We start from the raw sequence: 143,681 nt of genomic DNA, 5'->3' as shown, positions 1-143,681 counted from the left end.
AAATATTTTTCATCATTACACGGAGTTTACAACAGTTAGTCTGTAAATTTTCGTAACACATTTTCTCAACTTTGAATTTTTCACAGATTTTTTAAATTTTACCGAAGAGTTCCGCAATTCAAAAAGTCGGTAAAAATTACTGACTCGATAAGTGTGTACTGATGTATGGTTGGTGAAGAGGCTAGCATCTGGAGGGTATTCTCATGCCAATGAATGCCACCCATCCCTACTTATAATTCAGTAATACACTATTTATTCATTTCTGTTTGATATGTTTACAAAGTTTGCAAACAACTTCGAGTTTTCTAGGGAGTTAATCTCGGGCACTATTGTGATTTGAGGCACTAAATTGTCATCACAGTTTTGTTATTCTATGTTTTCCGGTAGCAGATAATGGACTCCTGGAAAAAGCGAAGTGGAACCAGAGCCCAAGCATCTGGATCGTATCACCTTAAAACAATTTCTATGTAAAGATCCTTTCAGACCGATCGCGTTTGTCATAGTGGTCTTTGGTTTTTTGTTCATGATTCCGTTATAAACAATCTGGGACTTTGAACAGTTATCTGAAGTCAATGAATTGGAAAATTGGTAACTACACTGCAATGCTCATTTCTGTTTGCAAACTTTGTAAACATATCAAACAGAAATGAATAAATAGTGTATTACTGAATTATAAGTGGGGATGGGTGGCATTCATTAGCATGAGAATACCCTCCAGATGCTAGCCTCTTCACCAACCATACATCAGTACACACTTATCGAGTCAGTAATTTTTACCGAGTTTTTGAATTGCGGAACTCTTCGGTAAAATTTAAAAAATCTGTGAAAAATTCAAAGTTGAGAAAATGTGTTACGAAAATTTACAGACTAACTGTTGTAAACTCCGTGTAATGATGAAAAATAATTTTTTTCGATTTTATCCAATCTTTACGAATAACAGTCATTTGAATTTTAACCGAGTCAGTTATTCAAAAATCCAGTAAAAATACTAACTCCTGTAAAAAATCTAAGTGTGTATACAGATGCAGCGGAGTTGCATACCCCTCCTTCGAATCAGCACCGCAGCTGAGCTGCGACTGCGAGTGCTATGAAATAAAAAGGACATCGACTTATTACCACTACCTACTTCTCTCCCTTCCGCTCTCAGAATTCGCCGATTTGGTGTCTCTCGTTGTGTTTTCTGCTGAGACTGAGCAATATTCGATACCGCGAAACATCTCCGCAGTTATCTTTTCTTTCGGCGCAGGAGATGTGCGATAATCAAAAGTTAAGAATGTAGCTAAACATTTACAATAACATTCTACCAAATTTTCATGTGCGTAGTCCACTGCAACAGCCGAACGTACGAACGAATAGGGTGACTATAGCGCATTTTATGAAAACGTCACAAGTTTTTATGGCTGTTTTAAATCAATAATTACGAAGAAACCATAAAACCTACAAGGTTACTACCAAAGGCACAAATCTAGGGAACTGTATGGAAAATGTTTTGTAGAACAACTTATTAAACAGAAATGAAAATTTTCAACTTAAAAACACTAAAATGTATGAAATTTCACCAGTTTTTTTGGTACTTTCAACATACTTTTCAATTTTAATGTATGATAATTAACTTAAATCGAGTTCTTTTTCAAAGAGCATTGATAGCTAAGACTTTAATCTTTCATTTGGTATGTTGAAATCAGAAAACCACACTAAGATTAAAAAAATATAGCTAACCAAAGTTGGCAATACAAAAAAACATAAAATGTTGAATAACTCACTTAGCAGTCATTTCCGACCCTATGTTTCATGGAGATTTTTTCATAACTTTAGGAGTCCTGTCTACCCTAAAAATATGTAAAACCCGGAACCAAACACCCTGTATATGTATCTTCGGAAAAAAAAATCTACAGCAGAACGATTATTTGGCGTATTATAAAGAATGAAGAGGCATAAATCGAAACTGATGCAATCAACGGAAGCCAATCTGGAAAGTGTCACATAAGTGGAGATTTGGACATTAAGATATAATCATCAGTATAATATCGTAATCTCTATTTATAATAAAGTAATTAAAGAGCAAATGAAGTGTCAAAGGTGCATAATCCACTCAGACCGAAAATGTATACTTTTTGAACCCCGCCCTCCGTCGCCTTCGTTACTAAAATATACATTTTCTAGAACCCGAATGCCGTTCCACGATATGCGGATTTTTGAGTCCAACTTTTTGCCATGATGACTTAGAAAAAGTGTATTTACACGACATTTTTCTTAAAAGAAATGAGGAAAACGGTTTTTTTTTATTGTTCGGATTTTTTATATTTTTTTAGATTTTTAAAGTTTTTTGTTTTTAGATTTTAACATTTAAAAAAAAAATAGAACGATTTTTTTTTTCATTTTTGGGGTAGTAAGCTTCCCCCTTTATATTCTAATATCATTTTTGCATGCAAAGTGCCACCCAAAAATGTAGATATAAAATATATCTACAAAATAGAACATATATTCTGGCAACCATGGTTCATTTCTGTTCGAAAATTGTTTGGTCGATAATACCTACTAGTATAACATCGCACTACCAATTGGATGATATCTACTCCAAGGCTTCCGGAAATCTCACGCGTACACAAATGCGACAGTGAGCTGTGAAACGGAGCGTCGCATGACTCTCAAATCCATGGTGTGCTACATTATTGTACAAAAGAGAGACCAGAACGATGCGCGCGACAAGCAACACGCTCTCAACAAATTCGAGCGTTTCAATTTTTGTTTGTCTCATCGCATTGCTCTCTCAATGCGACGTATGTATTCAATCACATGCGACTGTTTCATTGAAACATCTCAATGCGCTCTCTCAGGGCGCCATCGCCGTGCTCTGTTTCGCATGCTTTGACTCTCGCGGTCCCATCATAAGTGATGTTATCGGGTGACGAGATAAGGGACTGCAAGGGTTTGTTCACAGAAGACTTGTGGCCCTTTGCACATGTGGATTTTGAAATGGGGTGAAGTTTTTAGATGGTTCCAGAAATATCTTCTAGTATAGATTCAAGCAGACTCAACTCATGGTTCCAGAGATATACTGGAATCACCGTAAGATCACCACTAATGATCCTAGGCAATTGCTTGTCGAAAGGATGCTAAAGGAAGGTAAAGGAAGGCTACGTGAGCGGTGGATGGCAACCTTACGGTAGTTGGGATACCGTTAGCATGTTAGCACCCAAATAATACCGGAATATCTGTGGAATTATGTGTCCTTCAACAAGTCCTTATGCGGAAATCTTCTAAAACACATTTTTTGGAAGCCTCTGAAGCTTTCAGCCCATTTGGTGGAAAAATAAACAAGTTATTGCGCATTTGCATCAAATTAAACTCAGAATCCCTCAGAATACTTTTACTCAGACCAGTAAAAATATAAATGGACGATTTTGAACGTAAAACAGCACTATACTATACAAGATTATATGGTCGGCCTTAAGTCAGAAGGGACTAAGTAGCAAAATAAAAACAAAAAATGAGTTAATGATATCATAAGATCAAGAATTCCCTCAGCTACATTTCAATTTTTCAGCCAGATTTGAAAAATTAGAGTAGCACGAGAAAACGGTCAAATGATTTTTCGCATAACATAAGACACAAACAGCCAACTTTAAATTCGTTTTTCTCAAAATCAAATAAAAAAATTCACATTTCGGTCTGACTTGACCGATCATATCAACACGCTAGTAATGATAGAACTCTGAAGATTAATATTTTTATTTGTCTGGCTTGAGTGAACACTATTTTAAGGGATTATTTTCAACGCAGAAGTGTACTTTGCTGCAAAAACGTTGGTGGTGACTTCTCATTGCATACACACAAGTCTGCACTTAAAAATTAACCAAGTTTAACATGTTGTAAATGTGTTCTGTCAGATCAATTGAGTTGAAATTTTTGACACAAAACTTGCTTTTCCATTGACCTTTGTCCGATCAGCTATGCACAAATTTTATTTTTATTGTCACCTTCCAGCAGGTGCTTCAAAAAATTTGGTATTTCTTACACGTGAAGTTCAACATATTTGTAGTTTTGCGTCAAAATTTCAGCCCAATTGATTATAACAGAACCCATTTATAACATGTTAAACTTGGCTAGTTTGTATGAAAGCGACCTTTGTCCGATCAACTTTGCACCACAGTGTACGTAGGTATGAAATGCTGGATTAAGGCTAAAGTAATAAATTTAGGAACAATTTGTGTCGTATCTGTATTACGGATTGTTGCTAAGCTTCTTGCTTCAGGAATTGTATTGAATACCTGTCAATCAACAAAACATACTACGGCAGCAAATGAATTCTTCAGATGTGTTAGCGCTCACAGGATAGTTCATATCAGCCACCATGATGCTGAATTGAAACAATCAATTTGCGACGACAGATTTCTAAATAGTCTTAGTGTTAAAGGGTGATACGGTCAAAATTTGGTCAAGGGAAAACGCGTGTAAATCGGTGAAATCGTTTATTTAAAAAATCAAATTAAATTTCTTTTTCAAGTTCAATTAGTTAAAAATTCAGGAAAAATATTCAGTTAGGCTTCCGCTTTTCCAAATCCGAATTGCTGGGCCTTACGCTTGACCCCTGCCATCATATTTTGTACAGCCACCTTGTCCACCTTCTTTGCCGCAGAAAGCCAGTTTGCCTTGAACTGCTGCTCGCCCTTAGCAGTTTTTTTGGTCTTCTTTAGGTTCCGCTTGACAATAGCCCAGTATTTCTCAATTGGGCGGAGCTCTGGCGTGTTGGGAGGGTTCTTGTCCTTGGGAACCACCTGCACGTTGTTGGCGGCGTACCACTCCATGGCCTTTTTACAGTAATGGCAAGATGCCAAATCCGGCCAAAACAGTACGGAACAACCGTGTTTCTTCAGGAAAGGCAGCAGACGTTTATTCAAACACTCTTTCACGTAAATTTCTTGGTTGACAGTCCCGGAAGCTATGAAAATGCTGCTTTTCAAGCCACAGGTACAGATGGCTTGCCAAACCAGATATTTCTTTGCGAACTTTGACAGTTTCATGTGCTTGAAAACATCTGCTACCTTTCCCCTTCCTTTTGCTGTATAAAACTCCTGTCCCGGAAGCTGCTTGTAGTCGGCTTTGACGTAGGTTTCGTCGTCCATTACCACGCAGTCAAACTTCGTCAGCATCGTCGTGTACAGCTTCCGGGATCGCGCTTTGGCCGTCGTATTTTGTTTATCATCGCGATTTGGAGTCACTACCTTCTTGTAAGTCGATAGTCCGGCTCGTTTTTTGGCTCGATGCACGGTTGTAGACGATACACCCAGCTTATTTGCGGCATCTCGGAGAGAGAGGTTAGGGTTTCGCTTGAAACTACCGGCAACTCTCTTTGTCGTCTCAGCGGCTTCCGGTTTTCGATTTCCCCCCGATCCAGACTTCCTGGCTGTCGACAAACGTTCCCCAAACACTTTAATTACATTTGTAACGGTTGATTTGGCAACTTTTAGCGATTTTGCCAACTTTGCGTGCTAGTAGCTCGGATTTTCGCGATGCGCAAGCAAAATTTTGATACGCTGCTCTTCTTGCTTGGACGGCATTTTGCCAACTGAAGAGTGAATTCCAAAATCAAAATAGGAGCAACATTCTACACACACACACCTTAAAAATGAGGGGTGTTCAGGTTTTTTAAATGCAAAATTGAAAGAAATACGTCAAGTTGATATTGACCAAATTTTGACCGTATCACCCTTTAGTACCGTGGACCCTCGGTGAAATAAAAAAAAAAACATATTAACGAGCAAATAAACCACAACTTGATTGTACATTTCGCTTTCCAAAGCCACATCTCTTACTTCGTTCGTTATGAATGGGCTATTTTTCAAGTTAATCCTTTAATCAACGAAAATTTCCGCTAGGAAAACTTTGTTGGTTATAACCATCCGACACCTCTTCTCCATGTTCGATAAGAGTGTAGTAGCTAGGTCGCTTTCCATCGTTTCCAAAACAAAACAACACTTTCCCCACATCAAGAACACGAGTTGGTCTTCCAGTTGAGTTTGTTATTTCGATGTCGCATTGAAACGCTTGACGCTTAGCGACGTCTCATTGCGAAAAGCGCATGAGCTTCGGTTCACGCGACGTCGCATGATACTCGTTCTCATGAAACGCATACATCCGGAAATGTGCTGTGCTTACAAAACAGTGCGACACACAGACATTATGAGAATGTGAGATGCGACAAAACTGAAGAGAGAGAAACAGAGTGCTACAAATCTCTTGCGCATGAGACTGCTATGATTATGAGACTATTCGTATTGCGTCTCGCATACGGTAGCGCGCGCACTGGAAGCCTGTCTCCAACATCAAAATAACTTTGTGGATTTTCGTCACAGGAATGCAATCTAGCGGAGCAAAATTAATCACTCCGAAACGAAGCATTTTCGTGACTTTGTGTCTTGGGCAAAGTTTCTCATCATAATAAGGACCATCTATTGATATAAACAAATAGTTCAAAACTCTTCTGCAAAGGTAGCGTCACAATCTAACTTTTTTCTCTGACGTTTTGGAGACTTGATGTCTTCGGCAAAGCTGTTTATCTTGACAAAATAAACAGTTCTTTCAAAGACGTAACATTTCCACAGCCTACTGGTTCCGAGTTATATGAAGTTAAAGAAAAAAATTCGCTTACGACCATATAATGTTTATTTTTTCTCTTATGCAAATGCATTAAATAAATAACATTTGTGAAGAAATATACTGGTTTAAGCTTAAAATTTTAAAGATATTGTTGAAAAAACGAAAATAAAACCATTTTTTTTTTATTTGATATCTTCCAAAGCGCAAAAACTTGCAACCTGACATGTTCAGCAAAAATTAAGCAATGCTCGACAAACAAAATATCAAAATTTGAGAGAGGTATATTTTGGATTTTTTTAGATTTCTTCATTTTAGTGGAACATGTTTTTTTTTCAATAACTTTTTTAATAGGGGAAATGGATGTAATTTCGGCCTACAGCCCTACAGGCCCCTAATTTGGGCCCATACATAAGTTCAGCAATCGACTAAATTTTCAATAGCGACCAAAAATATCCATAAGTACCGTCCCAATGACGCGTTCATCTAGATAAAATTGGGAAACAGCAGATTTTTAGCGATGGGCCCAATGTTTGATCCATAGGCCAACATTAGAGCCATTTCCCCTATATTGAAATTGCGTTTTGAAGACTTAACGACTTAGGCAGTTGTTTATCTTGATAAAATAAACAACTCTTCTGCAGAAGTCAAAACTCCACAGCCTACTGTTTTTGAGTTATATGCATTTAAACAATATATTTAAAATTAAAACACTTATTTTCACTTCTTTTTCTGCAATTCCATATAATTCGAAAACAGCAGCCTGTGTGTTTTATCAGTATAAACAACTTTGCCAAAGTCGTCAAGTCTTCAAAACGCAATTTGAATTCATTAAAAAAAAAAGTTATTGATAAAAACACGTTCCACTAAAATGAAGAAATCTAAAAACACCAAAATAAACCTCCCTCAAATTTTAATATTTTATTATTGAGTGTTGCTTAATTTTTATTGACAATGTCAGGTTGCAATTTATTGCGTTTTGGGAGATATTTAAGTTAAAATATTGTTGTTTTCTGGTTTTCTCAACAATATCTTTAAAATTTGAAGCTTTTTTCTTTTTTTTTTTTCCTCTGTTCGGGACCTAACACCACTGCGACCAGTAAATTGATCTATTGTAGTATATCCCGTGTCCTTAGTTTAGTGCATGTCGTATTACTCCATCACTATTAAGAAATGATGAAGTATTCGATTTTTTTACAGTTGCCACTCTTGCATTTATCGCAAGGATCCGACTCTAGTTGAAAGATCCCGCTATTTATACCCATCGGAGTGTTGAAACACCCTCCAAAAGCGCGCCCCTTTGTCAGTCAAAATTGGATTCCTTAGCAACAAAATTAAGGTATGACACCGATAATGACCATGCATCAGAACCCTAGTTTTAACCACTTCAAACTAGGGAACAACGAATAGAAGATTAGGAATCACATAGATGAAGACAACTAACTTATTGTTTTTTTCTTGTATCAATATCATCCTCGGTAGACAAAGCCGAGTCTTGTCACTATCAAAAAGGCGTAAAAAGTAACAAGGACTAAGATGTGTTCCTTGGATTACTGAAAAATCCTGTACCCCTAGTTTGAAGTAGTCAGGACTAGGCATCGGTGGTAGATCTTACATCCCGTAACGTACAACGAAAATGTGATCTACCCACGTTACGAGGCACGTGATGATTATTCTCTCAGTCATTGAGTTATCCTTCGGTGTATTCATTGATGCAAAAACCTTAATTTGAAGCTTAAACGAGTATGTTTTTTTTTCACAAAAGTTATTTGTTTATTTCATTTGCATAAGAGAAAAATATAACATTATATGGCTGTAAGCAAAAAAAAACAAAACAGAAAGAAAAAAACCATATTTTTCGAATTTTTTTCTTTAACTCCATATAAATAACTCAGAACCAGTAGGCTGTGGAAATTTAATGTCCTTAAAAGAACTGTTTATTTTTTTTTTGAGTAACAATTTGAAGGATGAATATATGTTTAATAATGTATTTGATAACGCTCAAATGAATTAACTTTCCAGAGCCCAGGATTCTTGTTCACTATACAAAACATCTTAAAACTATTATAGTCAAAAGGTACACAATAAACACTTTATCTTCCTCCATTTAATTCCACTTGATTAATGTTGGTATCCATGACTGATACGTATTTTGACTACAATGTGCAGTCATCATCAGTGTCATTCTCACTAAAGAACTTATCAAAATCTAACCCCCTTAAGTACTCATCCCTAGGTAAAAAAGTAAAGATCACAGGTATAAAAATGAAACTACAATGTGTTGAATCGGAACCTACCTAACTAATAAAAACCAAAGATTTAAGTAAACTAAAGGAGAAAAATCTATACAACTCTCTAATAAGTAAAATCCTACAGGTTTGGTAGCCATTAGACTGATGCAAAATTTAAAATTTTCGCTCCACAGTGCTAAAAAGCGCCAACAAAGAACTAATCAAAATCTAACCCCCTTAATACTCATCCCTATGTAAAAAAAAGTCAAAATACGTACTGAGACTGACATCTACTCACTTGCAATAAAAAAATGTTGTTCGGAATTCTGAAAGGCTTAGATGTTATAATGTAGTCTTCGATAACTGTTCTGCATAGTATTCCCAATATAAATCCGAGATTTAGTTTCCCATACACAATTTAAATTTTTTCCCCAAATCAAGACCATATTTGTTCAAATTTTGCACAATTTTTTTTTTTGACCTCAATACGCATTGAAAGAGCAGTAGAGAACAGGGGTTATGATCCACCATACAAACTTGACCCACCTAGTGTACCTTATGTTTCAGAGCATCGCTTAGCCAAAATTGAACGCTCATGCACTTTGTTTACCCCCTGACGGTGGTTTAAGTTATGGTATTACCGATGGCGTGAATTACCCTATGCAAGAAATGTGTTTCGCCAATACGTATGTTTTATTTAGATTAAAATTTACCTGTGCACATAATGAGAGTACACACTAAACACAAAATTCTGACCCATATTTTCATTATACATTAGCCTAATGGTCCGTCACAATAAGAAGTTTGCAAAGATTTCGATTTCTTAAAGTGTTTTTTTTTTCTTCTATTGCATGCATGTATGTCACTGTAAAGAAGTTATGAGAATGGCATTAAAATAAGTAAATAAATATTTATATGTGCGCTGAAGGGTTATTTGCAGTACAATGGAACGTGTGCCGGTTGGGAATCATTATTATATCCTTCCAAGGAGGTCATTCATTCCGAATGGCTTCTCTGCTGTCGTTTTTCAATGGAAGCTTAATTTCGCGCGACAGTCATTGCCGTCGCTGTTGAAACCATATGTATAAATAATAAGGGGCTCAGTGGTACGGTGGCAACAGATTCCCGCAAACGGTCGGTTTTAATTTCGCTGCCACAAATTCCGTGTTTTTCGCGTGCTGTTTGGCTTGTACCAAGGAAAAAAGTAATTCGTTTTCATTATTATAATGTGAATATAGATTCATCATGATTAATTTATCGGTGTTTTAATATTGTAAATTATTGTGAAAATTCCCGGGTTAGATTTTTTTTTTGAATAGTTGTGTTGCTGTAGCGTCGTGCTAGTGTGTTTCGGTGCTACGCCTCCACTCCCGGAAGCAACGTTTGCCGTGTCTTTTTACGTATTTGGTATTGGCGTTCTGCCCCCTGGACAATAACCCGGAAAGATGATTTTGCAGATTAGACTACGATCCTTCCACGTCGAGGACACAATACATAAGCGGTGAGATCTAACTGTCTACAACTAGATATAAAAATATGAAATGCATCCTACTAAATACGTGCCATCTACAAAGCAGGAATTGCTTTGATGATGGAAGTGTACACGCAGTACCAATATACATTTTATATCGGTACTACGTGTATGCGGGGCTTGTTGTAAGTGAAAGTAACCTCGGAATGGACGTGAGTGACCAGGCATTCTGAAATGGGTTACTGAATCTCAACAGAGCTATCGCCTTTCAACTTCCGGGCTAAAATTGTTTGCAATGAGGTCAGTATAATAATAATAGATTATATTGCAAACATTTTTCTTCCATAAAAACACTGCCGGACAGTGGAAGTTGGATTGTATATACATACATACATACAGTGGTACGGTGGCAACAGATTTTGTTTACTGAGCAGAAGATCATGGGTTCAACCCCCGGCTTCTTCATTGCATAGAGTTTTTAATATCAAAATGCAAACAAACGATCACATCACAAACCACGAGGAATCCTGAATTGCTAAATTTCCATTAAAAAAAATCTTGAACTCTTTTTTCTCTTGAAGCTTATAATATACATCCACAATTATTGCTCAATCTGGAAGGTCGTCTGCTTGCTTGTAGTAAAAGCACATATCACCAACCCTATAACCACGGATGCGAGGGGCTGTTCACATTCCACGTTCTCTTCTCCTGCCTGAACAATCGCTACTGCCGTTCACTGCCTCGGCGGATGTATCGCTGCTGTGATTGTGTTTCGTGTACGCTCTGCAGTTTATCACTGGTGACTGCGACGGGCTGATTCTTAAGCTGGTTCCCGAAATTAAAGTTTCCCAACTAACAATTTCCACAACGTAAACGCTTTACTCATTTCTTTTAAACAGCCTCAAGCGTTCAAACATCAAAAGTGCTCACTTCATTTATACAGCCTCAAGCGTTCAAACATCAAAGGTGCTTTTTCAACATCTAAACAACCTGTACTCAACTAATAAACTGTGTTCGCGCTACTTTGGAACCTATTTTACAGTCAACTAGGTTCATTTTTAGACATGTGCAGTTTTACAGCTTTTACTCTGCTTCTTTACAAAGCTGAATTAACTAGTCGAGAAAAGTGATTCATGTGCACTATTATAAAGCCGCGACTCAGCGATCTTGTTTTAGAAGGGCATGTAAATTTGTTAACGTCCGTTCAAAGTGTTGACGCAGCAAAGTTGGTAGTATCAAGGTTCGCCACTATGGTCGTCTCGAGTTCAATTTCCAGGTTCCGGTACATTGTAAATAACTTGGTAGTGTTGCTTATAACTAATTTCGATTAACTTGTATCGCAGTAAAATAAACATGATAAATTCCTCCAACAAAAAAGCATAAACAATATTTAACCTGGCGTCAAGAGAGAGCTGTGTAGAGATTATTGGATAATCTGGTAAAGGTTGAGTAAGCGCCTTTCAAGTTCACACACAACTAAACAGCAGGATAACAGCTGTATAGAAACGTTAATGAATATGCAATAAGAGCTTGTACCAACCGTCACAACAGCCATCAGTAGCTGACTAAGTTCGCCAGATTTGCTTGTATAGAGGTTGAGTAAAGGTTTCCTCATATCGTATAACATTTCAATACAGCTTGAAGCTGTATAAATGAAATGCGTAAAGCGTTTACGTTGTGGAAATTGTTAGTTAGGAAACTGTAGTTTCGGGAACCAGCTTTAAGAACCAGCCCGTCGCAGTCACCAGTGATAAACTGCAGACCGTACACGAAACACAATCACAGCAGCGATACATCCGCCAAGGCAGGGAACGGCAGTAGCGATTGTTCAGGCAGGAGAAGGGAACGTGGAATGTGAATTGCGAAAAATGATAGTTGGGCATACAATGAATTCCGTGTGTGCTATCTGCTTCTCCCTTCCAGGATAGAATGTTGATGCACTGCATAAATATAAGAATTATGATTTATTCGGGCCACTGATCATTTCATATTTACGTACATTCAATTTATTTAACATGTGCGGATTGCTTCATGTGGCTTGAAAGTTCTGTCGGAACTTTATTTGAACTTTATGGAACTTGAAAATTCTGTTCTGACTTTATTAGAACGGCAGTAGCGTTTGTTCAAGCAGGAGAAGGGAACGTGGAATGTGAATTGCGAAAAATGATAGTTGGGTATACAATGAATTCCGTGTGTGCTATCTGCTTCTCCCTTATAGGATAGAATGTTGATGCCCTGCATAAATATAAGAATTATGATTTATTCGGGCCACTGATCATTTCATATTTACGTACATTCAATTTATTTTACATGTGCGGATTGCTTCATGTGGCTTGAAAGTTCTGTCGGAACTTTATTTGAACTTTATGGAACTTGAAAATTCTGTTGGGACTTTATTAGAACTTTATGGAACTTGAAAGTTCTGTCGGAACTTTATTTGAACTTTATGGAACTTGAAGGTTCGGTCGGAACTTTATTTGAACTTTACGGAACTTGGAAGTGATTTTAATTGTTGAATGCGGAACTTTTGATTACTTGGGTAATTTGCGCAGTCATATTTATTCTGTACAAATCCAAATGAATTCAAAGGTTGATGCAGTTGGTTCCAAACAATAAAAAATAGCGAAAAAAATGGTACTTACATTTTTCTTCTAGGTTTACAGAAATTAAATAGAAAAATATATCCGCGTAAATTTAGAATGAGAAGAACTAAACAAGTATTCGCGATGAGTTTCTCCACATTTTTGCCATAACTGCAGAAAAATAATATCAGGTTATTATTATTTTAATAGAATTGACTACCCCCTCGATTACTTTTTTCATTTTACAGCTGGTATAATCATTTTGACAGATCGATGCCTTTCTATACCACTTGAAATCACTGAAATGGGGTCGATTTTTGATGATCGAGTTCCACATATGTTATGTGATTATACCATAAAATAAGTGTCCGTTTTCTGCAACACATGCCTTGAACCTTATATCGCAATAAAGTTTATAAAGAATGTATAATTGTGAAGTTTATGATAGGGTCAATCAAAGGACCACTGAGTCAATAAACTGGCACACTTACCCTATATAATTCATGCATGTTGGCCTTACAACTGGATCCTTGAAGCCTTGGACGCCCTAAGCAGGTGCTGTTTTTTTAATTATGACGGATAGTCAGTTAAACCTCTTCTCAGTGAGCTGTCACTTAAGAGAAATCACTAATAGCGAATTCGTTTATTATTCAGTTCCTACCTGGATCGGGTATCAAGATTGGGTCTGGTTGTTTTCTGACAAACGTCAGTTTGCTCGTTTGTTTTTAAAACCTAGCTCAGGTTGAGGTTCACACTGACGACAAAAAGTTCGGTTAACCCCGATAATAAACGAATTCGCTTTAAAAATAATACGTCCCCATCAAAACACTAGCCCACAGCACTAAATTCATAATCGCAAAGTTGTAGTTCTGAACTTCATAGGAAACAATAAAAGCTTAAATCCTCTTACAACTATAATCTGTACAGTATAAGGACAAGTGTTATAAACACCTCCAGCTCCATATGCTGATTCGGATTAAATATCCTGAAAAAAAACCATTTTCCTTACAACGAACAGATTGCACCTAGTAGCAGTTTACCTGTACTGAATCTGTAATTCCCCAAAGAAAACAACTCTCAGCTCAGCACATTTTAATGTGAATAATACAGTAGGTAGGTACCCATAAGAAGAGGAGAACAGAAACTAGAAAAAACCAACCACATTTTTCCATTATTATTCATCTCCTCCCGTTTGGTTGCACATCCTTGATGGCTGTTTTCGGCGGTTAATCCCAGCAGCTCCAGCAGCGCCTAATTTTTTTTTTTTTTTTTTTTACTAGTTCGTTTATTTACTAGGCTCAGTCGTGTGTGACACTTTGCGGAGCCAAAATCAGTAATGTTTGATTTACATTTTAAATAGCAGTTTTTCTAGGTTAGTATTGGGTACCAATTACTCGTGGCGGGCTCGAGGTTAATGGGTAACAATTTCAATTGGAAGGATCTAGGTAGGAAACTGGTTTCTGAAGCCTCCTTCAGATACTACTCTCGGACGGTTGACCAAATCCTGACTGGGCAGGGGCAAGTAGCACAGGAACAGGAGGATAATAAGACTGGGACACAATGGCGGGAAATTGTTTGGAAAGGAGGGGATAGTCACATCAAACTCTAACATCAGACAAACAAAGGAATTCGTAGATCGCTTGCATGTAGGGAAGATCACGTGTTCCCATTACATCTCTTACTTCACGGAAGGGTTGTCTACCTCGGGCCACTAGGGTATCCAATAGTCGTGCTCTGGAGGCGTCATTACCCGGGCAATACCAAACTGCGTGATCGATGTCATCATAACCGGTTCTGCACCTACATATATTGCTGTCAACGAGGTTTATTCTATAGAGATGTGCGTCTAGCGAGTAGTGGTTGGACATAAGTCTTGACATCACTCGAATGAATCCCCGACTTACATCCAGACCTTTGAACCACGCTCTCGAAGAAACATTTGGAATAATGGAATGTAACCACCGCCCAAGAGAATTATTTGTCCAATCGTTTTGCCAACTTAAAAGAGAACTCTGACGTACTAATGGGAAAAATTCATCATGTGAAATTCTTCTATCATAAATCTCGCCTTGTTGTGCGCCCACCTTTGCGAGAGAGTCTGCCTTCTCATTGCCTGGGATTGAGCAATGTGAGGGGACCCATACAAAGGTAATCATATATGATCTTTCGACCAGCAAACTCATCTGCTCCCTTACCTTTGAAAGGAAATAAGATGAGTGCCTACCTTGTTTCATCGACCGAATAGCCTCAATCGAACTGAGACTATCCGAGAAGATGAAGTAATGGTCTATGGGCATATCGGAAATCATCCCCAATGCGAAGTTAATTGCTGCTAGCTCAGCAACATAAACGGAACAAGGTTCCTGAAGTTTCCGAAAGGCGGTTGAGTATTCATTGAAGACGCCGAAGCCAGTGGATCCATCAATGCGTGATCCATCAGTGAAAAATCTTCTATTGCAATTGACTTGTTGGTACTTTTCAGCAAAAATGTGGGGAATTGAGATAGGTCGAAGTTGATCTGGAACTCCTTGAATAGCCTGTTTCATGGAGAGATCGTAGTCAATGGGGGAACTGTAGTTAGTAAAGCATACACGAGAGGGGGTATAGCAAGGAAGGCTAATATCCGATGACATATAATTAAGATAGATTCGCACGAATCTAGACTGGATGCTCAATTCGAGCATTTCTTCGAAGTTTTCAATCACAAGGGTGTTACTGACACTACATTTAATCAATATTTTTAATGAGAGCTCCCAGAATCGGTTCTGCAGGGGTTTTACGCCCGCTAGGACCTCTAGGCTCATATTGTGTGTTGAATGCATACAGCCAAGGGCAATACGTAAACAACGATATTGAATACGTTCCAATTTGATTAGGTGGCTTTTTCTTGCCGAGTGGAAGCAAAAAGAGCCATACTCAAGAACTGAAAGAATAGTCGTTTTATATAGTTTAATGAGGTCTTCCGGGTGAGCACCCCACCATGTCCCGGAAATTGATCGTAGAAAGTTGATCCTTTGTTGACAAGCAGCGCCTGATGGAAGTGAAAAGAATTCTACTGCTGCACTATTCCACCTGTTTTCTTCCCGAAACGTACGTCTAGCAATAATCTGATGATAATGTTATGATAATGTTTTCCTGAGCCAAAACAAGTAAAAAATAGGATACCTGGTAAAAACGAGCGAACGAAATTTCCTGCATTTGCTGGTTGCACCGTCTTGCACTCGGAGCTCCCGTATCCTGCCGTTGTCGCTGGAAGGATATGGTAGCTGCTGCCTTCTTAGCAGCAGGATAAAATGGAATGAAACCGAATATGGATGCAACTCACTGTATGCTTCTTACCTCAAAAGAGGTGGTATCCTAGGGAACATCCATAAATTACGTAGTTTCTTTTGATTTTTTTACTATACATATTGCCGGTCACAGCTTCTGCAACACCGTTCTCCTCCTTAAATGCTACGTCATTTATGCATGTTCCCTCACACGTCATGCTGAGCAGCACATACGAAAGGATACTAATAAAATATGAAGCGTAAAAAATAGATGTGAAATCTTTTCAAACTGTTGAACAACAGTGATGATACAAACTTGAATTTATCCATCTCTACGGTAAGATCTGACCCTGGTTACTAATGTAACTATTGACAAAAAGGCTTAAGTCCGTGATCAGAGAAAAGAGATTTTGATTCTCATTCGTATATTTGTACAGGCACAAATGTTAATAAAACTCTGCGGAGCCGAATAACATAATTCTTTTTTTTTTTTAATCTATGAATAAAACCTGTGGTGATTTCAGATCCTTTTTACGTATTTTATTTCAGGAAAAAATTACTCAAGACTGCATTCAGGGAAGAAATAGAAAATAATGTCTGATATGTGGGTCTGCTTCTAGGTTTTATTTAGGGTGCGTCACCATACACACGGTGGATCACAACCCACTGTTCCCCACTGCTCTTGCGATATGTATTGAGGTCCCCAACAACGGTGTCAAATTTGAACTAGGGGAATTTACGTATTCTCGGCAACCTAAGCACGACCTTCTTTCTATAGCCTTTTTCTCTCCCAAGCAACACGGCTTGTAATAAAGAAGTTGAAAATACTTTGTAATGACTAACGCAAAGAATCACTAATACTTTAAAATACATCATTTAATACATTTATATAACCTAAAAAGCGCAAGACGCGGAGCTTATACAACTAAATACTGGTCTTATAACATGTTTTGAAAACATCATAAAAACCAGCGACAAAAAAAAAACAATAAAAAAAAACTTGAGCATGGGACTCGATCACTGGTCCTTGGCGAGGTAGACTTGTTACTACCTAACTAGACCAACACCGCTTGATGAAAGGTTTGTTATAAGTATCTATCATGTTCTTGCCAATGGCATGAAAATTGTTTTCTCGTTCAACACGCCTTCGATCCATCATGAAGACGTTTTGGTAATAGCAAAGCGTACATCTAATTGCCAGAATGTTATTTAAACGTATTTTCAACTCCTTTTAAGACAACCTGCACATTTTCAGTTGTATTAATTTATGAGATGTCATAAAAAAGTATTTTCAACTTTCTTTATAACAAACTTCCGAATACCTCATAAGAAACTGTCAATCAATGCATGTGCATGACAGTCCGGTTCAATGGCACCGTCAATGTTTACGTCAATCTGGATTGATTTTGCATACGGCAAGTTTTATAGTGGTATTAAAACAGTAAGATGCACGTTCAAATAACATTTAAAGATAAAAGCAAAAGAAAACTATTTTGGAAAATGTTGAATCAAAGAAATATGAAGAAAACATCTTTAAACCTCATGTATAACGTGGGATGTTTTCTGCATCTCTTATAATACATTTATACAACAAGCAGTTCTAATTCTTATTCAAAAAGATGTTTTATGTGTTACTTGGGCTAAGGAACGCACACATATGCAGTATTGGTTTGTTTACAATCTTTTGCTGCCAGCTGCTCTAACAATTTCAGTCGAAAGAATTGTCAAAAACTGTTTTGAAACGCTTTTACAAAGCTCCAATCTTCTCTAGTGAGAGCGAGTATTGTCGGCAACCAGTTTTTCTTCGGCAACCGTTCCATTTGATCTGCATGTAAATCTGCTGTTCTATTATCGGCAACTCGAAATCAGCTACAATTTGTAGTGCGTGTGTTTCATTTCAAGAAAACCTTGCTATATTGCTTTTTCTCAGTGGTAAAATTATAATCAAATTGAAGCTGAAAGCATAAAGAATCGTTTGCATGCATTCAGCGAAGTGTTTTCGTAAGAAAATCTAGTGAAAATAGTGTTTCAATTTGGGTTGCCGAAAATAGTCCGAAGCCGTCACATGTTATATAACAGTTTATATAACCTTTATATAACTGAATTTGGTTGTAAAGAAGTTTACTCAACATAATTGCATGAAAATGTGTTACTTGGGTAGGGACATATCACTCTAAACTGTATATTTTTCACGTTATACTTAGAAGCATCTTACTTTTTTTGAATAATACTTTAAAATATTTAAGATCTATCAAGCGTTAGTTAGTTACTATCGTTGCTAAACAAATTTTATTTTTTTTATTTACCAGATATCGTTTGGATTTTTTTGTGTGAATAGTTGAAAACTTCAATTATTATATTTTTAGTTTTACCAGATTTTTTAATTGATTTTTCTTGTTTTGTAAACATCATGATTTGGTTTTTAAATGCCAAGTGATTCAATTAAAGGGAAGAATATACCTTAAGTTGGAAAATAAATCCGCTGATAATGGCTTCCATTTTTAGAACGAATCACACTTCCACTCGTTCGTTATAATTATCAATAGATTGTTGCGTTAAGTGTAGATTTTGTTCATACGTTATAATCTTGGCAATGTAACGTTAACTAAAGACGCTTACATCGATCGAAACATTATCAGAAGCTATGAAGGCTTTCCGTACATTCGATTTGTACTTGTGGCCGAGCTTGTAGCATCCATGAGTCGCAACAACGTAGTTTCCCATCGACATTCTAGAGGTTTCGGATTTGGAAACATCAACTCTTACGAGTGTCACTTCCCGGTGAACACGAAGTTTTTTTTTTTTTTTTTTAGTCTTTATTATAGAGATTTTTAGCCTGAGGCTAGTTCATCTCTTGAACACGAAGTGAAGTGACCACTTGTCACTTACGATGAGGTGATTGACGTGTAAATCAAATAGCAACCACTTCATCGTGAGTGATAAGTTGTCACTTCACCGTGAAGTGACATCGGTAATTTTAACAAATTATTAGGGACTGGACATGATTTATAGGGCATATTTGTTCATTTCAAAACCGTTTTCGCATTGATTCAATCAGTTATCAGCAACGGTTGCGAAACATCTTAAAATTTAATATGTATATATTCACACTTTGATTTTTCTTCACGACAACTAAGTCCATGCGATTATTTAAAAAGGTTCTATCAGCTTTGATAGATTCTCTCTTTTGATAATCACGGCTAAACAAACATGTTTCTTGCTATTGTTGGGAATAGAAAATCTTTGACGGTGGTTTGTTTACACTTCTATAGAGAACAACTGGTGCAAGCTTGATCAAAGTAGTCGATCGCGTTCAGAAATAACGTCAAATGGGACTCGAAAGAAGAAAAATATTGTGCACAAACCAGGGTTCTGCATTTTCGAAACAAAGAAAAGAAAATGAACTCTCCGCAGAATCGCTTCATTTCGAGTAATATCATTTTTCGTGTAAGTCATCGTGTTTCTTGTTATCGAGTCACGATGTACATTCCTCTTTTCAAACATGACTGGACTATCACTTGTTTCGTTCGTCAATTGCATCAGTTCATTTCATTTGAAGCAAAGACTTATTTCAATTGACGCAATGAATGACTCGAAAACTGCTTCCTTCGTTTTTTTCCACTTTCACTTCAATTCGGGGCTCATTCGACTTGTCACGACCTTACGACGCAGGCATCAAAATATAGTATCCAGATAGTATCCACACAATATGCGGTTGCCGATAGAGATAGCATCCGGATTATATGTAGTAATAATGTATTATTTTATATTAAACGAAAATTGAACTAACGAGGCCATTCTGGAGTCCAAGACTTCAATCAGTTTCCTGGTCTTGAGTTGTATACCGCATTGAAGAGTGTCTACAGAAACGGCTACTGCCGTTCATTCAAAAACACACATGTGCTTTGTTGTTCTGCCTGATTTAGCGTCTTGCCATTACGGTAAAGCAGCTCAGAAGTGGTGTGAAAAAAAATATCAACATTGTCACGAAGGACTGCAATCCTCCCAGAACTTCGTCCGATTGAGAGATATTAAGCAATCGTGAAGCAAAACCTGAGAAAATCGAAAGAAAAGGCACATGATGAGAAGTATTTTGTAAGAATGTTGGAAAAGGCATCCAAACAGGTATCCGAGAGCACTGTGCAAAACCTTATGGATAGAATCAAAGGTAAAGTACGAGCATTTGGATATAAGAAGTCAAATTAATAGTTCTATGATATTGATTTGATGTCAGCTTACCATTTGTTTTGATGAATTATCGCAGGTTTGAAAATAAATTGAATTGATTTAACATTGTGGGTTTTAATTTGACTAGATTTTGCTGTGCGCATACCTTAATCACAATTATTTTTTATCCAGCCTTGCTAGGTAAACTTCTTGTTGATGATTCACGCAAAACTGTTTATGCATAATTTCCTATAGGTGTTGCCACAAACAGCTGTATAGCAAAAGTTTGACTAAGTGATTAATTGTGAACCCACCGCCACCAATAATGGCATAATGTGCCTTTATTGACAAGGATCTCATTCCGTCAAGCTGACTTTATTCTTCAAATTGTCGAATGGCCCATCTTATGATACAAGATGTTTCAAAAGAAAATCCAAAAACGCTCCTCTTCACAAGTAAAATAAGTGCATTTGTCTAACGATGTCTCATTCTTACTCCCATTCCTGATTTCAGGAACCAATCTATCTCCAGTTCAACTAAAAAGGAAAATCCAACCCACATGCACGAAAAATCGTTCCAATTCTAAAGACCATGCATGTAAGCACATGTGAACATTTATGCTCTACATACAGATTATCCTGCAACCATATCGGACGATCACGAATTCGACGGTTGCAGTTTGTATTTTCTACCTACTTACATACTTATACCTATTCGGAAAAGTTGAAGCCACGAAGAAGATGATTATGTTTATCTTTGCATAAAAGAACAACCATTGAAAATAAAAGGCTAATAGAGTGGATTTCAATGGAACCCACATTGCCCAGGGTATGGCGAATCACAAGGGAGGATATTCTGAAACGATTACACGAGCTCAATGTGAGCAGTGGAAAATGCACTTTCCGGGATACTGACAAAGCTGTTTGGTGAGCTCTAGAGGGTTAGTTTTCCTCAACTATGCAACCAACTTTTAGCAGTTTTGTTTTTTAACTATAACTATATACACATGTGTGCGAGAAGGTACGATCGTAATTCTAACAGTCATTTTTTACCGATTCAGAAACGGAATTGCATAATAATAAACTGAGAGAGCCAAAACAACAGAGTTACCATGCGAATATTTTTCAAACATTTTGCAACCCACTGGAACTGCCCGATGAACGGGATCAAACCCACAATGGATGGTTTTCCTCCTGTTTTATTTTTAGTGTTCCACACCTACACCTTCTATAATGTAGAGTATCCGAAATTAATGGCTTTTTTCGGCATTGTTTCCGTTAGTGGAGCTGAATTTTGAACGGATTTAGCGAATTTTCCCAGTTTTGTTCATTCAACAGTTCTATTCAAGTGAAATACATAGAATCATGCAAGTAAATCTCTGCTACTTAGCACTATCAAATTGATTGCCGATGGCTCGAATTTATTAGCTGTCCTGGTAAGTTAATCATTATACTGATATGGTGGAATTAAAAATATTCGCAAATGTAGATTCTCTCTTGTTGTGGCGGACTTAGTTTATTATTATCTTCTTATTCTTCGCATTTCAAGCTTATAAATGAATCTGATTGTGTAAAAAAAAAATACGAAAGCATCCGATTGTGTAGCAATGTGGGCAACCACGTGAGAACCGATTAACCGAGATCGATGAATTCACATTCTTAAACATTTCCAAATGCTGGGAATCTGATTGCTCATATAATTAACAAATTTTTTATGTTTCTTGATTTACACCGAAAATTGTTATTATTTTTTAGTATGCAATGTTGTTACTTTTGGACCATATCAGCTAATGTGAATGAAAAAATGTTAAAAACGTACCGCGTATAAACCGGCTCCAATGACAATTTAATTTTTTGTTGACCTGGATTCTAGCATTTTGCCCGTGGTTCAAAAGATTCATAGAGTTTATGCACATCATTTGTTCACGTTAACAATAATTCAAAAACTTAAACCTACTCACATAAAACTAACATATACCTCCACTGCCGTTCTACGCATATCAGTCCCATGTTTCAAAAGTTGGTTATGAGAAAATCGGGAATTATGTTTCGAATCCTTTCTGCTCATTGGAAAAATTAAAATAAGTTAGCGCATTGTTCACATTTCAACAGAATCAATATGTTTTAGTGAAAACTACAGAAATTACCTTCAATGAAATCAGTGAAGCCTTTTTTTATACGAATGGGACTGTTATGCCTAGAAATTTGCACTGAAGTAGGAAATTCTACGCATGTTAGGCCACGATGCGTTTGACGTCTATACTCTTGTGATTACCAGTGGTGCCAGATATACAGATATGTCTGTATTATATAGATTTTTGAAGTCGCGTACAGACCCAATGCAGACTACAGACATTATACAGATATATGAAACTTAATACAGATTTTTACTATTTGGTTCCTGAATTTTAAAATAAAACAAACAGAATTATTTTCGAGTGTGTGCATCTTGTTATGACTACACTGAAACAAAATCGATTGGCAAAAATACTATATTGCTGGTTTAAATTAAATACCCTCTCCAATAGATTTTGCAGAAAAGAATTTCATTTAATTTTACTATTATTTCTGTTAAATTACTATGCATTTTGAGCAAGCATAGTAGTTTTGTCAGAATCATAGTAAATTTGTTAACATTCATGGTAAACTGAACTGAATTCATAGTAGTTTTAACAGTAATAAGCGTGGTTATATTGATAATAAGTGTTTTCTGTAATATAGTATTCCTAACTATGGTCCTTGTTTCAGTGTGTATGGTACGTATTATGATTATGAACAGTTTTTTGACTATTTTAAAGCAACATATATAATAAGACTAAATAATAACAACTGTTCGGTAAGTTCTGATCGTTCCTCATTTATTTTTATTTGTAATAATAGATTTTCTCTTTTTCTAGCCTTAAACATATGCTTATGTTCGACATTTTTTCATTTGTTACTTTTTTACGTTTTCACTTTATTCTAATGGTTCGGTACATGGACCTTGAATGGGATATTTATCTTTTCAAATCTCGTGATTTTAAACAGCAAAATGCTTTTTAAGTTTTGCCTTCGTAATTTTTGAAATAGGAATAATTTTTTTTTAATGACATAAACGGACTGATCGCGCACGGGCGGGATCAGGGGTTGAAACAGTTGACGTTTTTTACTACACTCGCTTCGTTGTCGTGCGCGACAGTCTGTTTGTATTCGAACACTCATGCTCTACCGTCGTCTTTCTTACGCAACACGACCGGTAGAATAACATTCGAGCTAAAAGAAAATTATCAAAATAGCTATCATATGACATGTGTGATTTCGTTGTAATTCCTCAATTTGGTGTAAATCACACCATTTCTGATCAGAAATATTATTACTACGACATCATTGCTTTCTATTTTCAGAATTCACACAAGTAAAACATCAGCAGCTCTTAATATGAGAAAAACCAAAATACATACATACGTGACGGTCTTCGGCGACAGTGTCGTATGACAGAGCCTGTCATATGACATTTTAGTTTGGTACTGTACTATGATAGCTTATTTTGCAAGTTTCGGAAGCAAAGGCAGTCAATTATCACAGAAAATGTGTCGACTACCTTACACAAGACTGGGCGGGATCCCTACACACTAAGATTTATTTACAGTATACTGTATTTTTTACCGAATATGGAACAGCTGGTAATCTATTCGGTAATTTTATAATTTACAATCCGTTCAGTAAATTTTCTTTAACCTCGAGCTGTCAAAATTTACTAAACTGAATTGTAAATTTTACAGAATGATGCAAAACCGTTTTGTACATGGTTCAGCTATAATTTTTACCGAAATAACTGTAAATTGTTTCCCTGTATGAATAAAAAGTAATGATTTTTCTTTCGTGTGTTTTATTCAAATAATGATGACAAACAAAACGAATCGAATGACTCATAAAACGTTTATTCGCGTTCGTACAAACATAATAGTCCCATGTTATAGAGAACAAGTAAACCACACAAGTGCATTTGATTTGATGAGGGCATTAGACCCAGCTTACGTCCATGGTGGCTGAAAACAATTGGTCCAGAACCTAGTTTAGAATCAAGGATTATAGTACAACATTAAAGTACTTACTTTTAACACCAGAGAACCGAAGTAAAATCAATTACGAAATGGCGGCAAATGCTGAGTTAGACAGAATGAAATTCACAAATCTGTTCCGTAATGTTTACAATAATCTGGTACTGTACTGTGGTTTCTTTTTGTAAAAGATTATTTTTACAGTACATTCGCCACACTTTTTACAGTATCACTGAATTACAGACCGATACAGTTTTGATCAGTAATTTTTACTTGCAGTTTTCGGTAAATTTATGTAATTTACGGAAATTCAGCAGATTTGATTGCGGAAAATTAGTAAAATTATATTTTTTACAAAAATTTCGGTAAAAATTATATTTTACAGAACGAATCCAGCAAAAAAAGTACCAAACAATTTGGTGTGTACGTTGTGTTGATTTTTGTGATAATTACGAAGACGGATAGAATTAAAACGCACCAAATGCTTCGCCGTCCTGCCAAGATCAAATTTATGCAATTTAGTGTATGGCGAGCATTTGTATAGCCAAAATACACGTGGGAAATACGTAATCAGCAATGCGGCGATATTTTTTTTCTAGTATACAGATAAATACAGACATATTTTTGACACTCATACAAACAAACAAAAATCATCTGGCATCCCTGCGTGTGCTTGAGCCCATGAGCGTGCTTGCGTTCTCCGCAGTTTTGGAAGATTCTGGATAGTTTGTATAGCTTTCCATCATTAAACTATACCAACAATAAATTTGTTGACACTTCTATAAAACCATTAAAAGTATGGGCATCTCAAGAAACTAATGATGAATGCACTATTTAGAACATAAACTTCTTAGCATCTTGTTCTACTCCTTAGCTAGATAAACGTATTCCTAAAGGAGATTGTGCTTAATCATTTTGAGTCCGACCATAGATTTATGGCTGACATGCTGCGGACAAAATATCAATACGTCACACGATCGTTGAACGTGGGTTTTGATGATTTCAAGAAATATTTTGGAAGAGTTGACATGCACATGCAAATTTCTTCCGTACGGAGTTGACCTTTATAGTATGTATTATTATATTATATAAGGGGCTTTTCATGAAACACGTAGACACTAGAGAGGGTCTAGTATAAGAGAGGAGCGTACTAGCTGGTTTTGAGCCAAACGAACTGTCAAAGCCAGAGTCAATCGAGCAGCGCCTATCTGGATTGCATTGGCAGTTTGCTAGAAACTACCCAGGCATAGGTTGCCAAGGCAGTTTGTTTTGAATCCGCTCCTCTTTTATACTAGACTCTCTCTAGTAGACACTATAGGAGGAGTGTGGGGGGTGGCGAGTGTCTACGTTTGTGTCTACTATTGCATTGTTTGAAATTAGAAACTGGCGTTTTAATATGAAATCCCGTTTTTCTTAATATTTATCAACATTAAATAAAACTGCCAGTTCCTAAAATGGTTCATACTGTTTCTTTTGATTGTATAAATCCTGTTTCCATAATTTGTGTACACAAATCGATTCGTTAATGATAAATTCAGTCGAAAAAATCGTTGTGGGACAGTTATGCGTAGACAATTAGGGTTGATGTTGTTTTTTAACAAACCCAGAAAAAAACAATATGTTTTTCTATTTTCAATCCAAAGTCTACCTAAAAAAGTACTGTTTTATGAACAAAAGTGAAAAACGCCCAAAAGTAACATGGGACAGATATGCGTAGAACAGCAGTACACGTTAAGAAAAAAGTACCCAAAAGTAAGTTCTCGTTACTCATATCGGCACTATTGTAGAGGAACCCAAAAGTAGGTAAAGCGGGTCAAAGTAATTTTCATTTACTTCTGTGCAATTCGTATGGAATTTTCCACTAGCTGCCCAAAAGTAAGTTAGTTGTACCCAAAAATAGGTAAAAAAGATTATACTCAACGTTGGGTTCCCACACTTTACTACCCATGATGGGTGGTTTTGCTCCTCCGTTTTTGACAACATTAAAAGGAGAAAAGCAGAGACGATGTTAAGAGACACACGGAGAAGATAAAAGTAAATCTGGTTGCACGGCCATCTAAGTTGTTTTGTTTGCCAGGTTTGGCAGCGCACAATTTTGTGTCTACTTTGAGTGACTTTTAATTTGAGCGAATAGTTTTTTAATCGTTTCGGTAGTCTCGGTATTCAAACGAAGTATTTGAATAATTAATTTTTGACAACACAGAGTGAAACCAAATATACCACATTGGAGCGTATATTTTACAGAGCGTTGCGCAAAATTATGCAATCTGCGATTCATGCTTCCTACCATGTATGAATTAAATCTTGACTATTTTTTCGAAGGGACGTATCTGCTTTTGTAAACAATGCATTTGCTCGTCAATTTGGCTTAACTGGCAGCTCACCCACGCATGCTAACACTACTATCACTACCTGATAGTGGTATTAGTATGTGTCGGTGAGTTACCAGTTACGCCAAAACGACGATCAAATACATTGTTTACAAAAGCAGATACGTCCATTTAAAAAAGTAATCGAGAAATCCTTTTTTTGAAGTCTGTCACCAACTTCACTTGTGATTAAAAACTTGGCAGCCGATCAGCGGCTTTGTATTTTTTTTTTAATTTGCTTTTTGGCATTGATGTAAATATAAACAATTAGGGTTAACTACCCCATTTTCGGCCTATTAAGCACAACCCGCACTTAGTCTTTCTTAATCTAGCGCAGTTTACCACCAAACGGAATGTTATTATTACTGATGGCTTCCAAATTTATTTACCTTTCTGTACGTACCGTAAGATTTGATAAAGAGGAACCAATCGTTGAGATATTGTCAAAAGTCTAACACTGCTTCTTGACGCCAAACTCGGCCTACGGATTCTAAACTCGGCCTAACGCATTGAAACGCCATTGAAACGCAAATGAATTCACTTCAGCCTATGGGATGAAGATAAAAATTAATTCGGTCGGAGCGCTTCTTTTGTTTTTGTGAATTATGGGTGCAAACCTTCATATCACGCGTTCTCATTGACTTCGTTCGGTAGCTTGTTAACTAAAGTATCGTACCAAGCTCATAATTGACCTGTTAACTCAGAAATCATGCACAGCAAAAAAAAAATTTTGATATCACGTCAAAGTGGATGCACTACAATCATGTCGAAAATATGGTGTAATATTACTTGCTAAAAAGGACAAAATTATCATTAATACAATGCATGAACTGACATTACGCTGCTTTTACTGCATTTATTTATTTATGTGGTCATAAAAATTACATGAAATTTTCGACATGATTGTAGTGCATCCACTTTGACGTGATATCAAAATTATTTTTTTGCTGTGTGGAATTATTTTATGTTTTCTGCACGATAGGCCCAAAATGGGCGATTAGGCCGAAGTAGTTCTCTACCCTTATCTCAAAAGGGTTTACTTGTGTTTTATTTGTATTCCAAAATTCAAATAGTGTCCAATTGCACTTTTCATACGGAAACATTATGAAATTGTTATGGTTATGTTGCCTAACGACGTGTTTCGGGTATCATTCAAATCATTTTTAGAATAGTTCAATAATTTGGGTTATCATTCGTTTATGGTATTTTTCATTAGGGAAACTTAATTATAATTATTTAATAAAAAATTAAATTTCAACCGCCATCTCAATACTCGCTTTTCCTCGTGAAGCGCTCGTGTTTATTTATATTGCTCGATTGGAACCGCGTTTGACGGTTCGATTGGAACTTTTGGCTTCAGTCTTCGCGCATCTCTTATTAAACATCGTCTCTGGAGAAAAGGAGACAAACTAGCAAAAGTAGGTAAAAGTTAACTAGCCGTTGGGTACTTTTTTCTAACCGTGTAGACCTTCTTCTAGGAGGCTGTTTGATTAGGTCGTATGTAACAAACGTAAACAAATTGAAATTTTAATGCTACCAGACCCTACACCAAACAGCCTAACGAGACCTAACTCCTATGGGGGTGTCAATCGCCGTATGTAACTAATGTGATAAATCTTAAATGTAAAACGGTTGTGAATGGTCTATAAACTGATAACCGGGTTTGCCTAAACTCCTCGAACTCAGATTATTCGATATAGATGCTCATTCATCGTGAGCTAGTTCATCCCTCATATCAAGAGCAAATTTTCATTACGTCGAATGTAACAAAGGTAAACAAAGTCGAGCTATCAGTGTCAATCGATTCTCCTGCTATTACACTATATACTGTCCGAATATAGGAACAAATCCCACTTTAAATTTAATTTACCAGTCAAATTGCTTTTTGGCGTAATCACCTTCCGATCGAAATAGTTTTCAATGTTATTTAAGTCACCCAATTTCTATGGAGATGCCGTTTGACTTAAGTAACAGCGCTGAAAAACCCGTGAAAAGTGTACGTTCGTCGTTTCGCTTTCTCATTATTAAAGTGAATAAATCGAACTGTTTGTTGCTAAGATGATTTCGGTGGTCCTAAAATGATGAATGGGCTGCACGTAAGAAGACGTAATTGATAATTCTCCCGAATATCCTGGTAAATACACTTTGACTTAAGTAACAAAAGGGGCCACCAAACGACGTATAATAACTTTTGACTCAAAAACCAGTATTTTTAAGCATGAAAGCTAGCGATTTGCATTTGTATGATTAAAACCCTGCTAAATATGTTAAACATTGCTATCACTATGAGATTATATGTGTTTAATTGGAAATAGGAATAACTTTTCGGTCATCAAAACAAAACTTTATTTTTCTCGGATTGGTGCGAATGTTACTTACGACATAATGAAAATTTGCTCTTGATATATAAAGAGCAATGATGTCAAATCCAAAGAGCGCAAAAGAGCTCGAGCTCAAATTGATGCTCAAGCTGGACTTCCACAAACACGCATCACGATTAGATTAGAATAAATGTGCATCTATAGATCTTAATGAGCCTTTTCAGCACAAAATTCGACAACTCGTTTTATTCACCATTGCACACAGTTATACAGCATTTATTCAATATAGGTATATGCTTATTTGTGACTCTAAATAGTTTGTTGGGTCGTTCTTGGGTGAGGCGTGATTTACATCGGCTCTGCTCACCAAACAACATTTTGAACTTCGGGATGGACTCGGTAAAACGGTGAGCTCCGTTATGCATTCGGAGAGAGCACGCACGGCCTTTGATTGATGCACGGTTCTTCCATTCAATATATAGCAATGATACCCAACAATACATTCAATGGACTATAGGACCATTCCCAGAGAACGTAACATTTTGAGAGACTAAGGTTTTTTTTTAACTTGGGGACCACTTTTTGGGTGACTCGAACTCAGTCACAAAACCTTTGATCGTTTTTTACGCTTAGTTCTTTATGAAAGAATAAACGAAATTATATTTCTGACTTACAATGTATGAGGGAAAAACAAGTAAAATCACTAATTACTTCGTTTATGGATTATCCCTTGGTGATATTTTCTCCTGTTGCCTTTTAACATGTTCATTCATTCAATTTTCTACCCTCGCTGAACACACGGTAGCTCGGAAATCTTTCTGGACCAACAATTGAAATAGACGGAACAACCCAACGTAAGCAATCCCGACTAGAAGGAAGTATCAGAAATAATACACACTATGTTATTGAGATATAAAATTATTCGTAACATGGTCTGTTATAAAACATGTGTCGTTAGTAGTTAAAATAACAAAAATAATAATAAAAAATCTTCTACATACTCGAAATATAACAACCATTGTTAGGGTTATATCATATTTTTAACACACCTTGGTACAAAATAACCCATTAGGGTAAAAATTAAAAAGGGTATGAACTGGATTTTTAACACGGTTTTTGGGTAACATATTTTTTGAGTGTTTTCTATTTTTAGATTATTGTTAAAATATTTTAAAAATCATCTACTCTGCTATATGAAAGAGTATGTTAAGTATATGTAACAAAACAAAAATAAGATGAAAGCGATTAATTGATTGCATATGCACTATTTGAATTAGAATTCAAATAGTGCATATGCAATCAATTAATCGCTTTCATCTTATTTTTGTTTTGTTACATATACTTAACATACTCTTTCATATACAGTGTTAGTTGCACATTTTGTTTGGTTATGCGTTGAGATCTGTCTCCCACACCATTGCAAATTAAAGATATGTTCGAGGTTAGTTTTGATTGCTAATGTTCGACGGTTAGTGTTGCAATTTTCCATTGATCATTTTAATTTGTATATCATCAAACACATTTCACAAATTGCAAAATATTTATTTGAAAAGGTGCACGCCGAAATTCAAATAACGCAACTGAACTGATAATTTATGTTTTTGGATTCCATTCATGAGCGAATATATCATTGGTTCACACTAGTATTGTGCAATCGTTCCTAGATATAGTTAAAGTCTAGGTAAGCCTTTTGATCAGAAGCGTCTTGCAGTGACAATTTCAATTTTATAATGCTAGTTGTGCATTCTTAATCACCAACGTAGCATTTTCAGGTTTCACGGAATCAATTTATAGTAGCCAAGTCGCTTAAGGCTAGGTAGTTTGATTCGACTTGCGAAATGAGGCCCCTGAACTTCCATCGAGTTAGGGAGAATCGAATTAGGGAGAGATCCAGTAAGGGAGAGTTGACTGTAAAAATTTATTTAATTCTTAACATCCCAATCAGAAGAGAATGTTGTAAAAAAATAGGGGAAAAAGCACTAACTTTGGCTATGGATCTAATAAAAATCTCCCATTTTTTAATTTTTCGTAGAACAATGCGTCACCTGGACATTACAAATGAATACATATGTTTAATTTTTAGTTTATTATTATCAAAAAAAAATGCTTGCCTTCGAAATTAATGTATGGGCCCAATATAAGGTACACTAAGGCTGACATTAGGAACTTAAACCCTATTAGCCCAATTCCATGTGAGAAACTTTTCCGTAGCCCTTAAATAATTTAAATTCTACTATCGGCTCAAGACTAAAACAAAAAAAAAAATAAAATAAAACAAACCGTTTCATTTTTCGTGCTACTAATGCTAACAAACTTAGTAAAAATGTTGTTTTAAATTTTACTTTAGCAAATTGTGTAACAATTTTATATCAAATTTGGTATTTATACCATTATGATTTTTTATTCCTCATTTCACCACAGAGCTCTTAAAACAAGATTATATCAACGGTTGTTAAGTATAACAGAAATTGATATAATCATGATATAATTTTGTTATAACGTTCTGGTCGGGATGGATTTAAAGATTAACCGAGAAATGACATTACAGTTAAAAGAGACAGTATTTAAAACAAAAGATGCTATTCAACTGTTCAATTCAAAAACTTCGGAACTATATTCCATAAATATTCTTTTCAACCTTAAGGAATAATAGATAAAATAAACAACATTATTGATACTATAGCCTTAGCAAAAGTAGGATTATTAAATGAAAAAATTCTATCAAAAAATGAAATTGAACTGTTTAGGAGAGATTTCGAGAGAGAAAATATTACAGTTCACTCAAATTCCGAAGTCGTAACCTATGCCAAGACAGCAATCGCCACCAACCGCAAGGAGATCGTATTATTCATCAAGATGCCGAAGTTAGACCCCAGAATTTTTCGTAGAATCCATGTTTTCCCAACATTCCACAACCAACAACAACTCTACACCACAGAGAGATCTTTCCTGATCCATCCGAAACACAAATTTATCGTCAAGAACCTAGAACCCATCATTTATCGAATTGAGGACATTGAAGTAACCGAGTCTACATGCATACCAAACCTAATAGATGCGAGATCAGCCATTTGCAACTATTCATCAAATCCCATACAGCAGGAGATTGTTCCCATCGATAAGTATTATTTACTGGTGAATTCAATGAGCAATTTCACCCTATCATCAGATTGCAGCACCAATGAAAGAATTCTCACTGGACCATATCTGATTCGATACGAGAATTGCACCATACGAATCAACAACATTTCGTATGCCGGGAGAACTCGAACCACTGCTGGAAATCCGGTCCACCTTCATCTGGACGGAATAGTTATTTCCAAAGACAGTCATATATTGAACCTTAGTATGGAACATCTCCACAAACTGCAAACAGAAACACGGAAAGATTTGGACTTACTCCGTTTAAAAAGCTACAGTCTGCATTTCCCACACTGGTCCCTTTTTGGAGGGATAACCATTCTCCCCATAATCGGTATCATTATTTTCCTCAGCATTTTCTCCCGCAGAACAACAAATATCAAACTAGAGACGATGCCAAACACTAACGATCATCGTGGAAAATCGGAACCTGGAAAAAACGTCGGAAACCTAAGTACATCTACATTTGGATATACGATGCCCCTGGAGGTTCATCACTAAGGAGGGGCGAGTTAACGCCGGTGCCAACCGCACTTGGCAAATTCCATCGTCGGTGCTTTCGTCAGCATCTAGGACGGATGCACAGAACGGCAACAACAGCGAGCTTCATCAGCATTCCGCAATCGAGCGATCGATTGGACTCCGGACTTGCATAGTGGACACGCGAGTGCTACGTTCTCTGTAGGAATTATTGATTGAATAAAGTAGTCTTTAGGTAGCAGCAGTAGTGAGTAGATCCAACCTCTATGGTAGATCTTTTTTAAAAAGAACCTCCGACGTTCAAAACTTTAACTAGCGCAGGTACATGAGCAAATCGGTGATCATATCTTTTTGCCAGTGGTGGCAGGGGGGATACCCCTCACCATCCCTCTCCAACTGGGGAGTATGGTAACGAAAGATGATCAACCCGATACATACCTTCCTCAAAGTTGTCCTTGCTCGCTCTCTACTCTCTATATACAATTTTCGCACTGCCGTACCCTAACGGAACTATCAACTCTACACTTTCATCTCCTCATCTAATGTATAAAATGACCATTTTAAGTCTGTTATTTGAAGCGTAGCATCTTTAACTATGTAAAATCTTTAACTTCACACAGAATTATTACAAACAAAATATTTAAAGTTCACAATGAAACTCACAAAGTATAATCATAGAGGTAAATCTAAGACTAGAAGGTCCTGAAGAAACGTGCTCAACTTTTTGGCTCAGCTCTGGTACTATATTCGGTCCCAAGCTAATCGATGCACCCCTCGAAACATAAGAAAATCCACTAACCCCTCATTTTATGTGTCAAACTTTCTTAGTGAATCAAAACAAACATTGTGTAGTACTAGAATTTCGACTAGAATGGGGTACGTTAATGGTTTGATTGGGACCAATAGGCTAGTCAAGTAGTGAGCCAATTTAAAATCGTTAGCTTCCAACCGGTGATTACACGCAGAATCACCCAAAATGTTATTAAAATTAACCCAAAGGGCAAAATTTTATAGCTTTTTGAAAGTGATGCAATTTAACCACAGACAAACAGACATAACTCTTATAAGAAAATTCATCAAAAAATATCATTGATGTGCAACTAGAGCATCCCTCGTTCATACTATTTTTTCACCAGTTGCTTTTCCCTCGTTCTGTCAACGCGTCAGCTGTGTTGAATAAAAACAAAACACATGGAAGTCAGTGATGTCGGTTCTACTAAATTTTCCGTAGATCTATAGAATTGATTGAATTCTGCAGAAATAAGGATCCGTAGGAAAAATTCACAGAAGCTAAGACTTTTTTTTGGGATTTGTTTTGTTTGTTTATTGTGCTTTTTCTTTTGCTGGAAACATGTTTTTAAACGAGGTAATGCATCACTAATTAATTCCCTTTCTACCACTGCTCATCACTTTAATGTGTGTACAGCAAAAAATATATAATACCTATGTATCAATCAATGAAATTCATGTTGAAGTACTGGTAAAAGGGGTAAAAGTTGATAGAATATTACAGTCATCAACATGATTTGTTCTCGAATTCTGTGATAATCGTACAGCGTAATATTAGGAACGGAATGACTAATGTGCAGCACTTTTGATGTAATATTCAATATTTTTTCTGTATTCGTCAGATGTGGTATGTGTCTCCAATGGGATGCCTTGACCACTTATCATTTTCAAGAGCTGACATCTACTAACTACACGTGAAAAAGAACTGGCATCACTGATACTGATCTGTTTGTCTGTGATTTAACTGTGGACAAGGTCATGCAAAAGGTCGTATTGATTGGTTAAAAAACGTTTGTTCTTTTATCTGAAACGCTATCAATACCTTGCTCAGGCAATAGCAGCACTCCTGAGATGATAGCCAATGGAAATTTTGAAATAATCATCTATCTCATTGAAAATTTTAAACAATTTTTCGTTCACTAAAACAAAACACCTCATTTCACAAATTGACAAAAATGTTACATACGACCCAATCAAAAATGATTCCAGATTTTTCATCTTCTAGACTTTTAACGCTTTTTACTGCTAAGAGATAAACTAGCCTTCGGCTAAAAATCTCTTAAATAAACATTTAAAAAAATCTTCGTGCATATGCTGGTTTTCAATAATTAACTGAGAAAGTGCTTCAAAAAACACTATGTAAAGAGCAGGCATAACAGAGGACAACCTTGTGTGGGTGTCAAAGTCAGGATGAAGAAGAATATAATGCTGATCTTCTTTTACGCTTGTCATTTTGTCACGCTTCTTTTAAGAGCGTTTTTCCGGCTCTCAACTTAGTGTTCTAGATGCACTTCCACAGTTATTAATTGGGAGCTTTCTATGCCAACCAATGCATGCATGCATGAATTTGTACTGGCAAGGCAAGCTCAATAATACACTCTCTCGTGCCCAGGAAAGTCGAGAAAATTTCCGACCGGACCGCAACAGAACCCGCCAAGCTGGGTAATACCGTGTCTTTAATGACTAGGCCATCTGAGGCCAGAATACCTATAGACCTACCAACACGAAAGCATAACTTTCAGATACAAAAAAGTTCTGAGCTGTACATTCCCCTCAATATGCCATACTTACCTTGGTTTATTCAAAGAAGTGTTTCAAGAAGCAAATACCGCCCACTCGCGTTTCCACCACGAGAATGACTGCGTTAATTAAATACCTACCCAACCTATTCGAAGGTAAGCTTCTGGTGATGAAAGGGCACGAATCTTCTTCATCTTCTAGACTTGTAACAACCCGACTGGAAATTATGTCTAAGCAAAGCACAACGAAGGTACCGCTTAACACCAACGGCTTTCCAGAGAGAAAAAAAAAAACAAGGTGCAAAATACGAAAACCACAGCTTGAAAATGATTTCACTGTACATTAACATTATTAGTCTCCCCCACTCCAACAGTCCATGCTGTAAAATTTATGAAAAAATGTGGAAAATGGCGGAAATTGGATTTTCTGTAGCAGGCACGGATTAGTTTTTTTAGAAACATTTAAAATTAGTGCAGAAATGCCGGAAAAGAGGCTTCTAGAGCGTAGGGCAGTGCTGTAAATTCTCAAAATCAATTGAACAAATGAGAAAAGCTATCAAAGGGGACCTCCTTCGAATGGGTGATATCAGTTGCTTAGTCATTTGACGAAGGCATGGATCATTCTCATTTGAGAAAGGCTTGACAGTGACGATGAGCTTCGAATGAGAAAGGGGCTCTTCAAATTATGGTCATGTGAGAATTCGTTCTCACAGAATTGATTGAATAGTTGTATTGGTTCATCTTCAATCGAATGATATAAAAATTAACAGCACTGAAATTCTATTATTATTATTATTATTATTATTATTATTATTATTATTTTTATTATTATTATTATTATTATTATTATTATTATTATTATTATTATTATTATTATTATTATTATTATTATTATTATTATTATTATTTGATATAATTGATCTGACACTTTTTTGTCTTAATGAATAACATAATGTAGGGTTCATACAAATATACATAAATAAAATTACACAAATTTAGTCAAGTATTACGAAAATGGTCAGTAAACCGTCGTTGCAGCGTGGACACCGGTACGTTGAAGTCGAATAAATGAATGGTCGAATAAAAGGATATTCTGCAGTTCGAGACAGTCTTCAAAGCTGTTAACAATGACGTAGACTTTAGCATCATCAGCATAGAAAAGTCGCACTCCCGGTGGCAGAATCAGTGACACACATTTGATAAACAAGGAGAACAACAGTGGTCCCAGGTTGCTCCCTTGTGGTACGCCAGATTGATTAACGAACATCTCCGATTGACTTGAACCGATTTTTACACACAAGGATCTGTTGGTTAGGTACGACCTGAACCAATCCACTGAAGCAGACGTTACACCAATCTTCTCCAGCTTCTTCAGAAGGATGTTATGATCAACCCGATCGAAAGCAGCCTTCAGGTCCATGTAGACAGCGTCCACCTGCTTCCCAGAATCGGCTGCTTGAATGCACAGAGAGGTAAATTCAGCAAGGTTTGTAGCAACCGACCTTTTTGGATAGAATCCATGCTGATCAACCGAAATGTTTAGAGCGGGCAAAAAGAACGTCGTTCACGATGATTTCAAATACCTTTGAACATGCACACAAGGAGGTTATGCCACGGTAATTGCTGACATCTCGTTTATCCCCCTTTTTGAAAACTGGAAACAAGAATGATGATTTCCAATTCGAGGGAAACACTCCTTGTTGAAACGAAAGGTTGAAGAGTTTCATCAAAGGTTGACATAGCGCAGAAGTACATCTTTTCAGCATCGCTGAAGGAATTCCGTCAGGTCCAACAGATAGCGAGAATTTCAGTTTACTTATTGCCCTCGCAACCTCATTTTCATCGATGTAGAAATTGTCGAAGTCCAAGACGTCCTGTGGAGTATCTCGAACTGCCTCTTCAACTTGAGCAGGTTGCGCAGCGAAATTATTGAAGGACACTTTGAATTGGGATGCAAAGAGTTCACATTTTTCAGCAGTTGAGTCAGCAGAGAGATTTCCTAGATACATTGACGAAGGAAGACCCTCTTCGTTACGTTTAGATTTGACAAACGACCAAAATTGCTTCGGGTTGGTACGTAGGTTGCGCTGCATCCGAACTATGTACCGAGCGTACAAGAAACGGTTGTGGTTCCTGTATGCTCGGCTTGCACGATTGAACTGTAGTTTTAAGTGCAACGAACGACTGCTGCAATATTTTCGAAGGGCCGAAGAACGGTGGCGTTTAAGCATTCGCAAGCGATTGGTTGACCAGGGTGGTTTCTGTGCAGCTCCAGCAAGAGGTACATGTTCAGCGATAATACTGCTTACAGCGTTCGTGAAAAAATCCACAGCATCATCCAAGTTCTGGAATGAATTAAGGTAACTCAAATCGATAGCAAGTAGAGCTTGATTCATCGCAGCAAAATCAGCCTTTCGGAAATTGAAACTGGTGTTATCATGCACCGCTTCGTATGAAACTGCGACCGTATGGGATAATGCAACCTCTATGGCTGGATGATGAATATCAATAGAAGTCAGTGGTTCGATGGCTTCTGAAACCGTACAATTAGGCAAAGCGATGTCATTTGCAAGTATTAGATCGAGGATGCGGCCTTTTGAATTTGCAATCTGGTTGAGCTGCGATAATCCATGCAAGTTGAATCCGTCCACCAATGCGCAGGTGGCGGTTGAAAGACGGGAACGATCCATGTCCACAGAAAAGTAACCGTTTTCATTTGATATCCAAAATACGCAATGCACACCCATAAAATATGGCTAAATAGGGTAAATGTCGGCTTCGGCACACATTGACTGTTTTCGGCAACCAAAATTTAAACGATAATTTCACTATGTTTTCCCATCAACACCCTTCCCTGAATGTATCCAAACGATTATTTAGTCTTTCAGCTTCAATCTGATTATATTTGTACGACCGAGAAATCCTATTATGCCAGATTTTTCTTCAAATGAAGCATACGCACTACAAAATTGGGCTGATTTCGAGTTGCCGATAATAGAACAGCTGATTAACACGCAGTTCTAATGGGAAGGTTGCCGAAGAAAAAGAGACTGCCGACAATAGTCACACTCACCTGTGAAGTTTGAAGCGTTGTAAAAAAGCTTTCAAACCGTTTTGAAAAATTCTGTCGATTGGAATGGATAGAGAAGCAAGTAGCAGATGAATGTAAACAAACAGACACGTCATATATGTGCGGGACGCTGAAAAAATGCTAATAGAAGTGCGGACGCTGCTTAGATTGACGATAATACGTAAATTCCCCTACATCATAGACAAAAACATCAAAACAGCTTCTGGCGGCTCAACTTGGCCTACGGGTTTTCTTGGGCCTATTAGCCATTGAAACGTCATTGGGATTCTTTTTAGCCTATCGAACGGAAAGAAAAGTGAATTCGCGTGCGCCTTTTTTACACTTCAAGTGCGCCTTTTGTTTTCGTTGCGTTCTTCAACACTTCGTCTTGCAGCTATTGAATGGGAGCATTGTACCAAACATTTGTTTGACACGTTCACGCCGAAATCATAGATATATTTGATGTTTTGTGCTCGATAAGCCGGGAATGGGCGATTAGGCCGAAGTTGGTTTTCCCCTATGTAAGATGGAAGAAGAGGAGGTAAAATTGGGGTATGACACATAAAACCTTTCAATTTTACTTTCAAAGGGTCACAATTAGTTATTTAAGCTGTAATGAGCATTCGCGACAAGTGAGTACTCTTCGTTATAGCTAATCGCTAATTGTGACAATTTGGAAGCGAAAGTGCCAGCTCTTATGTGTCATACACGAACTTTACCTCCTCTTCTTGCATCTTACATTTAAAAAATATTATTATTATTATATCTCATAGTTTCATTATTTCGAAAAGTAGCATGTTAGCTGATCATTTCAAAGCCTGGCACAGATAATTAAATGTAACTCTCAGATATTATAGAACACCGTTTGTTTGAATAGCCAAAATGGCAATTAAACGGCGCTTATATAGAATTTGTTTAACTGGTACCACTACCTCGGCGCCCAATGGCGTTTCGCACTTTTGTAGTAAGTGCCAAGTCTTGGAATGAAGCGGACCAGAAATGGCACTGATGACAACAATCCACTAAGTGGCATCGTCGAACGGATCCAGGTAACTATTCACATTTGTGTTTTCAAAAATGTTATCATTATTACTGGATTTTGTTCCATTTCTATGGTTTTACTCAATTATGAGGTACATACCTATTTTTATATTTTACCCATTCGAAAATACATTTTTTTCAGCATCATGAACCGATCCCGATGGTCAAAAGCGACAACCCCATACTCTACATGAGAGGAAATTTTCCAGAGGACAACTCTGATGCAGTAATTTCATGGAAAGGCATCACCATTCCCATCAACAAAGATTTTTCATATAGTTTTGAGTTGCTCTGCCAATCAATTGCGATTTTGAAAGCTGGAATTAAGCCAACTGACAAACAGTTTTTTGTTTTTTTTTAATGGCGACGATGATGGGGGGAGGGGGGAGAACAATTTCTTCGTAACTTGCATTAGCTCAACAATTGAGCGCTGCTGCTACATACCTACACGACGAATGAGAACGACCCAAATTTGAGTTTAGTTCACTCATAATCGCCAAAAGTGCAGGAACTCAGCGATGAGTAAAATTTGTCTCATGTTTTCCCAGGTTTTTCCAGGATTTTCCAGGGAAAAATTCCCGCATTTGAGAAAAGTAAAGATTGGATTCACTCAGTCTATTGGTACTACTCCGGACTGAATACAATTTTCGTCAATTCCCTCATTTTCCGGCAGATTTTTTAGGTTTTCCACAGGAAACCATGAGACAAATTTACTCATCGCTGAGTTCCTGCACTTTTGGCGATTATGAGTGAACTAAACGCAAATTTAGGTCGTTCTCATTCGCCGTGTACACACACAACTGCTGCATAAATGCAGTAACAATAAAAACTAAAAAAGCCCGGAAATTTGTTGATTTGTCATCTCGAAATCGTATTTTTATTCACCGATAAATCAGCCTTTTGGAATAATTTACTAACTTTTTCGTCAAAAAAAACATAATACTGAAAAGTTCAGCCAAAAATAAGGTAAACAAATAAATTACTGAAAAAGTCAGCAGTTCTTTATTGACTAAACCGGCACTTTTTGACAGTTGACGGTTTGTGCTATTTACGGAGTTTTCAGTACCGGCAAAACACTTGTGGGTTGATTACTGAAAACTTAGCTGTTAAAAACCCAGTAAAATTTTACCGACTTCGGTAATTAAACTCAGTGTGTAGAGCATGATCTTTGCTGCACACTTATTCAGTCAGTAAAGTTCGGTAAAAGTTTAAAAATCTGTGTAAAATTCAAAAATTAGAAAGCTTATTCCAAACTAGTACAGGCTAAGTTCTGTTAACCCCATTTAATGATAGAAAAAAAATTGTAGATTTCATTGTTTCCTTACGAATAACGGTCATTTGAATTTTTACCGACTTTTTCAGCAATTCAAAAAGCCAGTAAAAAAATACTGACTCCTGTCTAATAATCTAAGTGTGTGTATTGGAGACTGAGTATACCCAACTAGACGAGAATATCAAATAAATACCAAGTGTTACTATTAAAATTGGGGAACAGAAGATCAAAAATTGCTATTAGTTTGATTGATATAAGAGGTTAAAGGTTCCATCAATAAATCTATGGAACCATAATATCTAGTTTACCACCGAGTTTTGATCGTAGCACTTCAAGCTCGATGACTCACGACAGGCTAAGTTAATATAAACACCAAAACGAGAAAAAAAAATCCGGAAAGTGTAAGAATAGCCTACATAGAAGGTGTTTCGCTATGAGATCCTTATTTTCGTAACCACTTCGAAATTTTAAGTGCACAAATATCAGCTTCTACGCAGCATACATAAAGTAGCAATTTCAGGTGAAATAGGGCATTAATTACCGAGATGTGAGTAATTGAAAATTCGAAGTGTAAGTGCATGTATAGCCTACGTGGTGGCCATTTGTGAACTCTAAGAGAAATCACCTTAAGCAATTTAAATAACAGAAGGCATACTGAGCAGGGGTGCTTCAATACATATTTCAAACAATAAAGAGCACGTTCAAACATTTATGCCATATTTTGTATATTCAAGAAACAAAAAAAAACAACAAAGGAACCTCGAACATCATTCTGCTAAACAGAGCCTTGCGAATTGAGGGTAAAATCTAGCAAGCAGCTCGGTTTCTCACTCCACACTCGAAATACCCTGGTTCGCAGTGTATTCCACTGTTCACGGTACGACCGGCAAAGCTCCTTAGCGTCAGCATACCGTAAGCTGCTGAGATCCTCACGAGCACCGCTAGTAGATGCGTCTATCTCACCCTCCTCACCACCAGCAGTATCTTGACAGTGTCCCCCTGTGGGTGGTGATAAATTCTTCTGCACGTCAGCGTTGCTTGATTCGGCTGCCACCCCGTCGCCGTCGACACCGATCCGCAGCGCGTTCCGCAACGAAACGAATGTTGAGAATAATTCAATTTTCGATATCTTGAGTCGGGCTGCAGGTGTACCGAGCTTCTTCTTGGTAATTCCCTGTCGTCTGCCGCCGATTTCTACCTCCAACGGTCTGGAAGGTGGTGCCGACAGGTGGATGGAGTGAACGTGATGGTATATGGCAGTTAGTTAGCCCGAGCACCCAGGTTAAAAACCGTCGTCAACGTCATCAGTGTCGTGGTTACATCCAACATTGAACGAAGTCATCCGGAACCATGAAAATATAAATGGAAAGAAAATAAGGAAAATAATTATCCAACATTAATTATAATCTCCGGAGGCAGGTATGCGGAGAAGGATCGGGACCAGCATGAATGGTGCAGCTGAAGTGCAGCTGAAGAGTCTTGGATGCAGAGCTGTGGAAATAATTATTCGCCGTCTCTGAACCTCGATTCGAGATTACAAATAAGAACGTGAATTGAAATGTCAGCCTGGAGTACAATGCGGTTTACGTTGCGACCATTAATATTTTCAATAGAAATTGTGTCGGTATAATTAAAGAGAGCTTTTAATGGAGCCTAATGAAATCGTCTGAATAATGAATACCATAAAAAAAACTTTTATTCTCGGAAGAGCAAGCATCTCAGTAGAGAAAAAAGGAAGCAAACAAGAACAAGGAGTTAACTTTATGATAATACCGAATTGGTTGGAATTAGGGTTTTCAAATTTGCCGGAAATGCTTAAAAATTAGAACCATAGTGGTTTTTGCAATCACATTCAGCTGTCGTTCTACGCATATCTGTCCCATGTTACTTTTGGGCGTTTTTCACTTTTGTTCATAAAACAGTACTTTTTTAGGTAGACTTTGGATTGAAAATAGAAAAACATATTGTTTGTTCTGGGTTTGTATAAAAACAACATCAAGCCTAATTGTCTACGCATAACTGTCCCACAAAGATTTTTTCGACTGAATTTATCATTAACGAATCGAGTTGTTCACACAAATTACGGAAACAGGAAACACTATGAACCATTTTAGGAACTGGCAGTTTTATTTAATGTTGATAAATATTAAGAAAAACGGTATTTCATATTAAAACGCCAGTTTCTAATTTCAAAGAATGCAATATTAGACACTAACGTAGACACTCGCCCCAAACTGCCTTGGCAACCTATGCCTGGGTAGTTTCTAGCAACACTGCCAATGCAATCCAGATAGGCGCTACTCGATTGACTCTGGCTTTGACAGTTCGTTTGGCTCAAACCCAGCTAGTAAGCTCCTCTCTTATACTAGACCATCTCTAGTGTCTGCGTGTTTCATGAAAAGCCCCTTATATAATATAATAATACATACTATAAAGATCAACTCCGTACAGAAGAAATTTGCATGTGCATGTCAACTCTTCCAAAGTATTTCTTGAAATCATCAAAACCCACGTTCAACGATCGTGTGACGTATTGATATTTTGTCCACAGCATGTCAGCCATAAATCTATGGTCGGACTCAAAATGATTAAGCACAATCTCCTTTAGGAATACGTTTATCTTGCTAAGGAGTTGAACAAGATGCTAAGAAGTTTATGTTCTAAATAGTGCATTCATCATTAGTTTCTTGAGATGCCCATACTTTTAATGGTTTTATAGAAGTGTCAACAAATTTATTGTTTGTATAATTTAATGATGGAAAGCTATACAAACTATCCAGGATCTTCCAAAACTGCGGAGAACGCAAGCACGCTCATGGGCTCAAGCACACGCAGGGATGCCAGATGATTTTTTCAAAAGTTTGTATGAGTGTCAAAAATATGTCTGTATTTATCTGTATACATGTATTTTGGCTATACAAATGCTTGCCATACACTAAATTGCATAAATTTGATCTTAAAAATCGTCGATTATTTCGTGCATCGTCGATTATTTGTGCCACTACCCTACCCTGTACGATTCTAGAAAACCATATACAATACAATAAAACAGTGTCTTGGCAGGACGGCGAAGCAATCGGTGCGTTTTAATTCTATCCGTCTTCGTAATTATCACAAAAATCAACACAACGTAGGCATCCCGCCCGTGCGCGATCAGTCCGTTTATGTCATTTTTTTTTTTAATTTTATTCCTATTTCAAAAATTACGAAGTCAAAACTTAAAAAGCATTTTGCTGTTTAAAATCACGAGATTTGAAAAGATAAATATCCCATTCAAGGTCCCGGTACATGGACCATCGAAATAAAGTGAAAACGTAAAAAAGTAACAAATGAAAAAATGTCGAACATAAGCATATGTTTAAGGCTAGAAAAAGGGAAAATCTATTATTACAAATAAAAATAAATGAGAAACGATCAGAACTTACCCATCCGATGTCCCTTCCCTCCAGATCAACGATGCTCTTACCTTCCGGGAGCTTCAGTTCGCCCTCGGCAGCAGTACTGGTAAATCTGCCGGGCCGGACGAGATTGGATACCCGGTGTTAAAAAACCTCTCCCTCGACGGAAAAACGAGGCTACTCGCTCTCTTCAACGACCTATGGCTCACTGACTCGTACCCGGACCTCTGGAAACAAAGCCTGGTAGTGCCCATTCCAAAGATCAACGCGGCGAGTGGAGAAGCCTCCTCCTTTAGGCCGATTGCGCTCACTTGCTGCGCGGCAAAAGTGATGGAGAGAATGGTAAATCGTCGACTTAGGCAGTTCCTGGAGTCAAACAGTCTCCTTGACGAACGGCAGCATGCATTCCGACAAGGACACGGCTCCTCCACTTACTTTGCAGCCCTCGGAAATGTACTCAAGGAAGCCCAGGACAACGGTCACCATGCGGAGTTAGTATCCCTTGATATTTCAAAGGCGTTCAACAGGACTTGGACGCCCGGCGTCATCAGGCAGCTCATCGGCTGGGGCCTGAAAGGCCACATCACACATTTTGTACGGAATTTCCTCCTTGATCGTACCTTCCAGGTGACTGTCGGGAACACTCGATCGGATCCGTTCCCCGAGGAAACTGGAGTGCCCCAGGGATCCGTCATAGCGGTAACGCTATTCCTGGTGGCAATGAACGGGGTGTTCAGCCGACTGCCCAAGAACGTGCACGTAATCGTCTATGCCGATGACATACTCATCGTCGTAACGGGACGAACGACTATACGGACCAGGAATATAGCCCAAGCAGCTGTCTCCGCCGTCAGCAGGTGGGCGCTTTCTGTTGGTTTTCAGCTCTCCGCACCAAAGAGTGTACGGTGCCATATCTGCCACTCGGGTCATCTGATTCGGGGACCACCGATCACCATCCAGGACCATCCAATTCCGCTTAAGAAAACAGTCCGCGTTCTGGGGGTAGTTCTGGATCGGACTCTAAGTTTCGACCAACACTTCAGAACGGTGAAAGAAAACTGCCGTAGCCGCATCAACATCGTCAGGACAATCTCCCGTCCGCACCGCTCCAGTAACCGCGAGATCCGCCTTCGTGTCGCCCGGGCTGTTATCGACAGTCGACTTTTCTACGGCCTCGAAATTACCTGCTTAGCCACCGAGAAGCTGAACCGCATCCTCGCTCCGGTATACAATACCTACGTACGCATCGTATCCGGCCTCCTACCTTCCACGCCCGCAGACGCCGCTTGTGCAGAAACCGGAATCCTCCCTTTCCGCTATCGATCTGCTGCAGCCTCTGCCACCAAAGCCGCTGCCCTCGCTGCTAAGACATCCGGGAACGATAGGGTCTTTCTCCTCAACGAGGGGAACAGAGCCCTCCGCACTGCAGCCAACGTAGACCTCCCCCCGGTGGCCAGGGTCCACTGGCATGGAGAGAAAAGTTGGCGATCAAACGTTATAAAAATAGATAAGCGGATTAAGAGAGGATTCCAAGCCGGAGATAACTCTGTAGCGTTGAGGCGCTCCGTTGCAGAACTTCTTAGGTCGGTTTATCCGGGGCACGTTCATCGCTTTACGGACGGATCGCGATCACGGGCCGGAGTGGGACTCGGAGTGGCAGGACCAAACACCGCAACAAGTCAAAGTCTTCCGGAGGAGTGTTCCGTTTTTTCCGCAGAAGCCGCTGCTGTTCTTGACGCAGCCATCACTCCTGCAGATCAACCGATCCTTGTGCTAACGGACTCACACAGCGTCATCCAGGCGCTGGAAGCCGAAGCCCCGAGCCACCCCTGGATACAAGCCATTACACGTTTTGCCCCACCCTCAACCGTTTTTACGTGGATTCCCGGGCACTGCGGTGTTCCTGGAAACGAGGCAGCGGACAGGCTGGCGGGATCTGGTCCATCCGGACCCCGCCTCACCAGGAACGTACCACTCCTAGACGTCAGGCGTTGGATTGCGATTATCATCATGGAAGCCTGGCAGGAGGAATGGTTTCAGTCACGCACCACCCTCCTGAGAAAAATCAAAGAAACCGTACGACCTTGGCAAGACAGCCACAAGTACAAAGACCAGCGGATTATCTCAAGACTCCGGACCGGCCATGCGAGGATTTCCCACAATTTTGGTGGGACACCCTTCCACAAGGTTTGTCCAATCTGCAGCATCCCTGCCTCGGTGGAACACGTGCTGTGTGTCTGCCCAGAGTTTCAGAGGCTACGCGAACAACACCGACTCCCAGAGAGCATCAGGGAGCTACTTGGCAACGACCCCTCGACGTTGACTGCGCTGATTGCATTCTTGAAGGACGCTCACCTATACAACCAAATCTAGCCCTCTCGTCGTGGGCTGCGCTGTCCGTGTTCTTTCACCTTCCTATTTTCCTGCCGTCGGGGTATCTCTGCCGGACTGGGGCACTGTCTCTTACGGTGGAGCTCTACCTTGTTCGCGCATCCATTCCTCACCACAGTCCCGTTGTAACTCCCACTTTACATTAAGTTTTTTAAAATGTTGTCTGTCCCTTTTGGTGGGTAATCAGAGCCAGTTGTACGTTATGTAATGATAGACTGAAACGCTTTCTTTCGAGGCAGGCCCTAAGCCTGACCCTCGATTATCAAATGTGATGAACTAGCCTACGGCTAAAAATCACAAAAATAAAGAAAAAAAAAAAAAAAAAAAGAACTTACCGAACAGCTGTTATTATTTAGTCTTATTATATATGTTGCTTTAAAATAGTCAAAAAACAGTTCATAATCATAATACGTACCATACACTGAAACAAGGACCATAGTTTTTTTTTTTTTTTTTTTAATGCGTTTATTTTTCCAGGCTCATTTGCCGTAGCTTTGCGGAGCCGATATTCATTGTTTGGATGACAAAATTTCTTAAAACTAACGTTAGTAGAGCGGGGGCCGATTACTCGCGGCTATCTCGAGGTTAGGGGTAACAAATTGTAACAAATGGATGGCAGGGTAGGGATTGAGAACACAAGGTTTGGAGAGCAATGTGCTTTTTATCTCGAACTAAGCGACCAACTGACGAAAAAGACAAACATGGGGGTACACCGATGGGCAGCTAACAACTTGGGGGAACACAAGATGACACTAACTACTAAATCCTCAGATCGATCCGTTTTAAAAACACATAAATTAAATTAAAATATTCGAGATCTCGGCTCGCCAAGATGTCTCTAACGGGCCGCATAGGTTGTTTTCCTCGGGCCCTGAGGGATGCGGATAACTCGGATCTAGCAACACAATGTAGGGTGCATGACCAAAGCACGTGGTCGATATCGTGATAGCCACTACCACAAGCGCACAAATTGCTGCCTGCGAGCCCGATTCGGAAGAAATGCGAGTCTAACGAGTAGTGATTGGACATGAGCCTTGATATGACACGTATAAAGTCACGGCTCATGTCCAATCCTTTGAACCATGGCTTGTTCGACACCTGTGGGAGAATAGAATGTAACCATCTTCCCAGATCACTCTCATTCCATTTTTGTTGCCAGTTGGTGAGGACGTGCTGACGGGTAATTGAGAAAAATTCCGCAAAGGCGATTTGTCGATCAAAAATATCGCCTTCCATAGCGCCCACCTTAGCTAGCGAGTCCGCTTTCTCATTACCCGGAATTGAGCAATGAGATGGGACCCAAGCTAAGGTGATAGTATAGGAGCAGTTAGATAAAGTACTCAATTTTGCTCGGATTTCGGTCAGGAAATACGAGGAGTGCTTCATCGGCCTCATTGATCGAATAGCCTCCAACGAGCTAAGGCTATCAGTAAAAATAAAATAGTGATCAGATGGTAGTGAGGCAATTTGCTCTACTGCGTAAAATATGGCTGCTAGTTCCGCAACGTATACGGAACAGGGTTTTTGCAGTTGATATGAGGCGCTATGAAATTCGTTGAATACTCCAAATCCAGTGGAAGCGTTTATAGTTGACCCATCTGTGAAAAAACTCTTATTGTTACTAACATGGTGGTACTTGTTTGCAAAAATTAAGGGAACAACCATCGATCGATGGTGATCTGGTATTCCACGGATTTCTTGCAACATGGTCAGATCAAAATTTACAGAGGAACTATAAAAGTCTTGGAGGCAAACACGAGAGGAATTGAATGAAGAAGGGCCAATCTCCAGCGTCATGTACTCGTAATAGAGACTCATGAATCTTGTTTGAGGATTTCTGTCGAGCAGCTTCTCAAAGTTTTCTATTACTAATGGGTTCATTACTTCACAACGGATAAGAAACCGGAAGGACAGTTCCGCGAAACGATCTGTCAGTGGGAGAACACCCGCGAGTACTTCGAGGCTCATCGTATGCGTCGAGTGCATACAGCCGAGCGCGATTCGGAGGCAACGGTATTGAACCCGTTGCAGCTTCAGGATATGTGTTTTCGCCGCGGATTGAAAGCAGAAGCTTCCGTACTCTAGAACCGACAAGATGGTTGTTCGGTACAACCTGATCAGATCTTCCGGGTGTGCTCCCCACCAAGTTCCAGTGATTGTACGAAGAAAATTGATTCTTTGTTGGCATTTTTGTTTCACATACGCAATATGTTTTCCCCATGTGCTTTTGGAATCGAACCAGACACCTAAATACTTGAAAGATATACTTTGAGTGATTGTTCTACCCTTTAGTTGAAGCTGTAACTGTGCAGGATGATGCTTCCTAGAAAAAACAACCAACTCAGTTTTCTCCGGAGAGAATTCGATACCCAGCTTCATAGCCCAAGTAGACAAATTGTCTAAGGTATCTTGCAATGGTCCTTGCAGGTCCGGTGCACTTGGCCCTATAACGGATACAACGCCGTCATCTGCAAGCTGCCTTAGCGAGCAATTTTCATCAAGACAACCATCAATGTCTTTTACATAAAAATTATAAAGAAGGGGGCTTAAACATGAACCCTGGGGGAGACCCATGTAACTAATTCGTGAAGTTGTCGAGTTTCCATGAGAAAAGCTCATATATTTCTCAGACAACAAGTTGCTCAAATAGTTGTTCATAATTGGTGAAAGCCCACTATCGTGGAGTTTATCCGAAAGGACATCGATACAAACAGAATCAAAAGCCCCCTTAATGTCCAAGAAAACTGAGCCCATTTGCTGTTTTTGCGCATAGGCCAGTTGAATTTCAGTTGAAAGCAACGCAAGACAGTCGCTCGTTCCTTTGCCTCTCCGAAATCCAAATTGCGTATCTGAAAGTAAACCATTCGACTCGACCCATTTGTCTAGACGAAAAAGAATCATTTTCTCCAACAATTTCCGTATACAGGACAGCATCGCGATGGGACGGTACGAGTTATAATCCGACGCGGGTTTACCGGGTTTTCGAATGGCGATAACTCTTACTTGCCTCCAGTCATCCGGAACAATGTTGTGCTCCAGAAATTGATTGAATAAGTTCAACAAGCGTCTCTTCGCGACATCTGGGAGATTTTTAAGCAAGTTGAACTTGATTCTATCCATTCCTGGAGCTGAATTGTTACATGAAAGGAGGGCAAGTGAGAATTCCACCATCGAAAACGGGGAATCTATTTCGTTATTACCCGACGGACGATCACGAACGTTGGTTTGAACCGACACCGAATCCGGGCAAACTTTCCGCGCGAAGCTGAATATCCAACTGTCCGAGTACTCCTTGTCTTCGTTAATCGGTGATGACGCGTTTCGCATTCTCCTGCCGACATTCCAGAGTGTTCTCATGGAAGTCTCTCGCGACAAACCATCGACGAACCGACGCCAGTAACCGCGTTTTTTTGCTTTAATTAAGTCCTTAAAAGTTTTCTCGAGGTCGGTGTACCGCTCGAAATCCCCGACCTTGCCGTGTTTGCGGAACCGTTTAAACGCGGCGGACTTCTCGCTGTTCGCGTCGGTGCAATCCTTATCCCACCACGGGGTGGGAGGTCGCTTGCGGACGGAAATACCCGGAACACGTTTCGTCTGTGCTCGCAGCGCAGAATCGATGATAAGACGCGCGAGAAAGGAGTACTCGTCCAGCGGAGGAAGTACGTCAACCGATTGGCTGGCATCAAGAACCGCGGTCGCGAATTTTCGCCAGTCAATGTTTTTTGTAAGATCGTACGCGATGTCGACCGAACGAGTAGAAGATGAACCATTGGTAATAGAAATTTTGATTGGCAAATGGTCACTACCGTAGGGATCTTGAATTACTTTCCACGAGCAATCCAACGATAGTGAACTCGAACAAAGTGAGAGGTCTAATCTGCTTATTTTTGCTGGAGGTTTGGCTACTCGTGTTGCTTCCCCGGTGTTCAGAATTGTCATTTTGAAGAAGTCGCACATGTCGTATATCAAGGTTGAGCGGTTGTCGTCGTACAGTTCCCCCCAGCCTGTACCGTGAGAGTTAAAATCTCCCAAGATCAACCGTGGCTCCGGCATAGCCGTGCAGATATCCGAGAAACTTTGACGAGAAATCGCAGTTCGCGGTGGAAGATATACTGAGGCAATACTGAGGCATTTACCTCGAATATTAACCTGACATGCAACAACTTCAATGCCTGTCACCGAAGGCAGATCGATTCTGTAGAAGGAATGGAGCTTGTTGATCCCCAGAAGCACCCCTCCATACGAATCTGCGCGGTCAAGGCGAATAATGTTGAAATCGTGGAAAGCAAGATCGTTGTCTGAAGAGAGCCATGTTTCACAAAGGGCAAATGCATCAGAAAGTGAGTTGTTAACTAAAAATTTAAATGTGTCAAGTTTTGGCATAAGACTTCTACAGTTCCACTGAAGAACAGAGATCATATCCCCGACCTCATTCGGAGAATTATCCATCGAAAGATATGATCGATGCAAGGAAGGACCACCTAGAAGCTAGTTGCTTCAAAAGAGTTTTCACCATTGGCAGCACTAAATTAATAATGCTCCTCGTTGAGTCAGAGACATTGAATATACTGAAGAAGCTATCCACAATACCAGAAAACGTGAACATGGGGGCATGTTCTTGCTGATTATTCAGCTGCTTTTCTGGCCGAAAAACTGGGACATCTGGGGTTTTAGATGATCCTGGAAGTGACGGAAAGTTCTTGTCATAATTACAAGGTTTAAAACCCGGTGGAATGGGTTTCGGTGTATTTCCGTTACCTCTTGAATTTTCCAAGGTGGAAGGGTGGTCCGTACGAGTGGCCTTACGAGGCTTTTCGGTGGTGTGTTGTTTTGCTCGTTTTCTCGTATTGCCTTTAAAGACAAACGGACTACCCTCACCGCCCTCTGAGTCAGAGTCTAGATCATCAACTGGCAAAATGGAGAACGTGTTACTGTTTTTTGGTGTGGTCTGAGAAGATGAAGCGGTATTCTTCAAGAGTTCTGCTAGTGTTCTCTTGGAGCGAGCTTGCAGAGACCGCTTAAGTTTTTCTCCCTGCTGTTTATACCTCGGGCAGTTAGTCAGGGTATGCAGGCTCTCCTTGCAGTACACGCATTTTGGTGGAGCAGCGCAAGGGCCCTCTTGATGTTGCTCGCCACACTGATCGCAGCGTGGTTTGTTCGAGCAGTAGTCCGATGTATGACCAAGTTGTTTACATTTCGAGCAGTTCATTACCCGAGGTACAAACAGGCGTACAGGCAGTCGAACCTTGCCAATAGCGACGTAGTGAGGTAACGCTGAACCCGAAAACGTCACACGAAACGAGTTTGACAAGGAATAAGTTTTTTTGGAGCCTACTACGGATACTGACTGCATTTGAAGGCAGTCCAATATCTTCACCTTCGGCAGAGCACGGTTTTTAAAGATTCCGAAGGAATCGGGACCCAAGAAATCATCACTAGTCAAACTCGCTTCGGTGACCACTCCTTCAATTTCTACCTCACTACTGGGTATGTAGACTCGGTATTCCAATGAAAAAAGCTCGCACGCAACAATTTGGTTAGCCTGCTTCCGGTCATCAACGGTAACGCGCAGTTTTATTGGTGTTACCTTGAAAATATCGGTAACGGCCGAAAAATGTGTTGTTAGATCCTTAGAGATCCTCGGAATGTTCAAAGGTTTTTGTTTGGGCCGGAAAAAAACAACCCATGGGCCTTTCGAGGCTTCTGGGTAAGCCTTTAGGCGGGGGAGCGCAGAGGTTTTTGGGGGCAATGGTGTGGGGGGTGCAGGTGGACGAGGAGGAGATGGTGGGGGAGAGGGTTGTGGGCGATACCTTTTCTTGGGATATGCTCCAGTATTTTTGCTGGAGAGCGAGTCAACTGGAACGTCAAGGGTTTCCATTTCCACAACTTCCTCGAGACTTTCGTGTGAGGTGGAATTAAGAGTTTCGTCGTCTGAGATGGAAAGCGCCCATCCCCCGCCTTTATCATTTTCATCCATTGCGGCTAAATATCGCCGCAATGGTGTTTTTTGTAAAAATTTTTACAAATAATTGCAGTAATTTCAAATAATATCAAAAAAAAAAAAAAAATATATATATATATATATAGTTTCACTCTACTAACGAGTAATACATGCAAAGAAAAAAAAACCAAAAAAAAAAAAAAAATAATAAAAAAAAATAATGATTATATACTATTTACAGAGTTTTGGATCACCCTAAGTAATACAAAAATAATAATAAAAAAAAATCAAGAAAAAAAAAATCAAGCGAAAAAAAAAATTGGATTTTTGGATCACCCTAATTAAACACCAATCTAATATTGGACCAGGGAAACAAGGAAGATGCTATACTGGCGAGAACAATACAAACGACACGATTTATACCTAACGCACTGAGGCGGCAGCAGACTGGAGAGATATAATTGTTTGATCCAACGGCTGCAGAGTCAATAACCTCGATGCTGGTGTGCCTCGGTCGACTCGGTAGGCAATATGACGCTCTTTCGTTGTTGCTATCGATGGGGTGATGTACCGATAGTGGTGATGATTTTGCTGATGATGTTGCGATGATGCTGGGTTAAAGCTGGACCGTAATGAAAGCACTCGGCATATCATTAACGGCTTCCTCACTCGCGCACTAGTCGTCTAAACACTATGCCAATTAACTTTGGCGAGAAAAAACCCTCGCGTCGGGAAAAACTCAAAACTAAATGATAGTGTCGTACAACGAGACCGATGCGACTTGATCGGCTCAGCGTGCGAGACGGAATGAAGGACCATAGTTAGGAATACTATTTTACAGAAAACACTTATTATCAATATAACCACACTTATTACTGTTAAATCTACTATGAATTGAGTTTAGTTTACCATGAATGTTAACAAATTTACTATGAATCTGGCAAAACGACTATGCTTGCTCAATATGCATAATAATTTTGATAGAAATAATAGTAAAATCAAACGAAATTGCTTGCTGCAAAAATCTATTGGTGAGGGTATTTAATTTAAACCAGCAATATAGTATTTTTGCCAATGGATTTTGTTTCAGTGTAGTCATAACAAGATGCACACTCGAAAATAATTTTGTTTATTTTATTTTCAAAAATAAAAGGAACCAATTAGTAAAAATCTGTATTAAGTTTCAAATATCTGTATAATGTCTGTAGTCTGCATTGGGTCTGAACGAGACTTCAAAAATCTATATAATACAGACATATCTGTATATCTGGCACCGCTGGTAATCACAAGAGTATAGACGTCAAACGCAACGTGGCCATCAAAGCAACATTGACAGTAACAGTTTCTAGTGGGACTAACATGCGTAGAATTTCCTACTTCAGTGCAAATTTCTAGGCATAACAGTCCTATTAAATATTGTTCGTATAAAAATAGGCTTCACTGATTTCATTGATGGTAATTTCTGTAGTTTTCACTAAAACATATTGATTCTGTTGAAATGTGAACAATGCGCTAACTTATTTTAACGTATATTTCTTCCAATGAGCAGAAATGATTCGAAACATTTTTCGCGATTTTCTCAGAAGTAACTTTTGAAACATGGGATCAATATGCGTAGAACGGCTGGAAAATAAAAAAAAATAGAAAAAAAAAAATCGAAATCACAAAATAGTAAGTTGCACGTTAACCGGGTGGCAACTTCATTTAAAACCGGGAATTATCAGAGAATTTCAAAAGACCTGGAAAATCCAGGAATTATTGGGGAACTTTTGTAAAGTAAGTTCATTAGAGTTTTAAATCGGCTTGTATTTTTAGTTTGTTGATTGAATCTATAAGGCAGAATGCTTTAAAAGTCCACAAATTTGCATTTTTAATTAATAATTAATAATTTGCAATTATAAACCTCAGTACCTCGATTTTTTTTTTCGAAGTCCCAGAATCATGAAAATGTGTCTAGACATATAGTTTAGATTACCGAAGTTAGTAAACTTATACTGGGTTTTTAACCCGTAAAATACCAGCACGAGAATTTGTTTTTCAAAATGCTCGTTCTCAATGTTACAACCGATTTTCATAAACCTGGACTTTTATTGAAGGGAAATAGTGGATCTAACTATTGACGTAGATAACGCCCCGCTATACTGCCTATAACCGCATATCAGTCCCATATGGATTTTCGTTAATTTCGAGATAACAACGCTATCCACTATCAATTGGCATCTACTTTCATATTATGTGATAAAACTATGGACTTAGATCATGAAAAATATGAAAACAACATCAAGTCAGTTTGTCCCATCTAGCAAAGTATTCGCATTTCAGTCCCATCCTGAAATTCAATCGTCCATAGTTCAAGTTAAAGTTCTGCTTTTCGAATTGCCATATTTTTTGTTGATATAACAGAACATGCAAGCTTCATTGTGACAGATTTTAACTTGAAAAAAATATCAATAAATTTACTATGATTTTTCAAATATTTACATGAGAATTGCACTTCGTAACTTCGGCTGCCATTTTCTCAATGCCTACTTTTTCCATATGGGACTGATATGCAATTATAGGCAGTATAGCTCTATAGACTCCTCCCTACGTTTGAAAGATGCAAATATCTAGGTAGGTGTTTTTTTTTCGATTTTTTCCACAAGTATAACCAAATGCTATGTGTTGTCTGACGAATTGTTTATCTGGTGTATTGAATAATACCAGATGGATGGAGTCGAGTTTCGAACGCCTTTGGATACGGTTGTGTTTTAAGTTTGTTCTCTGTTTTGTGCGTGCATTCGCTTTCATAGTTTTCGGCTGCATTTGCCGGATTAGCGCTGGCACTCTGCCTGCCGGACGGTTATACGTGTGTGAGTGGTAATTTTCTCGCTTTCCGAGAAGTTTTAGAATCGAGAAAGAAAACATGATTCATCATGTTTGCAAGCAACAGAAGATTTAACGCTATCTGCGTTGTTTGATTTTTTCTCCCGGTCCAGAAATGTGTGGCATCGCGAGTGATAATTTTAATTTTAGTTTATTTGCGCGGTGATGATGTTGGTTCACTCGCAACTATTTTTGAAAAAAATAAGTGTTTTCGAACGAAAGTGTGCCATAAGTGCTTCTGAACGTGGTTCGCAGTTGGGTGTGGTGAAATTCGTGCATTCCCGTTTGATTTTGGAAATCCGTATCACAAAATTGCCCACCGATTCCTTTTTTGCCGTTCGACGACGACGGGTGTGCTTTCGCAAGAGTTACGTTTATTGGATCCGTTTCTTTGCACGGGTGTGTTTTTTTCTTTGTAACTAGCGTAAGTGTGCCTGCGATTTGCATCGAGTGACGGAGATTGTGTGTAAGCTGAAGGATGTCTCGCTGGATACGCCCAAGACTGGACGGGAGGTAGCTGATGGCCGTGAACGGTTCCTGGGGAAAGCACTAGATGCGAACTTCCTTCCAGATCATCATGGCAATAAAGGAAGTATTACAACAAAGGTAATTGCTATTAGATATTTTGCAAACATTGACAGATAGCAGACATGAAGAACCAGTGGAGGTGCCGGGCAAAGGTGTTTATTCTAGACAAATGGTAAGTTACAAATTCGCTGTTGTCGTTGTCGTAGGCGCCGTCGTAGTCGCTGTCGTAATCGCCGTCGTAGTCGTAGGCAGTACCGAATTATCGCGTATTTCTGTTGTTCATTACATTCCAAGTGAAATTCGAGAACGTAATTTCGTTTGAATAGCTTGTTTAACCAGGTCTTAAACAATCGTCACGTCGGTCATAGCTTGTTATGATTGTCTGAACCATGCGTAAAGAGAAAATCGAAACATTGAACGTCACGTGAAAGTGGATCTTAATGAAGGCCTAAGTACTCTTTCGTAGCTTCTAGTTTTAGGATTTCAAAGATCGTCGGTTGCAGTGGCTTGCTTACTGAGGAGAAAAACGCGGTCCCAGATCCTTTCATATTAAAAATATTAAAATATCGCTTGTTTATCGTGTATTTAGAAAAACTTTTCGTTGTCGTCGATGCCGGGTTTGAATAGTTATAAAAACTTGAGTAACGCTATAATGTGATATAAGAGGCTCGGTGGCCTTAGAGCAACCATTTGTGCTTACTGAGCAGAACATCGTGAGTCTAATCTCAAGCCCATCCACAGTCAAGATTCGTCAATGATTAAAAAGGAGCTCGTCTGCCTAGTGGCAAACGTTTTTGCTTACTGAGCAGAAGACCATGGGTTCAATCCCAAGCTCCTTCGCGTTATACGATCGTTAGGACATCAATTCAGCTTATCGTTTACCAAAACGAACCCTGCTGCAAACCCAACCCTCTTACCCAACATCCCTGTGATTCCTCGTGAAAGTGCAGAGGACTCCTCGGCTTCCATCAAAGCGAGTGTCACGTCAACACATTCCTACCCATTCCTTTCTTGACCTGCGTTCAGGCGCGGCTGGCGCTGGTATTGCCTAATTCGAGATCACCAGTTTTTACACATTGAGAATGATTGCTAGTCCCAAGCATCGTCTATTGGTTCTATTGGTTCTCTGTACAGCTGGTCTGGCAATAACAGAGTAGCAACCGTGGGCGGTTAATCATGCTCATGTTTTGAATAATACCATATGGATGAAATATGGAAAGTAGGAATGAATTTAGATGTTTCTACGATGTCTGGCCACGTTATTATTGATTCCGGGAGTTATGGAACCCAGATCTATAAAACATTGTAGCATTTCTGGAAATCGCAGCATGTCAAATCATGCCAAATAGGTAGAATCAAGCAAATGAAGACCATTTGAGGTGTATCCGGTGACATTTGGCCAGTTTAACATCATTTCCGGGGTTCTGGTTTGAAATCGCAAATCGATAAATCGGTCTAGCGACAACCAAAAGAAAATACCATCGAAAAATACTCTCCGTCGGACGTACGTGAAGAAAAAAAAAATACTCCCATAAATGTGTATGTGGTTATTCAGATAAACTGAAGAAGGTTCCTTACTCAAAAGTGGTAAAAATGCAGATGGAACTGACTTCCGGTTATTAGCAGTAGATTCATTTCATGATAAACTGTTCAGACGAAAGAAAGAAATAAGATGCGGAGGCCTTTTCTGTGACACTAATAAACAGCGAGTCACCTCACCTCACACGCGGAGCAGAATAGACCTCACTAATGCCTTAACAAAGCTCACCTGTCATCTACTCCACCACACCAGACGATACCTCCAGGTGCTGGTTGAAATTTGCTTCCATCGTTTGAGTCTCGATTTTTCCGGAATCGGAACAGTTTGCCATTCGTAGCAAGAACCACATTAGGTTTGTTCAACCTAAATGGTTGCTTCAGCACGCTTTCCATCAATTCACCATCCCAACGGATCCATAAAGCTCGTTCTATTGCTTCCTTGCTGAACTCCGTTCCACCACAGATGACGATGCTTTCGAGATAGATTGGTTCCTCTAGTAACGTCGTCAACAGTGAACCCTGAACTCCCAGCATATTCCATCGGGCCATCTTGTCACTGCAAGACACCGACAAAGTTCTTACTCCTTTCCCAGGTTTTGTCCTAATCATGCCCATGTCCTGTGCCATCATATCCGGCCCCGGACATTGCAGCAGCTTTCCTCCAGTCATTCCTTCAGCAACGGCGAAAGCTGATCCGGCTTTACTACCGTCGCAAGTTGATTTCATCTTTTTAGCCGGCGGTCCGTCTTGCCCGGGCCGATCTGCCAGTTCGAAAATACTAGCATCACCGCAGGGACTGTGCGTCGTAAAGAAATGGAAGGCTACTTCCTTATGCATACGTAATTTTTTCGATTCATCGCTGTACTCGAAAACTCTGGAACGCTTTACAGAAGCATTCTTCATCTCACTCATCAAGTATCGGAGGAATCCTCGTCTGGCCATAATTTCTGCATGACTATCATTAAGCACATCACCCTTCACACTTAGTTGATTCGATCCCAAGCATTTCGTTCCGGTTCCAAGAGCAACGACTTCTATTTTTGGTTCACTGGAATTCAGCTCCACTTTGACTATCGCTGACAAAATTGTCCACTCAAAGCCTTCGTTGGGTTTTCCCGTTTTGGGAAGAGCGTCAAACTTAGCAAGGCAAATTTCCGAAATTCTATTAGCTAGATCCATCTCTATACTAGTTTAGTGTTAGTGAAGAATGTTTATTGTTGAAAATTAACAGTAACAGTACACCTCTTAGAGCATAACATTAATATAACAATCGATTCTAAAACAAAAAGGCACCACGTGATAATTGAAAGCGATTCGTTGCTTAACTAAACAGTATACCAGCTCACTAAACTACAGTATTCGGATCCCAAGCATACTTTGCACCGCAAGTATCCCTGAGCTGATCGAGCAGTTTCAGATCTTCCACCGGAGTTTCGAAATTAAGGGCAATGTTTTCTTCGATGCGATTTTGGGATCGTGCCTTGGGCAGAATGCCAATCTCACGCTGCAAAGCCCAGCGAAGCAGGACCTGGGCTGGTGATCGGCCGAGACGGGATGCAATGTCCACTACGACAGGGTCCTCCCGGAGGCTTGTGCTGCCGGAGGTACCGAGAGAGGAATATGCTTGCAGGAAAATGCCCTCCGATCGGCACAGCTCCAGCAGTTCCGGCTGAAAATGATGAGGATGCCACTCAACCTGGAATGGGTGAAAGAACAAACGCAAACACAAATTTTAATTATTTCAGCTACAGTATGATTTACCAACTACAGTGTTATGGGATGTACAGAGTGCGGCGGAAAAATGCGATTGGCTTAACAATGATATTTTTGGTAGTTGTTAAGCTAAATGGTTGCAGTTTTTGTCATGAGCGAGAAATCAAAAATATGTCCAAATGACAAAATGACAAGCGAGCCGAAAGATAACGCTTTGTCAGAAATGGAAAGTATTAATGATATAATCATCTTCCGTTACGAATCTGTAATTCATTTTTAACGTACCTCTTATTTTCACTTAAATGCTTATACTAATCTTTTTAAATCGGTTTATATATGAATTCTGGGCACGGAATTGGATTCATCGGAAAATTTTGGCCCGATTTCATATAAAAAAAATTATACTTACACTACCGATCATAAGTTTAAGGGCACCCCCAAAAAACCATGCAAATATGTTTTGTTCAATGATCTCTCATTTTACGTTCAATTTTCGATCTCCAAAGGTTATTTGAATGGTATGAATGGTATAGCATAAGTGTTCTACTACTACTACTTTTATTTCAAAATCGGGTCCAATCCAATTCTGAGAAAATCAATCACGATTCTTCAGAGTAAATTTTGAAAAATATTGTAACTTTGGGTGAACTTTTAGCACACAAAATTTGAAAATTATACTGAACAATTTGCCTACGAGGAAAGTTCCATTTAATACCTTTCAAATGATCTAAAGAGAACGAAAATTGGACGTGAGATATGAACATAAAAAAAATTGTCATGTCTTTTTGAGGGTGTCCTTAAATTTATGATCGGGAGTGTAAGTGCATTCTAGCCAATTTGAGGACCAAAAACAGTTTTTTTTTTATTTGCATTCCTGAAAAATATACTAATTTCGAACAAAACCGTTAATTTCATAAATAATTATAGAGACGCATGATGCTGCTTGGTAAACTCCATCATGAGAAATGCCTTGATAACTTTCTGATCGGTCATGACCAACGTACCAACAATCAATACGAAACTAACGATTTTAAATTGGCTCACCACTTTAGTAGCCTATTGGTCCCAAGCAAACGATTAACGTACCCTATTCTAGTCAAAATTCTAGTACTACGCAATGTTTGTTTTGATTCGCTATGAAAGTTTGACAGATAAAATGAGGGGTTATTGGTTTTTCCTATGTTTCGAGGGGTGAATCGATTAGCTTGGGACCGAAGAGAGTACCAGAGCTGAGCCAAAAAGTTGAGCACGTTATTTCGGGACCTTCTTGTCTTAGAGTTACCTCTATGAACGTACCTAACTGGAGTACACTTTCTGATAGAATTTACCAGTGATTAAAATAAAAATTAATATTATTTTAAAAATTCCATTTTTCGATGATACATTAGAGAAAACCTGATCAAATAATCAGATATATTTCAAAAATTATTCCCGAATATCCCTGGAACACTTTCTGATCGGTCATGACCAACGTATCTAACTGGAATTCACTTTCAGATAGAATTAATATAATAACATAATCAGATAGTGTTCCAAGGATATTGAGGAATAGTTTCTTAAAGATATCTGATCATTTGGTCAGGTTTTCTCTAATGTATCATCGAAAAAATGGAATTTTTAAAATAATATTAATTTTTATTTTAATCACTGGTAAATTCTATCAGAAAGTGAATTCCTTTCATATGACCTTTCATACGAAATACTTGTGTAATTAATGAGCAAAGTTAGCGACCACTATGATTGTGGTCCTAAAATTGAACTTAGAAAATGTTTTTCAGAAAATTTAAACAATAAATCAATCTTGTAAAAATGGCTAGAGATAGCAATTTTAGTTCTTTAATTTTGCAATGAAGAGTTTTTTTTTTCGATAGAGCGCTGCGTTATTTTGGAAAAAAAAATCGATGAAGTGAGTCATTCAAATCCGATTCACCTTAAGGGGGTATTCCCGATCTTTTTTTTCAAAAAATCAAATTTTTTTTTCACGTTTTTTTGTACTTTAGACTATATACTTTCATCCCCCCAAGCCGTTTTCCGATCAGCGAATTCGGTGTCCAGGCATAGCTGACTAATGGTAAGAACCCCCAAATGGTTTTAACTAAAGTCAAAACTTTAAACGCGTTTTTCTCGAAACCACATTTTTTTTATCGGGCGAAGATTTTTCTCAGAAACTATAAGAGATATTGACTTGAATCTTTGCGCATTTTGTTCCTTATTAAATTCTTTGGAGCTTCTCCCACTTTCAGCCAAAAATATTAACATTTAACATTGTTTGAAGCACCTTAAAGTTGCAAAAAAGCGGGCTAAAAATCGCATGTTTTTTCATATGGCCGCCATTTTGTTGATTTGCAAGATTTTTTGCTGCCAACGGGAGAAGCTCCAGAGAATCTTATGCAGATTATTATTTCATCACGAAATCTGTTTCAGATGAAGCCGTTCCAGAGAAAAGTCTTCGCCCGTCCAGGCGTTTGCGGCGAACAGGGGTCTGTTTGTCGCCATTTTGTGACGTCAATAATGTCTTTTTTTATGTCGAAAAAAAATTATTTGTAAACTTTAATGTTCAATAAACAACAATCCTAAAGAGTTAGGCGCATTACTATTCATTTTCCTTGAAAAAAAATTAATTGAAAAACAGGCCGAAAAAAGGCAAAAGATTGGGAATACCCCCTTAATCAGAGAGCGTAAGGGCGTTGTTGTGTCAACTTGGTCGTGATACATTACGAGTATGAGAGAGTGATTGTAGCTTGCTCAAAAGTGCCTGAGGATGGTCAGTTGGGGAATCCGACAGAAAATCATCACTTCTTGAAACTAATCCCGGTCGTATTTCTTTCTTTCTCTTTGCACTTTCCAAATGACATCATCACATACTAATCATCACATTTATTCAATGATGCACGGAGTGCACATTCCGAGTGCTCGGTGGAGCTAAAGAAGAGTAACATTGGACGGAAGTTTCCTCTTAGAAGATCATGGGAATACAATAAGGTAAGAAGAAACCAGAAGAGAACGAAGATCCGTGTACGGCGTTCGTTGCGAGCTGTGTGCTGAGGACGAAGCGTTTGGCGGAGGACAACAGACAAAAGCTAAAGGCTAAAGCTGCTGGAGCAAATCGTGGAATAGAGAAGTCCGGAACAGTTCGACCAGTTTTGCTGAGATCATTCAATTTTTATCTATAAATTAGGAATATGGGGAACATTGAAGGCATCTAGTGAGATCCTTCAATTAAACTATATTATATAAACCATTCACTACATCAAATATGATTGTTAAATTCACTCTTGCATAGCTCGGAGAGTTTGGTACGGTATGTCCCACGCAACCTTCCACCCCTGTAGATTCACGAAATGCATCACTGTTTAAATATATTTATGCAGTTGAAATGGGAGTTCTGGTACTTCCTAGTACTCAGCCAAACGAAACAGGAGCACGACTTGGCGTTGCAGACGGTGCTAACCGTCTTGAAGGGAAAGAACGTTTTGTTGAATCATCAGAAATGCAGGTGCAGTTCTTGGGACATCACCTTTCGGCTGAGGGAATCAGACCGGTTCAAGACAAACTAACGGTGCTGAGATCCTTCAGAACTCCAGAGAGCGTTGAAGAATTGAGGAGTTTTCTAGGACTTGCAAATTATGTCGGATGTTTTATTCCAGATTTGCGTACCGTGACAGCTCCAATGCGAAGCTTACTGCGTTCTAACACTAAAGGCCCAAACGCAATGTGGACGGAAGCGGAACGGAAACGGAAAGTTTGACAGTTGTCACAAATTACATCAAGAAGCCTAACCGATGTCGATTTGGTTCTAACTAGTTTTCAATCGGACAAGTAGGCTTACTCAGATCGGGCTTTTCCGCTGCCGCTGCCGTTCCGCTTCCGCTGCCATTGCGCTTGGGCCTTAAGGCTCTGTATCATTTGGTGGATTATTTTAACTTTTGGTTAAAATTTGACAGATGGAAAGTTATCGATTGACCCTGCTATCCGAGCTTGGTTACTTCTGACAGACAAGAAGTTAAATTTTGACAACTTTGGCTGAGTTCTTCTCGAAAACCGGTCGATCGACAGCACAGGGATTTACGAACATAGAAAATAACTTTCGAAATGTCACTTTTAACCACGAGTTGAGTTAAATTTAACTCGGCAAATGGTTCACAGCCTAAGTATGAGTGGAAGCACCAGCATCAAATATCGTTTGATGCTCTGAAAGAAATGATATGTGATATACGTACATTGAGCTATTTTAACAACTCGTTGCGGACAAGACTAATCGTACAGGGTTACTTCCACTCACTTGCTATAAAAAAATGTTTTTCCGAATTATGTTATCATGAAATATTATAATGCTAATTAGTACTTGTAAGTTACAAGAAGAGGTCATGAAGTATATGTTTGACACATAAAATCTGTCGATATTGCTTTCAGTGCGTCACAATCAGCGATTTTACGACTCGTGAGCGCTCACTCTGAGTGAACGCTCACGAATCATAAGATCGCTGATTGTGACGCGCTCAAAGCGAAATTTGCAGGTTTTATGAGCCAAACACATACTTTACACCCTCTTCCTGTTACTTACACGTGCAACACAGCATTATAACATCTAATGATTGCATCATTCCGAAAAATATTTTTTTATAGCAAGTGAGTGGAAGCAACCCTGATGTAGATGCTTATAACTGAAACCAGTTCGATTTTGTTTTGCAAACCTGGTTAAATTGTCATATTTAATTATCAAAAAAAAAAATTTGTCCAGCTCAAACCTTTGTAGGGGTAAGAGGTGGGACCATCATCATCACTCACCTGTTGCACTTGGAGCAGTACTCGTGCAATTTAGAAGTGTTGACGATGACTCCGTACCGTCCATCATCTCTTATGACAGCAAATGTTTGTCAGACTCAGAAAAGAGATACTGCCAAACAGAAAAGGAGGCGCTCGCCATAGTATGGGCAGTGGAACGGTATTCAGTATACCTACTAGGACGTCGTTTTGAGTTTGAGACGGATCATAAGGCACTCGAAACCATTTTTTCCCCCAACGTACCATGTGCCCGCATAGAAAGATGGGTACTGCGTCTCCAGGCATTCACCTTTGTCGTAAAATATAGGAAGGGCTCCAGCAATATCGCAGACCCTTTTACTCGATTGGTACAAAATGTTGGAAACGAAAAATTTGATGGAAAAAGCAATTTCCTGGTGTTGACGATTGTTGGATCAGCAGTGATTGACACTAACGAGATTAAAGATGCGTCACGCAACGATTACGCGTTTGGGTTACTGCATGATTGCCTGCAGACAGATATATGGAAGCAAACGGATGTCAAGTCGTATGAAGCGTTTAAACATGAGTTGGGATTTGTAGATGATGTTCTCGTCAGGGGAACTAAACTTGTTGTACCTCAGAAGTTGCGTAAAAGAATGCTCGATCTGGCTCACGAAGGCCATCCTGGGGAAACAGTTATGAAAAAGAGGTTAAGAGAACGTGTGTGGTGGCCAGGTGTCGATAAGGAAGTCGTCCAATATGTTCAGAGGTGCGAAGGATGTCGTCTAGTCATTTTGCCTGAAAGACCTGAGCCCATGCAACGACGCCAAATTCCTACAGACCCGTGGATAGATGTGGCGATCGACTTCCTAGGACTGATGCCCACAAGGGAATATTTGCTCGTTATTATAAACTACTACAGCAGATATAAAGAAGTTGAGATCATGACCCGAATCACAGCAAAGGATACCATAACTAAACTCAACCAACTCTTCACACGTTTAGGATATCCAGTTACAATAACACTCGACAACGCGCGTCAATTTGCTTCTGATGAGTTCGACCAATATTGTAAAGCACGCGGGATCACTCTCAACTTCACAACACCTTATTGGCCACAAGAAAACGGCTTGGTGGAACGACAAAATCATTCCTTGCTGAAAAGGCTTCAGATCAGTCATGGACTGAAAAGAGATTGGAAAGCCGACCTTCAAGATTATTTAATGATGTATTACACCACCCCACATTCCATTACAGGGAAAACCCCTACTGAGTTGGTTTGTGGCCGAACAATACGATCAAAAATTCCATCTCTTTCAGATCTTCGACATTGTCCGCGTGCTTCGGAAGTGTCTGACAGAGACCGTGTTCTAAAGGAAAGAGGAAGGCAGACAGCAGATGCTTGCCGTAACGGAAAACAATCGACCCTGAAGCCTGGTGATACAGTTTTGATGAAAAACTTGTTACCAGGTAACAAACTTACACCGAACTTCGCAGCAACCGAGTACACTGTGGTTGCGAACAATGGACCTCGGCCCTTATTACCGATATCACTTCACGGTGAAGTGACAACTTGTCACTCGCGGTGAAGTGATTCCCATTTGATTTACACGGCAATCACTTCACCGTGAGTGACAACTGGTCACTTCACTTCGTTTTCACCGTGAAGTGACACCTATAATAAGGGCCCTCGTGTGACAGTGGAGGACAACACATCAGGTAAAACATACCTAAGAAACTCATCTCATCTAAAGCAGGTTGGTAGTAATATCGACGTGCCACAACCGCCTGACGGATCCCACGAGCAAGAAATTGCTGATGCTGAAGCTCGGAAGCATCGACGCAAATATCCAGGATTACCAGATGCATTCATAGACTTTACGTTGTGAGGTGATAATTCCGGTCTATATACAACAGAAAGGGAAATGTGGTAGAGGAGTGAATCTGCTAGCCCCTCGAATGAATCTGCTAGCCCCTCGGTGGATGGTAGCGACAGGAGGTAAGGAAGACAGAGAGTGAATGGCTATCAAAGAGAGTACACGTCGGTCTGAAGATTATTAATAAAGCTGTAGTTTAATAAGTCTAATTATCGTAATTTATTCTAATACGGGTCCGAAGTACTACAAAACTCGAATCATTTCACAGAATCACCTGAAAAATGATTAGGCGTTATCTAACCTAATCATTTTCCAGAATGTTTTCTCGTACTGGTTGCGTTTGTATTAGATTAGTTTTTGGTTTCAATTAATGATATTTTGGGGAAGGAACTACTTGGTCACAATTTTTATCACCACTGAGGACAACGATAATAAAAAAAATAAATAAAATAAGGTAATTAAATTTATAAATTAATAAATAAAATTAATATAGTTGATGATGCTAATTTCAAATAACAGACTAAAGTGGTAATTTTTATACGATAGATGAGGAGATTTTTTTTTTATATTAATTTATTTGTACAGGCTCACTCGAATAAACTTTACAGAGCCGAGTTATCATTTGCATTATACATGATTAATGTCTTAAATCTAGAGTTAAAGGAATTGAACCGATTACTCGCGGTCGTCTCGAGGTTAGTGGAGATTTACAATTTTTTGGATGGGGAAAGGGAGAAGGAGGTTTGAAATATGATTTATTATACAAATATTTAATTAATCCTAAAACATGAACTTATTTCTATTCATCTTGAAAACTATAACATTAAAAAAAACTACACGCACAATACACAAACTAAACACAAGGTTAATCAAACTTACAATCTAAAGTTAGTATTCTTAAAGTAAACATATATGAGTTTCATAAACTCCAGATCACGTCTAGCCAAAATATCCCGAACTGGAACATTAGGTTGTCTACCTCGAGCCCGAAGGGAATCGCACAGCTAAGATCTGACTCCACGATGCTCAGCACAAGACCAAAGGATGTGATCGGCGTCTTGGTAACCTTGTCCACATTCACAGAGATTGCTGTCTCCCAGCCCAACACGAAACAATTGAGCGTTTAACGAATAGTGATTGGACATGAGGCGAGACATCAGACGAATGAAGTCTCGACCCACATCCAACCCTTGAACCAAGGACTCTTCGACACCTTAGGGATGATCGAGAATAGCCATTGTCCCAAACTCCCTTCACTCCATTTATTTTGCCAGCTGGCGAGCGACTGTTGCCGATAAATGAAGAAAAATTCATTGTAGGCGATTTGTCGATCGTAAATATCGCCTTGCATAGCGCCCACCTTAGCAAGTGAGTCCGCCTTCTCATTGCCCGGAATCGAGCAATGAGATGGGACCCATGCAAAGGTGATGACAAAAGATCTTAAAGATAAAGCACTCAGAAGCTCTCGTATTTTCATGAGAAAATACGAGGAGTGCTTTACCGGCCTCATGGAGCGAATAGCCTCGACAGAACTGAGACTATCCGTAAAAATAAAATAGTGATCTGGTGCAAGTGAGGCGATCATTTCTAGCGTATAGTGTATTGCCGCCAGTTCAGCAACATATACGGAGCAAGGAGCATGAGATGAGGAGATGAAAGTATAGAATTGATAGTTCCGTTAGAGTACGGCATTGTGAAAATTGCATATAGAGTAGAAAGCAAGCTACGACAACTTTAGGAAGGTACAAATCGGTTTTATCATCTCTCTTTACCAAACTCCCTTTTTGGAGAGGGATGGTGAGGAGTGCCCCCCCCCCTCCGCCAGCACTGGCAAAAAGAGATGATCACCTACACGCTCAAGTGCCGACGATGTGTTTGAAACAGTTCTACCGATTTTCACCGCACTCCAGTTGTTATCTGAAGGAAGCAGGGCTGGTAGCGATCACTGCTGTCAAAAATAGTGATTTTAGTGACCATGTTGAAGAAATAAGTGACTTATTTAGTGACTTATAGTTGTAAAAATAGTGACTAAAAAGTGACCCTGAATTGAATTAAAAGTAAATTTTAATGAAAACTCTTAGAAATTTCTGAGGAACACAACTCCTGTGAGCTTCAGAGGAAAATTCCAAGGGCATTCTGAACATAATTTCATAAACTTTGTGGGAGAAAACGAATCCGGAGCAAATAACTCCAGGACACTTTAAAAGAAATTCGGAAACTCAACTCAGGAGAGTTTGCCAAACAAATTATGAGAAGAAATCTAAGGAATTTGTGAGGAGAAATGCCAATGAATTCTTAGGAGACTTTCAATGTGAGTAGAATTCCAAGGGAAGGAGTGAGATTGAAAAGGAAATCTGAAATGAATTCAATGAATATTTGGAGAATCTTTCGAAAGGGTTTATTTTTGTGGAGAACTTCAAGGTAATTCCAAGGAAAACTAAAAGAAAATTGAATTCGGTAGATAGCTTCACCAAAATTTTGAGGAAGATTTCAATAGAAATCTCCGTTGAATATGGAATGGACTATTCTGAGGTTTTCAGAACTACTTGAAAGTTCCCAAATGTTTCCTGAAGTTAATGAAAGTGCCTTGAAGTTCTTTTGTAGTTTGCTAAACTAGCCTGAGCCTCAAAATACTTCTCATCAAATTCTTAAACTTCTTTAAAGTTTATGTGACTTCTCTAATGTTAACGGAACTGCTCTGAGGTTCTCTTTTCTTTTCTGAAATTATCAAAACTTTTCTAAAGTTTTTGCAGTTCTCAGGAGGCTTGTTGTACTGTGGTGAATTTAATTGAACAGTTCTAAAACTTATGCGAAGACTCCAATTAACTTTTTAACGTCTCCGAAGTTATCTGAAATCAGGGAACTGCTTTAAATATCCCACTAATTTTCTGAAACTAATGGAACTGGCCTCTCCCTGAAATTCCTCCAATTTTACTAGATTACTAAAATTTTTTCAAATGCTCCCGCATTTTGCTAAAATTTCTCGATTTTTTTCAATTAATGGAACTTTGTTGATGTTCTCTAATCAACTTAGCTAAATTTTTGCATTTTTTTAAAGTTCTCTGAAATCTCTATGATATAACACCAGAAATTCTCTCGAAGCTGTGCAGAAGTTTCCGGAAATTCCCTTTGATCTGTCTTGATGTTCTCGATGCTTTCATAAAGCTCTCAATTCAATTAAAGATCTCGGTTCTGCTCGAAAATAAATGGCATTCCCGTAAGCACATTTAAATTTCCCAGAAATTCTCTGGACTTCTGTTAAGTTCCTGAAATATTTTTAAAGTTTTCATAAATTCTCTGTACTTCCTCCAATTCTCGGAACATGTTAAGGGTTCTCGATTTTTTTTTCAGCATATCATGGAACTATACTGAATGTTTCTAATTTTACGATTATAGATGTTTAAACTGCCCCAAAAGTCTGGACTAAAGTTACGGGAACTGCTCTTAAGATCTGAAATTCCCCAAAGATCTCTAGATCTAGCTTTTCTGAGGTGCTTAGAACTCCTTAAAAAATTTCCCCAATACCCCTCAAGTTTTCTATATTTCTTAAGTTCGCTTGACACCTGTGAAGTTCTCTGAAATTCTAGGAACTTCATAAAAGTTCCTGAAATTTTTTGGATGCTAAAAGAACCGCTTTGAGGTTCTTAAGCTTCTAGTAAGTTCCCCATATTTTCAGCGTGTTAACTTCCCTTATGTTCCCGCAGTTTGTTTATGGAGATTCACCGAAATTCTCAGCATTCCTTTCATTCCTCAGAACGTCTCCAAAGTTTCTACAATTGTTGTGAAGTTAATGGGACTGCAATGAAGATGTCTCATCTTTCATTAAGTTCGTAACGAACTTGAAATAAATCATTTATTTGTTTTCCTTAATTCAGGCACTTTGAAAATTTTACATATATTGTACTTAAACTTGGAATACGAAACTTCAAGACATTGAATATTTTTAGATCTTGGACTTACTCCAATTAAGTACGTTTTTTTAACTTTTTTAAAGTGAGAAACTTCAACATTCAATGGATTTGATTGTAAAACTATTTCTTTAAAACTGATTGCCATGTCTTAAAAACGGTTGAGTTGATTACTGTTGTTTTTGATCTTCGAAAAAAACATTTTTTGAACGCATTTTAAAAATAGCTTTCTTATTATAAGCCTGGAATTTATCCATTAAAATTCTGGAAAAACCTGGAAAATACAGGGTACAGATAGAGAAAGACGATTAAACGTCACAAAGAATGATCAATTTTGAAATAAATTCGCGCTAAAAAAAAGTTGAAAATAGTGACTGATTACAAGAAAAAGTGACTTCAGTGACTTGGCCTTAAAAAAGGAGACTTTTTAGTGACTGGCTTGAAAAAAGTGATCAAGTGATAACTAACTAACCAATTAGCATCTTCACCTATGTAAATCGTTGACTTCACGCAGAAGTAATACTAAACATATAGTCAAAGTAAATAAAATTAAATGTAAATAAAATTATCATATGAAGTACCGTTCTTCTCAGTGGTGATCTCCTAGTCAGTCATACTTATTAATAAATTTCAGTGATTAATATTTCCATGAACTTGAATGAAATTCCCTGAGATTCCCTAATTTTCCGGGTTCAATGAGTGACAGAAAATAACGCATACTAAAATGTATCAGGTAGGGGAATTGGATGTAATGTCGGCCTGAATGCCCCTAATTTTGGCCCACACTTACATTCAGCAATCGACTCAATTTTCAATAGCGACCAAAAATATTCATTAGTACCGTCCCAATGACACGTTCATCTAGATAAAATTGATAAAAAGCAGATTTTTAGCGATGGGCCCAATCTTAGATCCACAGGCCAACATTAGCCATTTCCCCTATGTTCTTAAAATAACTATTTAAAAAAAAGACAATTAGAAAATTCCTTGAGTGTTGAGAATTCCCGGTTTCCTTTTTTATTAGTTAGTAGACACCCTGAATTTCTATAGTATTTTTTTTTTGTCTTATTCTTCTTCTTCTTCCTGACATGATAACTTCAATATGGAATTGCCTTATGTATCTTTCTATTACTTGCTGGGTGAATCCAAACCAGCAACTTTTCTTCACAATGGCATCATCAAAATAAAAAAAAATTTGGCATTTTTAAATATTAGCATTTAAAGTTTTGAAATGAACAACACTGGCAGGGTACCCAATGTGTTTATTAAAAATCGGACAAAAGCGGAGGGGGGCAGTCCCCAGAACAGGTGAGTTGGCCGAATGTCACAAAACTTTGGATTTTTTTGGTTATGGCCTAAAATAATTAGACCCGCCAAGTTTGGTTCAAATCGGAGAGGGTCGATGCATTTGCTCGGGCACTTGAATGGAATGACCCATACACAAAAATGTTACCAGTGAAAAGCCAGCCAGGACGAAAATGTTTAACCCCCGCTACAGAACAGCTCATTATGGAAGCTCTTTATTTGTAAGAGGTATTAATATCTGGAATAAGTTACCCTCCTTTTTCCCAATAATTGATTCAGCAGTGGGATTGAAAAGAGTGTGTTTAGAGTATTTCGGTGAGGGTTTTTTTTTTAAGTTGTTTAAATCTGTTGTTCTTAAGTTTATATACAGTTCGTGAGGTATACAATCAGCAGCATAATAAATTACGTGTAATGAACATGGACGATGGAAGGCATTACATAATAATTAAGTGTCCGGATTTTAATGCTTTACGGTACATAGAAACCAATTTGAATTTGATTACTGTTTGTTGAACAACCATGTAGCTATAAACATGGAGCTTATTATTCTGTTTAGAAGCATCAGAATAATCGATTTTTTTTTGCATCATTACCAACGACACGATTACTTGGTTAACCCCAATCATCTATATACCATTTTAAATCAAGGTGAGCAAGCTTATAATTACGAAAAGCAGGTCAACTGCTGGGATCCATGTGAACTCTTGATACTCAAGCAGTGATTATAGCGCTGTACTAATGATTGCAAACCACAGCAAAAAACAGTTGTTGGATATTACACAGCAACAAATGCACATAGGTCTTTCCATCGGTCGTGTAATATTACGATGTATGGTGTACACAGAATTGGCGAACAAATTTACATCCATGGATGTAATATTGTACTTGCTTTTTGCAATAACATCAATATTTCATACGCGAACATGAATTATGTTGATGCATATAACGAAAACGGGATATCACGATCACAAATGTTCCTGCAAATTGCACACATTTTAATATTTTTATTTATTGTCGTCGATTTCAGTTACAAAATATTCCAAATAAAAAATTAATTAACTGGCTAAGCATGAAAACATTTTTTTTTATCCTGCAGAGGGTCACCTCACCTAACTCGCAGTGCAGAATAGGCCTGATTGTGAACTCTGTTCGCTTTCTAGTGCATCTAAGTTTATCAACATACATCACGACACAGGGCATATCTTGGTGAAGGTCCCTTAGAAGCCTAATTCCGCATAGTCAATCACACGAATCTATAGTGTGCCATGATAGAAGCATACTACGAGGATTATACGTTAAGAGTTTTGCATAATGTGGCACATTGTCCGATTCCTTAGCTCAATCGAGAGATCGGCCTACCCTTTGAAGCAAGGTGGGCAGTAATGAAAATTAAAAGAAAAAATGTCCATTCTAGTAACAATGCACAGAAATATACTATTTCTTCGTAAATTCTGTGCCTCTATACACTACCAAAACGGGGACCAGAACACTAAAGCAGGTTTTCATTATTCGATACCTGAGGTATACTACAATTCGTACTGGATGACCTCACAACTGAATGACCCAACAAAAAAAGTCAGCAGCCACACACTGTGTAATTAAGGAACAAACCCAAGGGATATGAGCATACCTGGTTGACAGCTGGCCGCACGCCGTTGCAATCAGCTAGCAGTTCCCGAATGTGCTTGACGGTATAGTTCGAAACACCGATCGACCGACACTTGCCTTCGCGATGCAGTCTAGACAGAACGTTCCATGTACACTTGCGATACTTAACATTGTCTGGATGGGATACCTGAAGCCCTGCAAATGATAGTTTAATAATCACACAAGACTCTTTCTCCCTTCTGATAGGACGAAAAATTAAAACAATGCGTAACAGTCCATTTAATGTGACATAACATTCACGGACTTTTTTTAAAAAATGGATTGAGTTTAACGAAAATCAGCTTACCGCTAACACCGGGCCAATGAACGAGGTAAAGGTCAATATATTCAGTTTGTAAATTGGCCAATGACTTTAACACGAGCTCCTCCACGAACGGTTCGCCTTTGTTTACTTGAGATACTAAAGAAACGTGAGTGAAGTTGATTGTAAAGAATTAATGAACGCTATGCAAAAATGTTCGTTTTTCCGTAATCCAACTTACTTAGCTTCGAGGTAATGAAGATGTCTTCTCGCTTCAAATTGTACTTAGGCAGTAATTTCTTCAGAGCGTTTCCAATGTGCTCCTCATTGCGATAGACTACGGCAGTGTCTGTCCAAAGGATTTGATTTAAGGAATAGAATATTAGTTTCCAGAACACCACAAGCACCCACATCCAAGCATAAGTTACTAACCGATATGACGATAACCAGCCTTCAGCGCATAATCCAGCGTTTCGTAGATTAACTCACTACCGTAAATTTGGTACGTACCAACTGTAAGTTTTGGGTAAATGAACAGTGTTTATGGTTCGAATTTAAAATTATTCTAGTAATATTGAAGCGAAATGACGAAACACTCCGTAGGAACGAGCTGCATCGAAAGTGAATGTCGGTCGTTTAGAATTGAATCAATCATTTAATGGAAATTTACATGCAGCAGAATGAATAAGTAATTTCGCTTTTAAAATTACGTACTTGTACTTAAGTTTCGTTCGAAAAGGAATCATAAAAGAAACTTGCAGGCAGGTAAAATAGAGTTATCAGAATGAGGTACTTACATCCAATCAGAGGAATCAAATGTCCTGAGTTTAGTTTGAATGTTGAATTCATGATTCACAGATAGACTTAAAAACTTACTGAACACTTTCGACTATCAAAAATTCACAGGGCAAATGACTCACACCGCACCGAGACGTTTGCACGAAAAGCACGTTCAATCGGCGGACAACAAACCTAAACTGCGGAGCGATAACGAACTGTCAATCTTTCTACCGTCATTGCATGAGTGTGTGCCACTAAATGGAATATTTAAAAATAGCGATATAATACAGACGCAACAGGTTTCATGTGTAGCAGTGGCGCACGGCAGAATGTGTCGATGCAGCGAAGGAAAAGATTCTTCTGACGCCACGAAGTTGTTCAACTATATGAGGAAAGACATTTGAATTGACAGTTTGAAACACAATGCTCACACTTAGAAATAACTAATTTTACTGCGAGACGTAATCCATATTGGACCTAAATCATGGAACGTAAACAAACATTTCATGTAAAATTAAGTGTTCTCAAACCGAAACATAAGCAAGTTGACGAAAAGAACGTTTGATTGAATTGATTTTCTAGTTTCTTTCAACTGATTCTTAACCGAAATTTACATGACTTTTTCGTGGTGTGCTTGTAATGATGTATCTTTAAAAATAATATCCAAAATCGTCCCTACATGAATACAACATTCATATTGCTGATTGCATCTGAAACTGGGACAGAAATGCAAAAAGTGTGATAAAAGTGCACGGTTCCGCCAAATCGTTTTATTTATTTATTTATTTATGGGGAAAAGCCTATTTGGCAAATATTTGCGCAAATAGGCGTAAAAACCCCATATATTTTCAAAATACAAGGAACAATATAGAAAGGACAGAAAAACACATCAATTATAAAAATAAACACCGAATAATAATAATAATACTACGGCCTTCATCATAAAAAAAAAATAACCTCGCATGGAGTTGTCCTTGGATCAGTCGAGGCCGTCATCGCAGAGTTGATCTGGAACAAAAAAGGAAACAGGTAGCAAAATTCATCAGATGTACATTAATGGACAGCTACTCACCGTCTTGCAACAATTTGCTGATTGGAAGCAGTTGCATGTGTCGAACCGTATCGTCACCTATCCAGCAGACTACGTTGAATCCGTTGACGAAATGTTTCCACTGTGCAGTTGAAATCGAAAAAAAAACATAGAATTCATTGAAACGGGCAGACATGAACCGTATTGGATCATGTAATCCGTAATTAGCTGCACGGGGTCTGAGATGCAGGAAACTTCTCGATCGTAGAACTCGTTCAGGTGCATAGATTTCGAATGCAGCCAAAATCCCGGGAGAGTTGATTTCGCTTGTCAGCACTTTTGCTGCAAAAACTGCCTGGTTAATCTTCCGCCTCCGTTCAAGAGTTGCAATACCCAGTAGTTGGCAACGATCTTCGTAGGGTGGAAGGTTCGTAGGATCGTACCAAGGAAGGTGGCGAAGAGCGTAACGAACGAATTTCCTCTGAACAGACTCGATCCTCGCTATCCAAACTGTTTCATACGGACACCATACTACTACACCAAATTCCAAGATCGATCGCACAAGAGAACATAGGGTAACCAACTTGAATTGGACCCCTACATATTTTGGACCCTTTTCATATATTTTCCTCGCTTACTGTCTAGTTTCTTCAAATTCATCTGGGTTGATGTTGTAATTACATTCTTTCAATTACTTACTCTGTCTCAAGATCATTAGTTCACCTCAAATTGCTTACAATTGCTCAATTTATGCAGTTTTAGAAAATATTATCGAAAAAGTTTCATGTTTCGACGTTTGTCAAGAGGAATCGGCGTTAGTGTATTTGTTTTAAATTTGGTCTAAAATATACAATTCAATGATTTTTTTATCAAATCAGTTTATCTGACTTTGGAAGATGTATTTCACGTGTTTATAAAGATTTCACCTTAAGATTTTACTTAAAAAGTATTAAATAAAAAGTGTCCAAAAAAGATCGTAAAAAAATGTTACCAACTTATTTTGGACACTTATCAAATGAGAATCATCAAAAGAGCGACAAAACAAATTCCGGTTGGTCGATCGTGCTATTATCTCAGATTTCTGATTAAATTGGTAAGTAAATCAATCAAAATTATATGAATTCATTGTTTTTAAATATATTTCTTGTTTATCAGGCGTTTCAAAATGGGAAAAACGGCAAAACACGTAGAGTGGTCCACTCTGAGTTTTCCTAGTTTTCCTAGTTCCTAGTTTTCCACAAAAGTTTTCCTATCTCCCAAACGCATTTAACTAAGGGGTTGTTCATAAACTACGTAGACGCTTTAGGGGGGTGGGAGCGCTTGGCAGATGTCTACGGTCCATACAATTTTTTTAAATTTTGTGTTTGAGACTGTCTTGTGCAGAAGGGGGGGGGGGGGTTGAAATCTCTCAAAAACCGTCTACGTAGTTTATGAACAGCCCAAACAAAAAATAATATGGACTGCAAGCATAGAGTCAGGTCTCCGTATTAAGATTTACTTCTGAATGATTTTTTTTTATGGTATGATCAGTTGTTTCCTTATGTTATATTATATTTCCTCCGTTACTCGCACCAACTTTTGTAACACGAGTACTAACGCGTTGTACTTTGTACAACAGTGTGAGTTTTCCATTTCCATTTTGCAGCCGAGCTACCAATCGATCTGAAATCAACGAGTATTCCTCAAAAAACTTGCTTTTAACTAAACAAGCTAAATATTTATTACAGTTAACCCCCAAAATATGCGGATAATAGAGAAAATGTAAATGGAAACCGCGTAAATGGTGTCCATACTACGAGGGTTCTGACTTAATTGGCTACAACATGGAATATCTCGAGATCCTGACGAGATAGAAAGTTACTGTCTTTGCCAAAGTAGTTCTAGAGATCATAACCTTTTTGCTGGTGGACAGTAGTTCAAAATTTACTCACTACATAGCGCTAGTATACATGTGATATATCTCGAAATCCTGACACGATAGAAAGTTACTGTCTTCGAAAAAGTTGTTCAGGAGTTCAAAGCCTATAGTTCAGAATTTTTTCACTATATGGTTCTAGTATATACGTGAAATTCTCATATAAAATATCTCGAAATCCTGATCATATAAAAAGTTACTGTCTTGGGAAAAGTTGTTCAGGAAGTCAAGGCCTTTTTGCTGGTGGACTTAAGTTCAGAGTTTTCTCACTTTGCAACGCAAGTATACATGAGGAATTCTCGCATATAAAATATCTCTAGATCCTGACCAGACAGAAAGTTACTGTCTTCGGCAAAGTTGTTCAGGATGTTAGGATCTTTTCGTTGGTGTACAGTAATTCAGAATTTTCCCTTTACGTGGCACTAGTATGCGGGTCATTCAGAGATATTTTATATGCAAGGATTTCACGCGTCTTTCAACGTCACCTAGTGAGAAAATTATGTACTTTCCACCAACGATAGGGTTTGATCTCCTGGACAACTTTGCCGATTACAGTACATTTTTAGCAGGTCTTGAGATATATCATATGCGAGAATTGCACGTATATACTAGTACCATGAAGTGAAATATTCTGAACTACCGTCCACTAGCCAAAAGGCTTTGATCCCCTGAACAACTTTGCCGAAGACAGTAACTTTCTATCTGGTCAGGATCTCGAGATATTCCATGTTGTAACCAATTAAGTCAATCCCACGTAGTATGGACACCGTTTACGCGGTTTCTATTTACATTTTCTCTATTATCCGCATTTTGGGGGTTAATTGTAATGAAAGTTTAGCTTTTTTTGTTCAAAACATGTTTTTTGAGGAATACAAGTTGGTTTCAGATCAATTGGCAGCAACAAAATGGCAATGGAAAACTCATATGTGTTGTACAAAGTACAACAGCGCGAGTAACAGGGGGTTAACTTTTATGCATACCGTAAAACGGGGTGTAATTGATCAGCGGGGCAAAATTGATCGCTGAAATTTCTCGTGATATTTTTTCATGTGTAACATGTTTTTCGTTACTAAGCGTACGAATGTATCTTTGTATACATTGTAAAAATATTATGCATAAGTACAATATTGGGTATACTCAGCGATCAAATTCACCCCGCTGATCGATTTCACCCCGTTTTACGGCACATTCTTTAAAAATTTTCCCACCTAGACGGACCTAACAAATGCGAGATAGGAAGAAGGGACCGTCGTAATTAATTTTAGGCTCATAGGTTGAAAGAACTTCAGCATGTCCAAAATATATTCGTTTCCATTCAGTGTGTCCAAAATATATTATGGACACTGTCCAAAATCAAGTGGAAGGGTCCAAAATATGTGAATATCATGATGTGAAAAAAATTATTTTTCGAGTATATATCAATAAATAAAACATCTAGTGACATTTTACATCCAAGATGAGTAGCTTTCGAGCACAACCGCATGTAAATTGCATAATAATAATAAACAAATAATATTATTTTGACATAAACGTGATCTCACTTCCTCTAGGGGTCCAAAATCAGTTGGTTACCCTAATAGAGCTGTCAGCCAGGTAGGATCCCGAAACTCATCAGAGATCTTAAAGATGAATCCGAGTTGCCTGTTAGCTTTGGCTATGATATCCGTGTAATGTAGCTTAAATGTCAAAGCAGAATCAAGTGTAATTCCTAGATCACGAACGTTGTCCACACGCTGCAGAGGTTGGTTATCGATCGTACAATTGAATGCAATAGGTTTTAGCCTGAGTGGTGCGAAGTGAAATTTTCTTCATGTTGGTAGTGTTGAAATAAACGTTTCATCACCGTCGGTTGGTAGAGAGAAGTGTCAAACGGCTTTTTGTGCAGAGCCGATTCGTGACTTTGTGATTGTTTGTTGACATTGTTCATAGCTGGAGTTTTTACGGAGTGGAATAAAATTCAGAATGAAGTGTTTTGCTCACTTTTGCAATTATAAAGATGGACACGACGAAAAGCGAAGCCTATTCAGGTTTCCCAAGGATTCAGCAGTACGAAAAGAGTGGCTCAGTTTCTCAATTTTCAAATCAAACCCAGTGACCGGTTGTGCAGTATTCATTTTGATAAAAATTGTGTAAAACATCTGAATTCAGTTGCTTATCGTGATAAAAATACACTGCGAACATATGATGATGGTCCATTTATCAGTGAAACAATTGACGAAAGTGATAAAGTTGTTAACGATGAAGATTGGTGATCGCCGGAACTGGAAAATATTGCAAAGCAAAGGTGAGACATTTTTTTAAATTGAATTTGAAATCAACAAACAAAATAGGGTAGAGAGCCTTTGCGGCCTAATCCCCCATTGTTGGTCTATCGTGCAGGAAGAATTAAAAATAGTGTCGGACCTCCAATGGCAACGATTTGACTTCCCTCCAAATCGTGTGAAACTCGAACATGAAAACTCTATAGAACCCCCGTAGAACCTCGCTGGCAGCAACTAAAATTTCCACTGAAACCTCTTCTGTCGCGGGAAAAATCTGTTGAAATTTCCTGGAACTTTTGTACTATCATCACAAATCTCCTTAGAACGTTCTCCGAAGTCACAGTCGTTCCTGAGCGAAAAAAAATCGGAGGGGTTTTTTTCAGCGCAGGAGTCTACTTTGGTCCAAAATACGCAATAATACTGTTATTTTTAATTGTTTGAGTCGTTTCGAATCACGTTTTTAAAAAGATCAAAAACATTACTGGAAAATATTTATTTTTTATTTTGGACGATTACAATACTTCTATCTATTTCAACGAACCACAATGATAAAAAAGTGGTTCGATTTGACAGCTCGAAAGTGGTTCGATTTTGAGGTTCGTCTTCGCACCACTCAGGTTTTAGCTTGCGATGGAAAGTGATGATATTGCATTTTTGAACACTTAACGTGAGAAAATTCCTAGAGCACCACTCTTCGAAACTATCGATCAGGTGCTGCAACCGCAGGCAGTCAGTGAAGCATCGCACTACCACGTACATCTTGACATCGTCTGCATAGAATGACCGGCAGCCAGTTGGAAGTATCAAACCGATTTCGTTAATGAATGTGGAGAATATCAGCGGTCCCAAATTGCTGCCTTGAGGAACGCCTGAGTTGTTGTCTTCGGAGCACTTATTGCTTGCATCATAAGGAATAAGTGCACCGAAGACACCAAAACGATTAGACGTAAACTTGCAATTTTATCACTCTTTTGACGTAGGACTACGTCTTTGATTTCTATATGGGGGTACACTTTGTGAAAACCGAAAATGGAACATGTAACCCGATCCTCGGGCACGCTCCCAACAACCACACCACTGTGTGGTGGTGTTCGGTCGTCGAAATTAGTAACAGCAGTAGCAGTGCTTTCGGCATGTGGCGTTGAAAATTGTTCTCCAGTAACAACGAAAAGCTGCCTGCAAGCAGCGAGCTGCAGAGCCTACATAAACAACTATCAAAGGAGGAAGAAGCTGCACCGCTATGCTATGGATCGGAATCAGTAGCTCTTCGTGAGTCGCTGCGGGTCGGTCATCTATGCCAAGCGTGTCACCATCGCTCCAAACAACATACAGCTCGACAGCCTCATCCGTGTTGAACACCCAACTCAGAATTACTCAACGGTCCTTTTCAGGGCCACCAAAAATTTGTTAAAGAGTATTATTTGGACATTGGTCAAGGTCATCAGTTCTCGCAAGCAGCTAGCTATCAAGGCTCAACCTGTCTATAGAAGGTGTGGAATTGTAGGTCTGAATATATTGGTACAATTAATTTTCCTCGGCTTTCATTCCGCACGATTCGTTTCTTTCGTTAAATCAATCACCCTTGTAGTGACGTCGAAATGATTGTTTCAATCGGCGCTTACATATGAAATTTAATGTGGATTATAGAATTTTTTGTATGTTACCAAAATTTATGAATCGTATGCCACTAAATGTTGAGATAATTTATTGATTATTGAATTATCACACTGTAAACCATGAAAAAGCAATCTGTTTGTGAGTTTTTGCATGTTTTCAAGTAAGGAGTTATCTTAAAAAAAAAACAAATCGCCAGCTGGTATTTCCCGGCGACTTTACAAATAAATACAATCAAACAAAATCATCATGCAGAACTAGCTAGGATTTGTTTTACTTCATGTTTCACAAAATTGCTTTCGAGTGTTAAGACATCGTCTCCCGCAAAGTTTACATTTTCCCCTCTACCAACACATACATCAGGGCTAGATAGATCTCCACAGGATCTATATAATCCACGCAATTTAAAAAAAAAAAAAACAAAATGCACAGCATTACGAAAAGAGATCAGGTTTCGACCAATAGCATATAGATTTTAATTCTAAACAAGCCAAACGATTGGAAATTTATCTACCAAGCTAAAGAGTTCATTTAGTTAATTATCAATAGGTCACTATTGAAAAATACCAAATGTCCAACTGTTGCAATGGTGATCAAAATTATCACCGAATGTCTGAAAACAGCGCATTCCCTAACACAGACTTAAAAATCGAATTCGATGCGGTCTCACTGAACGGTGCTCATTCAATCACCGTAAGTGGTGGTGTCCAGTCCAGCAGCAGCAGTAGTAGCAGTAGCAGCAGTAGGTGGAGTGCTTTCAACATCAACAACAACAACGGAAGGCTACCTGCAAGCAGCGAGCGCAGAGCGCATATGAGCAACCATAGAGAAGGAGGAAGAAGTCCCACCGCTAGGCTAGGATCGGAATCAGTAGCTCGTCGTGCTCAGCTCAGCATTACTCAACCATCACTACAAAACGGTCCTTTTTAGGACCACCATAAATTTGTTAAAAGTATTATTTGGAACATTTCTCGCGTCACTTTTCAAATAGACCAATGTAACATCAAAAAAACAAACCTTTCTTCTGAGGATGTAATTTATTTATTTATTTATTTATTTCGTCAACCAACGTAGACTAGTACAACTAATACAGTTTTGTTTTCTTAAATATATATTTATATAAAAAAAGTAGTGTCAGTTTCTTGTCTTTTCTTTTATGAGTTGTTATTTCTTATGGAATAAAAATATTGCTTTAGTTTATGCCGAGACATTGTAAAGTCAATGGTTTCGCAGTGTTTATTGTAAGAGGCCATCATGCGGTTTAATGGTCCATATTTTGCATAATTTGTGCGATGATGTTTTATGGCAAATAAATTTCTATTTCGGAGTTGCCGAGTGGGTGCATGGAAATTTAATTTTGATAAAAGTTCTGTTGAGTCAATTCGCTGCGAAACGATATCATTTACAAATGAAACCATTGCATATTCACGACGCTCTTTTAATGTTTGTATGTTTATAAGCATGCAGCGTGCTTCATATGATGGAAGAGGAAATGAAGTCCAACCTAATTTACGAAGAGCGTTTAATAGAAATTGTTTTTGTACTGATTCTAATCTTTCTTCGCGCGTGATTGAAAATGGAGACCATACAATGCTGCAATATTCCAGTATTGACCTCACATAGGCAATATATAGTGTTTTAATTGTGTAAGGGTTCTGAAAGTTATAGCAAAAGCGCTTGATAAAGCCTAGCATGTTATTTGCCCTGTGAATAATTGTATTGTAATGGTCAATGAAAGTTAGCTTAGAGTCTAAGATAATTCCTAAATCCCTAACTCTTTCACATTTGTCTACAGTTTGATTTCCTAATGCAATTGAAATGTTTGAAGTTGTTCTTTTTCTACTAAATGATATTAAGTTACATTTTTTTACATTCAATTCTAGTAGACTTTTTTTTGCACCATATGTAGAATATGTGTATTTCATTCCGGAATATATTGATGTCTTCTTCTTTTCTTATTTCCAAAAAGAGCTTCATGTCGTCGGCATAAATAAGCAATTTAAGTTTTTTGAGAATGTAAGATATGTCGTTTACGTATAGAATAAAAAGGAGAGGTCCCAAATGAGAGCCTTGGGGGACGCCTGAAGTGACTTGAATTGGGCTCGATTTCTTTCCGTTGAATTTAATTATTTGTTGGCGTTTAGTTAAATATGATTCAAGCCATTTCAGGAGCCCTGACTTAATTCCAATTTTTTGCAGTTTAAAGAGTAACATTGGTATGTCAATGCGGTCAAATGCCTTGCTAAAGTCTGTATAGAGAGCTTCTACGTGGTTTCCATTATCCATTGCATTCAATGAATAGTCTATAAATTCAAGTAAGTTGGTCGAGGTCGAACGACCCTTGAAAAAGCCGTGTTGCATGTCAGTAATTCTATTTTTGATTTGGAGAAATAATTTTTCGTTGATAATTGACTCGAAAAGCTTAGGAATGCAAGAGATAATGGCTATACCACGATAATTACGTACGTCAGATTTTCGACCAGATTTAAAGATAGGTACTAGAAATGAGCTTTTCCAAATTTTAGGGAAGGTTCCGGATTCCAGGGACATATTAAAAAGCCAAAACAATGGAGCAGTGAGTTCCATTGCTAGACATTTAATAAATACTGTAGGAATTCCGTCGGGTCCAGGACCTTTTGATCTTTGCTATCAAATTCGTTCGAAGCATTTACCTTTTAGCGGCAGATGACGCGATTGTACCTGTCTCATAGCCTGAAAATGTCTGAAAATGGAAGAGTTGCCAGTCTTCTTAATTTGTTGTCTTCGATAAAAGATAATCAAAGTAACAGTGATTGTAGTTAAAAGGTGAGAAAATAAAAAGTAGAGATGGATGATTTGCTATACTTATCGACCCTGTTTAACGACCTACACAATCTAGATTTAGTAGATACTAAGTTTCTTGTATTACTGTTATCTGTAATCTTAGCTCTTTCTCTTTTTTTTTTTATTATTTCTTGATTCTATTTAAGGAAATGACTTTTTTCGACCGTTTAGCAAGTTGATGATATGCCTAAAAAGCAATTGCAACTAAACCTATCATGCCCCGTAACGTGGGTAGATCACTTTTTCGTGGTACGTTACGGGATGTAAGATCTACCACCGATTCCTAGTCCTGAGTACTTCAAAATAGGGGAACAGGATTTTTCAGTAATCCAAGGAACACATCTTAGTCCTTGTTACTTTTTATGTCTTATCGATAGTGACAATATTCGGCTTAGCCCCACCGAGGATGATCTTGAAACAAGGAAAAAATGATTTAGTTAGTCTTCATCTATGTGATTCCTAATCTTCTATTCGTTGTTCCCTAGTTTGAAGTGGTTAAGACTAGGGTTCTGAGGCATGGTCATTATCGGTGTCATTCCTTAATTTTGTTGCTAAGGAATCTAATTTTGACTGACAAAGGGGCGCGCCTTTGGAGGGTGTTCCAACATAAATAGCGGGACCTTACGATTAGAGTCGGATCCTTGCGATAAATGCAAGAATGACAACTGTAAAAAAATCGATGTGTGTCAGTAAATACATGTTCAGCCACTTTGGATTTGAAATGGTAATGAATATCTTTTTCCGTGTCCCTAGTAGCTTTTGTCACTCCTGCTAAATGTTCTTTAAATCTTGTGTCTAAAGTTCTTTTTGTCTGCCCTATGTATCTGCTGCTTTTCCTAGGTCGTTAACTGGGTATTTAGTGTTTCCTAATCTCATCTTTAGTTGGTTGTTTCTGCTGATGAAAACAATGTCAATGCCAAATTTTCCAGGTTTATTTCATAATGGCCTGGTTGGGTTATGGTCGTAATCTACAGACACTCGTCGTAGGCTATCTTTTATTGGTGTTAATGTAGTCAATGCTCTTTTATATTTGTTGTTTCTGAGGTTTTCAATTATAGCCTGGATGGTTTTTCTTGGGTATCTGTTTAGTCTAGCTGTCTCGAATATATAGTCTAACTCTTTTTTCTTTCCTGTTACACTAAGTGGTTAAGTCTCTAATCTATGGATCCTGTGGTGAAAAGCAACCGCTTTATGTTCGTGAGAATGGTTGGAAGTGTTTGGTATAACCCGTCTCGTTTGTGTCGGTTTTCCGTAGATTTCAAATGTCAGTGAAGTAGAGATACTAATTGTTAAAACATCCAAGAACGGTAACACCCCATCTTTCTCTTGTTCACAAGTGAACTTGATATCCCTGCACTGTTAATTTTACGATTTAAAGTATTTCAATGCAACACCAAATTTTATGACTAACAATTAACATATTTTTCGATATGTTATCTTAACTAATTTCTGGAATCATTTACTTGTGCTTTATACAAATAATATCAATGTTCTGTCATATCGTATATTCAAATGATCTTCGCAAGTGCCACATTTCATTCAGACTATTTGGAACTACATGAGGTGAAATGTGAAACGCACCTTTTAAAGTTAATTGCGTCATCACTACTCACACATAAATTCTGCCTCGACCAACCAGACAGAACGCTCCCTAACCCTCACTGAACCAAAGGGCAGGGTAATTGCACGATAGCCTTTTTTTAACAAAATATTACGGGTAAAGTAAGTCGGTATTCGAATACTAGTCGTAGTTGTCTGCGTCCGAAAAATAGTTTCTAATTCTAGTCAAATGCTAGAGTTATTAACAAAAAAATCTAAGATGATAGAACTCAATATTTCTAAACCATTATATATCTCCAATTGAACAAAATGTCACTGTCCTACCCAATGCCATCTATGCTTATCGACTAAAATAAAGTTTCGGGTAAATTCTGACCTAACCCAATCTAAACCAAGCTAGTACCAAGTTAGAAGCTACAATAGCCCACCCTATACCGAAAACAAACAAATGCTAAACTCACCCTAAACAACTTTTCCCTAACCAGGCTACCCAACAAACAATTTAAGCTGCAGCTCAGCTTATAGAGCCAAAAACTAGCTGCATAAGGGAAATATTGGCTGTATAAGCTAGTCTGCAGCTAAAATTGTTAGTTGGGTAACCTCATCCTTCTTTAATTCTGGCGTACTCTTCCGTTCCCAAACTTCACTTATTTACGAGGGCCTGATCGAAGATATGACTAACATTTATGATGGGTAATGTAAAAACTTTCCATACTGACTGTAACTAAAATAATAAATTCAATATGAGATTTATCCTACAGCTTTGGGTAATTTGACAATTCAGTGCCAACATTTCAAAGGGGCGTAATTGCTTTTGTAAACAATGGCTTTAGCTGTCGATTTCTCGCACCTTAAAGCTCACTCCTTCAAAATAACAATGCTAGATGGTAGAGGAAACATTCCTCTACCTATTGGTGTCATTATTTTTCATGAGTGAGCTTTTATTCGCGAGAAATTGACGGCTAAAGCCATTGTTTACAAATGCAATTACGCCCCTTTGAAATGTTGGCACTGAATTGTTCCACAGCTAAACACGCGCTTTTGTTATTTTACGTATTCCCGTATATGGCTGATTTTCTAATCATGATTCTTCATGTCCTATATTTATTGTGGCACCAAAATAACCAATGAGCTAGTTCAAATAATCATGGACATGATTTTTGCACAGTTTTCCCGCAATCCAAGGAGCGATCCTTTAGGTACATCAAGGGGGAGGATTATTTTTTAAATGTGTGACAACCAATGCGTGGTATAGGAATAACGTGACGAAAGGGGGAAGGGGAGGTTAATTTTTCCTGAATATCGTGTGACGTACTTAATGCATGCTCCCCAATCGGTAGGTTATATAATAATTGATTTTTTTTTTTTTTTTTTTTTCTTTATTTTAGAGATTTTTAGCCTGAGGCTAGTTCATCTCTTTCAATAATTGATTGTAACTGACATGGATACACAGAAACTAGCACGGAAAACGCCTAAATGTATGTACAGTCAACTTGCTCTCGTTGGACTAAACCCGCTTAAGCTTTGAAATATTTGCCGAGTTAAATTCAACTCGTGATTAAAAGTGACATTTCGAAAGTTATTTTCGAAAATCTCTGTGCTGTCGGTCCGGTTTTCGAGAAGAAGTTAGCCAAAGTTTTCAACATTTAACTTCTTGTCTGTTAGCAGGGTTAATCGATAACTTTCTATATGTCAAATTTTAACCAAAAGTTAAAATAATCCACCAGATGGTTCAGAGCCTTAAAGTGTCCTTATATTAATTTCCACTAGTGTGTACGCAGCAACTGCATAACTTTAGGCGTTATCCCCATAGATAATATTTCAGGATTATGAGTAGAAATTCGATCCAATTATTGAAAATTAATGTTTTCCAGTATATTTAATATAGTTGATATATGTTTGTAATAATAGGTTGTTGGACAAACGAATAACCAACATTTCCCGGTAAATATTTCTTAAGCTAATTAAATTTTAAACTAGTGAGAAGAGATGATTGATTTGTATAGCTGTATTTTACTGACAACACAACACAACACAACCGATTCCCGCCAGCGTTCAGCATAGTCGTCCTGGACCTGTGGCTGGATATGAATCAGGAGTCTTCCACCTTGCCGCTACAAGCAAGTACAATCAATATATTGACTATTCACTGCCTGATGCCGATCAAATTTTCAGCAATTCTGACTATGTTAGTCATTGTGATGATGCCTCTGTAACTCCCAATCCTGGAAACCCGGAACGCGCCGTAGAAAGCCCCATGGAAGCCCCTAAACCCTCCGTCTCAGTCCTGCCATCAGCAGCCTTCGTTCATCATAGTCGTTCCGGACCTGCTGTCGGATGTGGAGAGGGGGTCTTCCAACCCACTAACTATGGCGAGTATCCAATGAGACTTGATGATGGTCAGTTATTGCCTGATGTATCTGTGATTTCCAGGGAGAGCAGTCGTTCGATTCCTTGCCGCAAGCAGGACGTCGTGATCTTCTACCGGCGTGGTGGAATGAATTCTGATGTTGAATCGATTATCGAACACTTTCCAGTCAAATCTTCGGTCCTGACTACGAGGTCTTTCGTTGCGATCGGAATCCAAACAACAGCCGTAAATCATATGGTGGAGGTGTCCTTGTAGCTAAATCCTTTTGGAACTACGTGCACGAGCAACGCAGGGAATCCGGCCTCCCATCGTCTATGGAATTCAACGGAGTAGTTTTTTTTTCCGAAAAGTTTGCCAGTGTATTCACTAATGAGATACTAACTGACGACCATATTAACCTGGCTGCCATGAACTTTCCAGTAAACGATCAAACGCTGGGTGCAATTGATGTTAATGCAGAAATGATTTCTAAGGCCGCGACTCTGCTCAAGTCATCCTTCAATCCTGTACCTGATGGAGTTCCATCTGTATTTTTGAAGAGACATATTGCTAGCTTGTTAATTCCGCTTCTTCGCCTGTTCCGAATGTCTCTCCTCAGGTGGCATATTTCCATCTTGCTGGAAATTTGCGCACATGTTTCCCGTCCACAAAAAAGGAACGAGCTGTGGATAACTATCGAGGAATTACATCGTTAAGTGCCGTTTCGAAGCTATTCGAGCTAGTGATTATGGAACCGTTGCTGTCCCATTTCAAGCAGTATTTGAGTGCTGATCAACATGGGTTTACTGTCGGCCGCTCTACAACCACCAATCTGCTGTGTCTCACATCGTATATAACCGAAAGCATGTCGGAACGGGTTCAAACTGACGTTATTTATTCAGACCTATCCGCAGCATTCGCCAAGTTGAACCATGCTATTGCGATTGCTAAACTCGGCAGGCTCGGTGTATGCGGTAATCTTCTGAGTTGGCTTCGATCATATCTTACCGGTCGGCAACTAAAGGTTGCCATAGGAGATTGCAGATCAGCTAGCTTCTTCGCCACATCAGGTATACCTCAGGGAAGCCACATGGGACCGTTAATTTTTATACTGTACTTCAACGACGTGCATCTGGTCATCGAAGCTCCTCGGTTATCATATGCAGATGACCTCAAAACCTATTACGAATCTGCTCCATTGCTGACTGTCACTTTCTTCAACGTCAACTGAATGTAGGGTAACTGATGATGGTTGGACCTATTTTTTCAATCGCTAGTTTAGTCAACCTTCGCTAATTTTTTTCAAAGATCACTTTACTATCATAAAAAAACTCCTTTTCTTCAATTTGCATGGGTGTTTTATTGAAAAAACTTCAAAACAATTGAGTTTTAATGTGTTTTCAAAACAGTTCACTTTCCACGCATTAGCTCGTCATCATGCCTTACTTTCAAACATACAAAAAAGGAATATTTTTTACATTTATTTTTATTTTCATGCAGTAAAATACTGCTTTAAGGTGTAAACAACACGTAAGTACGTTATTTATCCATTGGTTTCACTAAAATGTTTGAGTAATTGACGAAATTCGAAAAGATAAATATGATCATGGTTGGACCTACGCATGATGATGGTTGGACCTATGTGTTTCCTAAGACGGCCGCTAGGTGCGCTTCGGTTTGTGTACATCCTTCATGCGCAGCTGATTTGAAATTCGATTTCGTTTTGGCCGAGTGATCAGTTTCTTCGATTGAAAAAATAACTAAACACACAAATCTGGAGAATTTATTCAACCACAACATTGAACTACTGGTGTTGTATAAGGTATGTCGAGAAGCTTTTATTCGACTTATATGAGAGTTGTAACAGAGTTTATACGATAAATTTATTGATTATTCAGCGTTTATTAGACATCACTGCTTCCTTAAAACAGTGATGCTCTGTATACGTTTGATTATCATGTGAAGTAACGTTTAATTAGACATTATAATACATTTATTAAACGATTATTCAACTGTGGGAAAATAAACCCGAAAATAAGAGGACAGGGGGGACTGGGACAAGGGAAGGGTGTGTGTGTTTCTTAAGTGTATTGTATTTCAATATTTCTGACGTGGCTCGCACCACACAGATATTAGAAAATTTATTAAATACTTATACATGCCGTTGTATGGGAATCGAACCATTTACCTTCCGATCACCAGCCGCTTGCCTTGTCATCTGAGCTATCAGAATCAGAATTCATCATATGGGCAACTCAATAATCTATAAAAGCTTGCATGCAAGTAAATACCTATCAGCACACCCGATCGCAACACTAGCTCCTTCAAGGCCCTATGGGAATGATTAATTCATTCATCGTTGTTTTAAATGAGACCAATGTTGCCTCTTCACATCTCCAAGTCGAAAGAAAGGATGCTCGGTTATATTTTAAACTAGATCAATGCATTCACCACAGACAAACAGACGTAACTCTTCATTGTGTATCTTCGTTCATGCATTTAACGGTTGATTTGAATATTATCAGTTCCGCGAACTACTCGCCGCAGCGCTGGCATCGGATAACTTTGACGTTTCTATATATTCTATAGAACTTTTATGCAATATTGTTTACGAGTTAGCGAGCAAGCTTGTTTTCCGCGAGAAGCCAGAGAGATGTCGCTACTGAGGTTATATGTTTTGAGATACGATGTTTTCAAGAACAAGTTTTTCAAAGAGTTACGTCTGTTTGTCTGTGCATTCACTATCGTTAGTCATGTGATCGATGATTACTATTTAAATTAGTTATGTTCTACACAAATAATAAAAAAAGGGTTGAGCTTGGGATTGAACTCACGACCTTCTAATTGGAAAGTGGAAACGGTAACCATTACTCTACTGATTTCGCCTTGTTGTAAGACTGAATCAGTGTTGTCGAATAATGAATCTAATACGTCGTTTATAAAGCATTTACAAATCATGTGATTACAACATGGACGCATAGTGGTATAAGAGCTATTATGCTGACTGTATTCACCTTTATTCAGCAATATTGTAAAGTAATGCAATGAAATCTAATAAAGGAGCTCGAGAACATTTATTAGACGTCTAATAAAGCATGTTATTCAATCAATTGAAAACAGTCGAATTAAAGGGTCAATGTATGTACAAATTACACTTATTCAGTTTGTTATTAGATCGTACTTCTGGCGTTGAATTGGAAAGACATTTAACACTTTTACAGCTTTTAATTAGTAAATTAATCAGATCAGAGCAAACAGTGGAACAATGAGCTTTTTCAGCACATAATTCGACAACTCTTTTTATTCAGCATTGTACACTGTTATACAGCATTTATTCAATATATATGCTTATTTGTGACTTTGAATTGTTTGTTGGGTGGTATAAGAGCTATTTTGCTGAGTGTATTCACCTTTATACAGCAATATTATAAAGCAATGCATTGAAATCTAATAATGGAGCTAGAAAACATTTATAAGACGTTTAATAAAGCATTTTATTCAATCATTTGAAAACAGTCGAATAAAAGCGACAATGTATGTGCAAATTACACTTATTCAGTTTGTTAGTAGATCAAACTTCTGGTTCTGAATAAGAAAGACAGTCAACGTTTATAAAGCTTTAAATAAGGAAATTAATCATATCAGAGCAAACGGCAGAATAAAAGCGCATCTATCGATCTCAATGAGCTTTTTTCAGCACATAATTCGACATCCTGTTTTATTCAGCATTGAACACTGCTATACAGTATTTATTCAATGTGTATGCTTATTTGTGACTTTGAATTGTTTGTTGGGTTGGGTCTTGGAAGCTGCTAAAGACCTTGAGTCACTAGTTGGGCGTAAATTTAAAGGAGGACTTCCATCGTCAGGCTGGCTGAAAGGGTAACCACCAATTTCCGAACTACCACGAAAGCGCCGAAAGAATCTGTTAATATGAATTTACATTAAGCACTTCTCATACACCTTATGTGTGTGAATTAACTTGAAATAAAATGTTAACAAACTAAAAATTGCTAACCGAAACTTATTTCCGAAAAAAAAACTCCTAGGAGAAAAAAAAACTATAAAAGCGGAATTGAGTTCTGATATTCTGTCATTTTAAGCCCTTAAATTCCCCGGGGGCACCCAGAACATGCCCGGAAGTCGCCAATGTGGTCCAAGGCACTCAATTTTGTTATTGATCTAGTTATCGAATTTGGAAGTAATGTGAAGTGTGCCATGATAGGTTTTATTCCTTTCATGTCAAAATTAGGTCCATGTTCCATATACCCTGGAACTTATTCCGGCCATATCTCCAGAACCAGTTGACCGATTCCAAAAATATTACATACACAATATTACATCAATTACTGTCAATGGTCCAAAGGTACAGTTGCAGCACCTACCCCACCCGTGTCCCCTCGAGATCGTCAAGTCGACGATGACAGGAGCACATATCGTGGTAGGGGTAAACAATAGTTGCAATTTCCAAACCTACGATGCCTTCCTTCAAATAACAACCGTAGTGCGGTAAAAAATCGGTAGAACTGTTTCAAACACGCAGTTGGTACTTGAGCGGTCGGTTTTCATCTCTTTTTGCCAGTGAGGGCGGGGGGGGGGGGACACCCCTCACCATCCCTCTCCAAAGGGGGAGTTTGGTAAAGAGAGATGAAAAAACCGATTTGTAACTTCCTTGAAAATTGTCCTAGCTCGCTGTTCTAATATCTATATGCAATCTTCACACTGCCGTACTCTAACGGAACTATCAACTCTATGCTTTCATCTAGTCCATCTATCGTATAAAAATTACCACTACAGTCTGTTATTTGAAATTAGCATCTTCAACTATGTCAAAAGTTTGTTTTGCCGGTGTGGAAAACGGTAACTTAAATTATGACTCTTATCGCAACGACCGGTGTTGAGAGGAGTGATTAAGCCAAAATGGAAACGCTGTGCATAAGTAAAATAGTGCCGCAAATGGCAACGACTGGTACGGTTGCTCTTAGCTGCAAAAGATGAATGAAGCAAAATCGTACAAAACGTCGCATGACAATTAATATACCGTTCTGATCCATATTTCGGACACTTACGGCATGTGCTGCTGAAAACGGACATATACTTAATGGTAACAGATTATTTAGTGTCGTTTCTTCGATGCATTGCTAAGTATCCATAAATTTGAGCTATCTGACATGATATTTTAAAGTAAACATCAAACCTTTTCGAAAAAAAAAGTGTTATTTAATTAGGGCTACCAAGATTTAAACTTCGGACACTTGTCTTTAAGGAGATTCAAATTTCGGACACCCAATTTTGTATATGGTTTTTCAAGCTACATACGATAGCAATCACTGTATAATCTTATTTTATTCCTTTATTATACCTACGTTTTATTCGATTTCATGTTTAATGCCGTTTAATATTATGAAATTATTAAATGAAGGAAAAAATCTGTCTTTCCCGAAACATGAATTCCATTTTTCACAGTAAAAAATTGTGATTCATATTTCGGACACTCTATGTTTTAAGAATAATGGAAGCGTGTTAATATTTTCGCCAGCATTGTTGCCATTCAGAAGTGATACCTATAATAAATGATTTTAAAACCGGGGACTGACTAAAGGAACAAGCGTGATCTATTTCTAATGTTTATATCATATTGGTCTATAGGTATTTCAATATATAATTATAAAGTGTTCGAAATATGAATCAGAACGGTATCAATGGCCATTAGGTATGACCAAAATTCGTCATCGCTGTGGTAACGTAACGGGTGCTAAGCAACCTACAAGGACAAACATCGGCACTTCACGACAAAACAAAAACAAATATACATATTAAACACTCAACGTTAACTTTGCATCAGTTTAAACAGTTTGGAACTAAAAGTACAATTCTATCCCATAATGGCTGACCTAAAGCCAAAATCGCCCCGGAAACGTCGTACACGTGCTCGCCACCGGAAACGACAATCGCAATCGAAAGCCACGAAACAACTCCAACCCAATATTGCAGCCCCACCTGACCCACCAACCGAACCTCCACCGATCGTGCGAAAACCAAAACCGCAACTAAATCCTGATTACATTCAAGAGGAGCAGGAAATCAAAACATCATTGGAGCGCTTCCGAATCGACGATCAAGGCAACCGATTGAATGACTACGAGCGGGAAGTGCTATTTTTCGTAGATTCCATACCGGAGGTCTACTATGATGCACACGAGCAACTCGAGGAGGATACGCAACCCGATTCCGTTCCGCATGAAAAGTCACCCTCAATTCAAACCATTTCCAATGCTCAGGACTCGCCGGCACACCTGGCTTCGTCATTCGTGCAACCCGAAGAGGATAAGGTGATTGAACAGTACAAATTAGGAAAAATTACCTTTGACGATGAAAATATACTCTTCATTCCATCGAAAACGCTATCAGCTACCAGGGCAGTTCTCGAGGAAGTCACTATCCACTCTGACACGGAGAGTGCGAGTAAAGTGAGCATTCCCGCAAAGCCTTCTCTCGACAAAGCCAATAAATCCCGTATGATCAACAGACTGATCGAAGAAGAGCAAGAGCAATGGTTCGATGCCAGTGGCGATTTGGCCAACCTGCAGAATTTCATAACCGACAAACGGGTAAAGGGAGTTTGCGGAAAAAAGTTCGTGCCATACTTTGTGGAGCCGATGCCAATGTCCGAAACGGCAGAACAACTGCCCATGGAACGAACGGTGAAGATATTAATTGGGAAATTACGCTTCGAGAATCACCCATCGTTTGACGAGATCGTGCGAATGAGACTGAAGCTGGAACAGTGTTACAGGCAGTACTATACGAACAGAAAATTGCAGGTGATTCCCGTGTTGCAGCACAAGCTGGACGACTTGCGGCAAGCAAATCAACAGACGGAACAGGAAGATGTGGGTTTCAAGATGCAACGCCGAGAGCTACGCAAACTAATTTACAAAGAAGCGAAAGCCGAACGGCAGCTGGAGAAACAGATAGTGGAGATTTGGAAGGATCTCAAGGTGAGTTACATGTGGGCGTTTTATGCTGGTCAATACATTTACATGACACGGGATACACATTGCAAGGTTAAACAAAATAAAAATTCAAGGTTTTGTGACACAAGCCAGTGCGCACAGTGGGACGATCCTATACGAAAACCGGTTGTAATGAAAAAAAGTTGTTGTAACCAACATACTTTGCATTGTATTAACCAGAATCAAATTTTTCGGTTTAAAATATTGTAATATCGTGGTTGTGGTGTTGATAGTGATAGTGAAATGTGACTAATTCAATAAAATGCATGTAATTAGTTATCAAAACTGATATTGAATTTTAATGTTCATCTACGAAATGACGGACTATGGAGACGAACCTGCCATTGCAATTTTTCAGTGTACCACATGGCTACACTACTACTGGATTGTACTAGTATTTTCACCAAATATACTAGAATGTTTTGGTTCTATCTCTTTCACTCTGCTCAAAACTGAAATGCATAAAAAATGACAAAATGATGCACTCTTTGCACACTGTCAAAGATCATTCTACTCAAAATCAACTTTGAGCAAATCAAAAGAAAAATACTAGCCCATCTGGTGGCTGATGGCACAAGCTTCTAGGAAAATTCTATTCGTTGAACCACATTATTTTAATTGATTTCTTCACCAATTAATCGTCTGTCACTTCATTTGTGCCGATATTATTTAGGTTATGTTTTGTATGATTGTTAGATTATGTTGGGGACTCCATGCTAGCGGATTTAGAGACCTAGCATATTGTGTGTCTGGGCTACAGCAGCAAAGCAAGAATTGAGGGGAATGGGTTTGTGCTACAAAGTTCGCATCCCGGGGAGCGGTCACATGAAATTAATCTTAAATTACCCCACGACAACAAACTTTAGGACTTATGTTCTAAAAAGTCTGCATCGACAAAATGATGGGAGCATATCCGCTCTGTCCCTGTTCCGTAAACGCAATCTTTCTCTACTGCACAAATTTGTTGCTCCCCGAGTTCAGAACCCCAAAAAGTGGAAATTCGCCCTCGTTCACGCAGAGAAATGATTATTAAATTCAAATGGATATATTTTTGGCTCAGGGCTTAATATGTTATTGGTATTGATTCAAATATATTATCCGGTTGATTCAAAGAAATATAATTTTGAATCGACAAACTGGTTTTAGAGTCAATAATCTGTTTGTTGATTTTAAAAACCATTTCGTTGATTCAAAAATATGTTTTGTTGAAATAGTGATACAATATGTTTGAATCAATAACAAAATACATTAGGCCCTGAAACAAAAATCCATTTTTCTGCGTGTTGCATCCCAGGATAATGCAACGAACCTGCAACAACAAAGAAAATGTTAAGCGGTGGAGCTTGCGTACGTAGTCTAAAAATCAACGTTTTTCCTGATTGCAAGCAAATATATTATTGAAGCAACTTACCATTTTTTTTTTTTTTTTTTTGTTAATTACTTTATTTGTACAGGTTCAATCGAATAAACTTTACAGAGCCAAGCTATCATTTTCTTTATACATTATAAATGTCTTAAATCTAAAATTAAAGGATTTGAACCGATTACTCGCGGTCTTCTCGAGGTTAGTGGATGACAATTGTTTGGATCGGGAGAGGGAAAAGGAGATTTGAAATATGATTTATGATTCAAAAATTTCACTATTTGTAAAACATATACTTAATCCTATTTACGTTATATCAACTCTGTAATTATACAATTATTACAGAAACAAATCTACAAAAAAAACACACGCACACATACAAAATACAAACTAAAAACAAGGTTAATCAAACTTACAATCTATGGTTAATATTCTTCAAGAAAACATATATGAGTTGCATAAACTCCAGATCGCGTCTAGCCAAAATATCCCGAACTGGAACATTAGGTTGTCTACCTCGAGCCCGAAGGGAATCGTACAACTCGGATCTGACTCCACGGTGCTCAGCACATGACCAAATAATGTGATCTGCGTCCTGGTAACCTTGTCCACATTCACAGAGATTACTGTCCCCCAGCCCAACACGGAACAAGTGAGCGCTTAGTGAATAGTGATTGGACATGAGGCGAGACATCACACGAATGAAGTCTCGACCCACCTCCAAACCTTTGAACCAAGGACTCTTCGACACCTTAGGGATGATTGAGAATAGCCATCGTCCCAAACTTCCTTCACTCCATTTATTTTGCCAGCTAGCGAGCGACTGTTGACGATAAATGAAGAAAAATTCATTGTAGGCGATTTGTCGATCGTACATATCGCCTTCCATAGCGCCCACCTTTGCAAGCGAGTCCGCCTTCTCATTGCACGGAATCGAGCAATGAGATGGGACCCATGCAAAGGTGATGACAAAAGATCTTATAGATAAAGCACTCAGAAGCTCTCGTATTTTCATGAGAAAATACGAGGAGTGCTTTACCGGCCTCATGGATCGAATAGCCTCGACAGAACTGAGACTATCCGTAAAAATAAAATAGTGATCTGGTGCAAGTGAGGCGATCGTTTCTAGCGTATAATGTATTGCCGCCAGAACAGCAACATATACGGAACAAGGAGCATGAAGCATTCGAGAGGCGCTATGAAATTCGTTATAAATACCAAAACCTGCGGACGCCTCTATTAGTGATCCATCTGTGAAGAACGATCTTGCGGAATCAACTTGGCCAAACTTTGCAGCGAAAATTGACGGAGCAATCATAGAACGATGATTGGGATTCCGCGAATCTCTTGCGTCATGGATAAATCAAAATGAACAGAATTGACGAAGTCGGAGAAGCAAACACGATAGGGATTATGCTGCGAAGGGCTGACATCCTGTGTTATGTACACGTAGTACAATGACATAAAACGAGTTTGAGGGTTTAGCTCAAGAAGCTTTTCAAAGTTTGCAATCACCAGTGGGTTCATAATTTCACAACGGGTGAGGAGCCTGAGGGATAATTCCGAAAACCGATCAGAGAGTGGCAACATGCCCGCTAACACTTCGAGACTCATCGTATGAGTCGAGTGCATGCATCCTAACGCGATACGAAGACAGCGATACTGGATCCGTTCCAGTTTGATGATGTGCGTTTTAGCCGCCGACTGGAAGCAAAAACTACCGTATTCTAAAACCGATAAAATCGTTGTCCGGTACAACGTTAGAAGATCTTGCGGATGGGCTCCCCACCACGTTCCGGTAATTGTTCGGAGAAAATTGATCCTTTGTTGGCATTTTCGTCTCAGATACTCAATGTGGGATCTCCAGGTGCATTTTGAATCGAACCAGACCCCAAGATATTTGAAGGACATAGAATGAGTGATCGGCTTACCCAAAAGTTGAAGCTTTGGTTGTGCTGGGCTATGCTTCCTAGAAAAAACGACCAACTCAGTTTTCTCCGTGGAGAATTCGATACCTAGCTGAATAGCCCAAGTAGACAAATTGTCTAAGGTATCCTGTAAGGGTCCTTGCAGGTCGGCCTCTCTGGGCCCTGTCATAGACACTACTCCGTCATCTGCAAGTTGTCTCAACGTGCAGTTGTCACTTAGACAATTATCAATTTCTCTGACGTAGAAATTATACAGAAGGGGGCTTAAACATGAGCCCTGGGGGAGACCCATGTAGCTAAATCGTGAAGCTGTAGAGTTTCCATGAGAAAAGCTCATATGTTTCTCTGACAGCAAATTGTACAAAAAGTTATTAATTAATGGAGAAAGGCCACAAGCGTGGAGTTTGTCTGAAAGGACTTCTACCGATACTGAATCAAAAGCCCCCTTAATATCCAAGAAGACAGAAGCCATTTGCTCTTTTTTAGCAAAAGTCAACTGAATTTCAGTGGAAAGCAACGCGAGACAGTCGTTCGTTCCCTTGCCCCTACGGAAACCAAATTGAGTATCTGAGAGTAGGTGGTTCAACTCAACCCATTTGTCCAGGCGAAAAAGGATGATTTTCTCCAACAATTTTCGAATACACGATAGCATCGCAATGGGACGATACGAGTTGTGATCTGACGCGGGTTTTCCAAGCTTTTTAATGGCTATAACTCTCACCCGCCTCCAATCATCCGGAACAATATTAAGCTCCAGGAACTGACCAAACAAGTTCAACATGCGCCTCTTAGCGACGTCTGGGAGGTTCTTCAACAAGTTGAACTTGATTCGATCAGCCCCCGGAGCCGAATTGCCACACGAAAGGAGCGCGAGTGAGAGTTCTTGAAAAAGGCTGGCTGATCTCGTCTACCGAATTCGTCGTTTCGCGAGGAATCATCTGTGCCGGCACAGAATCAGGACATACTTTTCGCGCGAACTTGAGAATCCAACTATCGGAGTACTCCTCGCTCTCGTTGTTTGAAGACCGGTTACGCATCCTTCGCGCCGCATTCCAAAGCGTATTCATCGACGTTTCGCGCGATAATCCGTCCACGAATTGCCGCCAGTATCCGCGTTTCTTGGCTTTGATGAGGCTCTTGAGTTCGCGTTCAAGAGCCGAGTACGCTTCGAAATGTACGGGTGTTCCACGTTTCCGGAAAAGCTTAAACGCGTCGGACTTTTTACGATAAACCTCAGTGCATTGCTGGTCCCACCAAGGGGAAGGAGGTTTCCTACGGAAAGACGTTCCTGGAACCGGCCGAGTTTGAGCTTGAAGCGCGCTGTCCAAGATCAGATTGGAGAGGAAGTTATATTCCTCCAACGGTGGAAGCCCTTCTACCGACGTTAGGGCATCTTCTATCACATTCTTGAACTTTGTCCAATCGATATTACGGGTAAGATCGTACGCGACGTTAACGGGTTCCGACGGATTGAACCCACTGGCAACTGAAACTTTGATCGGCAAGTGATCACTACCGTGGGGATCTTGGATCACATTCCACGTGCAATCCAACGATAATGAGTTAGAGCAAAGTGTGAGGTCTAATCTACTTCCATTCGAGGATGGGCCAGCCAAACGTGTTACTTCTCCATTGTTAAGAATTGTCATATTAAAGCTGTCGCAGAGGTCATATATCAAAGTAGAACGGTTGTCATCATACAGTTCCCCCCAGCCTGTACCGTGGGAATTCAAATCTCCCATAATCAACCGTGGAGCAGGAAGTACCGAACAGATATCTGAAAGTTGTTTGCGATTAACAACGGCTCTAGGAGGAATATAAACAGAAGCAATACAAAGGCTCTTACCTTTAATAATAGCCTGACATGCAACAACTTCAATACCTGGAAATTGTGGAAGATTCACTCTATAGAAGGAATGGCACTTTTTGATCCCCAAAAGTACCCCTCCTCCACGCGAATCCTCACGATCCAGTCGAATACTGTTAAAATCATAAAAAGGAAGATCGATATCTGAAGAGAGCCAAGTTTCACAAACAGCAAATGCATCACCATCATTATTGTGAATTAAAAACTTAAAAGAATCTAATTTAGGAATGAGACTTCGACAATTCCACTGTAGAACAGTGATCAAATCCCCGACCTCGTTTGGAAAATTATCCATCGAAGGAAATGATTGCTGCAATGAGGGGCCACTTCAATGTCAATTGCTTCAAGAGGGTCTTCACAGAAGGAAGCATTGCCAGAACAATGCTTTTGAGAGGATCAGAAATATTGAAGTACTTGAGAATATCGTCCACAATTTTATCAAATGAGAACAACCCGGATGAAGAAGGGGCTTCTGTTCTTAAAAATGGGCCATCAGGGGTTTTTGATGTCCCCGGGAGAGATGGAAAGTTCTGGTTATAGTCAGTTCTGCGGAAACCAGGAGGAGTTGAAACTTCCTTTTTTCCATCACTCCTTGATTTGGGCAAGCTGATTTGGGGTTCCTTATCTGCAACTTTCCGTGAACGGATTCGTTTTCGTTTCCGTGCAGAACCTTCCGGAAAACTGAAAGAAACTCCCTCCTCAGCCAAGTCAAAGTCAGACTCGTCATCAGACAAAACAGCAAAGGGATTTTTGTCGTTGGTTGATGTTGTGGCTGTTTTTAGCATTGCTGCAAAAGACTGCCTGGAACGCTCCTTAAGAGAGCGTTCTAGTTTCTCCCCGCGTTGTTTGTACGCCGGGCACGATGAGAGACCATGAGGAGTTCCCTTACAGTACACGCATTTTGGTGCAGTGACTGTGCAGGCGCCATCCTCGTGCTTCTCCCCGCATTTGCAACAGCGTGCCTTGCTGCCACAGTGAGAGGCCGTATGTCCCAACTGTTTGCAGTTTAGGCAGTTCATGACCCGAGGAACAAACAAACGCACAGGTAGCCGAAGTTTTCCCAACTCGATGTAGTGAGGAAGGGCTGAACCAGAAAAGGTCACCCGAAACGAGTCTGTGGGGGTAAAGCTCTTTTTACCCTCGCTGAAAGATACTGAGTTCAGCTTCTGGACTTCCAGTATCTCAACCGTGGGAAGCAAGGGGTTCTTGAAACGGCCAACCGCTTGCTTCGCCAAGATCTCGGGGGTCAGACTCGCTTCGGTGACCACACCTTCGATCTCCACATTACGAGCTGGGATGTACACTCTATACTCGAGTGTAAAGAGCTGGGAGGCAGCAATCTCGTTAGCTTGTTTCAGGTTAGAGACAACAACGCGAAGTTTATTGTACCTCACCTTCGAGATTTCGGTCACGGCCGAGAACCGCTTCGTCAGATCATGAGTAATTTGCATTACATTCAAAGGTTTCTTTTTGGGCTGAAAGTAAACAACCCATGGGCCAGTCGAGTCTTCTGGGTAGGCTCGCGATCGGGGGCTTATCTGTCCCTGTCCATTACCAGACTGAGATGACGAAGCAGGGATGGCATCATCTGATTTCTGGGATGACAGACGTTTTCGACCCTTCTTGTTATCGCGTGGCAAAGTGGTGTCGTCTTCCGACAAAACGTCCATTTCGTCTTCCGACAAAATGTCCATTTTGCCGTACTAGTGGGAGCGAAAAACGCTCTACCACTGCAACGATAATCAAAATTACTCGGACACAATACACGAAAAAAAAAATACTAACACAGAAACACAAACTTAAAATTTAACAGATGGGAGAAAGAAAGAAACAAGAACAAAAACTTATCTGATAATCCTATACTACTACCACCGAGCGTTTACACAGCAGCAGCGGAGCGACGCGCAGCTTTGATGATCTTCGATCCGCGTGGTCTTCGTTGGTGTGTGCTTGTATGAAGCTCGGCACTCAGCTGAACACACGATGATGGATGAGCGGTTGAAATGTGGAGGCAGATGCTGACACTCGATGACGATGATCCGTGTGCAGGTATGCGTTACCACGCTCCGATGGTGCGCAAAATGGTTGGCGAATTGGCAATCGCAAAAACAATTTTCCTTCCGATGATGCCGAAAACACACTTTCTTCTCAGAAAAAAAACCTCACTTTTTGATAAATTTATCGGGAATTATGCCAGGAATCACTAAGCGAGAAAAAACTGATTATTTACGTCAGATAATAGCGAGAAAACTTCCAAATTAACGGAGCGCGAAATAAGTCGACCGTACTTCTTGCTAGGACGCAGTGGGATGAACTTACCATTTTATAGAACAACTATTCTTCCCAAAAATTTGATAAGCTTTTTGATCACCAAAACGTACAGAGAAAGGCAAATTTTTAATTTCAAAAAAGAAATTTTTTGATGCGAGTCGCCTTTGACAGCTGTTTACATTTGTTATAACCACTACGGCAACAGCACCACGGGTGGCCGGTGGCTGGTTGGCTTTCACTATAACCCTACCGTAAACTAGCAATTTGATTTCTTAGACCAAGTAAAAATACCAATCAAAGTTTAACATTCAGCCTCTTATAACAGGACAAAAAATCAGACCAAGGCTACCAAATGACAATCACCAGCAAGGAAATCGACCAACAGGAAGACGACGCCCGTTTGAGCGACCGCTACGTAACGGAACTGGAAGAAACTCTCGAAGAAGAACAGCAACTGTACATCAAGGAAAAGCAGGACTACAAATCCTATCTCCGTGATCTGGAACAGAACATCGATGAGGGCGAAGTAGTGGCCGTACAGAAGCCCAAGAAACCCGACATGGCACGACTGAGGCAGGAGTTCAAAAAATCCTACAACGAGTCCTTCCGAACGGCGGACGAACCGCTGGTTAACTTGGTGCTACAAAAAGATCCCGACAGTAGTTTTGAGGGCGGTAATCTGAAGAAGGATTTGCGCTACAAAATCAAATTCTTCATCGATGGGAAACACGTGGCGTCCACGAAGTCGAGGCAATTTCAGAACAACTTTCTGGTTGATTTCAACACTTCGTTTTCCATTAAGCTGACAACGAAGATTCCGGAGACCATGAATATTGAGTTGTACGAGAAGAATAGGTTGAAGATAAAGCTCAAGATAGCGGAAATTTTCATTCCGCTACCCGACTCCGGTGAGTTGTTTGAGGGTGGAGATTATGTTCAGTATGAATTTTCTTCGGGAAAACTTTTTAAAGCAAGCGAGTACCGGAATGGTTCAGTTGACCTGAAAGTAGGATGGTTAGAGCAGGGAGGATCTAGCTTTCCGAGTCCGTCCAAGAGAAGAAACATACCGAAGCGGATTCAACTATCGAAGGATTTGATTCAGAAATGGTTCGATGAACAGGCTCTGGCTCCGAATGACACCGATGCAGAGATTCTCATGAAAGCACTGGAAAAAGGGCAACGGGAACAGGATTCGGACGACGAAAAAGATGATCTTCAAGAAAAGGATGAACCTTTCGTGTTCAACGAAGATTTGCTAGCATTTTGTTCGGAGGAAGAGATCAACGGAAATGAGCGTTTGAACATGTTGAGTCAAAGATTCTACAGCAACTTGAAGTATAAGAATATAAAGTTTATACCACAGTTGGAGCGAGAGGTCGAGGTCCCAGATGAGACCAAAATAATCGATGAAACCCTCGGAACGGATCCGATTGATTTGCAGCGACATCGAGGGAAAAAGTATCTCAAGAAGGTTTACGACACCATAACCAATCACTGTAGCGTGATCAATCAGGACAAGATCGACGATAATTTGTTGATTGGAGACCAGATTCCCACGTTTGGGTCGTTGAGTTTGGCGTTCTTTGAAATTTTCGGACCCAGAAGACCGTTGAAGCCTTCGCGGCGATCGCCAATGAGCCGGGCTTCGATACGAGTATCCGATGTGAATCAGTTCAAAGTAGTAGTTACGGTCGTGAGAGCGTTTGGCATCCCCAGCAGGTCGGATGACCACCAGCTTTCGTCGGCCGGGCGACGAAACAGCAACATGTCCTCGACGAGATTTTGTAAGACTCGTTATGGTATGAGGTTGGCGTTTTATTAATTCGGAAAGTTTCATTTTCAGCTATTCGTGCATCGAACGTACGGCCTTACATTACGATTTCAATCAAGGATAAGGTGCTTCGGACATCCACAGCCGATGGCACCAATCCCACCTGGAATGAGCAGCTGGCAATTCCATTGGATGCCGATAGCGACCAAATCAGGAGGTACCTGAACATTGATCTGTATGATGAATTTATGGAGGACTTGCTGGAGGATGATCGCGCAAGATCAACCGAAGTTTATCAGAGGATCTCCAGTAGATGGCTTGGACAGTTGCGAATACCGATAAGTACCATCTATCTGAATCAGAGGGTAAGCCAATTAATGGTATGTAGCATGTTGACAAACTCATGGGTTTTATTTTAAGATTGAAGGCACCTTCGAGATCAAAACGCCTCCTATCTTGTTTGGATACACACGCAGCGACAACGAATCTCCAGAGTATACCACGATGCTAATCGGCTCGAGCCTTCCGGATATGCGAGAACTGACGCACATTTCACTATTCATTAATCTAGAACCGAACGTGGAGATCCCAAAGTTTGATACCAACGAGTTGGAGTGTATAGAACTAGAGCAAACCAAAGCACGGATCTACCTATGGTTTGAGGAATATCGTAATGAGTTCCCTTCGAGGGCCAAATTTCCGCTGGTAACTCTCCTCAGTGGTAAGCGAGTATGTGTCACAAGACTGCTTGGGCCCGTCAACGTTCCGTTTGTCGTTGATGAAAACGTCGAACGGATGATAAGACGATATATCTCGTTGATCCCGGTCTACTACAATACAGATGCTTGTTCCCAGTTAGGAGGCGTTTGGCTGACAAACAGAGTAAGTGGTGAAGTTTTCCTTGTTTACCGTCTACATAAAAGTCTATACTTCCAGGAAATCATCAATATAATGTGTGCATCCCCGAAGGATTTAGGAGTTTTGCTTGCCTGTTTCTATATGATCCTTGAATACGACGTTTATCTGATCCTCGGACATAGTCTCCTGACCGGGGATAGCACGTTTGTTTTGCTGCGCGAAGGAAGCGAATACTTTATCATTGATCCAATCAGCGGAAGGAGGTACAACAGCACCGACACGTATTACCCTCTGACTAGAATCTACTACATCGTGAATCAGAACAACGTGTGGGGAAACATACAAAAGGAGAATCGCGTTTTTCTAACGCAGTTGGATGTTAGTAAATCGGCTTACTGGAGACCACTGTTTAATCGCTCACATGATGCACCGACCGGTTGCATTCATGATGGTAATTTCCTGTACAAGAATTCGCTCAGTGTTCGAGATCTGCAGAAAACCATTGAACGAAAGATCATGAAAAAAATTGCCGTATGGAGGACGCACCGTAAAACTATATGGAATCGGTAAGTCTGTTCGAGAACAAACGAAAGCGACTTTTCAAAATACGCCTTTCCTTCGCAGATATATCAGTGACCAATTGAAATATGCACTATCCGGAATGGAAGTGGATGTTTGCATGGACACATACACGGATCGGCACTTGGAAGTGTTCAACCAACTGTTTGCATCCTACAGAATAAACGGTTTTCCCATCAACCTTGCATACACCAACCTGTCGACAATTATAGCTCAGGTGAAGAGCACCGGAATCCACCTGAACTCTGAAAATAAAACTGAATTCGCTCTGGGGATTTATGTCAAGGATTACCCAAGCAACATCTACTCGGTATGGATTTTCCTGGTTTCATTAATTCCCAAAATGTAACGCAAGGCTTCTGTCATCCCAATAAAAAGAGTGTGTGAAGTTTTATACAATAATATCTACCTTATTGACCACTATCCTTTCAACTCTCCGCACGCCACAATAGTTACTTTCTGATTGATCTTACCGCTCTTCGATCCACACCGTTCCATCTTTCGGACAACGTCCGCTCCGCTGATAACATTGCCAAACACGACGTGCTTTGCATCGAGCCATTCAGTCCTATAAAATGTACTCGTTGAGTTACAATTCGAAACCATTTCCAGAAAGATAGCTGCCACACTTACTTCTCCGTACAGATGAAGAACTGTGAACCATTGGTGTTCGGTCCGGAGTTTGCCATCGAAAGAACACCGAAGCCAGTGTGTTTCAACGTAAAATTTTCATCGGCAAACTTTTTCCCATAGATCGATTTGCCGCCGGTTCCATTGTTAGCGGTAAAATCACCTCCTTGGCACATCTATAAAATCAAACAAACGATTAGTTTAATGTACATACCTCCTCCGCAACCCATCCACTTACAAATTCCGGAATTATTCGATGGAACGTCGATCCTTTGAACCCAAATCCTTGCTCCCCAGTGCAGAGTGCACGGAAGTTCTCTGCCGTCTTCGGCACGATATCCGCCCTCAGCGACATTATAATCCTGCCGACGTCATTGCTCCCTACCCGGATATCGAAGTACACTTGCGGGTTACGTTTTTTCTCCTCTGGAGCTTTAGGTTCTTTGGGTTGTATCTCTCCACTTTCTCCACCTGCATCCTCGTTCTTCAAGGTAGCTCCGGCATGCTGCTGCAACCAAGTATCCTCCGCCCAAACCGGTTTGTTGCTGCCTTCTTTGATACGCTGTGGTTTCGCTATATTCACCCGTATGGTTCTGCCGCACAGTTCCGAATCGTTCATATTGTCCACGGCAGCGGCGGCATCCTCGGCGCTCTCAAACTCAATGAACGCGAATCCACGGTGTTTCTGCGATTCGTAATCTACCGGCATCTGGATGTCGACCAAGTCTCCAAACGGGATGAATGCATCGTTTATGAGCTTTTCGGTTACCTCATCCGAGAGACCACCAACGTACACAGTTCGTTTATCGTTGGACATTTTGTGAATGCACAATCAGACACCTAATAGAAAACACTCTTGGAAACTTATAATTTATAAACAGAAACAACCAGAACGCGTCGCAGGTAACGTTTGAGGAAAACGTAAACAAAACCTTAATTTCCACCCACACAACCGTGCATGCGACCGCGTGCAACTTGTGTACAAGATTATAATGTCGACTTGATATATACACTCAAAAAATTTATCACATATCTAATGGATGAAAACCATGTGAATTTCACATAGCTTTCATGTGATCACATACACGGTGTTTCGCGAAAACCCATTAATGGGTATAAAAATACCCATTTCCTCTAAAAGTGCCCCTCCTCATTTAATGGGTAAACTATGGTTTACTCATAAATGGGTAAATGGGTGGTCTGTCAAAAAATGGGTGTTTTTTCACCCATTTTCTTATATTGAGTCTACCGTAAAATGGGTGAAAAAATACCCATTTTTACAAATGGAGGATGCAAGCGCTCGTTAATGTAAAAAAACTTTCTAATACATTTAAAATAAATGCAGATGTTCCGAAATATTATAATACCGCATTGAAAACTTGTTGTAATTTGTGACAACTGTCAAACTTTCCGTTTCCGTTCCGCTTCCGTCCATATTGCGTTTGGGCCTTAACTGTTTGCATTCCCAATGAATCGGTGACGGAAATGAGACGATGAAATTTCGAAGTGTTTTTTCACCCATTAGTGGGTAAAAAATCTACCCATTATTCAACCGTGAACTGATTCTTTAAATGGGTATTTTTTCACCCATTTTATGATTTCAAAATTCCCCCATTTTTTGACAGCTGCATACATGGTTTGAAAATGGGTATTTTTTTACCCATAAATGGGTTTTCACGAAACACCGTGTAGCTACACATCTCACCACAAAATCACATGAATATTATGAGGCCGAAGAAATTCATATGAAAAATCATATAAAATTAAAGTGATCGCATAAATGTTATGTGAAATTCAGATGAATTCCATTAATTTTGTTTATGCATGAAAATCATATGCAATTCCAATGCACTGAAACAAATCGACACGTACCGTTTATTGGATCCATCTTATAACATAGCAATGTCAGGAGATTTATTCATTCTATGTGATGATTGATAGATTCCAATGGATTATCACTTAAAAACTATGACTGCGATATGGAATGATTTCTATCGTAATTTCACATACTTAGTACTTGATAATACTTTGCTTCGAACGTGGTTAGCTATATGTAAGATGTATATGAATATTGTCTGATATATTTCATGGTGAAAAACTGTTGATATGTCATGGGTGGGAACAGACATCTAGAAACTAATGGAAAATCATATAAGTTTGCACTTTGAGAAAATCCAGTAAAATATACCTGTTTTCATGATGAATATTGCTCACTAAAAGATATATCATATAAGATAATTGAGTTGCTTTTAACGATGTTTGACGTTTGTTGATATGTCACGTGTAAACAGACATGTAGAAACTATTGGACTGTCATTTAACTTTGCAGTATAGAAAAACATGTATATCTCATTGGAATAGCTTCCTTTGATTTTTGAGGTTTAAAGATTGTAAAAATATCTATCCCAATCATTATATAGTCATATAGATTTGCCTTTTAAGAAATCCAACAGCAAACATTTGTTTTGGCATGATTTTCTGGGATGAACATCGCTCCCAATAAAATACATCTTACATGATTGTTCTTTATAAATTATTGAAACAATTTTCAACGATGCTATCGTACACTCATTAGAATGATTAGTCGAACTTAATATTGCTAACAACAATGCTACTGTAATGAATAATCTTTGTTTGTTATTGTTTCATAAGGTAAGGGGTTCCGGAAAATAATGTTTTGAGATTGAAAAAAAAAATTCTACTGCAATATTTACTTTGATAAGATTCTAATTGTAAGCCTTCTATACAGCTAATTCAGATTCCAGCACTACCCAAGTAACAATTTCCAGTTGAAGAAACGCTTTCGTTTTGATTTTGTTCAGCTGCATGTTGAATAATAATTGCACAGTGTGTTCACCACAACTTTTATAAAACCCTTGTGTACACTGGTTTGGAGAACCTATACAACTGCAACACAAAGGTGTTGTCTAACGTATTCAGTAAAACGTTTACCCAAAATCAATTTCTTGTTGAAGAAACGCTTCCATTGTGATTTTATTCAACTGCATGCTGAATAATAACTGTACAATTTGTTTATTACAACTTCTGTAAAACTCTTGTTTACACTGGTTGGGAGAACCTGTTCAACTACAGCATTATATGTATACGCGGTATAGGAGTAGAAGCAACTTTTATACAACGTTTATAGATACACATTTAAACTCAAGTTTTATTATTTTGGTGAAAGCTCTTATACAACGTTTGTAGACACTTCTTGACAGCTGCTTTGAAATTTAATAGAGGGTAAACCTGAGAGGCGTTTGTTGCACTCTTTTATGACTCCTAAATAATCATTGTATACAGCAAGCGGTGAAAAGCGTTTATAGCACTTTTCAATGACTCCTTAACAACCGGATAGAAGCAACTTTTATACAACGTTTATATAGATGCATATTTAAACTCAAGCTTTATTATTTTGGTGAAAGCTCTTATACAACGTTTGTAGACACTTCTTTACAGCTGCTTTGAAATTTAGTAGAGAGTAAACCCAAAGATGAATACTAAGATGAAACTGTCGGAAGAAAAGCTTTCTATTTTAGTGTCCTCTTTCACGGTCCCTTTCATCCAATGAATACCCCCCGTATTCAAGGTAATTTTGTGGTTTTGCTGCCCCCTCAGTAGAGATGAAATTTTGCGCTCATTTTTATCAAAACAATCACACCAAAATCAGAGATGTCCTATTTTTTAATTACTCGATTAACAACTAATCGATTTTTTTTGTTCACTGTACTACCATTTTTCCACCAATGAGAGTGCAGCACATGTTTGAAACGATCGGTGATGACCCTCTGGAGATGCCAATGCTTATATCGGCATTATATAACCGATTACAAATATTTTACTTTTCGGTTCGTTAATCGATTAATCGATTATTCGAATGAAAGTCGGCCATCCCTAGATGAATATGAAACGTCATTTCAAATATAAGAACCGTACATAAATAATGATACAATTTGAAAGGGACCGGGGCTAATCACAAATTACGTCCCCACGGTAACTGAAACAAACACGAGTGTTCACCGGTTGGTAAACCTGAGAGGCGTTTGTTACACTCTTTTATGACTCCTAAATATTAATTGAACAGCAAGCGGTGAAAAGCGTTTATAACACTTTTCAATTACTCTTCAATAACCGGATAGAAGAAACTTTTATACAACGTTTATAGATACATATTTAAAATCAAGCTTTATTGTTTTGGTGAAAGCTCTTATACAACGTTTGTAGACACTTCTTGACAGCTGCTTTGAAATTTAGTAGAGAGTAAACCTGAGAGGCGTTTGTTACACTCTTTTATGACTCCTAAATAATCACTATACAGCAAGCGGTGAAAAGCGTTTATAGCACTTTTTAATGACTCCTTAATAACCGTTGTGTAAGTACTCACAATATTCACAGATTAAAATTAGTTCAACAATTGTCGTGGTACGCCAAAATAATTGCTTGTACAGTTTTTATTAATTTAATTTATTTGTGCACATTGAAAAAATATGTAATTATGCCATAATTCACATTCTGTGATCATGGAGGAAGTAGTAACTAGCATCGGTTTAATCTTTGATTGATATTCTTTCAATTAATCTCTCTAATCATTAATTGAGAGAATTTATCTAGAAATGTTATCGTTGATTATATGATATATGTCTTAAATTATTTTTTGCATTTATTAATAACACCTATATATAATTAACCTCTACTCCACCGAGGGTTTCTCGAAGTAAGATTCGAACTCATGATCCCGGATTGCCAGCCGCTTCTGTTTCCATCTGCTCTATTCTTGAATACATATTTTGATCATATGAGAGAAGTATATGAAGCTCATCTTGAGTGACTTCTCTTGCAGTCGAATAATCATTGCCTTATGGTCATATAAACGTGCCTATCACTTGTGCTATTTTTAGCAACAAAATTGTGGTTGGTGGTTGGTCGAACGTAAACAATCATTTAAGAGTGCTCCAAGCAGCTTTTGAAGCTTTTAACCAAATGGCAATACAACTACATTCTTGTTCAACTCTGGAACTTGCTCTGGAAACTATTATTCAACGTTTGATCAACTCAGGTGTTCTATAAGAGCTCCCAATGGTTTGTTTTCATGCGTTTATTCCACGCTCTATATAGCTCTTGTCAATCGGTTTAACTAAGGTGCTATAAAAGTTATCGTAGGTCTTATAAAGCATATAGGTAAACCGAACGTAAGCAATCATTTAAGAGTGCTCCAACAGCTTTTAAAACTTTTAATCAAATGGCAATACAACTACATTCTTGTTCAACTCTGGAAGCTATTATTCAACGTTTGATCAACTCAGGTGTTTTATAAGAGCTCCCAATTGTTTGTTTTGATGCGTTTATTCCACGTTCTATATGGCTCCTGTCAAACAGTTAAACCGAACGTAAACAATCATTTAAGAGTGCTCCAAGCAGCTTTTGAAGCTTTTAACCAAAAAGGCAATACAACTACATTCTTGTACAACTCTGGAAGCTATTATTCAACGTTTGATCAACTCAGGTGTTTTATAAGAGCTCTCAATTGTTTGTTTTGATGCGTTTATTCCACGTTCTATATGGCTCCTGTCAAACAGTTAAACCGAACGTAAACAATCATTTAAGAGTGCTCCAAGCAGCTTTTGAAGCTTTTAACCAAAAAGGCAATACAACTACATTCTTGTACAACTCTGGAAGCTATTATTCAACGTTTGATCAACTCAGGTGTTTTATAAGAGCTCCCAATTGTTTGTTTTGATGCGTTTATTCCACGTTCTGTATAGCTCTTGTGAATCAGTTTAACTAAGGTGCTATAAAAGTTATCGTAGGTCTTATAAAGCATATAGTTAAACCGAACGTGAACAATCATTTAAGAGTGCTCCAACAGCTTTTAAAACTTTTAATCAAATGGCAATACAACTACATTCTTGTTCAACTCTGGAAGCTATTATTCAACGTTTGATCAACTCAGGTGTTTTATAAGAGCTTTCAATTGTTTGTTGGGTAGTACTCGAACTTCATGAAAGAGTCCCATGAACTCATATAATGTAGTCGTTGTTTTATTGCACACAGGAGCATTAAGAAAGACTTGAATACACGACACCACTGAAACGGAGCATAAATGTGTCAGTGTTATTTTTCTTCACTCTACACTGAACCAATATGACATATTCCTGTTATGTGGAAATCTTATAAATTTGCGCTATAAGATAATCCATTGAAAATTATATGATTGAAAATGTGCCAGGTAAATTCTATATGAATATCTGATACATTTACAATGCTGGTAATTTGGTAACTTTTATATGATCGTCGTATGATAAATGAAAATCGATCAAATTATAATAATTAACTGAAATGGATTTGAAACCCATAAGCATAAGCTACACTTTTCACCACAATATAATATATGTGTCATAAATCAATCGAAGTAAAGTTTGTGTGAAAATCACATGAAATTTACTTCTTCTTTTGACACATATATTTAATCGATTTCTAAAAATAAATCGAAAAATAAACAGTGGGCAGTGGGAGCTTTCACAGTTGTGCCTTTTTTTTTATTGTAGCTGATTTGGGATTCGATCAAGGACTGTTGAGGTGTGATGCTTTCGGTGTCTGCGCTCGATTTCACTGGGCCACGGCTGACTTCAAGATTGAGCTCGTTCAAATAGCATGAAGTAAGAACAGCTCTCCCGACATGGAATGCAGTGCAACGTTATGCTCGTTTTGCTAGAGTGAAGACAAATAGCACTGACAAATTTATGTTCCGTTTCGGTGGTGTGGTTTGTTCAAATCTGTCTTAATGCACCTGTGTGCAATAAATCAACGACTAAATTATATAAGTTGATGTAACTGGTTCATGAAGTTCGAGTACTAGGGCTGGAATCTGAATTAGCCGTGTAGAAGGCTTACAATTAGAATCATAGCAAAGTAAATATTGCAGTAGAATCATTTTTTTTTCAATCTCAATACATTCTTTTCCGGAAACAAACAAAGATTATTCAATATAGTATCATTGTTGTTAGTAGTATTTAGTTCAATTAATCATTTTAATGAGTGTACGATAGCATCGTTGAAAATTGTTTCAATAATTTATAAAGAACAATCATGTAAGATGTATTTTATTGGGAGCCCAGAAAAACATGCAAAAACAAACGTTTGCTGTTGGATTTCTTAAAAGGCAAATCTATATGACTATTAAAAGATTGGGATAGATCTGTTTACAATCTTTTAACCTCAAAAATCAAAGGAAGCTATTCCAATGAGATATACATGTTTTCCTATACTGCAAAGTTAAATGACAGTCTAATAGTTTCTACATGTCTGTTTACACGCGACAGATCAACAAACGTCAAAAATCATTAAAAGCAACTCCAATAAAATATACATCATTATCTTATAAGATATATATTTTAGTGAGCAATATTCATCATGAAAACAGGTATATTTTACTGGATTTTCCCATAGTGCAAACTTATATGATTTTCCATTAGTTTATAGATGTCTGTTCCCACCCATGACATATCAACAGTTTTTCACCATGAAATATATCAGACAATATTCATATACTTCTTACCTATCGCTAACCACGTTCGAAGCAAAGTATTTCAAGTACTAAGTATGTGAAATTACGATAGAAATCATTCCATATCGCAGTCATAGTTTTTAAGTGATAATCCAATGGAATCTATCAATCATCACATAGAATGAATAAATCTGCTGACATTGCTATGTTATAAGATGGATCCAATAAACGGTACATGTCGATTTGATTCAGTGTAGCAAAACGAGTATAACGTTGCACTACACTGAAACAAATCGACATGTACCGTTTACTGGATCCATCTTATAACATAGCAATGTCAGCAGATTTATTCATTCTACGTGATGATTGATAGATTCCATTGTATTATCACTTTAAAACTATGACTGCGATATGGAATGATTTCTATCGTAATTTCACATACTTTGTACTTGATAATACTTTGCTTCGAACGTGGTTAGCGATAGGTAAGATGTATATGAATATTGTCTGATATATTCCATGGTGAAAAACTGTTGATTTGTCATGGGTGGGAACAGACATCTAGAAACTAATGGAAAATCATATAAGTTTGCATTATGAGAAAATTCAGTACAATATACCTGTTTTCATGATGAATATTGCTCACTAAAAGATATATCTTATAAGATAATCATGTATATTTTATTGAATTGCTTTTAACGATTTTTGACGTTTGTTGATATGTCGCGTGTAAACAGACATGTAGAAACTATTGGACTGTCATTTAACTTTACAGTATAGGAAAACATGTATATCTCATATCTCATTGGAATAGCTTCCTTTGATTTTTGAGGTTTAAAGATTGTAAACAGATTTATCCCAATCATTATATAGTCATATAGATTTGCCTTTTAAGAAATCCAACAGCAAACATTTGTTTTGGCATGTTTTTCTGGGATGAATATCGCTCAAAATAAAATACATCTTACATGATTGCTCTTCATAAATTATTGAAACAATTTTCAACGATGTTATCGTACACTCATTAAAATGATTAGTTGATATTGTTGATATTGTAAATATTGCTAACAACAATGATACTGTATTGAATAATCTTTGTTTGTTATTGTTTCATAAGATAAGGGGTTCCGGAAAAGAATGTATTGAGACTGAAAAAAAAAATTATTCTACTGCAATATTTACTTTGCTGTGATTCTAATTGTAAGCCTTCTACACGGCTAATTCAGATTCCAGCCCTAGTACTCGAACTTCATGAACCAGTTCCATCAACTCATATAATTTAGTCGTTGTTTTATTGCACACAGGCGCATTAAGAAAGATTTGAACAAACGACACCACCGAAACGGAACATAAATTTGTCAGTGCTATTTGTCTTCACTCTAGCAAAACGAGCATAAAGTTGCACTACATTCCATGTTGGGAGAGCTGTTCTTACTTCATGCTAATTGAACGAGCTCAATCTTGAAGTCAGCCGTGGCCCAGTGGAATCGAGCGCAGAAACCGAAAGCATCACACCTCAACAGTTCTTGATCGAATCCCAAATCAGCTACAATAAAAAAAAAGACACAACTGTGAAAGCTCCCACTGCCTGATGTTTATTTTTCGATTTATTTTTAGAAATCGATTAAATATATGTGTCAAAAGAAGAAGTAAATTTCATGTGATTTTCACATAAACTTTACTTCGATTGATTTATGACACATATATTATATTGTGGTAAAACGTAAAGCTTATGCTTATGGGTTTTAAATCCATTTCAGTTAATTATTATAATTTGACTGATTTTCATTTATCATATGACGATCATATAAAAGTTACCAAATTATCAGCATTGTAAATGTATCAGATATTTTTATAGAATTTACCTGACACATTTTCAATCATATCATTTTCAATGGATTATCTTATAGCGCAAATTTATTAGATTTCCACATAACAGGAATATGTCAAATTGGTTCAGTGTACATTCCATGTCGGGAGAGCTGTTCTTACTTCATGCTAATTGAACGAGCTCAATATTGAAGTCAGCCGTGGCCCAATGGAATCGAGCAGACACCAAAAACATCACAGCTCAACAGTTCTGGATCTAATCCCAAATCAGCTACAATAAAAAAAAGACACAACTGTGAAAGCTCCCACTGCCTGTTGTTTATTTTTCGATTTATTTTTAGAAATCGATTAAATATATGTGTCAAAAGAAGAAGTAAATTTCATGTGATTTTCACATAAACTTTACTTCGATTGATTTATGAAAAGTAAAGCTTATGGTTATGTGTTTCAAATCCATTTCAGTTAATTATTATAATTTGACCGATTTTCATTTATCATATGACGATCATATAAAAGTTATCAAATTATCAGCATTGTAAATGTATCAGATATTCATATAGAATTTACCTGACACATTTTCAATCATATCATTTTCAATGGATTATCTTATAGCGCAACATTATTAGACTTCCACATAACAGGAATATGTCAAATTGGTTCAGTGTGGAAGCTGCATGAAAACTATTTTCGGTGTACGCTATTTTAAGACTACTCATTGACTGGGTAGATTGCACTCATTTTTGCATGCTGTACACACCAAAAATCTGACTCAAGTTTCAGCAAAATGGACTGCTGAACTACACTGTCCGCAAGATGTTCACCCTGAATAGCTTAAATCATTCAATCATTGGCGTTGACGGCGACTCTGTAGCTCTTTATAAAATCCATAAGCAAACGTCAGACTTTGTATGCCGTGATTTTTTAAAGGAATCATGCATTAAATGCAGTGTAGGAATTGCATTAGTTTACCCAATTGGGTTGTTAAGGGGTATTGAGGTAAATACATATTCGTTATCTGCATTCAAAATGGAACCGATATCCGAATATTTGAAATAAGTACGATTACATTAGCAAAAATCACCATCTTAGTGCCCCTTGGTGGGACTTTGCATGGGAGCGAGCTGTCAACGAATAGATTTAGTGTCAACGATCAAAAATTTAAATCTTGGTTTAAAAATTGAGATGAATGTCTACGGTATCAATAAAAATATCGTTGTGCTCAGAAAACGAGGCTCTATCAGATGATATATAAAAATTGTTATATTTTTTGAAGTTAAACAACCCAATTTACAAAAACGAAAAAATAAATAAATATTAATGATAATCCAGCAAAGGTGCAAAACAAAAATATTGCTGGACAACCAGCACAGTGCTGTTAATATATATTTATTGCAGGTTCAGCAAAAAATAACAGATATACTGAAGATTCATTTTGTCAGAAGTTTGAATTGAGTTTTAAATTTTAAAAAATATATCGGTTTTTATATGTCAGCTGAAAAAGCTTCGTTTTTTGAGCACAGCGATATATATTTTCGAACCCAAACACTTTCATCTCGATTTTTAAATCAAGATTTAAAGCAAAATAATAACTTCACTGCTCGACACTAAACTGACAAACTGACAGCTTGTTCCCATACAAAGTGACACCGAAGGGCGCTAGTAAGGTGATTTTTGCAAATGTAAAATGGTTTAAGTGTACCAAAATTGATGAAATATTAATTTTGGGTTCCATTTTTAATGCAGATTACGAATATGCATTTACCTCAATACCCTTAAAGAACCCAATTACTGAAAGTTTCAGCAACTTTATTGCTGATCTTTCATCAAGTCCAAAATGGACTGGAGTTGTAAAAAAAAAAAGAGTAAACTGATTTTGCTCCGATGAGTGGGATCTACCCAGATTTTGGGTAAATGGTGTCGGTAGCACAGCGAGCAGCAGCAGAAAAATTGTCTCAACCGATGACTTCCAGGTCGGCGCACGGACAGGTAAAGTTTTCACTCACTTTTTTTCTTTCTTTTGTAGGTACTTTCGGATGGCGGATCAATCCTTCGAAAGGTAAGTGTTCACACGCGATCACTGGACTTGAAATGCACTTTACTTTGTCTATATTCTATTTAAAATTACTATATTTTACTTAATTACAAAAGGCAATAAACTACGGGTTTAAATTCAATTCACTACTTTCTTCTGTTTGTTTTGGTTCCACTTTAATTATGATGATGATGCTTGATGACGTCGCTGTAGCGAAAGAGGATGACTCCTGTCACTCTTCGACTTTTATAACAGGGCGCGGCGGAAGACGGTACAACGCCATGCTACCAATCTAAATTTCCCTTTTGGGCGTTTATAGCCGTCGATCAAAGGGAGTTTTTACGATGTGACCGATGAGCAACAGATGGCGCGTCGATGCATTTTCGTTGTCACGAACATACTGGCCCCTTCAGGAACTTCGTTTCTGACGTGTATACTCGATGATCAGCTGCTCTGCTACCGGTCTCTTTCTCGCATCGGGACTGTCACTGCTATAGATCAGTGCACGGTCCCTAACCTCACTTTTTGCTCCCTATCATTTTGCTTCTGAGTAAAAGAGATAGCAACGAATGGGAGCCAAAACAAACCACCCAAAACTGTCAAAACTTACGGGTGAGAGAAGAGTGCGGCAAATCTTCGTGAACTGATCAATACGATCGATGAAGCTTCGACGGACGATTTGTTTATACACGAAAGTCGACGATAGAAAAATGGTCTTGTCCTTTCTAATGAAAGGCATTGATTTTTAATTACAGATGCTCCTGTTGTCAACGGATAGTCGTGAACTTCGGAATACTATCGTTGAAGGTGAATTTTGGAATGCAAGTAGCTGGATGGCTGCAGTGTTGATGTTTACATCTGTGGTGGTTGGTTTTGGTCGGACGATGATTGCACTGGTAAAAGGCAAATTTTTGATACCGGGCGAACGTAACGGCCGGTTGGTGTTTGGACCGTCACTACCCTGATGACTCCATCTGAACCGGGATGAACCTGGTCGATTCTAGCGGTCTGCCAGTGCATTGGTGCAGTGTTTTCGTCGCGAAGAACAACAAGTTGGTTTTGCTGCAGCTGAATAGGTGGATTGCACCATTTTGTACGTGGCTGCAGTGTGGAAAGGTACTCCAAGTGCCATCTTTTCCACAATTCCTGGAACAGTTTTTGGACCAAGTGCCACTGTCGAAGTCGATTCGTTGGGATATCAATGTAATTGACGTCTGGAACAGCCTTGAGGGCGGATCCCGTTAAAAAGTGTCCCGGAGTGAGTGGCTCAAAGTCGCTAGGATCATCGCTCAGTGGAACAATCGGTCGAGAGTTCAGACAGGATTCGATTTGGCACAGTAGCGTAGTCATGTCGTCGTAGGCAAGAGTGTGCTTTCCGAGGACCCGCACGAAATGCTTTTGAGCAGACTTTATTGCGGCCTCCCATAGCCCGCCGAAGTGGGATGCTCTAGGAGGGTTGAAGTGCCAACGAATTCCTTGCAGATTGCATTCTTGTGCGATAGCATTGCGATGCTCCTTGTTGCGAACGAGATCCCGAAGTTCATTATTCGCTCCAACGAAGTTTCGACCATTATCGCTGTGTAGATCGGAGCAAAGGCCACGGCGAGACACGAACCGACGAAGCGCTTGTAAAAATTTCGGTGTGCTGAGATCTGCTACAAGTTCCAGATGTACTGCTTTCGTGGAGAAGCAAATAAACACGGCAACGTAAGCTTTCCCGGGTGCAGCACGACGATGTATAGGCTTGAGTGAAATTGGTCCCCAATAGTCTACTCCTGTAATGGTGAAGGGTCGACTTGCAGTAGTTCTCGACGCAGGAAGCTCGGCCATAAATTGCTCCAGCATTCGAGGGCGTGCTCGGAAGCAAGTAACACAGGTGTGAACCACACGCTTGGCCATGTTCCTGGCCCCTATGATCCAGTACCGTTGCCGAAGTAGATTGAGGAGCAATTGTGGAGCAGCGTGGAGATGCCGCTCGTGATAGCTGCGAACCAAAAGCAGCGAAAGTTTGTGCGATGCTGGCAGGAGAATTTGATGCTTGCTATCGTATGGTTGTTCTGCCTTTTCCAATCTGCCACCGATGCGAATTACCTTCTCTGACGAGATGAACGGGTGGAACCACTTGAGGCGAGATTTCATCGATACTGGTTCCGACTGTTGAAGCTGCTTCCACTCTTCGCTACACAGCAAAAAAAGTTGTTGAATATTACATCAAAACTGCTGCAACCAGGTCAATCCATCGGTTGCGTAATATCACATTGTACGATGTACATCGATTTTGCGAACAAAATTACATCCATTGATGTAATATTGTATCTGCTATTTGCTATTACATCATTATTTCATACATCAGCTTGAATTACGTTGATCGATATTACATTTTTTTTTGCTGTGTATAGGCTTGTTGTTGAACTAATCTGATGAGTATTCTCTCCGCTTCTAACATCTCTTCTACTTTCAGCAGAGTAGAATTTGGCAGTCCACTGGATTGTTTTCGACAGCTTTGAAGAAAACGACGGCAGTAAGCGACTATACGCAAAAGGTAACGGTATTCGGAGAATTTTTCGACGAGCAGGTCGACGAATGACGGTTCGTTTGGTGACGACGATACTGCTAGGGAGATTCGACGTGCTTCTTCCAACGCCTCAGAAGGTTGATCGTGTGTACTTCCAGCTACTGGCCAGCAATCTTGAGGTTGCCGAAGCCATTCAGGTCCCTGCCACCAGATGTCAAAATCAATTATAGTGTCTGCAGTTATCCCACGTGAAATGCAGTCCGCAGGATTTTCTAGACCAGCGACATGATTCCACGAGCTATTCTGGGTGGTGAGCTGGATCTTAGATGTTCGGTTGGCAACGAACGTGTTCCAAGTAGAAGGAGATGCGTTGAGCCAGCAGAGTACGACGGTGCTATCGAGCCAGAAGTAGCATTTCGCGTCGAGACGGAGCGATGACTGAACCTTTTCGTAGAGTTGCGCTGCCAGTAGTGCTCCACTGAGCTCGAGTCGAGGAATCGATTGCCTTTTTAGAGGTGCTACTCTTGATTTTGCAGTGAGGAGGGCAACCTTAACTATTCCAGATGCATTAGTGGATCTGACGTATGCACAGGCTCCATAGGCAAGCTGCGAGGCATCAGCGAAGATGTGGATCTGGATCGTTGCAGGTTCGGGTTGCAGAATACAGCGTTCGATGCGAAGTTCGTTGAGTCGCGGCAATTTAGACTGATAATTTGTCCAATGGATCTGGTACTCCATCGGTAGTTCCTTGTCCCAACTCCACGAAGATCCACTGTCGTCTTTCAGTTTCCACAGGTTCTGCATGAAAACCTTGGCAGCAGTTACGACAGGTCCCACTAAGCCAAGCGGGTCGTAGAGACGGGCGATGAGCGAAAGAGCGATTCGTTTAGTAATAGGTTGGTCTGCTGTATCAGATGGTAGGTCGATTTTGTATCGCAGGCAATCTGAGGCTGGTTCCCAATGTAGCCCGAGAGTTTTGATGACCTGATCTCGATCGAGGTCTACGGAAGTCTTGAGTGCGCGATTTTCAGGTGGAATTCCCTTGAGTACTACCTCATCGTTTGAAGCCCACTTGCGAAGTTGAAATCCGCCTTTTGCTAGGAGTGCATCTAGCTGGTTCCGGAGTTCAATTACTTCTGCTGCGTTTCTTCCGCCGGAAAAGAGATCGTCAACGTAGACGTCTTTCTTCAGAGCTTTGGCTGCAAGGGGAAAACATTGACCTTCGTCGTCGGCAAGTTGGATCAGTACCCGAGTGGCGAGGAAAGGAGCGCTGGCAGTACCGTACGTTACGGTATTCAGTTGATATGTCTCCATCGGATGGTCCGGTGATGGTTTCCAGACGATGAGTTGGACTCGGCAGTCACGAGGGTCGACGAGAACTTGACGATACATCATCTTGGCATCAGCAACTACCATGACTTGATGCTTTCGGGAGCGCATCGTGATCGATCGGATGTCCTCTTGCACCGTTGGTCCAACCATCAGAGCGTCGTTGAGCGAAGGTCCGTTCGGGGTTTTACACGAGGCATCAAAGACGACCCGTAACTTCGTCGTCGTGCTTTCCTCTCGTATCACAGCGTGATGTGGGAGGTAATAGTGCTGTACCTCTGGGTCTTCGTAATCATGAATGCGCTTCATGTGTCCGAGGTCGAGATACTCGTCGATGAAAGCCTTGTACTGCTGGTGAAGGTCGGGGTTGCGGATTAGACGACCTTGAAGCAGGTGGAATCGACGAACAGCGGTACGACGGTTGTCGCCAACTTGATTTATGACCTCTTCCTTGAACGGTAAGCGGACTACGTAGCGTCCTTCTGGAGTACGAGCTACAGTACGAGAAAAATGTTCCTCGCAGGCAGCTTCTTCGACGGAGTACGCTGTCGAAGTGCTGTCTTCCTCGATTGTCCAGAACTTTTCCATGAGCTGATGGATATCTGCGACGGTAGCGACGTTTGCAACGACGAGAGCGGTAGACGGACTCATTGTAGATTTCCCAGCTACTACCCAACCAAAGACGGAATTGAGCAATACCGGAAGATTGTCGCCGAGAGGAATGCGTCCAGGAACCTTGAACAAGTCAAAGAAAATTTCGGCTCCAATTATGACATCGATGGGATTGGTGCTGTCAAACGACGGATCTGCGAGTTGAATGCTGGGTGGCATGTCCCAAGTTGAAGTATCAACGGAAGTGGCTGGTAGATCGATGGTCACCTTGGGTAGAACGAGAAATTCGACGCTGGTGGAGTACGTGCCAACTCGAGAGCGGATTGTGGATGAAAACTTAAGCCTAGCTTGAGTGGACGCTTGACCGATTCCGGAGATTGGAAGATAGATTTTCTTCCTCTGAGCCTTGATGCGCTGCGAAAACCTTTCCGTGATGAAGCAGCATTCACTTCCTGAGTCCAGAAGTGCGCGGGCAACGTACTCGACCCCGTTGTCATCGATTAAGATGATCATAGCAGTGGCAAGGAGAACTGTCTTCTTCTTATGGCCAGCGGAAGCGTAACTGATGGATTCGACGACCGTAACAGATGAGGACATGGTCGGAGGAATGGTAGCTGGAGTAGGTGTAGCAGGTTTTGGATACTGGACTGGCTTCGAGTTCGACGAAAAAGAGGAATCGTTCGAGCATAGCTGCGTGTGATGACGTCCACGACACTTTCGGCAGTTGGTAGACGACGAACAATCCCTTGATAGGTGACCCTTTCGAAGACAATTTCGGCAGAGTTGATGACGGCGTATCTCTTTCTCCTTTTCTTCTATTGAAAGCTGCGAAAAAATTCCACACATGTACAAAGGGTGATGGTCTGAGCAGACGACACACTTCCGAAGATTGACCTGGTTGGCTCCGTGGCTCGAGACGGATCGCTGAACTGGCTTCTTCTGAACGGTCGACGATTGAGCTTCGATGGGCTTGGCCTGGATGGATTGCAGCACCGTAACTCGTCGCTGGATGAAAGATGTCAGGTCTTTGAAAGTGATCGCTGGTTTGGTCGAAGAGTACTCCTCCCAATCTCGCCTTGTCGTCGGATCCAGTTGAGTGCTGAGCATACGGATGAGCAAAATATCCCAATACTCCGTGCGTTCACCTAATTGCTGCAAAACTTTGACGTTTGCCTCGAATTTCTCCACCAGACTGTGGAGTTCCGTTGCCGTTTCTCTTTTGATAGAAGCGAAATCGAAGAGAGTGTCTACGTACGCCTGCTTCAGCCGAGCAGGGTTTTGGAAGTGTTCCAGCAGAAGGTTCCATGCCACCGGGTAATTGTTCGCACATATTGGGATCGTTTGGATGAGTTGAAGAGCTGTGTTCGATAATGATGATCGGAGGTAATAAAACTTCTGGATATTCGAGAGACCAACAGCTGAGTGGACCAACGACACATACAAATCGTGGAAGTTAAGCCAGTTTTCCAATTTGCCATCGAAGACAGGGAGTTTAACGTCGGGCAAACGCACCTGCGATGCCGACGGAAGGAATTGCGTTTCTGAATGATTAGGAAACGGGCGAGTTGGTGTAATTGGCGTTTTATTTCGGGCCAACAGAAAGCCCTTGACGTGATAATAAGCGGACTCAAGCGACGCCCGCTCCTTCAGATGGGCCTCGATGGCAGCTTCATCGAGCGTCTCCAGCTCGCTTTGGAAAGTATTATAGTCTGACCACATCTTGATCAGGCTCTCAAGACGGACAGGGACTTCGTCGGCCTGCGTCTCCTCATCGTAATCGTCTACGAAGGTCTTAATGAGGTTCAGCGACGTCACTATACTCTTCAGCCGCATCTTTAGCGTCTTGATACGGCGCTCGGTCGACATTGCAGCGAAATCTGTGGACAATGGACCAGCGTAGCACACAAACAGAAAGTAAAAGTAGTTGGAAACCTAATTACCTTGTTGAGGCAATTAATTTGCCTTGAATTTGATAACAGCAGCAACCAAGCAGGAAGATGGCGTTCCGTAGCAGATTGTTCAGCTGGGACAATGGCGATAAGAAGCGATTCTTCAGCGGGCACAATAGCGAATGTGCGATGGCGGCTCACTAGGCGCTGGACTATCGGACTAGCGGAGATTCGACGCTATCCGGCTCGAAGGACCAAATGTCGGTAGCACAGCGAGCAGCAGCAGAAAAATTGTCTCAACCGATGACTTCCAGGTCGGCGCACGGACAGGTAAAGTTTTCACTCACTTTTTTTCTTTCTTTTGTAGGTACTTTCGGATGGCGGATCAATCCTTCGAAAGGTAAGTGTTCACACGCGATCACTGGACTTGAAATGCACTTTACTTTGTCTATATTCTATTTAAAATTACTATATTTTACTTAATTACAAAAGGCAATAAACTACGGGTTTAAATTCAATTCACTACTTTCTTCTGTTTGTTTTGGTTCCACTTTAATTATGATGATGATGCTTGATGACGTCGCTGTAGCGAAAGAGGATGACTCCTGTCACTCTTCGACTTTTATAACAGGGCGCGGCGGAAGACGGTACAACGCCATGCTACCAATCTAAATTTCCCTTTTGGGCGTTTATAGCCGTCGATCAAAGGGAGTTTTTACGATGTGACCGATGAGCAACAGATGGCGCGTCGATGCATTTTCGTTGTCACGAACAAATGGTTTTGATATAAATTTTTCCTTTGTTCGAAATGGCGCAAGTTGTGAACCGGTGATTTTTGCGCTGTGAGTTTAAACTTAGTTTTTCGAATGGGGCATTTACATCTAAATCTCAATACTAGATGATCAAAAAATTTCACACAAGGAAATCAATCTTTGAAAACTCTTCTTTCAGTTCTCGCTTCTACTTGCATCTTTTTGCAGGAAATCTTCAGAATCGTCATTAATCTTCTTTCTATCTATTCAGCGTGCGCGCAGCTAGCCACAGCAAAACACAATCTTTCCTGCAACGTAGATAGAACCGTCCCCCTCGGGCATTCATTCGTTTCTACCGAAATGGGTAACGTTTACTCAAATGACAAATGTCATCATCTGAGTGAACGTTAAACGCTGTCCAGACTGGAGAGTTATAACATGTTATAACGGTTGTCAAATAATTGCAACACAGAAACCACCATCAAGATAGCGCTATACACATTTAGATTTTTTCGCCGAGTCCGGTAAAAAGAAGTGCCGAGAATCCAACATCCGAGCGCTCGGCAAACATCTCGGTAAAACATTCAATTGCCGTGAGATCGGCAAAGCAAAATTTACCACAATTGTCAATTTTTACCAATCCGTCGGAAAGATTGTTTACCGTTTATCGGTATTTTTTTTTTGTGTGAATCCTTGCTGTTTTTCTTTTTTAATTTGTTTGCTTGATTAAGGTAGCGATTTTAAAGGGAAATAAAAGTAGTAGGATACAATATTATAACATTGTTTTTTTTTTTTATTCAAGTTGGTGGTTCCACGAAAAATAAAACACTTTAAATGGCTATCAATCTAGCCATAAATAGTCACAACTTACCGTACATCGTCGGCGAAGGTTTGACCAATGTGAGGCAAATTCGGGTGATTCGGTGCTTCTGGTTTGGTGCTTGCGTAGTTTTCCTCTTCGGTTCGGACTGATCTCGTTTCGAGCGAAGATAGAGCCTGTAACGGGAAAATCTTAGGATGGGATATTTCAGCATCTAGTGAGTCAGTCTGGACCAAGGGCAAGCCGTGGCTCGTTGGATCAGATCGGTGGCTTTGACTTTGCACAGATAGGACCGGACAAGGGCGTTGAACAGGGAGTTCTTGCCGACGTTGGTGTATCCGACCAGATAGATGTCACCACGTGTTCCCCAGAGTTGTGAATTTTAGTGATCAGCTGTTCGACTCAGTAACCGGTGGTGATCGAGATGAGCGACACGTATTTGATGTTATTTCTGGTGAAGCCAGCCTCCAGGAAAGTTGTTCCGAATGTTGTTCAGATAGCCGGGGCAGTCCCGAAGAAGAAGGTCGACTTTGTTTGCGACGACGATTATCGATCGTTTGGGTCCAATAATTTCCGACAGACCCGGCCAGAGAGAGCACGGGAGATTGAGGAGATCCACCTGAAAGGGATTACAAGAGAAATTAATAACATTTTTTTTTGTGAAACAGAAGCCTAGCAAAATGGTACCAACCAGCAACAGGACGAGTTACTTCATATCCTTGATGGAGGATATAATCTCGACGTAATCAAGCACCTCTCGCAGATGGCGGTCATTAGCTGCTGCTTGGATTTATTCTTAAACAGCTGCTGGGCAGGTACCCGGTAATGCACGGTTCAGCGCATTGCAGCAATGCACCACAGCCACTGCAAGGAACTGGTTGCTTCGGACATCTTATCTCCGGTTGTCGGTGCTGCTTCTTCCGTCGAGGAAGGTTCATTCCGGGGCACCCGTTCAATCTTCCTCACTGATTTTTCTGAACTGCGACGCTACCACTTTAAAATTTTCATGCGCACCTAACCTAATTTCATTCTGATAGTTATTTATGTGTCCGTTTTCGTTGACAGATATTTTAAGTATTTTCGGCAAAGCAAAATGTGAATGCCGTATATTTTTTAAAATTATTTTGCTGATTTCGGCAGTTTGCGATTTTTCCAATTAGATCAGTGATTACAATTGACGAAGCTTGGTAAATGATTGTTTTTACCGAAATTTGGCTAAAACCAGATACGAATTTCAATGAACTATCATATGTTTAACGAAACTTTGGTAAATTTTCAATTTACTGAATTGTTACGGCAATATATTTCACCGAGCACAGATTTTGATTTTAAGTGTGACTATTCAAATTTTCAATTTTTCTCAACAAAAATACAAGAGCAAATTTTCATTATGTCGTAAGTAACATTCGCACCAATCCGAGAAAAATAAAGTTTTGTTTTGATGACCGAAAATTTATTCCTATTTCCAAGTAAACACATATAATCTCATAGTGATAGCAATGTTTAACATATTAAGCAGGGTTTTAATCCTACAAATGCAAATCGCTAGCTTTCATGCTAAAAAATACTGGTTTTTGAGTCAAAAGTTATTATACGTCGTTTGGTGGCCCCTATTGTTACTTAAGTCAAAGTGTATTTACCAGGATATTCGGGAGAATTATCAATTTCGTCTCCTTACGTGCAGTCCATTCATCATTTTAGGACCACCGAAATCATCTTAGCAACAAACAGTTCGATTTATTCACTTTAATAATGAGAAAGCGAAACGACGAACGTACACTTTTCACGGGTTTCTCAGCGCTGTTACTTAAGTCAAACGGCATCTCCATAGAAATTGGGTGACTTAAGTAACATCGAAAACTATTTTGATCGGAAGGTGATTACGTCAAAAAGCAATTCGACTGGTAAATAAATTTGAAAATGGGATTTGATCCTATATGCGGAAAGTATATAGTGTAATAGCAGGAGAATCGATTGACACTGATAGCTCGACTTTGTTTACCTTTGTTACATTCGACGTAATGAAAATTTGCTCTTGAATATTCCTTAACACCCCAGCAACGACGAAGAATTAAATTTTGTGTGAGTGATTTTCGACTACAAAATGAGTATCCTCAAAATAGAGTGTACAATCGTTTATGTCGACTTTATCGACTAATTTCTGACGTTTCAAGTTTCGTTTTCAGTGTATGTTTACCACCAAAATGTCAACCATCCATCATTCCGCGTTTGCTGCTTTTTGTCCAACACGTTTTCTGGGTTTCGCTAATTTCGTTACTATTTTCATGTAAAAGTATCAGTTCATCTGTGAAATTGTGCTATTTTACTATCTTCAATTGCTTCACAATGTCGAGTTCTGAGAGTGAAAATGAAAATTTAACCGATTTGGAGGAGGAAAATCAAGTTAACGCATATCCAGATTCAAACGACTCACAGCAAAGCGACGACGGTTCTGGAAGCGATAAAGACGTCGATATCAATGGAACGGCTGTAGCCGATGAAAAACCCGTGACATGGGAGGATATGGTATGTCGCTGTTATACTTTGATTTCAATAATGCTTTGATTTCAATAATGCTTTGATTGAACGTTCGCCATTCTAGGGTCTTATTGACACACTGTGCGAAAGTTGCCGAGCGCTGAAATGGAAAGCCCCGTCGAAGATCCAACGGGAAGCGATTCCTTTGGCGCTGCAGGGCAAGGACGTTATTGGTTTGGCAGAAACTGGTTCCGGTAAAACGGGTGCTTTCGCGCTACCCATTCTGCAAGCTTTGTTAGATAACCCTCAACGTTACTTTGCACTCATTCTGACACCAACCCGTGAATTGGCCTATCAAATTTCGGAGCAGTTTGAAGCTCTGGGCGTTTCTATTGGAGTTAAATGCTGTGTCATTGTGGGTGGTATGGACATGGTATCGCAGGCGTTACAGTTGGCAAGGAAGCCGCACATCATTATTGCTACTCCTGGACGATTGGTGGACCATTTGGAAAATACGAAAGGATTCAATCTGAAGGCAGTCAAGTATTTGGTCATGGATGAAGCTGATCGGATTCTAAATCTGGACTTCGAAGTTGAACTGAGTAAAATCTTGAAGGTCATTCCACGGGAAAGAAGAACGTTTTTGTTCAGCGCCACAATGACGAAGAAAGTTAAAAAACTGGAAAGAGCATCCCTCAGGGATCCAGTCAAGGTGGAAGTTTCCAGCAAGTATCAAACTGTGGAGAAGCTTTTGCAGTACTACATATTCATACCAGCCAAGTACAAAGACGTCTACTTGGTGCACATCCTGAATGAGCTGGCTGGCAATACCTTCATGATTTTCTGCAGTACCTGCAATAACACCATACGGACGGCTCTGATGTTGCGTGCTCTGGGTTTAGCAGCAGTTCCATTGCATGGGCAGATGTCTCAAAACAAGCGTCTCGCAGCTCTGAACAAGTTCAAAGGCAAAACCCGCCAAATTCTGATATCGACCGATGTCGCTTCTCGAGGATTGGATATTCCGCACGTTGATGTAGTGTTGAATTTCGATATCCCAACGCATAGCAAGGACTACATCCATCGTGTGGGAAGAACGGCACGAGCAGGACGAGCAGGTAAAGCGGTCACCTTCGTCTCCCAATACGACGTGGAGTTGTACCAACGGATCGAGCATTTGCTTGGCAAAAAGCTGCCCCAGTTTAAATACGAGGAGGACGAAGTGATGGCCCTGCAGGAGCGTGTTGGTGAAGCTCAACGAACGGCACGGTTGCAGATAAAGGACATCGACGATAGAAAGGGTGCCAAGGGTAAGAAGCGAGGCAAGGGAGGTGATTCGGACGATGACGATACGGAACAGTTCAATGGGGTGAGGAAACGCATCAAGAAGGGAGGCAAAGGTAAGTTTAGGAAGTGAATCAGATGGGTTATAATAACTTTGAACCAACAATAAACTTGTAAACTATATGGCCGCGCGTTGTCATTGCATAGAGAAATTCATGACATTCAACAAAACATGGAAAATAATTTCAAGTCCAACTTTTGAAATGAGATCGAGAAAATGTTACCTTAGTAAAGGCCCAAACGCAATGTTGGTGGAATCGGAACGGAAACGGCAAGTTTGACAGTTGTCACAAATGACATCAAGTTGCCTAACCGACATTGATTTGATTCTAACTAGTTTTAAATCCAACAAATAGGCGTACTCAGATGGGGCTTTCGCATAGCCGTTCCGCTTCCACTGTCATTGTGTTTAACTGTCCATTAACTGTTACGTCGATTTGAAAAGTTTTCCTAGATTCACTATGATCCGCCATCACACACTTAATCTCAAAGATCCAGGAATTGATATTACCGTCAAGTACTCAGTGTACCATCTTTGAGAATAACTCCGGAAAATTGGGTTGTTGCAGTATTTTTAGAACGATTCAAAATCGCTGAGAATTTTTACATTCTAAGATTTTTATTTGAAGTGCTACTATTATTTAGATAACAAAAGGTCATCATGTGCCAATTAAAACCATTAGGACATACAACTATTGCAACAATAATAATTTTACAGTTTATTATGCGACTTTATTTTAAAGGTGTGTTCTAAATATTCTATAAAATGAGAAATAAAATATTTTGTGATGTGCCAATCAAGGTCGATACAAAAAAAAATCTACTAGGATTAATTACATAAATTAACTTACCCTAAACATGGAATTTTGCGCTCATGATGGAAGAAAGTAATGACTCACACAATAGTTACAACAATTACGACTAAACAAAATTTAATTTACACCTAGTGGATTTGCATCATGTTGAATGAGTTTTTGGTTTTCCGCTGTCTCCATTGGTTGACTTCGCTGGACACCGCTTGAGGACGGACAAGAAAGATCGAACAGATCATACACTCCTTCGTTGGCAGCTAAGGAGAATGTGTAACCGCAACCCTCCGGCGGTTCAAGTGAGATGAAAGGTGAATTGGGATCGACGTCGTCCTGCTGATGCAAGCTTTGAGAGTGAAATCGACTAAGTCGAGTGAGATCCCTTCCGAGGAGCACTTTGGCATCCCGTTCCTGCTCCCGTTGCTCGCCATCGGTTATTCGGTTTAAATCGGAGTTCAACTCTTGCCATAATTGGATTGCACTTTTTTCATCCCGCCTGCGGGCTTCGAGCCGCTTGAACTGATGTTTGTTCTGTTTTCTCCGCACATTGACTCTCCTCATTGGCCTACTGAAACATGCCCCATTCGGTTCGCGGAGCAATCTCACATCCAGCGGAAGCCCTTTTCCCGATGAAATGCGTAATGTTTTGGTACTGTTGTCTATCGACGTGGATTCGCTTGGCTTCTTCACTAGCAGATTGGTCGTTTGCTCGCCAAATACATCCGTTATATCTTCACTCGTAACGTAGGCAAAGGAAGTGGTAGTTTCATCGACGTGAGAATTGTTCATACACTGACGGACTATCTTCAATTGTTTGTCAATGGAGGCTTCGTAGGCCAAGAGGGAGCTACGCTCGTGCTTCAGAACACGCATTTGACGATTGACATCACGAGGATCCGGAGTAAGAGTATCTCCGCTGTAACGAAGAAATAAATATATGTTGTAAGATGACATTCGATTCTTGTCCTATTCTTCTTCTATGAAGAACTCGTCCGGTACCTGACTTTTAGCTTTAAGGTTCCCCCTCATGACGAAACTATATTTTTTAATTAAATTATTTCCTAACTCAGCGACAAAATTCGAAATGAAAAACAATTTCCGCGAACCGAATAATCTAATCCAAAGTCCATGTCTTTCGAAATTTTAGCGCTACCAAATTTACGCTAATGCGCGCAATTTTCCCAAGTGCGCCATATTTGATATTTTGAATTTCATTCTTGCGCGCCCACTCCCACTGCCACTATACATCAGTCACCTTCTGATAAGAACTCGCTACTTACCGCCACTTGACGCTATTCTTGCCGTGTTTCTCAATCAATCCGATGCCTTCCAGTACGTTTGTCACGTCGTAAATTCGTCGCTTCTGGCGGACTTCCAATATTTTAGTAGCCTGAAAATCGGGGAAAAAAACAACACCAACACAAAATAAGCATATTTAGTTAGATCGCGCCCTCTTCGAACCGAACCGCGCAGTAACAAAAAAAAAACACTATTTACCTCGCCCAGATTTAGAATGCCCTTTGGTGCTTTCTTCAGCAGATCTACCACGTTCACGGTCATCATGGCTAGGGATTTCTCGAGCCGCTTGGGCCCGGCCGCATCCAGGTCATCATCCACCGGTGGCGGGTGGCGTTTTTTGCTGTTGTTGCTGCTATTTTGCACTTCCATCGCACTAGATGCACGGTACTGCACTCACACGCTCAACCCTTCGGTGGGAGACTAGATTTCAACTGGACGACACAAACAATCTTAACTCACGTACGGTCCGAAATCATTTCCGTCGGCACCGGTGGAACCTCGGGGGCAGAACTTTACTGACGAATCTTTTGGAAACGCGACTGCTTTGCGGACAGTGCTTGAAAAGCCCAGCTAATCGGAACTGATACGAAGAAAGAATTCCGCCATTAGATGCACTGATGTGACATCATATGGATACCTGTCAAAGTATGTTTTGGGAACAGCAAGGTTTATGTCACGGCTAGCCATTGGGAACTGTGTCACGGGATGAGAAATGCTGATCGGGGGATCGTCCGATGCGTTTGATGAGGTTTCTCGACCAACCGTTTCGATAAATTTCTTTAATTTTAGACAGTCACCAGTTCATCAAGAAACTGTAAATATGCTAAAAGCACAAACGAAGTGACAGACGGAGCGGCTCGAAAACTTTGGTGACTAAACTGCTATTGCAATTTTTCAGTGTACCACATGGGGTTGATGCATATATTATATCACGCTCTAATGGGGAAGGGGTGGTCTAATTTTGTGACTAGCAATTGATTAGGTATAGGAAAAACGTCACGATAGAGGGGGGCGGGAGGGGGTAATTTTTTGCTCGATTTAGCGTGACATAATTAATGCATGAGCCCATGGCAACACCACTACTACTGGATTGTACCACATGGCAACACTACTACCTGTAGTATATAAGATATGCAAGAGAAATAAAATTAAAAACATAAATAAATGTACTCACACCTTTTCATAATTATTTATTTAATTATGACTGCAATAAAAAAATATACATCCCTGTTGAAGATGACACTAATGAACGGAGCATAACAGTACGGAGGGGCATGCATTCACCAGCGCATACGTAAATGTGTGGCAATTGTGGAAACAGTAAGAGCCTTGGTAAACTAATCGAGAGAAAAGCAAGATTGAGTGGATGATTGTGTGAGTGGCAGCGGTGACAGTGTATCACGAATAGAGTTCTCCAGATGCACAAAAGTGGGGGCATGAAGTAGTTCGCCTCCTCGTGGTGTGCCCTGGAAACGTTAATTATCGAACCCAAGGGAGAGATATTGCGGCTAAACGAACTACCGCAGAGTAAGGACGCTGGAACCCCATCCAGCTCGTCCCAGGAGGTTGAGAAGCCCTGCACAAACCCTCGTTGTGCAAAGGCAGGAGTGACGCCGGGTTCTTAGAGTGCTTAGCACACGCAGCTGGTAAGCGGTCACATCTGTCCTAAGCTGCCCTGTTGGACAGTTGGCTGGCTATCACGTCTGCTCTAGAACTCGGGCGAACAACGAACAGTGAACAACAAGAGGAGGTTGAGAAGCCCTGCACAAACCCTCGTTGTGCAAAGGCAGGAGTGACGCCGGGTTCTTAGAGTGCTTAGCACACGCAGCTGGTAAGCGGTCACAACTGTCCTAAGCTGCCCTGTTGGACAGTTGGCTGGCTATCACGTCTGCTCTAGAACTCGGGCGAACAACGAACAGTGAACAACAAGAGGAGGTTGAGAAGCCCTGCACAAACCCTCGTTGTGCAAAGGCAGGAGTGACGCCGGGTTCTTAGAGTGCTTAGCACACGCAGCTGGTAAGCGGTCACAACTGTCCTAAGCTGCCCTGTTGGACAGTTGGCTGGCTATCACGTCTGCTCTACCCAACAAACAGTTCAAAGTCACAAACAGTGTTGGAAAAATCATTTTCAAAAAAAGTTCTATCACAGCTCATTGCAGAGATAAATCCCAAAGGAACTTCTCGCAAAAAGTTCGCGAGCGAGAGATGATAAAAAGTTCATGAAAGCGTAGAGCGAGAGAAAGTTTCATTTCGTATCGCGAAAGATCTTTCGTCTCTCCATCTCACATCATTTCACACGTACTCGTGATTCGAACCAACCAAATATCCCCTCAGCTTTGTTCTTTTCTTTCCAGCGAGTAAAGGTAGGCGATGATCACGCGAGAGTGTCTGTTTGTTTTCTTCTCGTTCTCCGATATTTTTCGCATCCTTCACATTAAATACCATTTCCAGAGAACTTTGAGATTTGGGCGTAATTGCTTTTGTAAACAAACACGTCATTCAGCGATTTCTCACGAATCAAAGCACAATCTAGCGAACTATACTATACCAAATGAATCATTCCTCTACCTGTCTGTGTTGTTAGTTTTTTAGATTGAACTTTAATTCACGAGAAATCGGCGAATTAAGTGTGTGTTTACAAAAGAAATTACGCCCTAATCTCAAAGTTTTCCGGATTTATTTATAGTTTTAGTTCTCAATGCAACCAGCTAATAGTAGATACTTGTAATTATTCACCAAGAGTCTAATCTTTGCTGACCAAATCATCATTTGCGGCTGTACTCTTCGACAAGAAGAACTATGCTATTAGTGCGAAGTACAGTTAGACCACTGATATTGGCGCTTAGACATGTTTAGTGTAAGCTAGCAAGCATTCTGTTGATTAGTCTTACTGCATTGAGAACATGCTTATTAGGGTGGTTCAAAATATCGGCTTTGCTTCACTAAGCTCAATCGATTTTTAATCAGGTCCAGATAATTCTCCCAAAATTTGAGCTTATTGGGTTGTGATCTCATTCTGCAATGACCATCTAAAATTTATAAGTGATTATTTTGTTCACCTCGTCTTTAAAATTCGCCATAATGATCTACCAATAAATTAGCCTTGTGTACTCATAGGAAATTTTCTCAGCTGCATTTTTTTTCTTCTTAAGACCACTTTTTAATTGAAAGTTGAGGAAATTAGTTATTAAGTGATTTCTAATCTGCTAACTTTCTGATTTGATCACTCGACTGCATTAGGTAGAGGACAGCAATGTAACCCAGTAGCTCGCCCGGTAGCTTGAATTTCCACACAACCTTGAATGAAAATATTAAATTTGCTGGTCACTGGTGCCATAAAGCTACTGTACCTTTTTTCATGGATCTCAAACTGCAAAAAAAAAATCTATTAAACATCGATTCTAAAAAAATAGTTTACTTGATAATTTTTATTCAGCAGGTGTATTCACTTGGGAATCTATCACTTCGCAAGTTGAAAGTATTTTGAGATTGTCTGTTAATTTCAAGTCTTGCAATACTTGTGGATGGAAAATTTAGATCGTTCTCAATCTGTCACTATATCAAAAGCTCAAGGTACATGGTACTTTGATTAATTTTGTGTTCATTTCCAGCCAACTGGTAATAATTTTTTGTTTTCTTTTTTTTTTGGCTATATTTTTTACAGTTTTAATGGACATTGAATAACCTGTTTAAATTTTTTATCATCCTAAATTGCACACTAAAAAGATGTTTTTGTCAGATCCTTGGTCAGCAAATAAAACGTTTTGAAGTTCAGCAGTGCACCACCCTAATAAAAATTGTATGGTTAATTTGCTTAACGACGTGTTCTGGGTATCATCCAAACCATTTGTGGAATAGTTCAATGATTTGGGTTATCGTTCGTTTATGGTTATTTTTTATTAGGGCAGTCCCGCATACCTTATGGTTTTACATAAGGAGGGTCTAGACCCTTTCTAGTTTTACATTGTTTTACAGGATTCCCAGTCATGGGAGAGGACAGTAATAGCCAATGCTGTAAATTTTCATATCATTCGATTGAAGATGAACCACTACAACCATTCAATCAATTCTGTGTAAACGAATTCTCACATGACCATAATTTGAAGAGCCCCTTTCTCATTCGAAGCTCATTGTCACTGTCAATTGAGTCACTCAGTATCATTTGATATACGACAGTGGAGTATGGAAGAAATCCAGGAAAATGGTCCCGAACAGACAAGTCGACCCGATGTCGGATCAATGTAAGGCTAATTTAAGGTCGATGTCGACCCAATGTCGTGTTAATGTCGGGTCAATTTTGGGTTTATGTCGGGTCAATGTCGGGTCAACATCGGGTTGGGGTTTGATAGAAGTCAGGTTGGTGTCGGGTTGGCTTAGCTTTTTCGCCGGAATGTCGACCAGAGCTCCGTTTGTGTGTAGGTTACACTCAATCGAATGATATATAGCGTTTCTCAAATGAGAATGATCCATGCCTTCGTCAAATGACTAAGCAACTGATATCACCCATTCGGAGGAGGTCCCCTTTGATAGCGAATAGCTACTTTTCTCATTTTCATCAAAAATGTTCAAATGATTTTGAGACTTTACAGCACTGGTAATAGCACAGTGAAAAAGTTCACCACCACCTATATTCCCAACCATCCCCCTGCTTATAATTATTGCATAAGAGCTTACAGGAACGATATTACGAACACTAGTGATAAGAGGAGCCATGCATTAACTGTATTTCGTGAAAATGAGGATACATTAGGCGCTCCTCCTTCCGCAACCCCCTATCCTGAGGAACAGTTTTAATATAAAAATTGCTAGTCACAAAATCTTACTACCCTCCTCGTTCCTCGTTAATGTCGCGTTGACACTTGTGCTGATTCATTCATTTTTTTGCCAGAAACCAATGCACCAATCCTTCAGTTGCACAAAACTGTTCACATCATCCTGATAACGGCTACTTTAAACAACAGGCGCCAGTAGACAGCCAGGTACCAGACTTACACACCAAATTCCTTAAATTATGTTCGGTACTTTTTCTGCTGAATTCGTTCCGTAAAACAGAATGTTTACCGAAGGTTTTGTATTTTTTTTTACCAATTTACAGCAATCCAAATTGCTGAACTTCCGTAAGCTACAGAAAATAACCAAATACTGTAGAAAAAAATACTGAACAAAACTGTAAATTGTTGGAATTCCGCAATACTGTAAAAAAGTATGACGAATGTTCTGTAAAAAATGTTTTACCGAAAACAAACGGTAGTGAAGTGCTGGATTTTTGCAAAAAATACCGAGCAGATTTGCGGATTCCCTACCGTTATACTCAACCTTTGGCTGCCATTTTGAAGTTGTTCTTTGAATCTCCGGTGTGAAAAAGTATTTATTCAAATGTCAATGTCCGAAAAATCATGGAAATACTTCAATATATGACAACTTTAAGTAAGGGGTTCGAGATCTCTTCGGTAAGTACAGCCCGCAAGTACCGATCGGTCTATGTTTAAATTAATTTGCATTTTTTTTTACATAGTGTACATCAACAGCTTTTACTATCGTCAGCCTTTTCCGGTCTACGTAGAGTCAAGTTTCTATGTTCCTCGAGGAATCACTAGCATAAAACCTTCTCAATCACCATCTCATGTCAACAAAGGAAAAAATAAAAGTTTTTTAACGTTCAATAAATTATTTGTTGTTATTTCCATCAAATACTGAAAAAAAAACTCATCAAAATGCTATAACAAAACGTTCGGTAAACTTTACCAATCATTCAGCAATATTTACAGTGCGGTTCAGTAAAGTTTGACAGCTCAAGAGTGAAGTTGAATTTACTGAACGTACTGTAAAACAAAAAAATTACCGAATCGATTACCGAATGTTCTGCTGTTCCATATTCGGTAAAAAATTACAGTATACTGTAAAAAAATCTTAGTGTGTATCAGTCTTTAGAGATTGTATTGATTTACTCGGGATAGCTTTCTGTCTATAATATTTCCCTTGTGAAATGTGCAGTGCAATTTTCAAGAACGAATGTGGTGTAAAGAGATAGAGAGAAAAAATGATCTGATATTTTTCGTATCCTCACGTTGGTGATTCGAGTTAAAAAAGTTCGCGATATCTCATTCTCTCATCCCAGAAAGTTCGCTCAGGAAATATTGGAGTGTGAAACTAGTGAGGGAAAGTTCCCAAGAGAAAACGTATCGCAAGCGAAAATGATATTTTGGTGAGAATTCCATCACTGGTCACAAATAAGCATACACATTGAATAAATGCTGTATAACAGTGTACAATGCTGAATAAAACAGGATGTCGAATTATGTGCTGAAAAAAGCTCATTGAGATCGATAGATGCGCTTTTATTCCGCCGTTTGCTCTGATATGATTAATTTCCTTATCAAAAGCTTTAGAAACGTTGACTGTCTTCCTTATTCAGAACCAGAATTTTGATCTAATAACAAAACTGAATAAGTGTAATTTGCACATACATTGTCGCTTTTATTCGACTGTTTTCAAATGATTGAATAAAATGCTTTATTAAACGTCTTATAAATGTTTTCTAGTTCCATTATTAGATTTCATTGCATTGCTTTACAATATTGCTGTATAAAGGTGAATACACTCAGCAAACTAGCTCTTATACCACCCAACAAACAATTCAAAGTCGCAAATAAGCATATATATTGAATAAATGCTGTATAACAGTGTACAATGCTGAATAAAAAGAGTTGTCGAATTTAGAGTCGGTGTATAATGAGTCACGCCAAGAGTGAAGCCAAGTCTACCTATTGAACTGTCAAACCGGCTACCTATCGTGCAAAGTAAACAAGCATTACGATGCTATGAAAGGTCCACGAAAGGTATTGCAATTAAATATTAAATATAACCAAAGAAATGATCATATACACGCAGTGAGCATTACATTTGTCATGCGATACGTATTGTAATGATCAGTAATGACAATTTCTACTATTTTTCCTTAAGATAATTCCACAAAATCACTGATATAATGATATACTACAGCCGTTATTTTTTTCCTCGCTAGAAGTCATTTGAAGTTGATGCAGAAGTCCTCTGTTGCCAAGTTAAAAGAAAGGGAATCTTTCGAAAACCGTGATGCGAGTTCAACTGTTTTTCTCTTGGCGTGACTCATTATACACCGACTCTAGTCGAATTATGTGCTGAAAAAGCTCATTGTTCCACTGTTTGCTCTGATCTGATTAATTTACTTATTAAAAGCTGTAAAAGTGTTAAATGTCTTCCCAATTCAACGCCAGAAGTTCGATCTAATAACTGAAGAAGTGTAATTTGTACATACATTAACACTTTAATTCGACTGTTTTCAATTGATTTAATAACATGCTTTATTATACGTCTAATAAATGTTCTCCAGCTCCTTTATTAGATTTCATTGCATTACTTTACAATATTGCTGAATAAAGGTGAATACAGTCAGCATAATAGCTCTTATACCACTATGCTTCCATGTTGTAATCACATGATTTGTAAATGAAGTATTAGATTCATTATTCGACAACACTGATTCAGTCTTACAACAAGGCGAAATCAGTAGAGTAGTGGTTACCGTTTCCGCTTTCGAATTAGAAGGTCGTGAGTTCAATCCCAAGCTCAACCCTTTGTTTTATTTGTGTAGAACATAATTAATTTAAATAGTAATCATCGATCACATGACTCACGATAATGAATGCATTGATCAAGTTTAAAATATAACCGAGCATCCTTTCTTTCGACTTGGAGATGTGAAGAGGCAACATTGGTCTCATTTAAAACAACGATGAATGAATTAATCATTCCCACAGGGCCTTGAAGGAGCTAGATTTGCGATCGGGAGTGCTGATAGGTATTTACTTGCATGCAAGCATTTATAGATTATTGAGTTGCCCATATGAGGAATTCTAGGATAGCTCAGATGACAAGGCAAGCGGCTGGTGATCGGAAGGTACATGGTTCGATTCCTATACAACGGCATGTATAAGTATTTAATAAATTTTCTAATATCTGTGTGGTGCGAGCCACGTCAGAAATATTGAAATACAATACACTTAAGAAACACATACACCCTTCCCTTGTCCCAGTCCCCCCTGTCCTCTTATTATCGGGTTTATTTTCCCACAGTTGAATAATCGTTTAATAAATGTATAATATTGTCTAATTAAACGTTACTTCACATGAGAATCAAGCGTATACAGAGCATTACCAACAATCAATACGAAACTAACGATTCTAAATTGGCTCACTACTTGACTAGCCTATTGGTCCCAAGCAAACGATTAACGTATCCCATTCTAGTCGAAATTCTAGTATTACGCAATGTTTGTTTTGGTTCGCTATGAAAGTTTGACAGATAAAATGAGGGGTTATTGGTTTTTCCTATGTTTCGAGGGGTGAATCGATTAGCTTGGGACCGAAGAGAGTACCAGAGCTGAGCCAAAAAGTTGAGCACGTTATTTCGGGACCTTATAGTCTTAGAGTTACTCTATGGAGGAACTGGGAGGGCTTATTAGAAACTTCTCACCAATAAAGTAATGATCTTCTAGTAAATTTTGCATATAATTTTATTAATATTTTATTTTATTTAAGCATATTATTTTTATAACAATCAATTAGCATTAGCACACGATACAAGAGATTAAATATTACTTCCTGATTTTTCGTAAAATAATCAATATTTTTTTACCTTTGAAAGTTGTTTTCAAGCTTTTTTTTTTGAGATCTGAAAATTTTCCCAGTTAGAAGTTTCGAAGCTAACGCATGTCCAGTGAAAAAGTATATCATGAAGAATGGTTGCATGCAGGGTTGCTTCCACTCACTTGCTATAGATGAGTGATTTTCGGAGTTTTATTCGTTAGATGTTGTAGTGGAGATTTGTGTTGTTGGATGCGGGAGGAGATTGGAGGGCGGGTGTTTGACGCATAGAACCTGTCAATTTCGCTTTCAGAGTGTCACAGTCAGCGGTTTTATGATTCGTGAGCGCTCGCGATTCGTAGAATCGTTGTTTGTGGCTGCAAGTGGATTTGGCGGGTTTTGTGTGTCGGACGCTTGCTTTTTGGCCTCTTCTTAGGTCTAGCATATGCAGAGTATCATTATAGCGTCTAATGGTTTTGAGATTCCTGGTTGCGTGAAATATATTTGTGAGAATATCTTTTTGAGATTTAGTCACGTTTTGTTTGTAGTTCATATTTTATTTCTTTCATGTAATTATCGTAAATAATGGTTATTCAATAATAGATTGTTCATCCATATATTCGTACTTTGACGCGAAGCGCTGTGGATTATGAGATTCTCGATGACCCTGGAGGGATCGATTTTGCTTACTGAGCAGAAAAGCAGTGTGCTCTTCCACAGCACAATCAATCGCCACCATCATTTGTATGTTCGATATTGAACATTAACCTCGGAAACTATTTGCATATCAAGCGAAAACGTACCCTAATAAAAATAATCATAACGAACGATAACCCAAATAATAGAACTATTCCACCAATGGTTTGGATGATACCCGGAATACGTCGTTAAGTAAAATAACCATAACAATTTTATTAGGGTAGTCCTGTATCGAAGCGTTATGGTTCTGAGATGCTCGATGACCATGGAGGGATCGTTTTTGCTTACTGAGCAGGAAATCATGGGTTTACATCAAGCTCTCCATCATGACTCTTAACATTCATGATCACTAAACAAAATGAATATGTTCTTTCGATAGCCGGCTATCGAGAGATTAAATAAACAACAAATAAACATTGCATACTATTGGTTGCATCGCCAACTTGAGGTGAATCCTAACCGAATACCCTACCCAACCCTCCAACTCCGTAGCACTTATGAGGGTGTCGCTAAGTCGGTGGCCTCTCGTTAAGTAAGTACTACACCAACATTTCCTTCCCTATCCCTAGTTATGGTGAAGATGGGCGTGGCCGGGAATAGCGACAGTCATGCTTCTGTAACTCTTGTTTAGATTGGAACCAATGTTTAATCCCCCGCATTATTCCTGAAAGTAGTCTAACTGAGAATTTCAGAAGAGACGTGAGTGTCGCTACTATCCAATCTAGGAATTATATCATAACAACGCTAACGCTAACCATAACCAAAGTATCAAGTTCCCTCATTCGGTTCAAAAAAAGCAAAATAAATTGCAGAACTGCTCGGCTGTTAGAAAAAAAATTAAGTGTGTATATAGAGGTACACAGGAGGAGGTACCATACATGTTTTGACCGCACTGCGCTCTGTTAACAATTAAAGGAACTAAGTGTATGCGGAATTTCTGATAGATGTCACCATTAAAAACAGTAGTGACATCTGAAGGAACATTGACGCAGAAGCATGGTGACATGATTAATGATAAATAATTTCTTCTTATTATTCATAGTTATAACATAGAGGTAACTCTAAGACCAGTAGCACAAACGAAGTGACAGACGACTAACTGGCGAAGAAATCCATTAAAATAATGTGGTTCCCTGTAATAGAATTTTCTTGGAAGCTTGTGCCATCATCCACCAGATGGGCTAGTTTTTTTTGTTTTGATTTGAACAAAGTTGATTTTGTGTACAATGATTCTTTGACAGTGTGCAAAGAGTGCGTATAATTTTGTCATTTTTTTATGCATTTCAGTTTTGAGTAGAGTGAAAGAGATAGAACCAAAACATTCTAATACATTTGGTGAAAATGCTAGTACAATCCAGTAGTAGCACAAACGAAGTGACAGACGACTAACTGGCGAAGAAATCCATTTAAATAAAGTGGTTCACTGTAATAGAATTTTCTTGGAAGCTTGTGCCATCATCCACCAGATGGGTTAGTTTTTTGTTTTGATTTGAACAAAGTTGATTTTGTGTACAATGATTCTTTGACAGTGTGCAAAGAGTGCGTATCATTTTGTCATTTTTTTTTATGCATTTCAGTTTTGAGTAGAGTGAAAAAGATAGTACCAAAACATTCTAGTACATTTGGTGAAAATTCTAGTTCAATCTAGTAGTAGTGTTGCCATGTGGTACAATCATACACGGAGAAAAAATACTACCCAAAATTTGAGTTCTTTTTACTTATTATTGACTTCAGCCTCTCACTTGCACTCGTTATTGTTGTCAAAAAAGAAACGAGAGATTTGACCCAACGATATAGTTCAGCCCAATAAGTTACTTTTGAGTAAATTGCATATTCTAAAATTTACGTGAATTAAACTTAATTTTGGGTAGAATATACTTAAGAGTAGGTAATTTTTTTGCTGGTGTTAAATGGAAACTACTATATGCGATTTACTCAAATTTGGGTTATTGGGTTGAACCCCGGAATTGAGGGAAAAGTACTTAATTTTGGGTAGTTTTTCATCTCCGTGTAGAGGTAACTCTAAGACCACTGGGTCCCGAAGAAAATCATTATTATTTTTGGCTCACTCAGTACCAGAACAACGGTCCCAAGCAGTCCCAAGCTATTTCACTCACCCCTGCATGTTCTGCATGAATCCACACACCCCTGATGTTATCTGTCAAACTTTCATAGCGAATCAAAACAAACATATTGTAGTAATAGAATTTCAACTAGAATAGGGTACGTTAATCGTTTGCTTGGGACCAATAGGCTACTAAAGTGGTGAGTCAATTTAAAATCGTTAGTTTCGTATTGATTGTTGGTACAATCCAGTAGTAGTGGTGTTGCCATGGGGTACACTGAAAAATTGCAATAGCAGCTTAGTCACCAAACTTTTCGAGCCGCTCCGTCTGTAACTTCGTTTGTGGTAGTAGCAACAATCAATACGAAACTAACGATTTTAAATTGGCTCACCACTTTAGTAGCCTATTGGTCCCAAGCAAACGATTAACGTACCCTATTCTAGTTGAAATTCTATTACTACACTATGTTTGTTTTGATTCGCTATGAAAGTTTGACAGATAACATCAGGGGTGTGTGGATTCATGCAGAACATGCAGGGGTGAGTGAAATAGCTTGGGACTGCTTGGGACCGTTGTTCTGGTACTGAGTGAGCCAAAAATAATAATGATTTTCTTCGGGACCCAGTGGTCTTAGAGTTACCTCTATGGTAGTAGTGTTGCCATGTGGTACAATCTAGTAGTAGTGGTGTTGCCATGTGGTACACTGAAAAATTGAAATAGCAGGTTAGTCACCAAAGTTTTCGAGCCGCTCCGTCTGTCACTTCGTTTGTGCCAGTAGGTTTCGATGAAACGTGCTCAATTTTTTGGCTCAGCTCTGGTACTATCTTCGGTCCCAAGCTAATCGATTCACCCCTCGAAAGATAGGAAAATCCACGAACCCCTCATTTTACCTGTCAAAATTTCATAGCGAATCAAAACAAACATAGTGTAGTACTAGAATTTTGACTAGAATGGGTTACGTAATCGATATGCTTGGGACCAATAGGCTAGTCAAGTAGTGAGCCAATTTAAAATCGTTAGTTTCGTATTGATTGTTGGTTATAACGTCCGAATTGGAACTATGCTCTTTGCCTTCTACTTTCATTTCATCTGCTAATTTGGGACTGCCGTCTTTACTTGTGAAATGAAGATTACACGAATGTAACGTATTGGCTGGTAACGTATTGATTTGTCAGTATACGATTAGCAATTTTCATAGCATATATCAGCGAAAGAAAGCCGGCAAAGACTTAACAAAATGGTACCATAATGTTTGCAAATTTAAATACAGCCCTATGCCTTGTGTAAACGAGGATAGATCGGTTCAAACTCACAAAATTGTGTTAATGTGAAACAATTTAATTGACGTTAAATTTATTGAATTACAGCGTTCGCTATTTGTTAGATTTTTGTTTGAACACAGATAAAGGACAAACTCCAACCTTAACCAACCGGTGGAAACAAACGATTTTTAATTGGTTCACTACTTGACTAACCTATTGGTCCCAAGCAAATCGATTAACATACCCCATTCTAGTCGAAATTCTAGTACTACACTATGTTTGTTTTGATTCGCTATGAAAGTTTGACAGATAAAATTAAGGGGTTCGTGGATTTTCCTATGTTTCGAGGGGTGCATCGATTAGCTTGGAACCGAAGAGAGTACCAGAGCTGAGTCAAAAAGTTGAGCACATTTATTCGGGACCTTCTGGTCTTAGAGTTACCTCTATGGTTTAACTGTCATAATTTTGCAACATTAAAATGTAATCTTTACTAATAACAAGT

The 143,681-nt window shown here is 39.1% G+C and overlaps 7 protein-coding genes across 7 annotated transcripts; 2 read left to right on the top strand and 5 right to left on the bottom strand.

The window, feature by feature from the left end:
• Nucleotides 1–41,306: 41,306 nt before the first annotated feature.
• On the bottom strand, nt 41,307–58,423 carry Adat1 (Adenosine deaminase, tRNA-specific 1). The gene is made up of 2 exons (XM_065232324.1): nt 57,471–58,423; nt 41,307–41,787 (listed from the first exon to the last, which is right to left on the bottom strand). Exons 1-2 carry the CDS (start codon nt 58,418–58,420, stop codon nt 41,355–41,357), a joined length of 1,383 nt encoding a protein of 460 aa, XP_065088396.1. The 5' UTR covers nt 58,421–58,423; the 3' UTR covers nt 41,307–41,354.
• An 8-nt stretch (nt 58,424–58,431) lies between these two features.
• Nucleotides 58,432–73,684, bottom strand: LOC135709889 (uncharacterized). The gene is made up of 6 exons (XM_065232338.1): nt 73,497–73,684; nt 73,132–73,212; nt 72,941–73,048; nt 72,745–72,858; nt 72,421–72,593; nt 58,432–58,937 (listed from the first exon to the last, which is right to left on the bottom strand). Exons 1-6 carry the CDS (start codon nt 73,546–73,548, stop codon nt 58,587–58,589), a joined length of 879 nt encoding a protein of 292 aa, XP_065088410.1. The 5' UTR covers nt 73,549–73,684; the 3' UTR covers nt 58,432–58,586.
• A 19,233-nt stretch (nt 73,685–92,917) lies between these two features.
• On the top strand, nt 92,918–105,098 carry Cc2d2a (Coiled-coil and C2 domain containing 2A). Its single transcript, XM_065232284.1, has 6 exons — nt 92,918–94,033; nt 101,803–103,261; nt 103,321–103,613; nt 103,669–104,130; nt 104,185–104,672; nt 104,731–105,098. The coding sequence occupies exons 1-6, from the start codon at nt 92,918–92,920 to the stop codon at nt 105,032–105,034; spliced, it is 4,122 nt and encodes a 1,373-aa protein (XP_065088356.1). The 3' UTR covers nt 105,035–105,098.
• Nucleotides 105,085–106,182, bottom strand: cyp33 (cyclophilin-33). Its single transcript, XM_065232285.1, has 3 exons — nt 105,554–106,182; nt 105,319–105,491; nt 105,085–105,253 (listed from the first exon to the last, which is right to left on the bottom strand). Exons 1-3 carry the CDS (start codon nt 106,130–106,132, stop codon nt 105,106–105,108), a joined length of 900 nt encoding a protein of 299 aa, XP_065088357.1. The 5' UTR covers nt 106,133–106,182; the 3' UTR covers nt 105,085–105,105.
• Nucleotides 106,183–117,533: 11,351 nt separating this feature from the next.
• On the bottom strand, nt 117,534–125,536 carry LOC135709910 (uncharacterized). The gene is made up of 4 exons (XM_065232356.1): nt 125,418–125,536; nt 124,650–124,774; nt 119,126–123,014; nt 117,534–118,860 (listed from the first exon to the last, which is right to left on the bottom strand). The coding sequence occupies exons 1-4, from the start codon at nt 125,534–125,536 to the stop codon at nt 117,534–117,536; spliced, it is 5,460 nt and encodes a 1,819-aa protein (XP_065088428.1).
• Nucleotides 125,537–126,843: 1,307 nt separating this feature from the next.
• On the top strand, nt 126,844–128,543 carry pths (porthos). The gene is made up of 2 exons (XM_065232389.1): nt 126,844–127,124; nt 127,201–128,543. The coding sequence occupies exons 1-2, from the start codon at nt 126,945–126,947 to the stop codon at nt 128,491–128,493; spliced, it is 1,473 nt and encodes a 490-aa protein (XP_065088461.1). The 5' UTR covers nt 126,844–126,944; the 3' UTR covers nt 128,494–128,543.
• Nucleotides 128,544–129,122: 579 nt separating this feature from the next.
• E2f2 (E2F transcription factor 2) lies at nt 129,123–131,106 on the bottom strand. Its single transcript, XM_065232388.1, has 3 exons — nt 130,727–131,106; nt 130,510–130,619; nt 129,123–130,145 (listed from the first exon to the last, which is right to left on the bottom strand). The coding sequence occupies exons 1-3, from the start codon at nt 130,895–130,897 to the stop codon at nt 129,353–129,355; spliced, it is 1,074 nt and encodes a 357-aa protein (XP_065088460.1). The 5' UTR covers nt 130,898–131,106; the 3' UTR covers nt 129,123–129,352.
• Nucleotides 131,107–143,681: the final 12,575 nt, after the last annotated feature.

The sequence above is a fragment of the Ochlerotatus camptorhynchus genome, unplaced genomic scaffold (assembly GCF_037179485.1).
Source record: "Ochlerotatus camptorhynchus isolate MF236.1 unplaced genomic scaffold, CSIRO-AGI_Acam_v1.1 ptg000367l, whole genome shotgun sequence".
Classification (NCBI taxonomy): Eukaryota; Metazoa; Arthropoda; class Insecta; order Diptera; family Culicidae; genus Ochlerotatus; species Ochlerotatus camptorhynchus.
The sequence above is the reverse complement of the archived record's forward strand: the minus strand, read 5'-3'. Positions and strand labels throughout refer to the sequence as shown.

Excerpts from the sequence above, each read along its gene's own strand:
- Adat1 (XM_065232324.1), bottom strand. The coding sequence starts at position 58,420 with ATGGATCTAGCTAATAGAATTTCGGAAATTTGCCTTGCTAAGTTTGAC. Across the intron at positions 41,788-57,470 it reads TGTGGTGGAGTAGATGACAG|ACCGTTGGAGGTAGAAATCG; the intron begins GTGAGCTTTGTT and ends ACCACCTTCCAG.
- pths (XM_065232389.1), top strand. The coding sequence starts at position 126,945 with ATGTCGAGTTCTGAGAGTGAAAATGAAAATTTAACCGATTTGGAGGAG. Across the intron at positions 127,125-127,200 it reads CCGTGACATGGGAGGATATG|GGTCTTATTGACACACTGTG; the intron begins GTATGTCGCTGT and ends TCGCCATTCTAG.
- LOC135709910 (XM_065232356.1), bottom strand. The coding sequence starts at position 125,536 with ATGAACCTTCCTCGACGGAAGAAGCAGCACCGACAACCGGAGATAAGA. Across the intron at positions 123,015-124,649 it reads ACCTTCGCCGACGATGTACG|ATTTCGCTGCAATGTCGACC; the intron begins GTAAGTTGTGAC and ends CATTGTCCACAG. Across the intron at positions 118,861-119,125 it reads CTGCTGAAAGTAGAAGAGAT|CGAAGAGTGGAAGCAGCTTC; the intron begins GTTAGAAGCGGA and ends TTTGCTGTGTAG.
- cyp33 (XM_065232285.1), bottom strand. The coding sequence starts at position 106,132 with ATGTCCAACGATAAACGAACTGTGTACGTTGGTGGTCTCTCGGATGAG. Across the intron at positions 105,492-105,553 it reads ATCGAATAATTCCGGAATTT|ATGTGCCAAGGAGGTGATTT; the intron begins GTAAGTGGATGG and ends TTGATTTTATAG. Across the intron at positions 105,254-105,318 it reads TTCTTCATCTGTACGGAGAA|GACTGAATGGCTCGATGCAA; the intron begins GTAAGTGTGGCA and ends TACATTTTATAG.
- Cc2d2a (XM_065232284.1), top strand. The coding sequence starts at position 92,918 with ATGGCTGACCTAAAGCCAAAATCGCCCCGGAAACGTCGTACACGTGCT. Across the intron at positions 103,614-103,668 it reads CCATCTATCTGAATCAGAGG|ATTGAAGGCACCTTCGAGAT; the intron begins GTAAGCCAATTA and ends TTTTATTTTAAG. Across the intron at positions 104,131-104,184 it reads GCGTTTGGCTGACAAACAGA|GAAATCATCAATATAATGTG; the intron begins GTAAGTGGTGAA and ends CTATACTTCCAG.
- E2f2 (XM_065232388.1), bottom strand. The coding sequence starts at position 130,897 with ATGGAAGTGCAAAATAGCAGCAACAACAGCAAAAAACGCCACCCGCCA. Across the intron at positions 130,620-130,726 it reads GCATTCTAAATCTGGGCGAG|GCTACTAAAATATTGGAAGT; the intron begins GTAAATAGTGTT and ends CCCGATTTTCAG. Across the intron at positions 130,146-130,509 it reads AAGAATAGCGTCAAGTGGCG|CGGAGATACTCTTACTCCGG; the intron begins GTAAGTAGCGAG and ends TCTTCGTTACAG.
- LOC135709889 (XM_065232338.1), bottom strand. The coding sequence starts at position 73,548 with ATGAATTCAACATTCAAACTAAACTCAGGACATTTGATTCCTCTGATT. Across the intron at positions 73,049-73,131 it reads GGCTGGTTATCGTCATATCG|ACACTGCCGTAGTCTATCGC; the intron begins GTTAGTAACTTA and ends TCCTTTGGACAG. Across the intron at positions 58,938-72,420 it reads TGCGGCCAGCTGTCAACCAG|GTTGAGTGGCATCCTCATCA; the intron begins GTATGCTCATAT and ends CACCCATTCCAG.